The sequence below is a fragment of the Cynocephalus volans genome, chromosome 10, assembly GCF_027409185.1.
Source record: "Cynocephalus volans isolate mCynVol1 chromosome 10, mCynVol1.pri, whole genome shotgun sequence".
Lineage (NCBI taxonomy): Eukaryota > Metazoa > Chordata > Mammalia > Dermoptera > Cynocephalidae > Cynocephalus > Cynocephalus volans.
Genome location: NC_084469.1, coordinates 99,417,192 through 99,554,372, shown reverse-complemented (window position 1 = coordinate 99,554,372; position 137,181 = coordinate 99,417,192). Strand labels below are relative to the sequence as shown.

General features: G+C 50.4%; 2 protein-coding genes and 1 pseudogene across 2 annotated transcripts; 2 read left to right on the top strand and 1 right to left on the bottom strand.

The window, feature by feature from the left end:
• The first annotated feature begins 15,761 nt into the window (after nucleotides 1-15,761).
• CCL25 (C-C motif chemokine ligand 25) lies at nucleotides 15,762-18,497 on the top strand. The gene is made up of 4 exons (XM_063109989.1): nucleotides 15,762-15,834; nucleotides 17,670-17,787; nucleotides 17,877-18,001; nucleotides 18,340-18,497. Exons 1-4 carry the CDS (start codon nucleotides 15,762-15,764, stop codon nucleotides 18,495-18,497), a joined length of 474 nt encoding a protein of 157 aa, XP_062966059.1.
• A 2,692-nt stretch (nucleotides 18,498-21,189) lies between these two features.
• Nucleotides 21,190-84,298, bottom strand: FBN3 (fibrillin 3). Its single transcript, XM_063109988.1, has 63 exons — nucleotides 84,153-84,298; nucleotides 83,936-84,018; nucleotides 83,023-83,121; nucleotides 82,777-82,872; nucleotides 82,434-82,529; nucleotides 80,319-80,516; nucleotides 80,085-80,210; nucleotides 77,394-77,546; nucleotides 77,132-77,314; nucleotides 76,484-76,627; nucleotides 76,293-76,412; nucleotides 76,067-76,192; nucleotides 73,726-73,848; nucleotides 73,268-73,543; nucleotides 72,922-72,975; nucleotides 71,109-71,234; nucleotides 70,902-71,027; nucleotides 68,215-68,334; nucleotides 67,984-68,121; nucleotides 67,806-67,856; nucleotides 67,399-67,524; nucleotides 64,281-64,505; nucleotides 63,929-64,054; nucleotides 63,357-63,485; nucleotides 62,134-62,259; nucleotides 61,156-61,281; nucleotides 60,885-61,007; nucleotides 60,547-60,672; nucleotides 59,442-59,567; nucleotides 57,941-58,063; nucleotides 57,643-57,765; nucleotides 57,074-57,199; nucleotides 56,859-56,981; nucleotides 56,023-56,145; nucleotides 55,261-55,422; nucleotides 54,222-54,290; nucleotides 53,338-53,463; nucleotides 47,740-47,865; nucleotides 47,197-47,346; nucleotides 45,121-45,192; nucleotides 42,923-43,048; nucleotides 42,512-42,637; nucleotides 42,010-42,135; nucleotides 41,529-41,645; nucleotides 40,182-40,310; nucleotides 39,569-39,688; nucleotides 38,493-38,618; nucleotides 37,425-37,577; nucleotides 37,226-37,291; nucleotides 36,912-37,037; nucleotides 36,094-36,213; nucleotides 35,845-35,967; nucleotides 34,890-35,024; nucleotides 34,616-34,741; nucleotides 33,709-33,915; nucleotides 32,565-32,690; nucleotides 31,815-31,937; nucleotides 31,461-31,577; nucleotides 27,550-27,678; nucleotides 27,333-27,452; nucleotides 25,672-25,906; nucleotides 24,807-24,957; nucleotides 21,190-21,528 (listed from the first exon to the last, which is right to left on the bottom strand). The coding sequence occupies exons 1-63, from the start codon at nucleotides 84,296-84,298 to the stop codon at nucleotides 21,190-21,192; spliced, it is 8,406 nt and encodes a 2,801-aa protein (XP_062966058.1).
• Nucleotides 84,299-99,439: 15,141 nt separating this feature from the next.
• LOC134387538 (anaphase-promoting complex subunit 15-like) lies at nucleotides 99,440-99,856 on the top strand (annotated as a pseudogene).
• The last annotated feature ends 37,325 nt before the right edge of the window (nucleotides 99,857-137,181 follow it).

The window sequence follows — 137,181 nt, the reverse complement described above, 5'->3', positions numbered from 1 at the left end:
AGCATTTATTGACCATCATAGTAAAAAATTAATTCAGTTAAGGAACATCAGTAGATACAAAGAATAGTGGGTGAAAGTTTCATGAAGAACAGGGTATTTGCATAATCTCAAAGAACTTCCTCACAAAGTGCATTTTAATTATAAAGGGAGAATAAAGTAATTTTTCAGTTGAAAAACTTTGTAAATGTTACCTACTCAAGTCACCAATGTTAACATCACCAAGTAATGGGCAAATCAAATTGTATACCACACAATAGGATGCACTGAGAACACTTCTAGGATGTTATTTCAAAAAATGTATTTGAGGGCCGAGCCGTGGCGCACTTGGGAGAGTGCGGCGCTGGGAGCGCGGTAACGCTCCCGCTGCGGGTTCGGATCCTATATGGGAATGGCGGTGCACTCACTGGCTGAGTGAGTGCCGGTCACGAAAAAAGACAAAAAAAAAAAAAAAAAAAAATGTATTTGAATCTGATCATAAGAAAACATCAAATAAACCCAAACTAAGGAAAATTCTGCAAAATAACTTTTCTGTCATCTTCAAAAGTGTCAGTGTCAGAAAAGGCAAATAAAGATTGGAGAACTGTTCCAAATTGATGGAATCTAAATAAACACACCAGCTAAATATACATTTTGATCCTGGATTAGGTCATTTTTTCAGTGAAGGGCGTTATTGGGATAACTGGTAAAATATATATACAGTCTGTGAATTACACATCAGCAATATGCTAGTGTCAGTTTCCTCCTTTGGATGGTTTTATTTTGGTTATATAAAGAATGTCTTTGGGCCGACCCTGTGGCTCACTTGGGAGAGTGCGGCACTGGGAGCGCAGCAGTGCTCCCACCGCGGGTTTGGATCCTATATAGGGATGGCTGGTTCACTCACTGGCTGAGCTCGGTCACAAAAAAGGACAAAAAACAAACAAACAAACAAACAAAAAAACCAAAGAATGTCTTTGATTATAGAAAAAATAAAGTACTTGGGGATGATGGGATATCATGTCAACCACACACTCTTCAGTGAGTGAGCGAATTTTAAAATGAGAGACGTAAGTGATGATTTGTTTATTCGTTTGAAGGAAGGGAACCAGAGGTAAGCAGGGAATACAACCAGAAGAGGAGGGACATCTCACAGGAGGCTGTCTGGACAACCTAGGGAAAGATGACGTCAAAGAGGGACATGGGTGGGGACAGTATTGATGGAAGGTACAAAGAGAAGGAGGTAGATTCCAGATTTTAAGAGGTGGGATCAGGGGGTGGCCAGTTAACTCAGTTGGTTAGAGCCTGGTGTTGATGACACCAAGGTCAAGGGTTCAGATCCCCACACTGGCCTGCTGCCAAAAAGAACAAAAATAAGAGATGGGATCAGCTGGATTTGGTGTCCAGTCAAATGTGGAGAAGGCCAGATCCATTAGATATGGAGATGGGGGAAGTCATTCTATTGGAACCATTTGCAGGGCTCTTTATGTAGGTTGGGATTATTTGGGGGGGCTATCAGAAGTGGGTGTAAATGTCAGGTAAACAGTTCAATGGTCAGCCCCCAAACAGCCAAGGCATCACAGCACAGAAGTTGGGCAAGCTCAAGCAAGCCCGAAGAACATTCTAGAAGTCTTATGTTCTTTGGAGGCCAGACTTCAATCTGATTCCGTCTCAGCACCAAGTAGGTTGGCCAGTTGGGAAAAACAGGAAGCTTTATTTTTTCTTAGGCAGTTCAGTTTATTTTCAGGTTAGCCACAGTTTGGGGTTTGCTTTCCCAATGAGGTCAGAATTGAAGAAGCAAGGAGCTGTAGGTCCTGACTCCTTCCAGGCACAGGATATTCGAGATTCCTCCTTGTGCACAGTTCTGACCTGCAGAGGCCAGCCCTGGAGCAGGCACAGAAATGCGGGCTTTCCTTTGGGAATCACCGTGCTAATCATTACTTCGCTTCCCCCAGGCTTGTTTGTAGAAGGTAGGTGGCACCGCCACCTTGGGCACCACCAGGCTGAGCACTCAACACCACACAAGATAAGCTGGGTCGCTAGCCTGAACGAGCTTGGGAAGTTTTGTTTTCCAGAATTCACTTTCTGGATCCAACCCATAATAACCCTTCCAATCCACTATCCTTGTGGTAAGAATAGAAACGGGCATTTTATCTTCTGTAGCATCAAAGAATAGGAAAACCCCTCACAGCTCTGGTTTCTAGGGTCACGAGGTGCCCTGGTTTCCCCCTGTAGTCCCGGAGCAGCATTGATTATGTCCTTTTTCAGGTATTCCCATGTGGACAATAAGTCAGTAAATTACACAGTCACCTTGGTTTCTCCAGTGACTCATTTGGTAGGAGCCACTATCACTTTGTTTTTTTAAGGTGTCTATTTTTTTTAATCCAACTGTTCTTTTTCATGCCATTTGAGTCCTTGTTTTGTCTATAAACATTTTACATTATTTGTTGGGTTTCTGCAGTGCTTTTTTTTGTTTAAGTGAAAATTCAGTGGTTTCTAATACCCTCACAGATTTATACAACCATCACCACTATCTTATTTCAGAACATGTTCATCACCCTGGAAAGCAACCCTGTACCCATTGTCACTCCCTCCCTAGCCCCCTGGCACAAATCTTCTTTCTGACTATGGATTTGCCTATTCTAGACATTTCATATAAGTGGAATTTTGTAATATGTGGCCTTTTGTGTCTGACTTCTTTCACTGGGCATAATGTTTTCATGGTTCATCCATGTGGTAGCATGAATTAGTACTTCATTCCTTTTTATGAGTGAATAATATTCCAGTCTATGGATTTAACACCTTGTGTTAATCCATTCATCTATTGATGAACATCTGGGTTGTTTCCACCTTTTGGGCCATTATGAATCATGCTGCTACAAACGTGTGTGTACAAGTCTGTGTGGACGTATGTTCTCATTTCTCTAGGGCACATATACCTAGGAGTGGAATTGCTGGGTTGTATCATTATCCCATGTTTCACTTTTTGTGGAGCTGCTGGACTGTTTTCCCCAATCTTTATAAATGAGATGGAGTCTTCACATTTCTCAGTCATTAGCAGGAAGTCAGTTTACCACTTTAATTCCTCCAGCTCTGCTGCTCATCCAGGGACTCACAGATTTGCCACAGTCTATCCACAAGGTGGCTCCAACCTGCTCTCAGTGTGCCGGGGGCAATGACCCCTGGGGCAAGAACTCCTAGAGAAGGATGGGTGTCTGAAATACCAGGTTCTACCCCACCCTGACAACTTTCACCCTCCCCAGATGAAAGATCAAAAAATACAGCCAGCAGCATTTCTCAGGGTATTTCTCAGTGTGCACAATTAAAGGAGAGTTACTCGAGGTGGGCAAAGCCAGGTGTTATCAGTCTATTAAAAGCTCTCGCAAATTGATAACATTCAAAGGAGCAAAGATCAGGAACCATGTATAGGAGAAGGGGAGCCAGCAAACCTAACAAGGGCCCGTGGACAAGGTGAAGGATTGTTCCAACCCTGCCAGGACCCCAACACTTGCTTTCCCAAGGTGGTGGACAAAGCTTGTGTTCTTTGGGGGCCACATGAATCAGTAAGACCCTCCGGATGATACATAGCATATAAGAAGGTTCATAGTGTGACCCTGTGATTATACACCGAAAATGATCCCCAGCCACCCATGAAATGAGCTATCCATGGGAGGATGTTTCTTACAGTCTTTCACAAATTACCTTTATTTATTTATTTATTTATATATTTTTTAAAGATGACCGGTAAGGGGATCTTAACCCTTAGCTTGGTGTTGTCAGCACCACGCTCAGCCAGTGAGCGAACTGGCCATCCCTGTATAGGATCCGAACCCGTGGCCTTGGTGTTACCAGCACCGCACTCTCCCAAGTGAGCCACGGGCCGGCCCCACAAATTACCTTTAAACTGGAAATGAGAGCAATGCCCAGCGATCAGGCCCAGTGGCTTGTGTATCCACCAGAACTCACAGGCAGGAGGCCTGCCACCCCATGGAATAATAGTGGCTCCCAGACCCTGGACAGAGCACTCTGCAGATGCCCTTGAATCCTCAGAGTAAGCCTGTGAGCTGGCTTCTTTTTGCAGAAGAATCAAGTAGGCCCAAAGTTACAGCACGCATGCTCTTGGAAGGGTGACGGGAAGGGGGCAGGGGCTGGGGTAAGAGACCCCGAAGCTTGTGCAGGGAACATTGATGCTTCCTTGGGCATGATGCCAGAGAAAAGAACAGGGCCCCCTACCTATGGCTGCAGAGGTGAGGGGGAGCAAAGAAGAAAGGGAAGGGGAGGGGACAACAAGAGAGGCCCCACCCAGGGGTGACAGGGGTCAAAGGACTGATGAGAGATGGGTGGGGGTTGGAGAGAATGGAGGGGGCTTGCAGAGGAGAATGGGAGGAGCCCAGCTGGGTGGGAGATTGTGGGTTCATGGTGGTATCCGTGGGGTGTTCTACCTCCTTCATCCAATCAGGGTCCCATAGCTTTAAGATGCTTGGATTTGGAGAGAAGAGGGCATCTGCAGTTAAAGCAGTGGTTTCAGGTCCAGGTGGGAGAGAAAGGATCAGTCTTTTTTTTTTTTTTTTTGTACCATCCCGATCTCCCTTAGGCACCTGATGAACTTCTGTCTTGCCAGGGTACATCCTGGGGTTCCAGCCTGGGTGAGCAGGAGAGCTCAGGTGGCCCTTGTAACCGGCAGGCACCACTGGCTCTTCCATAGGTCAAGGAGCCAGGATTCTGGGGTTTGAACACCCCATTCTCTGGCAGATGGGGCTGACTTAGAGCCCAGGTAGGAGGACGGGATGCCACATGTCAGAGTCTGAGGCTCAGGGAGGGGCTGCATGGACATCCAAAGAGGCTGGCAAGAGCAGCTGCAGCCACAGTACGTCCCAGAGCAGGGAGCCAGGAGCCAGGAGCAGATTGGGTGGGCCCGGGTGGGAGGAGGGCCATCCCCTCAGATTAGCCTCCCTCCCCCAGGGTCAGGGGCTTCCCTGGACACATGCTCGGGGGTTTCTCTACCCAGATCCCAGCTGCCTCCTTTCCCCTGGCCGACGCCCCTTTCCCCAGGAACACAGCTGCTCTACTCTTGCCTAGTGCAGGGTCTGGCTCTCAAGCTAAGTCGTCAGCAAAGGTCAGCCCTGCTCTCCCTGTCGCTGCAGGCTCCTCGAGGAAAGAGCCTGAGCCTTGTCCCCTTTGATGTTGCCAGCGTCTGGCACCAGACTGGCACCCAGCAGGTGGCAAAGGTTTGCTGTTTGCATGAACAAGCAGTGAGACCCTTCTTCCGAGGGCCAGCAGCAGAACCACCCCAGCCCAGGTTTATTATATCCCAGCAGATGCAAGGCCCCCGTGGGGTCAGGCCTCCAAGCTGGGGTCCCTTCCATGGTGGGTGAGACAGGCAGCGCACTCCTGCTCCAACCCAAGCAGGGCCTTTCCAACCCTAGGGGGTGGCAGTTGAGGAGGGGATCGGTGATGTGAGTCTGGCAGGGAAGAACAGGGCAGGCCGAAGAAGTGAGGATGACACCAGTGGGGCAGGGGAACCCTCCACCCCAATTCACCCCCTCCTCCACCAACCCCATCACCTGCTGACCAGTTGAATGAACTAGCTCATGCCCCATCCGGAGACCAGCACAGGCTCCAGAAGTTTCCCCAAACCATCATCTGCCTCACTCACCTCTCCCAGCACAGTGAAGGGCCTGGGACCCAGAAGCCAGAGCCAGTTGGGCCTGGGGGTGGGGAAAAAATGGTACTATTCTTAGATCCATCTTCCTCCAAGTGCTGGGCTGCACATTCCAGAGGTGGGAGCGCTCGGCCCACACAAATGCTTCCCTTCCCCAAGCAGGCCAAGGGTCATGAGGAACTAGAAACAGCTTTTCCCAAGAAAGGTGGGGGGGGGGGGCGACAGAGAACAGGGGTAGAAAGGGCAAAGGTCACCAAGTAGAAACCCTCCAGCTGCCCATGGAGGGAAAAAGCCCCTCTGAGTCTGGAGAGAAAGCAGCTGTCAGCAGCTATGCATTGCAGCTATGCATTGCTTGGTTGGAGCCCTACCAAGCTCCTGGTGGTGGGGGCTGGCATGTGCATTGTAGGACATTTGTTTTTATTTTTATTTTTTTGGTAGCTGGCCGGTATGAGGATCCAAACCTGTGACCTTGGTGTTATAAGGCTGTGCTCTAACCAACTGAGCTCACTGACTGGCTCATTGTAGGACATTTAGCAGCATCTCTGGCACATGCCCCTCCCCTGTAAATCCCCCCGCTCCCAATTTGTGACAGCCAAATATCTCTCCAGGCATTGCCAGCTGTTCCCTGGAGACAAAATCATCACTAGGTGAGAACCACCACTTTGCAAAACACAGTCTCCCTGGGTTCCCCTGCCCATGATGAAGGCCTTCAGGTCACATCTGAGTCAGGTATTTAGGGAGCCTTCTGTCTTATGTGCCTTGTTCCCTCTGCCTGGAATCTTCTCCCCATCTCCACCACCATCTTCCAAAACTAAACCCATACATCATGACCTCCAAGTGGTGTTCCCCATCTAACGAGTTGGATCCTAAAGGGTGTCGTGGTGGACTAAATAATGCACCCCCCCAAATGTTCACGTCTTAATCCCCAAAACCTAGGAATATGTTCCCTTACCTGGCAAAAGGGATTTTGCAGATGGGATTAAGGATCTTGAGATGGGAGATCATCCTGGGTTATCTGGGGGCCTAGTGTCCTCACGAGGTCCTCATAAGAGGGAGACAGGAGAGTCAGAGTCAGAGAGAGACTGGAAGATGCTATGCTGCTGGCTTTGCAGATGGAGGAAGGGGCCACAAACTGAGGGCTGCAGGCAACTCTAGAAGCTGTAAAAGGAAACAGATCCTCCCCTGGAGCATCCACGAGGAACCAGCCCTGCCCACACCTTGACTTTAGCCCAGTGAGACCCATGTCAGACTTCTGATCTCCAGACTGTAAGATAATAAATTCAGTTTTTTTAAGCCACTGAATTTATGGGCATTTGTTACAACAGCCATAGGAAACTTATACTAGTGTCTACCCTTAAGCCCTGAGTTGGGGAGAGTGGTGGAGAAATCAGGTTGGCACTTGCCTCCCCTGGCATGATCGACACATAGCTGCTGTCTATGGTGTTCATCTTCCAATAGATGGGGAGGAATCAGTGTAAGAAAGTTTGGGGGTCAGAGCTTGAGTGCACCAGATTTTCTCAAGCTTGATACTGTCAAGAGCCTTGTCAGAGACATGGAGAAGCAGACAAAATGACTGCTTTTTCTCCCCAAACCAAACAAAAAAATTATGTCTATCAAGCCCCCAAAGCCCCCTACCTTTACTTCATGAAAACACCACTTCGACATGGGTGGCCCACGACAGCCATGGCTGCCACAAAAGTGGCTCGCCACCAGAGCAGTAGCCACAGCCACCATGCAGGTGGCCCGCCAGACACTCAACTGCATTGACACAAGGAGAGTCACCAGCAGAGACCAGAAAAAGAAGAGAAAGTCTCTCTCCTCAAAGCCCACTCCAGAGTAATAGAACAAGCAACTGCTCTACCAGATGACCAGACATCAACACTGAGATACTAGAAATATGAAAAGCCAAGAAAATATGACACTACTGAAAGAATACAGTAATTCTCAAGTACCAGACCCTATGGAGAAGGAAACCCTTGAAATGACAGAAAAGGAATTCCAAGGAACAATCTTATGGAAATTCATTGAGATTCAAGGAGACTCAGTTAGACAACATAATGAAATGAGACAAAAAATCCAGGATATGAAGGAGGAAATTTACAAAGAGTTTAATACCTTTAAAAAGAATGTAGCAGAACTCATGGAATCAAAAGATTCATTCAATGAAATAAAAAACACAACTGAGAGCTTAAGCAGCAGGCTAGAACAAGCAGAAGAAAGAATTTATGATCTTGAAGACAGTCTTTTTGAAATAACCCAGGCAGACAAAAAAAAGAATTTTAAAAAGTGAAGGGAATCTAAGAGAGCTAGCAGACAACCTTAAGTGCACAAACACTTGAATCATAGGTGTTCCAGAAGGGGAGGAGAAAAGAAAAGGCATGGAAAACCTATTCAAAGAAATAATAACAGAAAACTTCCTAGGTGTAGGGAGAGACACAGACCTTCAGATCTAAGAGGCTCAAAGATCCCCAAACAGATTCAACCCAAAAAGATCCTCTCCAAGACACATTATAGTCAAACTGGCAAAGCTTAAAGACAGAGAGAGAATCTTAAAAGAAGCAAGAGAAAAGCATTGTCACCTATAAGGAAGCCCCTATTAGAGTAACAGCAGACTTCTCATCAGAAACTCACAGGCATTTTCTACAGAAAATGGGATGATATATTCAAAATACTAAAAGAAAAAAACTACCAGCCAAGAATACTGTACCCAGCCAGGTTATCCTTCAGAAATGAGGAAGAAATAGTGTATTTTCCAGACAAGCCAAAACTGCAGGAGTTCATCAACACCTGACCAGCCCTGCAAGAAATCCTCAAGAGAGCCCTGCTCCTGGAATCTGAACACCATCAACCACTACCACGAATACACAAGAAAGAACAAAACCCATTGGTAGAACAAAAATGCAAACAAGCAAGAGAAGAAACAATCTTACCACCACAAAAAACCATAATGACAATGCAACAAAAGCAACCAAACTCTCAGTCTCTTTGGAAGATGGTAAGGAAACAATTCATTTTTCTAAAACTGGTAAGTAAAAGGGAAGAGTCAAGCATTTATCCGGTCTTTCCTATATGAATTGTTCCTCAGGGTAACGATAATAGCTGAGGAGGGAACATTTCTGTCTATTCAAGTATCCAGCTAGTAAATAAAGAGGGAATAAAGTAATTAGAATATGGTATTTTGCAAAACCCAATTGAAATAATGGATCTAGCAAAGGATCATCAATGTCTGCTAACATCACAGAGAGAAGATCAGACATACTGGGCATCCTGCAGTAAAAACATATGCCTCTCAAGCCAAATCTAACCTGAGAGAGACTAATGGGGGACGGCAGAACATGTTAAATGACACTACTGGGATGTAGCCAGCAAATCCAGACCTTGGGAAACTTTACGGGGTAAAGTGGGAAAAATTAGATAAAGAGGGAACCTATAAATGAAAAGAAACTCAAGAGACAGCTGACATTGTAACAACCAATGCCACAAGCAGAACCTGTTTGGATCCTGATATAAGCAAATCAATTATAAGGAAGAAAGAGGGAGAGGGAGAGAATTGGAAAAATTTAAACGTGTTTAATGTTTGATTAATTAAGGAATTATTATTGATTTAAAATTAATAGATTTTACCTATCCCCTTCCAATTATGGCATCTGAAACAGTTATAAAAATCCAAACAATTGTAAAGTGGAGGCGGATACACGATGGGATTTTAAGGCCAGACAGATGAAGCAGGTCAGGCCCAACACGTGGCCCAGGCTGTCAGGGTGGCAGAGCCAGAAGCCTAAAATATAATCCAGGCCAAGCTGGCTGCCTGGAGATGGGCAGGGTGAGGGCATGCCAGGCAGAGGGTGCTGCTTGGCCAAAGGCTCGGCATGAGGCCGGTGGAGGCAGGAGCCCTGGAGGAGAACTATTGTGGAAGAAGAGGCAGGAAAGAGGAGGCACAGAGACGGTGACCCAACCGCCCTCGCCAGTCTCTGCTCTAGCACAGCACCCCCGGAGCTGAGCCGGCACCCAGCAGATCTTGACCCATGTGCTCAGAATGACCAGAAGCCAGGGGGTGGGGCAGCAGAGGTGAGAGGGGGACAAGCAGGAGCCTTCTGCCCTCCCTAAGCCTGTGGGTGCTGACAGCCTTCTGAGGTCCTTTCCCACATGTGGCTGCTTCACCGTACTGCCAGAGTCCCCACATTTGAGAAGGAGGTGGCAGTGGGAGGCTCACCTGTTTCTCTAAGGGGTTAAGGAGGTAGCCCAGACCCTCCCCATTCCAGAGAGAGACCCCCGTCTGGGGTCAGCCCCCCTCCACCCCATGGGTCCTGTCTCCCACTTTCTTCTGCCTGGGCTATTGAGTCTCCCCTGCTCCAGTCTGACCCCTCTATTGTATTCCCCATATGACCTTGGCAGAGCTCAGACACAGGCTTGACCACAACCCTCCCCTGGCTAAATAAATCCCTTCAACAGCTCCCCAGTATCCTCTCGATGAAGGTCACCCTTCTTGGCTTGGCATGTGAGGCCCTGAATAGCCTGTCCCCTCCTACCTCGTCTTCCGCTATCCGCCCCCACCCTCCACCCCCAGCCATTCTGCCCTTGATGTTTCCCTCTAGTGTCCTGCTCTGCTGGCCTCTGACTTACACCTGCTCATCCTTCAGGTCTCCAGTTAGCTGCTGTTCCCTCTGGAGACCTCCACATCCCCACAGCCTGCATGCAGACAGTTCTTCTGACCATGCAGCATTGCAGCATCCTGTAAACATCCCCCGACTAGCTGCAAGCCCCACTGGGGGAGTGGCATGTCTGTTATCTGCCTTCTGTTCCCAGCTCCCTGCACACCACTTGGCACGTTTTTACTTTACTTTTTTTTTTTTGGCAGCTGGCTGGTATGGGGATCCAAACCCTTGACCTTGCTGTTATAACACTGTGCTCTAACCAACTTAGCTAACAGGCCAGCCCTTGGCATCTGTTTTTAAATATAGGTTTTAGTATTATGCAGGTATGGAGAGGCCAACAGATCAGGAGACAACTGTCATTGAAAAGATAATTTGTTATTCACCGTTCCCAAGAGCAGGCACTACACAGGGCCACATGGGCAAGCACCAGGGCTGGTAAGGAGGTTGGGGGAGAGGGGGAGGAGGAACGTGGGTAAGAGCCTTTATTGTGCAGAAAGGAATGGGTGAGGCAGGGTAAGCAGGGTTAGGATTGGTTAGTTTAAATCATTTCAGGGGGCTCTGAGGCATAGAGGCTGTTTTGAGTTGTCTGGTGCCTGGCCCTGGGGTGATTAGGACAGGCGGATAGTGGTCTGGAGTTTGGAAGCCTGATAAAGGAGGTGGTTGGGGGATATGGGTTCTGGATTGGTTGATTTCCATATGAAAGGTGTGCTAGCAAGGTGAGTCCTTTACTATCTGTAGGAAGTGGCTAGCCCTGGGAGGGGCCATCTGTCTGGATTCACAAAGCCCCAGCTGTCAAAGCATCAGAATAAAAAGTCATGCTGAATACAGCACCTGATTAGTATAGGTGGGGGAAAAGGAGTCAGATGTGGATTTGAAATCTAGCCCTGCTGCTCACTTGGTCAGGCAACTTAACGTCTCTGAGCCTCAGTTGTTTTTTTCCTTGTAAAGTGGGGATTAAAATTAATATTATAGGGTTATTGTTACCTCAATACACTCAGTTTGTTTGTATATTTATTTATTTATTTATTTTTGCTGGCTGGCTAGTGTGGGAATCTGGATCCATACCCTTGACCTTGGTGTTACAAGGCAGTAAGCCACTCTGTTTAAAGGAGCACAGCCCACCTCCAGTTTCTCCTGATCACACCAGGATTGGTGGCAGTGATCCTAATCTCAGAGCATCTTGCTTCATTACTTAGCGCTTGTCTTGTCTGCTCTGCCACTAAACTACAAGCACTTGGGACCATCTCTTCACTGCTTGTCCCCAACACCCAGCTTGGTGCCTGGCACAAAGTAGGTGCTCACTTAGTGTTTGTTGAATGAATGAGGTAGAAAATGGCCCCCAAAAGGTGTTCAATGAGGAGTCAGTGACATCACTGTCATCTCTGATGGCTGCAACACATGACGCATGACCCTATAGGGCCCTCTGATCAGGGCCCACCACCCTCCCTCCCCATGCCTCCCCTGCCCCAGCTACAGCTGGCAGAACTTGTGTCAGGCAGCTGCAGTTCCTAGCTGGGGGCAGTCCAGCTCCCACATGTCCAGCAGGAGCAGGAGAAGCACAAGGACCAAGATCATGACCAGTGCCAGTACTCTGAGTCCCTCTGGAGGGTCTTGACCCCACCCAGCCATTGCTTCAGCTGTCCCCTGCAAGACAGAGGCCACTGGTTAGCCTGGGGAGGGGAGGACCTTAAAGCCAGCCTTCCAGGAGGCAGCAGGGCCAACACTTCAGGGACACAGTGAAAGAGGTCTCACAGAGACTGTCTGTAAACCAAGTTCCTGAACATCAGGCCAGGGGCTTGCAATTCATCCTGAAAAAAACCTTTGTTCTCCCCTCCTTTAGTTGCCAGGCAACCACTGTGAATCTGAACCAAAGCAAGAGGCAGCTGGTTTAAGGATACACATAGACTGAAAGTGAAGGGACAGAAAAAGATATTTCCTGCAAAGGGAAACCAAAATAGAGCAGGGGTAACTATATCTCTATTGGATAAAATAGACTTTAAGTCAAAAACTGTAGAATGAGACAAAGAAGGTCATTACATAAGGATAAAGGGATCAATTCATCAAGAGGATATAACAATTGTAAATATATATGCACCCAACATCAGAGCACCTAAATATATAAAGCAAATATTAATAGATCTGAAGGGAGAGAAGACTGCAATACAGTAATAGTTGGGGAATTCAATAACCCACTTTTGACAATGGACAGGTCATCCAGACAGAAAATCAGTAAAGAAACATTGGACTTGAAATATACCCTACACCAAATGGACCTGACAAGCATACACAGAACATTCCATCCAAAAGCAGCAGAATACACATTTTTCTTAAATGCACATGAAACATTCTGCAGGGTAGATCATATATTGGGCCATGAAACAAGTTTTAACAAATTTTAAAAGACTGAAATCATATCAAGTATCTTTTATAACCACGAGGGTATGAAACTAGAAATCAATAATAGGAGCAATTCGGGAAATTTACACATATGTGGAAATTAAACAACATGCTCCTGAACAGCCAATGAGTCAAAGGAGAAATTAAAAGGGAAATTAAAAAATAACTTGAGACAAATGAAAATGGACACATAACATGCCAAAACTGATGGGATGCAACAAAAGCAGTTCTCAAAGGGAAGTTTATAGCAATAGTTGCCTACATCAAAAAGGAAAAAAGATCTCAAATAAACGAATTCTCTCTCTGGAGGCAGCTGGCGGCTGGCAGGTTAGCTCAGTTGGTTAGAGTTGATAACACCAAGGTCAAGTGTTCAGATCTCCATACGAACCAACATGACAATGGCAGGCTCTCAAATGCTTCTCTCAGAGGCTAAGAGTCTGAGCAGAGACCTGGAGAAGGCCAGGGTCTTCTAACTTCAGCCTGCAGTGTTCCCCCAGTGTCCCTGTGTCTTTGTGATGAAACCCAGGTCTCTGCTCCCCAGCCCTCCTCCATTAGGGAACTGTCCCCCTTTCCTTCACAGTATTTAAGAAATAAAAGTCCGGTTTTCCTACCCAACAAAAAAAGGTGGGGTGGTGGTAAAATGACTTGGCCTCCCTGACCCTCAGTCTCCTCTTCTGTACAGATGGCCCAATATTGAGCATCTGGGAAGACCCTTCAACTGTGTGTACCCACAAGAGGTGCCCTCCACTGGGCGGAGGGTGCTTCCCAGAGCTGAGCTGAGCCCCTGCCCAACACCTGCCACTGCAGCTGGCTGGGCTTGTGGAACGAAGACCCCTGCCCACCCTCCCAACCCTGCAACCTCTGGGGTGTCAATTTTTTGAGTTTGGCTGAGCTGCAGGCTGGAGACCACCCCCAACCACCCCCATCCTCCGAGCCCCCAGTTGTGCTCATTTCACACTTGCGGAGAAGAAGGTTTACTCTTAACGCCCCCAGCAACTAACCCCGGCCTGGCTTCCCCCAGTTCAGCCCTGATCGTGAAGATCTGGCCCTCACACTTAGCCACTGTGGTCCTCAGAACTCCATCCAGGCTTTAATTCACGGCCTTGTTTCTCTGAGCATCCAGTCTCCCGCCCGGACACCTGGGTCCCGAGCGCGCATGTCCCTGTGTACGCTGCGTTCTGGTCCCTCGAGGGCCCCCTCCCTCAGATCGTCTCCTCCCCGCGAAGGCTGCCGATGGGACAAACCCTGTAAGGCCGGGCGGGGAGGTGGGCTCACTCGCCAGGGGACCTCCGCCAAGTCTGGGTAGCGCCAAATCTTGGCCGCTGCCCGTCAGTGGGACAGGTAGGCGCCGGTGGGCTGTAGCGGGGAGGCTGTCCCCAGCGCGCCACGCCGCGTCCCTACGCCCGCAGCCACGCGGAGCCGCGTCCCGGCCCAGCTTCATCCACCCGGAGCAAGAAGTCGAGGAACTGCAGCAGCTCCCGGGTCCGGGGGCTGCCACTGGCCACAGCCACAGCCACAGCCACAGAACCGCTGGGCGACCCTGCAGGCTGCGCGTCCAGGGGGTCGACTGGGGCGGGGCTTACGAAGAGCTCCAAGCCCCGCCCAGAAAGCCTAGTCCTGGGCCCGAGCTGTTTATAAAGCCCCGCCCACTTCCATAAGCCCCACGCCCAGCCCCGCCCCCACGCCTAGCCGCACCCACTCAGACCCGCACCCTCTCTAGGCTCCAGCCACCAAGCCCCGGGCCCGGGCCCAGGGGAGCAGGGAAGGGGCCGCCACCAGGAGCTCCCCAGTGGAGCTGGAGAAATGAGAGGGGTTCAGGGTGTGATGAATATCTGGAGAGGGCCCATTAGCTGCGGATGTGGGCTCTAAAAATTTAAAAGCAATTAGCTGAGAGGTCTCCGCAGCAACCCTCCCCGCCTCCCTTTCCCCGCCTCCCCCAACCTTTCGCTCCTGTTCCGGGCGGGTCACCCGGGAAAGGACAAATGCCTTGTAGGTGAATTTAGTTTCGCTTCCTGCAGACATGACTACCCGGAACGCCTGGCTTTTCTTCCAAAACCAGATCATTTCTTTGTTGTGGCGGTTGTTAATAACAGTTTATTGAAATTATTCTCAAGATAGTATTGGAGAATAATCACACGCCATACACTTTGCCCATGGCAAGTGTGCCATTCCGTGGTGTTTGCTATATTCGTAGAGTTCTGCAGCTGTCACGTTATCTAATTTCAGAACGAAAAGAAACCCATACCCTGGTGCATCACCCCCCACACCCCTCCACCGCTCCCCGCTCCGTTCACCCTTCCTCCAGCCCATGGCCACCGCCAGTCTACTTTCTGTTTCTATGAATTCACCTATTCTCAAAACTAGGGCTTTCCTGTGACATATGTCACCCCATTATGTGCAAGGAGAGAGCGATGAAATAAAGTCAGGGACCCACAGAACAGGTGGCTTGGGAGTGGGGAACAGAGGTTAAGGTTCCCTCTCAGGGCCCTGGGTAGTCTGAGGCTTGTCTGCAGGAAGCCAGTGTCCACCCAGGTGTGTGCAGGTGAAGGAACCAGAGAAGGGGACAGGAGCCTTTAGGGAGACAGCAGGCATACTGGTCACGACGCCTGGGATGGGGGTTGGGGGAGGCGGGGGGCCGTCAGGGCTGTACAGTCGGGAGAATCCCTGAGTGAGTCTCCAAGAGTGGGTGGGGAGGCAGAGGGAGGGTGGAGGGAGAGCAGGGGGTGGCAGGGTGGGGCTCGGTCTATAAAGGGTGAAGTTCACCCTGCTGGCCCTGCAGACAGCAGAGCCCGGTGTACACTCCAGCAGGCACCAGCTCCTCAGACATAGCAGACATAGGTGAGTCCTTTTCCTGACCATGGCTGAGGCCAGCAAGCAGCAGGTCCCTCCAGCACGACTTGTCCCCATTTTGTGCCACCTGCCTCCCTTGCCGAGGGCCATGGTGCCTGGCTTAAGGTGGAGGTGTTCCCAGTGCCTGCAGCCATCCTTCTTGGGTCCCCATCACCCCCTTCCACCTCCCCAGGTGGCTCTGTTATCCCTCGAGGTGCCCAGGGAGAGGAGCACCCCACACCATGAACCTGTGGCTCTTGGCCTGCCTGGTGGCTTGCTTCGTGGGGCCCTGGGACTCCACTGTCCACGCCCAAGGTACTGTCTTTGGCCATACTTACCCTATTCCCCCTACCTCCCTCTTTCTGTTCATCCTCCCTGTCCCCCACCCCATTTGCTCCTACCCTCTTCCAGGAGTCTCCCCTGATCCCATCTCTGATGGCTCCTGCCTGTGGCATGCAGGAATTCCTGGCATTTGTGCAGCTCCTGGGGAAGGTGGGGTGGGGAGAACAGAGGGTCCCCAACTGCTTCTTCCAGAGTCCCTGTGGTGGCTCCTTTGTAAGACTTCAGCCAGCCTAGGGACCGTGAAGGGCAGAGGGTGGCTTCCAAGTGCCAGGGACACACTGGAGCATCCTGACCCTGCAGAGCCAGGGTGGGGTTGGAGATCAGAGCCCTGGAAACCAACAGGAGTGATTTCCCATCCAGGTCCCCCCCGCATGCAGTCTGGCCAAGAGTTGCTACTCAACCTTTCTGAGCCTCAGTTTCCTCAGCTGCAAAGTGGGAATCCGAAATTCCCACTGCATAAACCCAACGTGAGGGTCCAATGAGCTCAGTGCCTGGCAACAACAATAATAACCATTCATGTTATTCATGGGGACCCCCTCCCCTCCTCCCCTCCTCCCCTCCTCCCCTCCTCCCCTCCTCCCCACCTCCCACCCCAGAACAGGCACTTGAGGATTTCGCTGACCAAAGGACACTTCTAGGCATCTGGGAGCCCCCAGGAGCCCCACCACTGGGTTCTACATCCCCATGGGTCCCAGGGAGGCCACTGAGCCCCAACACCTGGCAGAGAAGGGCCCCTGGCCAGACTGAGGCCCCACGGCCCCACCCTGCTGCCCCCACCTGCCCCTGTTCCCAGAAGATCTTAGCCTTTGCCCAGGAGGGGGCCGGGCTTTGGCGCTTTGTTCTTATTGTCCTGTTATCAGAGCCCAGCCCAGGCCCTTTGGTCCTGGGGGGAAAGGTGGCCCCCCAGCATTGGGAACTACCTGTCTGGCACTGCAGCCCCAGGTTCCAACTGACTCCGCTGTCCCTTGCCCTCAGGGGCCAAGGTTAGGGAATGCCAGGAGGACTCAAGCCCCTCCTGCTCCCCCCAACCCCCCTGCTAGGCTCTGCCTGGACTCAGACTTGGCTGCTGGAGGTGGGTTAGGCAAAGGCAGATTGCAGAAGCCGGGGGAGGAGCCCACCCTGGCCTCTGCCACCAACTCATTAACTCATTCTCCATTCATTCATTTCACCTACTCATCCTCCCAGATGTTTCTGGCATCATCACTTCCTCCTCTGGGCACCCCCACCCACCCCCTGCACAGATCAATGCCCCTGTCCCCTCACCAGGCTGGGAGCTCCCCAAAGACATCACTAGTTTTGATGTAATCTCTGTGTTTGTCTGGACATTTGGCATCTAGTAGGGGGCTCTTTAAGTGCTTTTGGTAGACCAATGGGTAAACCAACATAGAACTCCCAGTTTCTGGCCGGGTAACTTGAGTAGTCACTGTGATGGGTATTTGAGCTAGTCCTATGTGGGGACATGGCCAGTCTGCAGCAGGAGTGGGGTCTTAGGAGGGTGGGACTGGGCTGGGGAGGGTTGGCCCTGGCCCCTCTTCAGGGTGCTGCACCTGCCCTCTGTCACCTTCTGCCACAGAGCAGGAGTGGAAGGGACCCCTTCCTAGCTGGGGTCTGCAGGCGCTCTCCATCTCTGGCCAGCTGTCCCCATATTAAGGGCTAAGGTTGAGCCAGGTGACTTTTTTATCATGCAGGCTGTTCCTAGGTCTCCTCCAGACATGGAAAGTCGTGGTATGTGCCTATATGTGCAGGCTGGTGCCCACATCTGTGGCCATCCATGCCAAGTGCACACACACAGTGCCATGCACTTGCAGGTGCCTTTGAGGATTGCTGCCTGGCTTACCACCGCCACGTTGGGTGGGCTGTGCTCCGGCACGCCCGGGCTTACCAGCACCAGGACGTGAGCGGAAGCTGTAATCTACCTGCTGTGATGTAAGTGAGGCCGTGGGGCTGGGGGTTCACACCCAGCTTAGCTCCCCCCTGGCACCTTAACCTGGGTACCCCCTTTCCACCCACCACAGATTCCACCTCCCCCAGAGACGCAGGATGCTGTGTGGGAACCCACAGGACAGGGGGGTGCAAAAGGCCATGAGGTTCCTGGATGCACGGACCAAGAAGCTCTACAACACCCGGATGACCTTCCACGGTGGGCGAGACCCCAGCCCAGCACCCAGGGGTCCCATCCTCCCTTCCCACAGGCCCCTGTGCTTCTCAGCCCCCTGAGGGAGGGAATCAGAGCCCAGTGTTCTGGCAGCCGCCCCTACCCCAAAGAGAGCCCACTGCTGGTAAGTGGGGGACTGAATGAATGACCAACCAACCGAGTCCTGTCCAGCCCACTCAGTCAGGACACTTTCAGTTGCTGGAGATGGAACACTCAAGCAAATGGGAAACTTGACGGCTCAAATAACCAGCCTGTGCCTTCAGGCTTGGCTGGATCCAGGTGTTGACTGAGGTCTTATCTATTTCTCTCTGTCTCTTGGACAGGATCTCATGCTGGGAGGAAGAAGTTGAGTTCTGGAACCTCTGGGCTACCATCGTCCATGTTTAGTGATCTCACTCATAGCAGTAAGAGGAATGCCTCCCTCCCAGCAGCAGCTAATCCAGGTGACCATCCGCCACCTGTCACCTTTGCTAAGGGTTGAGGGCTCATAATCAGCCCAGATCCCCAGGGACGGGGGATTCACTTCCAGGACCAAGGGGGGCTGGCTGTGCAGTCAGCTCTGCAGGTTCACACTGAGGTTCCAAGGGGGCTGTCCATAGCCCAGGCCCAGCCCCGGGAGCTGTCACCAGGTGGGTGGACTGAGAGCTGCAGGGCCCGCGTAAGAAGAAAGAACAACCTGTTTTTCCCTCTACTCACACACCACTGAACGTAAAACCTCTGACACTTCTGACACTAGATGTTGGGGATTTTTACCCCCACATGCCAAGCATTTATCCAGTGGACACCAACTTAGTGTCCTCTCATTCCATTCTTTTTCTTTTTTTTTTTTGGTGGCTGGTGGTATGGTGATCCAAACCCATGACCTTGGTGTTATAACACCGCGCTCCAACCAACTGAGCTAACCGACCAGCCCTCAACTCAATTCTGACGTTATCCACCTGGGAGATAGTGTCAGATGCCACAGGTTAAGGACTCAGTCCCACAAGACTGCCCCCCACTTCAGAAACCTGTCGCAAGTAGTAGATTGTCACCTGTACTTCTGACCAACTGGCTATAAATCAGGGCTCTCTCCTTGGGTTCGCTCATTTGCTGGAGTAGCTCACACAGGACTCAGGGAAACAGTTTACCTGTTTATTATAAGGATATGACAAAGAATACAGATGAACAGCCAGAGGAAGAGATACATAGAACAAGGTCTGAAAGGGTCCCGAGTGCAGGAGCTGTTGTCCCCGTGCAGGTGGGGTGCACCACCCTCCCGGCACATGGATGTGTTTACCATCCCGGAAGTCCCCCGAACCCTACAGTTCAGGGATTTTTATAGAGGTTTCATCACGTAGGCATGACGGATTATTGACTCCATATCTGGCCCCTCTCCCCTTCATAGAGAATGAGGGTGGGTCCAAAAGATCCAAGCTTCTAATCATGGATTGTTCTTTCCGGTGACCAGCCCTATCCAGGAGCCACCAAGAGTCACTCATCAGAACAAAAGATTCTACTATCACCAAGGAAATGACAAGTTCTGTGCCAGGGATTGGGGAAGGAGACCAATAGGTATATTTCTTATTATTTCATAAGCCTCAGTTCCACTGCGGTCCCCGTCACCTGCCGGCCTCTCTAATCCCTCCTGCAGGACTGTAAATCCTCACATCTCTGGGATCCACCAGCACAAGACAGGCTCGCTCTTTCTCTGCCACAAGCACCCTGCAGCCACAGCTGCCCCAGCCAAAACTTCATCCCTGTGCCTGTCTCCTGGGTGGAGAGGACCTCCTCTCCACCCCCCCCACCTCCTGCCTCTTGGGCAGCTGGAAAGAGGAAGTTGACTTTAAGTCCCTTGCTGCTCCAGGGACTGGAGTCAAATCCTGGGCAGTGGCTCTGGTAGAGAAGATTCCTCAGGATACACTGCCCACCTGTAGCTTCTTCCCATGGTCCCTCTGGCTCCTTGCAAAGCTTTGGTAGGTCCAAGGACACCCCTCCCAGAATGTATTTTTCTATTACTTTTAAATAAACCTTGGGCAGTGTTGCAGGGGGAAACGTCATTCCTGCCCTTATCACATTTCATTATGAGGCTCAAATCACATTTAGGCCCCACCACACATTAAGTGGGTGACCTGGGCAAGTCCCAATCTCTAGGACTTGGTTCTCCCCGCACCATAAAATAGGGGTGATGATACTGCCTGCCTCGTAGGAGAGCAAACATGCTACTATCTGTGACATATGTAGTATAAGGCACACGCTGACTGTGTGTCTGTTAACGTGATGAGTATCCCGGCCATTGAGCTCAGGCATCCGATTTTGGTAGATCCAGCCGTACCTGGAGCCAGGCAGGGTGGCATGGTGGTTGAGGGCATGGGCCTGACTTTCAACCTGGTCTGACCTTGGACAAGTCACCTAACTTCTCTGAGCCTCAGTTTTCACATCTGTAAAATGGGGATGATCATAACAGCATCTGTTCCATGGGCTGGTAGTAACAACCAAAAGGGTCAGTAATGGTAAAACACTCAGGACAGCGTCTGGTACATGGTACACGATCAGGAAGCATGAGTCATTGTCATCATTACTGGGGAGCCCACGAGCCCCCTGGCTACCTAACACATAAGCCTTGCCTGGCTCTGCTGAGGGCAGCGTCTACTTACTTCGAGAACTTGTCAAGGGGCAGGCAGACTTAACCCAAAATAACTTTATTATTGTCTTTACTTCTGATATAAAAGCATCCTCAGAACACTAGCCCGGACCCTGGGAGGGATGAATATGGCCACAAGCCACCAAATCTGTGGGATCAGGGCCCAGAAGGCCCTTGTGCTCTGAGGGACAAGCCCCCATGCCCACCCCAGCTGCCCACTCTCATGTCTAGCTGACCCCCCGGGGGTGAGCCTCAGTGCAGTACAGAAGTTTAAGCCTGAGATTGACCAGATACAGTGACCACAAGGTCCCTCCTTGACCCTGGCTGTGGGGCGGAGGGTACACGCCACAGCTTCTAGCTGTCTCCAGGAAAGGCTGAGTGTTGGGGTCCCCCGGGCTGGCACAGAGGTCGTAGTGTAGCACTTCACTCATCCTGAGGTTCAGGGTTTGACCTGGTCAGCCACCTGCTGCTGGGGATCAATCCCTCCCAGTTTCAGAATCTCCCACCTCCAGACGGCAGGGGAGCTCGGGGGGCCCATCGAGGCCCCTTCCAACTAGAGCAGTTTCAGGTGCACCTTCAGCCGCAAGGCCTGGCTCCCCAGCTCAGGGCGCCCCTCCTGCTGGGGACCCCGAGGCCCTGCCACACTAACCACCTCCAGCTGGTAGGTTCCAGGCCCTGGCCTCCGCCGTCCCAGCTGCAGGGAGCTGAAGCCATGGAGGTGACGCACACGGAAGAAACCTTGCTCGTTGCCGTGGGCAATGACATAGTGGATCTGGCCCCGCAGACCCTCCAGCGCTGGCCGCAGCTCCAGGATGCGCTCAGTCTGGCCCAGGTGTGACAGGTTCAAGCCCAAGGCCAGTGGGACCTCTGAGTCAAGGGTGGCCAGGCTCAGCTGGGGAGAAAGACCAGGTGGATGGTCAGAGGCTGGGAGAATTGGGGTGTGGTGTGTAGGGGGCCCTGGGGTCATGGCCAAAGAATAGATTTTAGCCAGTCTCTAAAGTGGAGGTAAAAAAGGTCAAGTACAGTGCTCTTAATTTCAGTCTAGCCCTCCATCCATAAGTCCAATGGTCAGCCTGGGCTGCAGACACAGCAGCACAAAGCTCAGTCTGGTTCTCAGGTGGAAACCAAAGAGGGGCAGGTAAGGAGCCACTTTAAACACAGACCCCAATCAACTCCATTCCTGCCTCCCAGACTGGCCAGGCGTTTGAAGTTTCCAGGACAGCTCTGTCCTGTTGAGGACCTCAGCAGTGGGGCAGGGAGGACACCTGATAGCAGGAAGATCTGAACTGAGCATATTTAAAATTGGGATGGGGTTCAGCATGGATAGTGTCAGCCAAGCCCAGTGTCCCATCCTTAGGCTAGGGCTCCCATGCAGAGCACCACCTGAGACACAGATGTCACCCCCATGGGCCGAGTGATCTGGCGGGGCTGGTGAGAGGGCTGCCCACTCATGCAGAAGCTAGGCAGGGGCTTTTTCCTAAATATTGCTGCCATGTACGTTCTGATTGTTTTTAAATGAGATTGTTGAATAAAATGCCACCATCCTTTTGAAAATAAATAATAAATAAATAAAAATAAAAAAGTAAACACAGACTCCAAACTCCTAGTCTCAGCTGAGGGGCCTTGGTCAGACCCCTGCTAGCCTGGGTCAAGGAAATCAAAGATTGTCCTCAGAAATCAGGACAAAGATTGTCCTGCATCAACGGAGTCAAAGATTGTCCCCAGAGACCGAGCCAGGAGGTCAAATAGCAATGGGCCCCAGAGGTGGTCTGGGATGGCTGGTGTTATGACCAAGGGCCTTTCGGCAAAAGCCAGACCCAAAAAGGACACTGGAGCCGACAGTAAGATAATCAGGACATCCAGCCAGGTCAGAGAGGACAGCAAGCTCCAGACTGAAGAGCCACCCAAAAGCTTCCGCAGTACTTCCTGCATCTGGCTCTTTTTGAGAGCCCCCTGTGTGCAGATGACAAACCCCTCTTTATTTGAGCTCCTCTGAAGTGCCTTCCTGGTCCTGGCAGCTGGACAGGCCTCTGAATAAGTCAGCGAACCTCAATAGCAGGCTATCCCGGGCTAGGGGATGTAGCCAATCCCTCAGAAGGTCATGTTTTCTTCTCCTTCGCTCTGGGCAGTGCTGTGTTTATTTCTCCTCATTTACATGCCAATGGAATGTTTTGCTGTGAAAGCTGCTCCTGTTCTCCAGACCCTCTTTTCTGGAAATCTCAGCCTTTCCCCCTGGACTTTTGCTCAGACGTGCTTTTATTGACATCTGCTGGCAGGCAGTGGTTATTGCAGGCAAAGGCATGCACAAAACTCTTCTAGGTCTAGATTACTTGTGCCTCTCCTAGGAGCCCTGGCGACCCCTCCACCCTCTCTTACTGAGTACCAAGGGCTGATGATAAGGCGGCAAACCCGACAGACACAGGGTTCTTCCCTTATGAAGCTTACAGAAAATAACAGTAACCATGGGATAATGTATACAGTCACAGTTTTTCCCAGCAAGGGAAAAACAACTAGAGGGAAAAGAGGGCAAAGTAATACACTCACATTTAGTTAATCTAATATTGAAAGCCCCTCAGATCCAACACTCCTATCCCACTTCTGGCTTTATTTTTCCCCATAACATTTATCATGTATCATACTTATCAATTGTTATAAAATATGAGGATACTTCAAAAAGTTCACAGAAAGATTTGTATTATCTTTTAATTGTATTTTTCCATGAACTTTGGAACTACCCTCATATAACTTATCGATTTCTTGTTTTACTTATTGATTCCTTGTCTGTCTCCCCATTAGACTATCAGCCCCGCAAGGGCAGGGATTTTTAGTTTTCTTGTTTACTGCTGTTTCATTACAGTGCCCAGTGTGCAACAGGTGTTCAGTAAAATCTGTGGAGTGAAAGAGTTTGGTCCTAGGACATGTCTGCAGGAGGGAGGGGAGCTTGGGGTAATGGCTTTTGTGCTCAGTGATGATTTTTTGGAAATGATGTAAGGTGATGGCCTCAGAAGGTAGTGACTGCAGAGGAGCCTGGGATTCTTGGCCATGAAGACCGAGTCTGCTCGTAAAGAGAAGACTGTTCCGTAGCTGTGAAGTCCCCACACCACCACTTTCAAGTTCTGTACTTTGGGCAGGCGATCTAACCTCTCTGAGACTTTGTTTCTCCATTGGAAAATGGGGAAAACAGAGGCATCTACACCTCCCAGGGTTGTGGCAAACATTGAGAGCTGTGAAGTTAGAGTGCCTAGAGCAACACCTGCTTCCAGCAGGTGCTTAATAAATGTTTAGCTTTCAGATTCCTTGGGTGACAGTGGCAGGACCAACCAGCAGTGGCCTCAGGGACTCTCTAGCTGAGGGACAAGCACCTCAAATCAGTGGTAAAACTGTCCTCCCTGCACACCCTGGTAGGGTCAGGGTCTCTGCTGGTTGGAGTGACCTGAGGTGGCAGAAAGGACAAAGCTGTAGTCCTGCTCTGCTGTCTTCGAGAGGCCTGGGGAGGGCTCCTGAGATTCCTAGAGATGAGGTGGGTTTGAGAGCTCCGGGGGCATCTGAAGCACAGGAAAGCGGGATCCTCTGCTGGTGGTCCCCAGAGAAAGGATTTTCCTACCCAAGGCTCAGGCAGGAAAAGAGCTGTGGCTTGACCTGGGCTGGGCACTGGTGACAGGAGGTAAGGGTTTGTGAAAACAGCCTTGAGGGATTTACAGGGTAGGTGAGCTTGGCCGAGCCGTGGGGCAGAAGCTATTTAGCTGGCAGCTTTGGGCCCCATTGGTGCTAAATCCAGTGGATTTAGGGAGGGCCTCACCAGCCAGGAGGTGAGGGGTGACAGGTTTCAGGGTGCAGGCAGGGCTGGGGGCACTGAGGTATTTCCCTTGCATCCAAGTGCCATGGAAAGGACTCATGGGAAGCTTCATAGCCCGATCAGGGTCTATGTGGGAGTTGTCTGACTCATACCAGGAACAAGGGAGTATGCTGGGGGGGGTGTCCTCCAGAGAGTCCCCAAGGGAAATCCCAGGGCCGAGGAAGTCCAGGAAGGCCCAAGAAGGCACCAGAACATAGGGCATGAGCACGTGCCATCTGGTGCTTTCTTGGGGGGTGCTTAGCTGGGCCCACAGCTTCCTTCCCACCCTCGGCCTGTCCCCTGGCTGTCCCTGCCTGGGGTGGCCCCTGTGGCACCTGGTGGTCTCCATGGGTGCTGCGCCTTAGCCGGTCTCGGGGGGAAATGCCGTTGATCTTGCATTCATAGCAGGCTTCAGGCGAGAGCAGCTCCTCTTTGTCTGGGGTGTCCTGGGGTCCAGGGCTGAACCCCAGGCCAGAGACACAGTGTCTAGACCAGGGCGGGGATGGGGTAGACCTTCAGAGGCAGGCTGGTGAGACCTCAGCCCCCACCCCTGTCTCCATTCTGAGCCAGCTGCCCGTGGGGGCAAATGCTGGTGTGCAGGTGTGCCTCTATGTGAGCACTGGTGTGGCTCGGTGTGCACAGGAGTGAGATGACATGCACACAATGGGATGGATGAATGTATCTGAGCGTACCCAGGGGTGTGTGCATGTGGGAGTCTGCATGTACACATGGAGGACATATGTGCTTACTGGAATGTTATGAATTCACACGAGTATACCCAGGGATGTGGGTCTAGTGTGAGACAGCATGCACAGATGGCTCATGAGAGTGCTTTCCCGTGTGTGCAAACCGGATGTATCAATGGCCCCCAAGTGACCCCAATGGATGTGGACACGTGTGAGCCTGTGTGCACACTGGGATAAGGACATGGACACACACACGTGTGCATGATGGGATCTTTGAATGCATGAGGGTGCCCAGGCAAGCTGGCACTCTCTAAGTGTGCAGATAAGAATGCTGCTGTGCCTCTGCATATCTAGTTCTCTGTGCACACATGTGCATGTACATGTGCATATACAAATGTATGCATAGGCAGAGGGAGCTCCTCCAGAGGACTCTCGGCCCTGTGTATGTGTGTACTCTCGCAGGGCATGGAGTCTGTCCAGTCCACCCCTGTAACACCCCACTCCTGCCTCTCACCCTTGCCCAGCCCGGAAGTAGCCTTGGGGACAGCCACACAGGAAGCCTCCGGGCGTGTTGGCACAGCCGTAGCTACAGGGGCCGCCCCTTCCAGCGCACTCGTCCACATCCTGGCAGCCTCCGAGGGCCTGGTCGAAGTCGAAGCCAGACGGGCAGACACAGTGAAAGCCACCTAGTGTGTTGTGGCAGGAGGCGCTGCCGCAGGCCGCAGGCGACAGTGCACACTCGTTCTCGTCTGCAGGCGTGGAGAAGAGGGAAGACGCAGGGAGTCACCTTTGCACCCCTGGAGTGCTGGATCTGGAACGCTCCCCCTCCCAAGCCCAAGTCCAATGTCAAAGCCTCCAGCAAACTCCCCGTGAGCCATCAGACTAGGTCTACCCCCCTGAACCCTTCACACTCCCTCATACCCCTCAACCCCTGCCCCAAACCCTGCGGTTCTCTTCCAAAGCATTTCTCAAAATTTCCCCTAAATCCTAAGTTGTGGGATGGTCTAGGAACAAGCTTTCTCACCCTTGGCACTAGTGACGTTTCAGGCCGGATCATCCTCTGCGGTGAAGGCCGTCCCTGCACTGTAGGATGTTGAGCAGCGTCCCTGGCCTCCACCCACTCTGTGTTAGCAGCACCCACCCCCTAGTTGTGACAATCAAAAATGTCTCCAGGAGCTGGCCAGTTAGCTCAGTTGGTGAGAGCATGGTGTTGTAACACCAAGGTCAAGGGTTTGGATACTTGTATTGGCCAGCCACCAAACAAACCAAAAAATGTCTCCAAGACAATTCCAAATGTCCCTTAGGTGGCAAAATGGTCCCCAGTTGAGAACCTAATTAGTGTTCTAATAATCCCTGTCTCCTCTGCTAGACGGAACAACTCCAGGCAGGGATGGTGTCTGTTTCTTGGCTCACTTCTGCATCTCAGAGCCTTGTGCGAGGCAGGTCCTCAGCAAACAGTTGGGGAAGTAATGAATGAGTAAGTAGAGCAAGCTGAGAACAGCAGCAGGAGCAGCAGGCAAGCTGAGAATGAGGAATTACCAGAAAGACTGATTACGGTCTGTGTGATGCCCACAATCCCTGGGGGGCAAGGAACTTAGCTGAAGACCCATCAGGAGAGACAGGAGGAGAGGGCAGAGAAGTCAGTGGGAGAGTCCAGGAGAAGCAGGCTGTGGTGCCCAGAGTGGTGGAGGTCGAGAGTGGGGACTGAGGAGAAGTCTCAGGAGAGCGAGTGTGCCAACAGGGGTAGAGTGTGAAAGCCGGACTGTAGGGGAGGAATGGAAAGTGGTGAGGATGAGGCTGTCATTAGAAGGGCAGAGGGCTAGCCCCCAAACAGGGTCTCTGCAACAGCTCTGGCAAACACATAGTGTAGCATTCACACCTCTGCTGCTCCTTGACGCACTCATGACAGACATCACTAATCAATCACAGAACTCTTCCCAGCGATCATAGGCACCTCTCAGAATCTTTCTCAGCTTAGTCCTCCAGGCCACCAATCCCTAAGGAATGGGCTTGAATGCTTTGCTATGTGTACTCTGCAACTCATGGGCTCCCCAGCAGTGGGGAGCTCTCTATCTTCCAGGATGGCCTGTCTGAGCTGGGAGGTGGTTCCCAATTGCCTGCTCCAGGCAGATTCTGGTTTGGGGGGGCAGCTTCCTTCCAGCCCCTGCCACTCACCCACACACTGGGCCCACTGGGAGTGTTGGGTAAAGCCCTGGGGGCAGCTGCAGCGGTAGCCCCCCAGCTTGTTCTGACAGCCGTGTTGACAGCGATGGGGCCCGTCACATTCGTCCACATCTGACATAGAGAGAGAGAGAAGGAGAGAGGGCTTGCTCTCCCAGCAGCCCTCAGGACCACCCCCCAGCCCTAGATCCCACTCAAAGCCCAGCTCTACCTTTGCAGACACGTCCTGAGCTGTCCAGGGTGAAGCCTTGGTGACACTCACAACGGAAGCTGCCTGGGACATTGTGGCAGCGCCCACGGGTGCCACACAGGCTGGGCTGGGCTGAACACTCATCATTGTCTGCAGAGGACAGAGAATGGGCAGGAGTGCCTGGGGGTTAAGGGACTCATGTGGGCATCACAATGCTGGTCCCACCCATTGTGTGGCTTCAGGCAAGTCACTCACCCTCTCTGTGCTTCTGTTTATCCCTCTGTGAAGTGAGATCCGTAACAGTTCCCGCCTGACAGAACTGCCACTGATCGTTGAAACTGCACACATTAAGGACTTTGATCCACCACTTCCCCCACCCCATGCTATCTATTCTAAATAAATCAATGTACAGTATATGTATGTATCGAAACAATACACTATACTCCACAAATATGTACAAATAAATGTTAAAACAATTTTTTTTTTTGTCTTTTTCGTGACCGGTAAGGGGATCGCAAACCTTGGCTTGGTGTTGCCCGCACCGCGCTCAGCCAGTGAGCGCACAGGCCATTCCTATACAGGATCCGAACCCGCGGCGGGAGCGTCACTGTGCTCCCAGCACCGCACTCTCCCGAGTGCGCCACGGGGTCGGCCCTAAAACGATTTTTTATAAAGAACTTTGTTTGAATCTCATGTCTACCACCTCGAAGCTGTGTGACCTGGAGCAACTTACTTACCCTCTCTGTGCCTCAGTGTCCTCAGCTGTAACATAGAGATGATAATACCTATCTCATTGTGTTTTCTGGTGAGAATTAAATTAAACTAATCATGTAAAAGGTTTAGGACAGTGCCTGGTATGGGAGTAAAAGACTAATAAATCTCTTTTTTCTTCTCCCGTGAGAAAATGACCTGGGGGTACCTGTTGAGATATGTCCTCCTGGAAACCTAACAGTAGTGCAATGTCAGCCACTGATATGGACTGGAGGTTTGTGTCCTTCCAAAGTCATATGTTGAAGTCCCAACCCTCAATGTGATGGTATCTGGAGATGCCTTTGGGAGGTAATTAGGTTAGATGAGGTCATGAGGGTGGGACCCCTATGTTGAGTTTAGTGCCCTGGTAAGAAAAGGAAGAGACTCTGCAAGCAGAGGAAAGGCCATGTGAGGACACAGTGAGAAGGTGGCCATCTGCAAGCCAGAGAGAGAGCCCTCACCAAACAGCCAACCCTGATGCACCTGCATCTTAAACTTCCCACTCTCTAGAACTGTGAGAAATAAATCTCTGTAGTTTGTCACCCAGTATATGTATTTTTGTAAGCTATTTTTTTAAACTTAAAATTCTGTGAAAATCTTTCCATGTCTTTGAATATTCTTATTCACATCATTTTTTTTTTTTTTTGTCTTTTTTGTGACTGGCCACACGCTCAGCCAGTGAGCGCACCGCACCGGCCATCCCTATGTAGGATCCGAACCCGCGGCGGGAGCACTGCTGCGCTCCCAGCACCGCACACTCTCCCGAGTGCGCCACCGGGTCGGCCCTTATTCACATCATTTAAAAAGATTTATTTGTTTGTTTATTTTGGTGGCTGGCTGGTATGGGGATCCAAACCCATTATTCACATCATTTTTAATGGTCACCTCATTTTGGTTACTATGGATTTCTTACTCTACTTCACTTAACCAACTGTCAATTAAAAGACACTAGGTGGGCTGGCTGGTTAGCTAACTCAGTAGAGTGTGGTGTTGATAGCACCAAGGTCAAGGGTTCAGATGCCCATACAGGCAAGCTGCCAAAAAAAAAAGAAAAAAAAGACAGGATTTTTCTAATTTTTCACCGTTTTGAACAATATAAAGACTAGGTAAATCTTTGTATGTGCCCCCTTAGAATAAATTTCTAAAAGTAGAGTGGTAGGCACAGATGTTCATATCTGTAAATTTTTGGACATGAATTGCCAAGTCCCACTTTGGAGTCTGTGGTATTTTGTTATGGCAGCCCAAGCCGACTAAGACAGTGGGGTTACCAGGCAGCATTGCTATGGTGGTAATGGCCCGGGGCTCGCAAATTGCATTTGGACTGGGATTCTGGGGAATGAACAATAAACTCCTGGCAGAGAACCCTGGTTTTGGCTTCCCTGAGCACAGAGATTCTTGACAGCAAGCATATACCTGTGGGTATGTGGGATCTCTCTCAGGTACAAGAGACATTGGGGACATGGGGCTTCTAAGCAGGAATGGCTCCTGCAGCTGCTGGAGTGCCTGAGCTGTCACTTGAGGGGCCACAGAGACTAGCTCTAGACTCCTTCCAGAAAGAAACATCTGGCACCATCTGCGGTTTCTTTCCCTTGCACAAAGCAAACCAAGTGTCAGGTTAACGTGACCTACTGTGGCCATGTAAGTTTCATCTTCTAGTTCAGTCACTGGCAAACTGGGGCCCCATGGGACAAAATCCAACCCACCTTCTGTTCGTGTAAATAAAGTTTTATTGGCAAGCAACCACCTTCACTCATTTATATATCATCTCTGGCTGCCTTGGTGACACAATGGCAGGAGTAAATCATTACAATAGAGACCACATGGACTACAAAGCTAAAAATACTTACTCCCGTACCCTTTACAGAATTTGTTTGCTGACTCCCAATCAAGCTGAGCCTCAGGACCACCACCCGCCTGGCTGAGAATTTAAACTCTAGTGAGAAGTCACATGTGCGCTATGGAATTTGTGTGCACTGTTCCCTGGGCATCTTTGTGTATATGAGTACAGCTGTACACGTACACACACACACACACACACACACACACACACACACACACACACACACACACACACACACACACACACACACACACACACACACACACACACACACACACACACACACACAACCATGTTACAAAACTTTACTGTTGCAGAAAAAGAGAAATTCATCTCATTTCAAATCTTTGTTCCAATGTCGCCTTCTTGATGAGGCTTCACTTGACCCCTCTTTTGAAACTTCAGCCCTCTCCTTCTTTCCTGTCCACCACACTCTGCTTTTACTTTGTCTGTCCTTCATATCACATATCACCTTCTAACAGTCTCTCTTGTTAACTTATTGTTATGTCTGTTTCTAGCCTGATTCCCTGCTAAAAGGAAAGTTCCATGGCTGGGGCAAGCTCTGCCTCTCGCATTCATGGCTGTACCCCCCGCCCCCACACCAAGGTGTAGAACAGGGCTTCGCAAACTAATTCTATAAAGGACCAGAGAGTAAATATTTTTGGCTCTGTCACAAAAATGGCTGGCCGTGGCTGGCCTGTTAGCTTGGTTGTTTGGAATGTTGCACTGATAACACTGACGTCCAGGGTTTGATCCCCGTACCATTCACTGCTCCCCAAATAATAAATATAAATAACTAAAATTTCAATGCAATTCAATGACACACCCACCGTAATGACATTTAAATGGCTGCCCGTGGCTGGCCTGTTAGCTCGGTTGGTTAGAGTGCAGTGTTATAACATCAAGGTCAAGGGTTTGGGTCCCCGTACTGGCCAGCCACCAAACAAACAAACAGAAAATGGCTGGCTGCAGAGATAGGTAAACAAGTGGGTGTGTGACCATGTGCCAATAAAACTTTATTAGCAAAAGCAAGCAGGGGGCTGGACGTGGCTGGCAGGCTGGAGTTTGCCACGCTCTGGTCTGGAGCACAGCCTGGTACATGGTAGGTGCTCAGTAGGTGTTGGCTGAATGGATTAGTGGGAGCCCTGGGTCCCAGTTCCCTAGGGCAGGGAAGGAGAAAGGAGGTTCTAGATCCCACCAGGATGTGAATACCTTCATTCTCATCACCCCCATGCCGCTAATGTCTGGCATACGCTGGGTGCTTCATAATTCTTTGGTGAACAAATGTGTGGAGGACGAGGTCATGGTCCCCCTGCCAGGTGAGGGATGAGGGAGCACTCACCAAAACAGGCCTGGTGGCGCTGGGTGAAGCCGGGGGGACAGTGGCAGGTGAAGGTGCCGATGGCGTTGACACAGAGGAACTGGCAGTTGTGTTGCCTGGAGGAGCATTCGTCCAGGTCTGTGGCACAGATGGTCCCAGTGGACTCAGGGCAGGGGCCAGTGGGGACCAGGGGGCTTCCAGGGGCTGCTCCCGTCACCTCCAGGCAGAGGGATGGCAGGAGAAAGACCCTGGAGATGGTGCCTGACACTATGCAGGTGGGAGGCAGTGAGACCGCAGAAGACATGACTGGGGCTTCCCTGGGGGAACAGGGACAGGGCCTTGGGGGCATGGGATGGGGAGAGGGAAGGACGTCACCTTTGCAGGTCCTGCCATCTTCCTCCAGCCAATAGCCACGGGGACAGGCACACAAGAAGCTGCCCTCTGTGTTTTTGCAGAGGAAGGTACATGGCTTGGGGGCCTGGCTGCACTCGTCCACATCTGGGGGGGATGGAAAAGTCAGACAGACATTCCTGGGAGGAAGGGCTAAGGGGCTGGGATCTCCACCCAGGCCCTGCTGAGGCCTCCATCCCAGACCCTGGCCATCCAGAATCTGTGGACTTACACAGGAATTGACCCTTTCTCTGTAGAAAGCCAGGTAGTAAATATGTTAGGCTTTGCAAGCCACACTGTCTCAGTCACAACTAGCCAACATGGACTTTGTAGCAGGAAAGCAGCTAAGGAGGGTAAGTAAACAAACAGACATGGCTGTGTGCCAATAAAACTTTATTTACAAAAACAAGCAGGGGGCCAGACTCGGCCCTCAGGCTGGAGTTTGCTGCCTCTTGACTTAGATGAATACCTGCTACACTACACGATGGAACAGAAAATCTCAAGATGTACAAAATTAACAGAAGGAAATAGCAGGAAAGTGGCCCAAACATGGTGGGGGGTGGGGAAGCAAAAGATGCTTTGCTTCTGGTTTTGGTTTTCTCAGTTTTCTTTATGGTGTGGGCACCACTTTGCAAATGAAAACCAGATGTTGCAAGCTGGAAGGCCCCAGGCCTGGAGCTACACAGAGGGACTGGGCCGGGCCAAGGGTGAGGGGTGTGGGGGGCTGGGACTCACCCAGGCAGGCTGTGGCAGCTGCATCCGGTGTGTACCCAGCCTGGCAGAGGCAGCGGAAGGAACCGAGGCTGTTGATGCACTCGCCGTGGGGACACAGGTGAGGGAGCACGTGGCACTCGTCCACGTCTGGGGACAAGCAGGGCACAGCTGGGGCTGGCTGGATGGCCACCGTGGGCCACCAGGGCGTGCCCCCTTCCTTCTGCCCACCAGCCCTCTTCTCAGAGGCAAGCCCAGCCTCTCTTCCCCTCCCTGCACCCCAGCCCACGTGGATCCCATTGTCATGCAGCAGGACACCCTGGTAAAGCTACTTCCATGGCACACTGAGAACACCCTGGAGAAGGGTGGATACATGCACACACCTCTAGCCTCACCAGTGACACCTTCTCAAGGCACCAACACACACTGTGGAAGCATGGGCAGGGACATGCAAGTACAAGCATATCACATGCCAGCCACATGCCCAGATGCTCCTGCAGAATCACAGGGCCACACACTCACACACAGGGGCTCCTGTGTCCCCAAGACACATGCTCCCAAAGACACTTTCCCGCCTAGCCTACTGATGTCACTCCTGGTCACTGGGGATAACTGGTCTCACACTCACTGGCACGTTCGATGAGACACACCCATGAACAGATACACTCACATTCACTGGCAAACACACACTAAGTGTGCACACAAAGAACACACACTGGCTCACACATTTTCACACACTCATTAATGGGCCTGAACACAAAAAAAAGCACACACACACCCCAGCTCCACACTCTCACATGCTCAGTAGCACACACACACACACACACACACACACACACACACACACTCATAAACAAACTCTCACACACAGGACACACGCCAGCTTATATGCTCCCTTGCATACTCACTTGCTCACTAATAAGCCTGCACACATGTGTAGAACACAAACTGGCTCATCTGCTGTCGCACACTCACTGGCACACACACTGGCTCAGACACCTGCTCACTCGACCATCTGAGTCTGTGCACGCATCAAGAGGACACATGCTGGTTCACAGACTTGTCAACACAAAGACGCACATACACGCACACACGGAGCACACACAGCACCACAAACACACTCCCCTGCTCCTTGGCTCCTAGCATGGGGACACAGCAGACCACCCACCTCGGCCCTCGGCAGTGTAACCTGAACCATGGGGGCACAGCTTCCTATAGGCAGAGGTGCCGGGCAGGGGGCAGAGCTCGCAGCGAGACCCCCAGCCCCGTCCACCCCCGCAGCAGCACTCGGCCCTGGTGATGGCCTCGCCGCTGCTCGACGGCACCTGGCACAGGGACTGCAGCACCTCGGAAAAGCAGGCCCCCCGCCGGACATCTGCAGAGAATGGCAGGGATGGTGGGCGGTGAGATCCTGCCATCCGCCCCCCCCAGCCAGTCCTGTCCCCATGGTCTCTGGAGGCTTTGGGAGTCTGCATGGGGTGAAATCTTCTGAGTCACTGTCACTGGACACTGTTAAACACCCTAGCCCTGGGTTGGGCTGCAGAGGCTGGACAGCTCCCTGAGGTTGCTTCAGCAGGCTGGCTTGAGGATCCATTGGGGAGAAGCTGTTGAGCTTGCTTTGGGGCAAACAGCATTTGTGGGTCGGGGATGGGGATAGAGTGTCTAGGAGGTAGCCAGACACCCACACCTGGCCTGAAGCTGTGGGGGTGGTGATCGTGCTTAGGGGGACAATAAACAAGAAGGAGAGGAGAGTGGGGATGGGGTCAGATAAGCCACCAGCACAGATGGGTTTAGCTCCCAGGAAGTGGGAAACCTGGGTAGAGCCCATTCCTGGGGGTGACGCTGCTGGGGCTGGAAGACGGGGGAGGCGTTCTGCTCTCCCAGGGTGTTTGATCAAAGAGACAAAAGGGGAGGGCACACGCAGTGGACATGGGTGTCCAGATCTGCTCAGCAACCCCCTGTGCCCCAGACCCCATCCCTGCCTCACGGAGCTCTCAGGCAGCAGGAGGGACAGACAGACGGTGGTGCCACGTGGGGGACGGGCAGGTCCACCACCTGGGCCTGGCCACACTCACCATGGCACTCGGTGAGGGTGGGGCTGGGCTGGAAGCCCTGGTCACAGTCACACCGGAAGCTGCCCACAGTGTTGACGCAGCGGCCATTGACGCAGAGGCTGGGTTGGGTGCGGCATTCATCGTCGTCTGCGGTGGGAGGGATAAGGCAGGCCGAGGGAGGCCACAGCCCCAAAGTTTCCCCCTTGGGTCTCCCTGCGCCCTCTTGTTTTGCCTCTTCCCTCCGTGGTGTGTGTGTGGGGGGTTCCCTGCACCCTGGAAGCACCCCTGTCTGTACCTGTGCAGCCCTCCCCAGAGCCAGGCTGGGGCCGCATGCCTGGGGGGCAGACACATGCAAAGGTGCCCACGAGGTTCTTGCACAGCATGCCCTGGGCGTGACAGTCCTGCTGACCATCTGCACACTCGTCCACATCTTCAGATGAACAGGGGCAGATGTCACCAAGGCCGGGCACCCCATAGCCCAGCCCCAGGCCAGGGGGGCCTGGATCCCACCCTCCAGCAACCCTGTTGGGACCAGACTGAGGTCACTGCAGTCCTGCCAGGTGCCCCTGGGAAGGCCTCCCCTAGCCCCTGCCTCTAGCTCCAAGAAGCCGAGGGGGTCAGGAGCTGCCCCCAAACTTGCATCCCCTGCCTACATCAGGGTCTATGAATCTTTCAGGCCTTCACCACGGCCCCTGGAACATTGACTCCGAAACAGCCCAGGAGGGACCAAGTGCCAGCCCCAGATCTCTCACCCTTGACTCTATGGACACCAGGGACAGAAACGTTCTTTGTGGTAGGGGGCCATTCTGTGTGCATGGTAGAATAGTTAGCAGCATCCCTGGCCACTGGATGCCAGCAGCCCCCACCTCCCACTGTGAAGATAAAATGTGTCTCAGACATTGCTACATGTCCCCTGGGAGGCACAATCACTGTCCCCACTGTCCTACCCTACTCGGGGCAGGTCCAGCCCCTACTGTCCTGTTAGACTCTGGATCCCACTTTATTAACAGCAACGCTAATAGTAAAAGCAGCACCACTCCTCACTTTATCCCCTTGACTGCTCACTCCCACTCTTGGGGGAGCAGGCTCTTTTTTCTCCATTTTACAGACAGGAAGTGGAGGAGCTGAGATCACACCTGGGTCTGTTTGACTCCAGAGCCCAGGATGTTACTGATGCACAGTGGGCGTGTTGGGACCAAGGAGGGGGGAGCCCTGGAACCCTGCCCATCACCTGCCTGTGCAGCGCCTACCTCGACACATGGCCCCGTCCTCCCGCAGGGCATAGCCAGCCGGGCAGGTGCACAGGTAGGAGCCCTCAGTGTTGTGGCAGCGGAAGGCACAGAGCAGCGGGTTCAGGGAACACTCGTTGATGTCTGGGGAGGCCAGTGGGGGGGCTGGCTGGGTTGGGGATCTGACTGTTGGACCCCCAGTCTCTCCCGCAGACCAGCCCCCAGGTGTCCCTGTCACACATCCCAGGTCCTGGGCAGGTAGGGTCATACCCTCGCAGGTCATCATGGGGCCAGGCTCAAAGCCATTGGCACAAGCACATTCGAAGCCTCCGATGACGTTGGTGCATGTGCCTTCCCCACAGGGGTGCCCGACGGAGCACTCGTCTGTGTCTGGGTGGGGGTAAGAGGGTGGTCAGTGCCTGCAGAGAGTCCCCCATCCTCAATATTATCCCGTCTACCTCCCTGTTGATCACCAGAGTGGATGGCACCAGATCCAATGCCCCTCTAAGGCAGGCATGCTGTATATGTTCAATGCTTGAATGAGTGAGGGAACAAATGAGTGATTAAATGAACAAGTGAGAGAATAAACGAATAAGGGAGTGAATGAGTGAGCAAGGGGGAAAATGAGAGAATGAACGAGTGACTGAATGAATTAATGCACGAGTGAGCAACTGGATGAATGAATGAGTGAATGAATGACTGAATCATGAGTTAATGAGTGAATGAGCAGTGAATAAATGAGTTAGCAAGGGGGCAGATGAAAGAATGAATGAGTGACTGAATGAATTAATAAATGAGTGAGTGGCTGTATAAATGCATGAAGGAAGGACCAAGTGATCAAATAAATGAATGATTGAATGGAGAAAGGAAGGAGTGACTGAATGAGTGAATGAATGAGCAAATGAATGCGCGAGCTAGAGAGTGAATGAGTGGATGAGTAAGTGAATGAGTCAAGGGCAGAGGGGAGGGAGGGAGTGAGCGAGTGGGATAGAGTGGCAGTGAGTGAGGACAGGATCCTCACTTGGTGGCACCTGCCCTGCCCCCTCTGTTCCTTCCTTTCCTGGGCCAGGGCAGGGCTGGTCACTCACCCACACAGCCAATGCCAGTGAAGTCCAGGCTGTAGCCAAAGGGACACTCGCAGCGGAAGGAACCATCAGTATTGACGCAGAGGCCATTAGTGCAGACACCAGGGTTCTCTGCACACTCGTTCACATCTGCAGGTGGTAGGGGTTTTGGACACAGCACCTGTCACCATGTGGGCCCCAGCACCCGGACACACTGAAGTACCCAAGGGAACAAGAGCCCAGGCTCCAGGCTGGTGGGGTCCCGAGCCACCCCCGAGTCTTGGAGGGAGCTGAGATGGGCCCAGGAGAGGCTTTTAGCATGGGGTTGAGGGGCTCACCTTCTCGAGAGTCATCTGGGCCTGGGACTGCCCCGTGGCCAAAGGGGCAGAGCTCCTGAAAGGCAGCTGGATACGGAGAGGAGGTGGAAGATACGAGTCAGGGGCCAGGTGCAGCCCCCAGGGAAGGCTGAGGGAAGAATGGGAGAGGAAGGGGAGGCCACAGAGAGGGAAGCCCGGACGTCGGGGGAGGGGCGCTCACCACTGCCCTCCTGAGGACACAGCTCACAGGGGTCACCCCAGCCCTCCCCAGGCCTCTTGCTACAGCAGCACCGGGTCTTGGTGGTGTTGAAAGCTTTGGGCACCGAGCACTTTCCGGCCTCGAAACGGGTGAAGCAGAAAGTCTGCCGTGTGTCTGTGGCGTGGGGTGGGGTGGGGGAGGGGGACTCCATCAGCACTGCCCCTCCCCCACTTCAGTCCTGTTGAACGGGCGCTGTTGATCCTGTCAGTGGCCAGTCAGAACACTTAACCTCCCTGGCTGTGGTGACTGGTGTGAGGACAAACGTGACCTACACTGGACCAATGAGGATCGGTCTTGGGACTTTGGCTAATCAGCTAGAAATCCCTTCTAGCACTGCCCCATGCCACTCCCTGTTGTGGGGTGCCCCCATGCCAGGGAGAAAAGTCAAACTCGGCCATGTTATTCTTGGATCAGAAGCCTCTTCCTGGAAAGGCAAAGTGACTAATTCCAGAGAGCCAGAGGACCTCAAACTTCAGACCCCAAATCCCTAGTCCTCAGCCCTGGACTCCCATCAGCCTGAGAAGTCCTCATGAGCAGGCTGAGGTTTGACTCACCACTGGGCCCCCAGCCCCCAGAACAACAGATCTTGGTTGAGTTGAACTGCAGGCTCTGCTCTCACCTTTGCTGCCCCTAAGCTGTGAGAGAAGAGGCTGGCTCACACTGGGTGAGGCTAGCCCACAATGGACAAAGCTAGCCCAGCTGAGATGAAGCCAGCCCAGAGGGGCCTAGGCTAGCTCAGACTGGACAAAACCAGCTCAGTGAGGGCAACTGTGACCAACACAGGACAACCTAAGCCCAGAGGACCAGGTTAGGCCTCTGTAGAAAAGACTTGTCTGGACAAGAGGTTGCTTGGACTAGGATAACCCCACTAATGCAGAGAATCACCTCTGCTCGGTAAGAGCTCCTGGAGAATTGTACAAGAAACCACAAGAAATTGCACAAGAAACACCCTTTTCTGGGTGATCTTAATCTTCCCCACCTCCCACCTTCTTCCCTAAACCCTGTGTGCCCCCTGGGTCCCAGACTCACCAAAGCAACGGTGCCTGTTGTCAGAGAGGACAAAGCCAGGGGGGCAGAAGCACTGGAAACTCCCGGGGCTGTTGGTGCAGGTGCCAAAGAGACAGAGATTGGGCTCCTCCAAGCACTCGTCAATGTCTGGAAGGAAAGAGACATGAGCTGGGTGGGGTGCCAGTAGGACCTCCACCAGGGTGGGGAGGCCTCTGCTGCGAGGAGGGGCAGATGGAGTGAGGGTCCAGCCCAGGAGGGCCTAGAGGATGAAGTGGGGCAGGGGCCTTAAGGGCTTAGAATGATCTAGAGCACTAGGTGGGCAATGTGTATGTGGTAGGGGTGTCGGGGGGTGTCTTTCCCATGAGGTGTCTCCAGAGTAGGAGTCATGATCAGGAAAAGTTCCTCTTTAGAGACTAAAATTGTACAAAACTAATGGAGACTGGGTAAATTTAGCCTGCTTTGGATGGAGTTAGCTGATGTTGCATTTGGCTAGCCCAGACAGAATAGAACAGAGGAGGCCAGGCCAGACTGGTCCAGGATAGCTCAGACTGTATGAAGCTAGCCCTTCTGCTCAGGCCAGGTTGGTCCAGGTTAGCCCAGATTATGCAAGGCTTGCACAAATGGAAGACTGCACCAGAGGCAGTCAGGCCAGACTGGTCCAGGTTAGCCCACACTGTATGAGGCTAGCCCAAGTGAATGAGTGGACCAGCAGAGGCCAGACTGGTCCGGTTAGTCCAGATTGCACAAAGTCACCCCTATGGGTGATTATACGAGTGGAGCTCAGGTCAGACTCGTCCTTGACCACCATTTATTGACTGAGGAGTTCTATGCTTCAGTGCTTGGAGGTGCAGTGAGACTCCACACCTATGTCCACTTTAAAGGATTCACAAAGAAGCCTGTGGGTTCCAGAGAGAAAGCTCTGACCTGGGAGTCAAAATATTCATAATAACAATAATTGTGCATGGAGCTGTGTGGTGCTGTAAGTGCATCTCCACCCCCACCACAACCCCAGCTGGTATTCCCATTTAACAGATGGGGACACAGGCTCAGAGGTACCTCCCTAGCCCAAGAGCTGGTAGGTGGGGCTGGACACTCACCAATGCAGTGGTCACTCTGCACCTGGAAGCCGGGGGGACAGATGCAGCGAAAAGAGCCCTCAAGGTTCTGGCAGGTGCCTGGTAGGCAGGTTCCCACAAGGCTGAGACACTCATTGGTGTCTGTGGAGAGGAGGAGGGGGGCTCACCTGGGACTGGGACAACACCCACAGTCACCGCATGACAGCTGAAGGCCCAGGGACAGTACCCCCTGTAGCAGTTCTGGCTCCAGGGAAAGGGCTGAGACCCAGGAATGGCTGGGAAAGGGTTATCTGATCCTGATTGGTTTTAGGTGGAGCCAGGTGGTGTCCAGAGGGAAGAGGGAGCAAGATTCCTAATCTCAAGTCACCTGCAGATTCCTTCCACAGTTTCTATGGCATCCATTTAGCATCTCTACTGTTCCTCAGTTCAGAAAACTTACATTTTCAGGACAGCCTCATCCTAAACTGCGAACTCCATGAAAACGTGGGTGTGATATGCTGGTTTTATTTTTTTCTTTTTATACATTAAAATAAATGCATGGGTATTAAATGGAACCATGCTCACTCAGAAATACCAACTGCAGGTAAATGTGGTTCAGGGGCTAGCCGAGCCCCAGCACCATAGGGAGACTCACCCATACAGTTCTTCCCATCAGCTGTGAGCTCGAAGCCATCCTGACAGAGGCAGTGGAAGGAGCCAGCTGTGTTGAGGCACTGGCCAAATCGGCACACCTGCCCCACCAGTGTAGTACACTCATCAGTGTCTGCAGAGGGCAGATGGACAGGCAGAGCCTGAGGGGATTGAGCCTCCCTTGCACTTCTGTCCACAACACATTAAGTTGATGGCATTGACTTCAGTTTATTGAGTACTCATGTACCAGACTCTGTATATTAACCGTCCAACCATCCTATCAGTAAGTACTGATATTTTCTGATGTAATCATTGAACGCTATGAATTTGCCTGTGAGCACTCCCTTAGCTGCATCCCACACATTTTGTTGTTATGTTTTCATTTTCACTTAGCTCAAAATATTTTCTAATTTCCCTCATGTTTTATGCTTTGACCTATGGATTATTTAAGAGTATGTTGTTTACTTTCCAAATATTTGGGGACTTTCTGGGCATCTTTCTATGATTGAGTTCTAATTTCATTTCCTTACATTCTGAGAACCTACTATGTGTGACTTCAATTCTTTTAAATATGTTAAGGTTTGCTTTATGGGCCAGAATATGGTCTTCCTGATTGAATGTCCATGTGCACTTGAGAAGAATGTGTTCTGGAATGTTCTACAAGTATCAATCAGGTGTAGGTGGTTGGCAGTGTTGCTCAGGCCTTCTATATCCTTACTGATTTTCTGCTTATTTGTTCTATTACTGAGAGAGGTGTGTTGAAGTCACCAACTATAATTGTGGATTTGTCATTTTCTTTTTCAGTTCTGTCCATTTTTACTTCATATATTTTGAAGCTCTGTTGCTGGATGCCTATGCATATGCATTTATAATTATGTCTTCTTGGAGAACTGAACCTTTGATCAATATGTCTCTCTTTGGTCATATTCCTTGCTGCGAATTCTATTTGTTCTGATATTTGGTCTGGAAGGCACTAATATCAATTCCCCTCCTACACATGAGAAAACTGAGGCACAGAGAGGTAAATGACTTGTCACACAGCTGGTAGGTGGCAAAGCTGGGATTTGAACTCATGCTGCCTGACCTGGGAGTCCATGCCTTTACCCAGTGTGCTAAACTGGGTAGTGCAAACCATCTAGGTCTTGTTTTCACTATTCACCTCCCTTTCTGTATAGCGCATCCACTTCACATCAATGTCAGCATGAATTCTGGTGACACACTCTTTGCAAGTCCCCCAACTTGCACCTGGCAATTAAATGGCTGTGAAAAACTCAGTGGTTGACTTATTTTCAGAGAAAATCCCAACCTCCAAGGTTGTTTTTCCGAGGGGTCGCTGGGTCAAAATCCTCACCCATACAATCCCCGTTGTGTGTCACCATAAAGCCAGGGAAGCAGAGACAGTTGTAGGAGCCGATGATGTTCTTGCAGGTCCCATTCCCGCATGGCTGCTGTTCACACTCATCAACATCTGTTGGAGCAAAGCCCCCGAGCCTGCTCAGCTCACCCAGGGCATTGGGTGGCTCAGGGAATGATGGTTTGGTTGGACCCAACCTGTCTCCCCTGAACCCAGCCTATCCCGGATGGCTGGGTAGTGACCCCTGGAGGAGATGGCTGGGAAGTATCCCAGCACTATTTATCACCCCCATGCTACCAGTGGAAAAACTGAAGCATGGGGAGGAGAATAAGTCATTTATCCAAGATCTTAGTGGCAGGACTCAAACCCAGGTCTGTCTGTGAACCAGATGAACAGACACACCATTCCCACCCCGGGAGAGGTATATGTAGACCCCAGGCAGCCTGGCCTGAGAGGTGGAGGCAGGAGGGTCTCTCACCAATGCACAGCGTCTGATCAGCTGAGGCCTGGAAGCCACGGTGACACAGGCACGTGTAGCTGCCCTCAGTGTCCATACAGTCGCCGTGGCTACAGACATTCGGGATCTCCTGACACTCGTTCCGTCCTGGGGGTGCAGGCAGCATGGGGTCCCCAGGCCCCCCACCCCATGGTGTTTCCCTGAGCCCTCCCTTGCTGCAATGGAGGAGCCAGAACCTGCTTCGGAGACCCCCATTCAAGCTTCCGACAGGGGCCTCGGGCTGCCAGCATATGCTCAGCTTCCACCTTCATCATATCTTATGTCACCCTCATGGCTGTCCCATTCCCAGGTTCACTCAGTTGAGCCCCCATTCTCCATAATAGTACAGACAAGGAGAAAGACCCAGACTTCCTTGGGTAAAGAGTCATACCCAACCCAAGTCACAGTGGGCAACAGAGCGCTGCTCCCCAAGCCCTCGCCCTGCTGGGGTCCGGCTCATCATCTCCCTGAGGACCCTGCTCACCCACGCAAGCCCCGCCTGGTGACAGCTTGTATCCTTGGGCACACCCGCAGCGGTAGCTGCCAGGGATGTTGATACAGTTGGCATTTTGCCAGCAGGAGCTCTCCCCGCTGACACACTCGTCCACATCTGGGGAAGACAGAGAATGGAGTGGGGGTGAAGGAGAACCCCACCCTGACAGAATCAAAGCCCAAACCCAGCCCCCCGCTTCAGAGCAGATGGTCTGTCTGGAAGCAGCCAGATCTGAAGTAAGGGTGGTTATATGGGATGGGGGCCCCTGGAAAGGTGTTGGCCCAGTTATATAGATGGGGAAACTGAGGCTCAGAGAGTTTAAATGACTAGCCCAGATTGCACAGCAGGGGACCAGCATCTCACCCAGACCCCAGGGTTGGGGATGGAGGGGATAAGGGGCACCTTCACAGGCCAGCAGGACGCTGTTGTAGTCAAAGCCCATGGGGCACTCGCAGCGGAAGCTCCCGATCTGGTTGATACAGACGCCGTTGGCACAGATGGCAGGGATCTCCCCGCACTCGTCGATGTCTGGGGAGGGCATCGGCCATCAGGGGCAGACCAGCTCTCTGGGACTTCTGGGGACCCTAAGCTAAGGCTCTCACTGACCCTGCAGTCTGGTAGAAAGTGTTATGGCCACAAACCAGCAAATACTCCAAAAATCCTGCCATGGCCAAAATACATTCGCTCACACCAGAAAGAGATCAGGATGGGGAAGGAAAGAAAAAAGCAAGAGAAAGTATCTTTCTCAATTAAAAATGCACTTTTCCTGTGACCCAGCCACCCTCAATATTCTTCAGCCATAAAAAGGAATGAAGCAGTGATACGTGTTTTGACAGGGATGAACCCTGAAATCATTATGCTCAGTGAAAGAAGCCAGACACAAAAGGATTAATATTGTACAACTCTATTTATAGAAAACGTCCAGAATAGGAAAATGCATAAAGACAGAAAGATTAATGGTTGCCAGGGGCTGAGGGGAGGGGGGAAGGGGAATGACTGCTAATGGGCACGGTGTACTAAACTTAGATTGAGATGATGGTTGCACAACTCTGAATATACTAAAAATCACTGAATTGGGCACATTTAAATGGGTGAAAGGTATGCTATGTAAATCATATCTCAATAAAGCTGTTAATATATAAATACATCCAACCTATGTGTCCACCAATGGGGGACTGGAAACAGCCTAAGTGTCCATCAGTGGGGGACTGGGAACAACTCAAGTGTCCATCTATAGGGGACTGGAAACAACCTAAGTGTCCATCAGTGGGGTATGAGAAACAACTCAAGTGTCCATCAATGAGGGACTGAAAATAACCTGTGTCCATAACAGGGGACGGGAAACAATCTAAGTGTCCATCAGTGGGGATTAAGAACAACCTAAGTGTCCATCAACAGGAGACTAGGAACAACCTAACTTTCTATCAATGGGGGATTGGGAACAACCTAAGTGTCCATCAATAGGGGACTGGAAATAACTGTCCATCATTGGGGAACTGGTTTATGACCTGGCATGTATTCACACCATGGAATACACTGAAGCATGGCAAAGAAGGAGGCTGCACTGCATTATAGTAATCTGGCTGGTTCTTTGAGATACCTTTTGGGTGAAAAATGCAAATTGTAGACCAATATGTTGGGTATCACATAATTTATGTAAAACTCCCCAGAAAACAATGTCATACATTTTCAATGGGGGAACCTATGTGTGTAACGCATGAAGGAAAAACTGGAAAGAAGTATTCCAGGCATAAGCCATGAAAATGTCCAGGCAATGGGAAGGGGACTGATTTGAGGTGGTGACTAGAGGGGAGGTGAGTTTTATGTGTCACGTTCCAATTTTTTAAAATAAGGAGTATACATCTGTGGGTTTAAAGCAACTGAAAGTGGGTTCATCAATTAAACACCATACAGGTAAAAATTGGCATGCTGGTGTTAAATAGTACAGAATCCCATCTAATTTTAAAAGGGAGTATTCTAAAAATTAAAAAAATCCTTTTCCTCTTCTTTGCAAAAAAAAGGGGTGGGGTAGCATTCTGCACATGCTACAACATGGATGAGTCTTGAGGACATTATGCTCAGTGAAATAAACCAGGCAAAAAAGGACAAATACTGTGTGGTTCTGCTCATAGGAGGTCCCTAGAGTCATCAGATCCACAGAGACTGAAAGTAGAAAGGGGGGTGCTGGGAGCTGGGGAGGGGGATGGGGAGTGGGTGTTTAATGGGGACAGAGTTTCAGTTTGGGACGATGGAAAGGTCTGGAGATGATGGTGGTGACGGCTGCACAACACAGTGCAAATGTACTGAATGCCACTTTACTGGGCTCTTAAAAATGGTTAAAGTAGTAAATGTTATATTATGTCTATTTTACCATCATTTAAAAAGATGAATAACAATTTAATGAAAACACTCTCACTGTTTTAATAAAAAAGAAGTGTCGGGGAGCAGGGTTTCTGGGGAGATGGAGGTGTGTGGGGAAGGGGGAAGAGAGGAGGATGAGGAGGAGGGTGGCAGAGAAAGAGCTGTCAGGGAGGGGACGACAGGGGAGAGGTGGACCCAGGCGGGCAGGGACTGTGGGCAGAGGGGCTGCAGTCACTCACCGAGGGGCTTCCCGGTGTGGATGTCAATGACGAAGCCCGGCGCCTGGTTCCCACACAGGATCTGGTAGTCCACTGGGCAAATGGGAACAGAGCTGAGACGGGCTGCAGGCCAGGTCCCCCCCGCCGTCACTTCCATCGTTGTTGTCTCTGCAGCCCAGCCCTCACCTGGGCTCCTCTCACCGGTCTCCCTGTACTCTCCTTCCCTCCATATTGACCAGCCCTGGGTTAAAAGCTGCCATTGGCCTGTGCAGTGTAATTTTCCAACACACAGATGGGACCTCCCCCATCTCTTCCAACCACGCCCCCTCTCCTCACCATAAGATGGAGACTCTTCAGTGCGGGCTGAAGACCTCCACCCCATTCCCACGTTCCTTTCAACAGTAACTTCTGTACTCCAGCTGCACGGATGTACCGGCATGTGTGAATAGGACCTGCTCCATGCCTCTACACCTTTGCACATACCATTCCCTCTGCCCAAACTGCCCTTTCACCCTTGCCTTCCTCAGCAAAGCCCACTTCAATCTTTAGGACTCAGGGCAGCCAATGTAGGGGCCTCCGTGGACCTGCCACTCTGGCCCCGGGCAGTAGATGGCGCCACGTTTGAGCTCCCCGAGCAATTCATTCTCCAATTACATCCCACTGCCAATGCACCCAGATGCAGCCTGCCTGCCCACGATCCCCAGGCGGGGCAGGTGTGCCTGGGCCCACCTAACAGACATGGGTGTGTTTAATCAGTGTAACCCTGCCACCTTACCCCAGGTCCCTACTCTGGCCCTCACTCACTCTTCCGTCTGCATCATGAGAATGGACCTATCTCAGGAGCCCCCTAGCTGGTGTGGTTTTCTGCCTCATGCTATTCTATCTGCATTTCAGATTCAGAAGCACGAAATCAGGGCAGGTGCCTAGGTCCCAGCACGGAACTCATGGGTGACATGTAATCTGTCTTGACAGTCCCATAATCAGTTGCTTTGGGATGCACAGCTTGGGAGGAGGGATTGGGTCTTCCTTATTCTTTTCTGGAACTCAGCACCCAGAGATCTCAATAATGACCCTTCCGTGTTGGACTGTGCACTGGGTTGAATAATGTTCCCCCAAAAGTTCATATCCACCTGGAAACTCTAATGTACCTTATTTGGCAACAGTGTCTTTGCAGATGTAATTGAGTTAAGGTAAAGTTGTACTAGACTAAGGTGGCCCTTAAATCCTTGTAAGAGGAAAGGACTATGAAGATACAGGGAGAAGCAGCCAGGTGGAGACCGAGGCAGAGAGAACAGGTTGATACAGCTACAAGCCAAGGAATGCCAAAGAAAACCTGCAGCCATGAGAAGCTGGAAGAGGCAAGGAACATTTCCCTTGCTCCTTCAGAGGAAGCATGGCCCTGCTGACACCTTGATTTCAGACATCTAACCCTCAGAACTGTGAAGGAATAAACCTCTAGGTTGTTTTTTTTAAGCCACCCAGTTTGTGGTAATTTGTTACAGCAACCCTAGGAAATGAACACAACTGTAAACCCATAGTCTGCTCCTGCTCCTGCAGCTCTTTCTAGTATCTGGGCTGGCTGCTAGATCACTCTAACAGGTCTCATCACAGCTGCCTCCATGTTCTGCTCAGTCCTGCCTCCAAGCCTGTGCTCATACTGTTCCCCAGCCTGGAACACCCTCCCTCATCTTGACCAATGTTCTCACGAGGGTCTCAATCTTCCTCGAGCTTCCGAGTCTGCCCCTCCCCCAGCCTAAGGATCCCTGGTTTCTCTAGCCAGCTGTGCTTTCCTCCCCGCTCCCAGGTACTCACAGATCACCCCCTCACCAACTAGTTCTGTGAGTCTTCAAGGGCCTTCCCCAGCACTGAAAGCCCCACTGATCTGTCCTGAATTCTTATGATCTGCAAATGGAAGGAAGGCCACTTTTCTCACTCTAAAGAATTGCTTTCCATACATACATGGGGTACATAACTTAGACTCTCCAGCCCCCATCAGAACAAGGCAGATTAATCTAGGAGGCCTAAGTGCAATGTGCTTCCTTAAATGCTATGCTAGGAAGACCCAAACTGGCAAGAAGGTGAGGGAGGGGTACTCACGGCTGGTGGGAGTGGGGCAGGCCTCACAGGGTCTATTCCAGGCCTGACCGATGTTGTAAGAGCAGCAGCACATCTTCTGGGTCACGTTGAAGGCCAGCTCATTCCGACAGGTGCTGTTATAGTGTCGGAAGCAGACACTCTTCCTCGTGTCTGCAGTTGGGGTTGGGGAGAAGAGTGAAGGTAAGGACCACCCACATCAGAGGAAGAGAGGACCAAACAGATGGGAACTCATTCATGGATCCGTTTGAAAATCACTGGCTTGATGTCTTTCCCTAAACACACTTGGAGGTACCATTCATATTCTAGCCTTTGTTGGGCAGTGTGCAACCTGGGCAACTGTTCATGGCAGCCTTGGGTTCCTGAGTACTGCAGGTTTGCTCACTGCTGCATATCAGCACTTCAAGTACGCTCACCCTCCCTCTCTTTCCTCCCCCAGACATGGCTCTCTGCACTCTCCCAAAGCTTGGAGATCCCCTGCAGTCCTTCCCACACCCATGTGCTTCTTCTGCAATCGCTGGTTCCCCAGGTCATCATACTTCCTACCCATGCAGTCGTTGCCACCGTTGACTTGAAGGTACTCTGCAGGGCAGACACAGGTGTAGTTCCCCAGGGTGTTGTAGCATGTGCCAGGGCCACAGATGCCCGAGTGTGTGGAGCATTCATCAATGTCTGCAAGAGAGAGAAGAGTGGAGGGAAATAGGCAGGCAGTCTCCAGGAACTGTCTAGATAACTCCCCACTCCAGGCCCAGTGGGGCCATTTCACTATGGGCTTGAATTTGGTCTGAAAATCAGCTTAAAATGGACAGACATCGTAGTGATGTGGAAAGAGACAATATGGTGTTAAGTGAAAAAAAAAGTATTATGATAAACTTCTATTAGAATAAATACTATTTGAGCTCATGCGTCAATTTTATTATCACCAAGAATGGGGCGACTATGTCTTCCTACTGTGATGTGACAGGAAGTAAGAGCCTTATGAGAATAAAGTATTCTTGAAAAAAAAAAAGTTGATTCTCAATCTCATCAATTCTCTAGTCGAGGGGCAGCAAACTTTTTCTGCAAAAGGGCCAGATCATTTTGGTTTTGTGAATCAAACTGTAGCGTCTGTCATAATTATTCAATCTGCTATTGTAGCATGAAAGCAGCCACAGACAATACATAAATGAATTGTAATAGTGGCTGTGTTCCTAGAAAACTTTATTTATGGACCACAAAATGTGAATTTCATACAATTTTCATGTGTCATAAAATATTCTTCTTCTTTTTACTTTGCTCAACCATTAAAAATAAAAGGTAAAACGCATTCTTAGCTAGAGGGCTGTACAAAAACAGCTGGCAGAATATTAGCACGCCAGGAATGTTACCAAAAACGACAGAATAGGGATCTCCAGGGCTCTAGTCTTCTAAAGCAACTACTGAGTTGGCAAAAACCAAAAAAATTAACTTCTACAGAACTCTGGAAACCAGTCAGAAACTATGACAACCAGCGGAAGATGCTGTAAAGAAAAAAACTGCTGTGCTGTAGTGAGAGAGCTGTATCATTTTCAAGTGTCTGCCAGCCATCCCCACAACATAGATCCTTAGCAGCTGTAACAATCTTAAAAGTAGCAAGAGAAAAGTAACACATCACATACAAGGGATCCTCAATAAGATTAACAGCCAATTGCTCTTCAGAAACTACAGAGGCCAGAAGGGAGTGGGAGGAAATATTTAAAGTGCTGAAAGAATTCTATATCTGGCAAAACTAACCTTTAGAAATGAAGGAGAATTTAAGATAATCCCAGATAAACAAAAACTGAGGCAGTTTATCTTTAGTAGATCTATCCTGCAAGAAATACTAAAGAGAGTACTCCAAATAAAATGAAAAGACACTAGACAGTAACTCAAAGCCATACAGGGAAACAAAGAGCAATAATAAAGGTGGTTACATAGGTAAATATAAGAGCCAGGAGTAGTATTGCATTTTTGGTCAGTTACTGTTATATTTTCTTATATGATTAAAAGACAAATACATAAAACAATAATTATTAATGTATGTTAGTGGGCACACAATTTACAAAGATGTAATTTGCAACAATAACAACAAACAAAGGAGAAATGAAGTTGTGAAAGAGTTTTTGTGTACTATTGAAACTAAGTTGGTATTAATTCAAACTTGACTGTTGTAAAGTTAAGATGTTAATTGTAATCCCATGGTAACAACTAAGGAAAAACTTAAAAAATATACAGAAAAAGAAACAAGAAGGAAACCAAGATGGTCCACTAGAAAAAATCAATTAAGCAAAAACAAAAGCCGTAATAGAGGAATTAAGAAACAAAAAAGATATAACACATATAGAAAACAAATAGCAAAATGGCTTTTCCTTATCAGAAATTACTTTATGTGTAAATGGGTTAAATTCTCCAATTTAGAGTCAGAGATTGCCAGAATGGGTGCAAAATAAAAACATGATTCAACTACATGCTGTTTACAAGAGACTGACTTTAAATCCAAAGACACAAATAAGTTGAAAGTGAAAGAATGAAAAAATTATTCCATGCAAGTAGTAACCAAAAAGACAGCCAAGGTTTGTATATCAGATAAAATAGACTTTAAGTCCAAAACAGCAATATGAGACAAAGAAGAACATTATATATTGATAAAATGGTCAGTCCATCAAGAAGATATAACAATTATACACACATATGCACCTAACAACAGAGTCCCAAAATATATGATGCAAAAACTGATTTAAAAAAAGGGGGGGGGGAAACAGACAGCTCTACAATAATATTTGAAAAATTCAATACCCCACTTTCAATAATGGATAGAACAACTAAACAAAAATATCAATAAAATAACAGAGGACTTAACACTATGAACCAAATAGATCTCACAGATATTGATGGAGTTTGGATGTGTTGTCCCCTCCAAAACTCATGTGGAAATCTGATCCCCAATATGGCAGTGTTGGAAACTGATTGAGTCATGGGGGCGGATCCCTCATGAATGGATTAATGCTCTCCCTGGGGGAGGAGGGGTAGTGAGTGAGTTCTCACTCTATTAGTTCCCATGAGAGCTTGTTGTATATAGGACCCTGGCACCTCCTCTCTCTCTCTCTTGCTTCCTCTTGCCATGTGATCTGCTTGTACCCACTGGCTGCCTGCCACTTTTCTGCCATGAGTAGAAGCAGCTTGAGGCCCATGCAGATGCAGCTGTCCCAGAATCATAAGCCAAATAAACCTCTGTTCTTTATAAATTGCCCAGTCTCAGGTATTCTGTTATAGCAACACAAAACAGACTAAAACAGAAATCTATAGAGTATACAAGCCAACAACAGCAGAATACACATTTTCCTCAAGTGCACATGGAAAATTCTCCAGAATAGGCCATATACTAGGCCTCAAAACAAGTCTCAATAAATTTAAAAATATTAAAACCATACAAGTATCTTTTCCAACTACAATGGAATAAAACTGCAAGTCGATAACAGAAGGAGAATCAGAAAAGTATGTGGAAATTAAACAACACATTTTGACCAATTGGTACCAAGTGTGTATCAAGCCTTGTACACTAAAACCCTGTACAAGCCTTGTACACTAAAAACTATAAAACATTGCTGAAAGAAATTAAAGACCTAACTAAATGGAAAAACATACCATGTTCATGGACTGGAAGACTAACTTGTTAAAATGACAATACTTTCCAAAGCCACCTACAGGTTTAACATAATCCCCATCAGGATCTCAATGACCTTTCTTGCAGAAACGAAAAAGCTTATCCTAAAATTCATATGGAATGTCAAGGGATCCCAAATAGTCAAAACAATCCTGAAAAAGGAAAACAAAGTTGGAGGACTCTCAATTTCGAAACAGTGTGGAACTGGCATAAGGATAGACATAAAAACCAATAGAATAGATGTGCAAGTCCAGAAAGAAACCTGTATGTGCTGAGACCATTCAACGAGGAAAGAACAATCTCATCATCAAATGATGCCAGGACAACTGGATCTGCACAAGCAAAAGAATAAAGTTGAACCTCTACTTCACATAAGGTGCAAAAATTAACTCAAAATGCAACAGAGACCTAACTGTAAGAGCTAAGACTATAAAAGTCTTGGAGGAAAACACAGGGGTAATTCTGAATGACCCTGGATTTGACAATCAATTCTTCTACATGATACCAAAAACCCAAGCAATAGAGAAAAAAAAAAAACAACACAGGTTAAATTGGATTTCATCAAAATTAAGACTTTTGTTTTAACAGAATGTCTGAGCTGATGACATAATTCAGTCCAACTATCTATTTATTTATTTACTTTTTGGTAGCTGGTCTGTATGGGGATCTGAACCCTCGACCTTGGTGTTACAACTCTGAGCTCTGACCAGTTGAGCTATCAAGCCAGTCCAAAAGTAAGATTTTTTGTGCATCAAAGGGAAGTATCAAGAAAATGAAAAGACAACCCACAGAACAGGAGAAACTTTTGCAAATCATATCTGATAAGGGTCTAGTATCCAGCATATATAAAGAACTCTTACAACTCAACAACAAAAAGACAAACTAACTTTAAAATGGGCAAAAGACCTGAATAGACATTTCTTCAAAGAAGAGATACAAATGGCCAACAAGTACATGAAAAAATGCTCAACATTATTAATCATTAGGGAAATGCAAATCAAAACCACAATGAGATACTACTTCAAACCCAGTAGGATGGTATAACTTTAAGAAATGGAAATAACAAACATTGGCAAGAATATGGAGAAACTGAAACCCTCCTACATGGCTGGTGGGAATATAAAATTGTACAGCTGGTGCAGAAAAGTCTGGCAGTTCCAGAGAATTACTATAAGACCCAGCAATTCTAGGAGTGGAAAAAACTGTTCAACCAGGACCCGTTAAGAGAATTTTCCCTGTGCAAAGTGAGTATCAAAGCCTCTTTGTTCAAAATATATGAAGAATTTCAAGGTGAGTATCAAAACCTCCTTGTTCAAAATATATGAAGAATTTCAAGGTAGCAACAGCAAGTATTAAACCAAGCTTGGAGCCTTTCTCAGCACCAGGCCCCATATGACTCCACAAGTCTCACATCCCCAAGTCTGATTGCTGGAAATGGCTGCAAAAACTGCAGCCCTGAGGGGTACAAACTGGCCTGGCAAGAATTCACATCCAAGTCAACATTCAGGTTGAAATCTCCCCACCTGTGACAAGACATACAGCACACCCACCTTGTGTGTTGCTAACACTTTTCTCTTTTTCCCTTGATATGCTCTGGGTTGGGGGAGGGAAGGAGGGATGAGTTATTTTGCAAGCAGTTTGGGTTCTGATTTTGGTTTGACAGCTCCCACCTCCATGTACAAAGGAAATTTGTGTTTAGATCTTAAGCTTCTCTCTTCCTTCACTATTTTCTTGAGTTTCAAAACAATGTTGCTCAGTGTAAAAGAAATGTTAGCCTTGTGCTGATTTCAGTGTCTGTCCACGTATGGGTGCTCAGTTAATACTGACTGAAAGGAAGAAAAGGGATGGATGAATGAATGAGTGAATGAATGAATGAATTTGGTACACTGCATTAAAAGAGCTCAGGCTCAAGGTTTGGAATAGCTGGGCTCAGAGCCAGACTCCATCACTTAGTAGCTGATACCTCTGGATAAGTCACTTAATCTCTTCAAGCCTTAGTTTCTGCACCTGAAAAATGGGATCATAATAGAAACACCCCCCTCATGGGGCTGTTGTGGTGAATGAATGAATGGCCAGCGAGGATGCTCAGCACAGTGGTGACAAAGTCATAGACACCCATTGGTTGTTGGCTATTACTACTATGTTCAAACAAGAACAACAGAGAGATAGGTGAACTGCTGCTTGAAGGGAAGGTAGGGCCATTCCATTCCTGTTCCTGTCTTTTCCTTCCCACTCTTAGCTCTGGGTTTGGTCAGCGTTTGCCCAAGGGAAAAGCATGGCTGCTATTGTAAAGCCAGATCATTTTGAGTGGGTAGAGGGCAGAGGACAGAGGTCAGGCAAGGGGGAGAAGGAGCAGCAGAGAAAAGACGAGATCAAGGCATTCAAATGAGACCTTCCCTTCCCGACCCTCATGAAACTTGGCAGGGCAGAAACGTAGGGAAGGAGGGAGAGAGTCTAGCCCAGCCTGCGGGGTCCATGCTCACCCTCACAGATGCGGGTGTCCTCATTGAGGTGGTAGCCAGGTGGGCACTCGCACTGGAAGCTGCCGAAGGTGTTGACACAGTCACCCCCTTGGCACAGCCCTGGCAGCTCCTGGCACTCATCAATGTCTGTCAGGAAGTGAGGAAGCCATGCTTGGAAGCTAAACCCAAGGATTTGGGTGACACTTACACCCTGACCTGGACTCTCAGGGCTCCTTCAAGGATCCCCAAGAGTTAATGTCACCCTGAATTCAACTCCTTTTCTTTCATGTGTTAGTCCATCCTTCTATCCATCATAGTTCTCTCTGGATGGAATGTCTCCTCCAACCTCATCACTCCCTGTGGATAGGATGGATGGATGGATGGAAGGAAGGAAGGACGGGAGGATGGATGGGAAGATGGATGGATGAATGGGTGGATAGAAAGATATGAAAAGTAGCAGATGGTCAATAAGAAAGTGGGTCAATGAATGAGAAGATGAATGAGTGGATGGACAGGTGATTGGATGGATGAACAGATGAATGGGTGGGTGGGTGGATAGGTGGTGGGTGGATGAAAAGATGAAAGGATGGATGAAGGCAGGAAGGGAGATGGATGGATGAAAGGACAGATGGATGGATGAGTAAATGGGGGTGGACAGGGGATGGAAAGCTGGAAGGAAGGATGGATGGATCAATAGACCAACAAGTGGAAAAGGAAATGGCTGAAAGAATAGATAAAGAGTTCAACACAAGTAAAAAGCATAGTTTGGTCCTGCTGCCTGGATTCCAGGTGGGAGGATCTGTTCTCTTCCACCCCAAGCTGCCCAACTCTGCGCTTTGGTGAGGTGAGGATGAGAAAAAGATCAGCCCGCGGGTGGATGGACAGATGGTTTTCCAGGAACTCACCTTCCAGAATGACAGTGATGGGGTTGGGCCGGAAGCCCTCACCTCCCGGGCACAGGGTTCTATACTCTGCTGCAAGGGAAACAGGCTCTAGTGAGGGGCTGCAGGGCAGAGTATCTGGGCCAAGCTTAGGAGAGACAGGGGAGGGGAGGTTCCCTAAAAGAGGGCTCAAGATTGGGCTCCCCATCCCTCCCCTGCAACAACTACATCCCCTTGTCTCTTTGGCTTCTTAGGGTAAAGAGACCATGACCAGTCCTGGAGCTGCCTGGGGATCCAGTATCTGTGTGTGTGTGTAAATGTGGGTTCACATCCAACATGGGAGCAGATGGATTGTGTGGCGGTGTGGGGGCAGTTGGGTGGGGAAGGATAGGTCCTTCTGATCCAAAATCAGACTCTAGTGTGACTGCAAGTATCCCTCATGAAAGGAAGACCCTGGACATTCACGCACATGCATACCCGAACAGGTGGACAGGTACCTCCCTTTTTCACACCTGAGGCCTTTGCACGTGCTATTCCCACTGTATTGTACACCCTTCCCTCTACTCTGCTAGGAAAACCCCTACTCATCCTTCAAAACCTCATTCAAGCCTCCTCCCCTGGGAAGCCTTTCCTTACCCCCATCTCTCCACGGCTTTCTCCTGAGCCATGGCTATGCTTCAAAAAAAAACCCTGAGGATAGCTGTACTCTCATGGTCCTGGGACCACTGATTTACGGGTGAGGGCCAATGTGTAGTGGCTGGGGCTCATCCATCTCTGGGTCCCCAAGCCCTAACACACAGCAAAGAGGAACTCTCAATGTCTGTTGACCGACTGAGCAACTGAGTGATTGCAAACACACAGAGAATCTGCAGAAAGGGTCGCTGGAGAGAGTCCCAGCCAGTGAACTGCAGAGAGTACACTGCGTGACCCAGAACGAGCCCCTCTCCCTCCTAGGTTCTCAGTTTCCCTGTCACCCAAGGCTTTCCATTAGCAGAGATGACCCCTGAGCTCCTGGGTCTCTGGGGCTCTGGTCACAGTGCTCGCCAGCCCCACAGAGACTCACTGGTGTTGGCCATCGGGCACAGCTCACAAGGGTTGCCCCAGGCCTGGCCCAGGGAGCAACAACAAGAGGCTCGGGTGACGCCAACTCCGATCTCAGTGCTGCAGGAAATGCCACCGTCCCCTCGGTCGTGCGTGTCCAGAAAACAATTTCCGACCCGGGTGTCTGAATAGGCAGAAAGGGATGGTTAGCAAGTGGTAGAGGGGAAATGTGTGTGTGTGTGTGTGTGTGTGTGTGTGTGTGTGTGTGTGTGTGTGTGTGTGTGTGTGTGTGTGTGTGTGTGTGCGTGCGTGCGTGTGTGTACACCTCTGTGCGTGTAAGCTATGTGTCTCTCTGTGTGTAACTGTTGTCTCTGTGTGTAACCATTGTCTGTGTGTAACTGTGTCTCCCTCTGTGTGTAACGGTGTGTCTCTCTGTGTAACTGTGTCTCTGTGTGTAACTGTTGTCTCTCAATGCAAATGTGTGTATCTGTGTGTGCATATGTGTGTGTGGTGGATGAATGTTTCTGAATAGGTGAACACGAAAAATCACACAGGGGCCAGGCAGGGAAAACGCGTGCATGTGAGTGTGTATGTGTGCGTGCTCCTATGTGTATTTAGATCACAAGGCTGCACTTCAATGGATGACAGGGACAACCACTCTGGTCAGGGACCAGCCAATGTCTTGTTTGTCAGGAGCAGGTAGATTTCAACAAGGTGACCCAGGCTGCAGCCCACCCAGCTCCACTAACCCCAGAGCCCCAATAGGACCCAAGCATGGACTCACCGACACAGCCCACCCCACTGGGGTTCAGCTCAAAATCTTGAGGGCAGTTGCAGAGGTAGCTACCAGGGGTGTTGACACACAGGCCGTTGATGCAGTTCACTGGGTCTGCACACTCGTTGACGTCTGTAGGGCAGGGGCACCATCAGCAGCAGGGAGCCCCCCCTCAGTCCCCCTCCCTCCCAGCTTCTTTTTGAGAAACCACAGCCCTCCCTCAGGGTTCTCTCTTGGGCACTGGACTGTGGAGAGAAGTCATGTCATTCCTGGAAAGAAACCTGAAGGGACCAGAGCCTCCAAAGTCTGGCCTGTCCCATCCAACCCCATCCCCTCCCTGCACTGCCATACTTGGCTTACAAGTTTGCGCCTTGTAAACTCTCCCTGTTATGGGTTCCACACAGCCAACACAGAAAACCCACATTTGGAAAATGCTTTCAAACCAGGGGTTAGTAAGCTCCAATCTGGGGGCCAAATCTGGTCCTCCATCTGTTTGTGTCAATAAAGTTTTATTGGCACATGGCCACGCCCAGTCATTTACATATCGTCTCTGGCTGCTTTCCAGCTACAATGGCAGAGTTGAGTGGTTGCAACAGAGACCATGCAGCCTGCAAAGCTGAAAATATTTACCATTTTCTCATTTTAAAAAACACAGGTGGGAGAACTTTTTGGCAGCTGTGGTGCAGGGAGCCCCTCATTCATTCACTGCATTTGTTCAGGGGATGGGAAGAGGACGACAAATCAGGGAGTGATGGGAGGCTATTCTACACATGGGGTCAGGCAAGGTCCCCACCCTCACTCCTGCAATTCCCCTCCCGGCCCCCTGAGTCTGGTTGACCCCACACCTGTGCAGTTGCCACCACTGCGGTCCAGCTCATAACCATCATCACAGATGCAGCGGAACATTCCGGGCAGGTTCTCGCAGCTCCCAAATGCACAGAGGTTCCCAAGGGCACACTTGTCCACGTCTACGGGGACCCCAGGTCAGTCTGCCCCACCAGGCAGCCTGCTCTGGGATCCCGCCCACTCTGTCCCCCACCCCGCCTGGCCCAGGCCTCACCCTGGCAGGCCCGGTGGTCCTCTGTGGGGTTGAAGCCCATCTCACATTCGCAGCGGTACCCTCCAGGCGCGTTGAGGCACTGCCCGTTCTCACAGAGGTCCATGTCTTCGGCACACTCATCCCTGTCTGAGGGGCCCCAAGAGGCAGAGGGCTGGGGGCCAGCTGGGCCAGGACACACGTGGGGTGGGCAGGAGGCCCCTGTCACTCGACCACTTCACTGTCGCCCAAGGCCCCAGGCAATTAGCACTAAGAACTCAGACCCTGACTCCAGGTGGGAAAATGACCAAGTCAGGGCCAGAGTGTGGAGAGGTGGCTCTGGACACTCGAACTTCATTTGCAAGGGCAGAGAGGGGACCCGATTATTCACGATCCAGGGTGGAGGGAAGCTGGAAATTAGCAAGTAACCCCATGCACTTAAGGGTTCAAGGAAGGGCTGGCCAGTCGGCTCAGTTGGTTAGAGCATGGTTCTGATAACACTAAGCTCCAGAGTTCGATCCCTGTACTGGCCAATCACCCCCCACCCTGGCCCTCTTAGACCCTGGCCCTCCCCCTCCCCCACCACATCTCACCTTCACAGGAAAAGCCATCCCCAATGAAGCCCTGGTGGCAGGTGCAGCAGTAGGTGCCGGGAGCATTGAGACAGTCAGCTCTTGGGCTGCACCGATGCTTCTGGACAGTGCATTCATCCAGGTCTGCAGGAGACGGAGCCCAGAGCCCCCCGGGTGTGTGCATTGGGGGGCTGCAGGGAGGCAGATTCTACAACCCCTCAATAGCCCCCGCAGACAGCTTTGGGCCCAACCACCCCCCTGCTGTGCCTTCCACCTACCTCTTCCTCTTTGCCCGGACCCCCTGGTCCCAGGTACTCACCGTGGCATTCGAAGCCATCCCCCACCCAGCCTGGCTGGCACCTGCAGCTGAAACTCCCAGGGAGGTTGAGGCAGGAAGCATGAAGGTCACAGTTGTGTTCCCCAAGCTCACATTCATCCATGTCTGAGGGGAGAGGGAGCCCAGTGGTGGGACCCAGTCACAGAAGAGGAGACTCAGCACAGCAGCAGTGAGAGACTAAGGGCCCTCCCTACGGGAAAGGCTGGCCCAGAGAGAGCCCCATCCCACCTACCCGGGGAGCTCCCATCTTCACTCAGAGCCCAAGAGGGAACCCCCCAAACCCAACAGGCACGACTCCCGGCAGCCCTCAGAAATGGCCTGGAACAGCAGCCTGAGAGACTTAGGGTAGACATTAAGAGGAACTGTCCTAATGAACACGCCTCCTCTCCAAACCATGACTTCCCTCTACACCAGCATTTCTGATCCTGAATCAACTTTGTATCACTCTTATAATCTCTGCAATGTTCATACACCACCTAAGTGAGCTCCTCTTGACTGAACATTTCTTTACCAGACTCCTGTTTCCACGTACATGAATGTACTTTAAAAGAAAATTGTATATCAACGCTAACAAGCTCTACGAAGTCATGAGTCTGATGCTCAGCGGTGTGACATTTGTTTCTGGCACACATTAAAATATCTATGTGACTGGAGTGGGGAGAACTGTGTCCCCTCAAGACGTATTTCAATTCTTAAGTCCTGGAACCTGTGAATGCGACCTTATTTGGAAATAGTGTCTTTGCAGAGGTAACCAAGTTAAGATGAGGTCATCCTGAATTAGGGTGGGCCCTGATCCAATGACTGCGGTCCATATAAGAAAAGGGAAATTTGGATATAGACACAGACACTCTGCCATGTAAACATGAAGGCAGAGATTGGGGGACGCTTCTACAAACCAAGGATTCTACAAACCAATGATTGCCACCAGAAGCTAAGAGAGAGGAAGGACAGATTCTCCCTGCTGACATCTTGATTTCAGACTTCTGGCCTCCAGAACTGTTGTTTTGGAATGAGAAGAAATTTCTGTTGTTCTAGGCTACCTGATGTGGAATCATTTGTTCCTGCAGCCCCAGGAAGCTAATACGATAACCACGCAAATGTTTAAATGTTCATCCCTGTAGCATTTAAAAAATCATCAATGGGGTTGGCCAGTTAGCTCAGGGGGTTAGAGCGCAGCCTTATAACACTAAGGTCATGGGTTCGGATCCCCGTACTGGCTGGCTGCCAATAAATAAATAAATAAATAAAATCAGGTTTGTGTGCTTTGGGAATGCTGCTGTGGACACAGGGGGCTCCCCATTCTGAGCTGTTTAAGGGGAGCCCCAGGGGCTCTGTTCTTGCTTGAACATGAGACCTCATCAGTTGGAAATCTGTGAGAATGAACTCTGACTGTGCTTCACCCTAAGGGAGGAAGGCAGACCCCATGACCCCCGAGCTGGCCCTTCAGGGTCCGCTCCACCTGCACCACTGACCACCAGCTCACCGGAACAACCCGTGGCCCCCTTCCTGACGACGTAACCCAGCTGGCAGTGGCAGACAAAGGAGCCCTTCGTGTTCTCGCAGTTCCCGTGGAGGCAGATGTGAGGGTTTAGGTCACACTCGTTCACATCTGTTGGGGGAGAGGGTACGAGGCCTGAGGGCTGGGCATTGGGTGATAAAAGAGGGCAGGAAGGAGAGTACCAGCCCTCCTGAGTGCCCTGCCACGGGGGTCCCCTCTTTGCTCATCTCCAGGGGTGGGGAGCCCCCTCTGGTTTCACCACTGGGCAGCTGTGAGTGTTCTGTGAGCATTTTGCAGCATACATGGAGTCATGCAACACCCCAGGCATGTATTCCCAACAGGATTCCCAAAAGGATTCAATGCTGAATACGTTGAAAGAATGCTGGGTTCCACAAAGCTAACCAGGTTTTCCTCCTGCAGGACTTTTCAGAGCCATTATGCCAATGTGTACGGCATATCTGCAATAGGGCTATGGAGTAAACAGTATTCCCTAAAAGTATCTGCTCACAAGGATTTTTTCTGAAGTGCTCCCAAGACTCCTGTGAGCTGAAACTCTTTAAGCTCCACTGGACTAGACAAGTCTTGGTCGGGAGTTACATTGTTATTTCTGGGACTTCCCACGCTGGCCTCAGCTTTGTCTGATAGGGCACCCAGTACACCTCTGCACCCTCGGCCCTAGGTGAGGACAGTGATCGCCACCAGACAGCCTGGGGATCCTCAAGCAGAGGACACAGTTCTGAGGCTCTTTCCCACCTTGTTCACCCTCCTCTGCAAAAATCCCTTTGTCTGCAATGATCTTAAAGCACAGCCCTCAGAACAGAGCTCTGATAGGTGTTGGGTACACAGTGAGCGTTCAACAAACATAATTCAAAAGAACAAGGTTTGGGGGCTTTTCTTCTATGAATGAGATCCCATGGGCTTTGGAGAGTGGGCTCCGGGCACTGGTGACGCCTGAGCAAAGCCTCATCTCCCTGTCCTGTGTGCAGCAGGAATGAGACCTGGGGTTTGTCATGACTGTGTGCACCCTCGTGGAAAGCCTGGTGTGTGGGTTCTGATGCTGCATCCTCCACCTCCCAGCCCCACTTCTCACCAACACATGTCTTCATGTCCAGGGTAGCAGTGAAGCCATCGTAGCACAGGCAGCGGTGACCTCCTGGCACATTGGTGCACTGGCCTCGGTCACAAATGTCCGGGTTCTCTTCACACTCATCCACGTCTGGGGGAGCAGAAGTGGGGGGTGGGCTGCAGGCAGGCAGGAACGGAGGGAGACCCCCACGGTCCCTCCCTCCCCCAGGGTCAGGGCTGGGCAGAGGATGCCTTGGGTCTGGCTGGCTTTGCCTGAGCTTGGCTCATGGACGAGTTGGGACCTGGCTGACACCTCCTCTTCCCCCCCCATCCCAGACAGAAGGAGAGGCCATGCCCACCCACCTGCACAGGTCCTCCCATCGGGCATCAGGGAGTAGCCCTGTCCGCAGCTGCACTGGAAGCTGCCCTCAGTGTTAACACAGTGCACGTCACACCCACCGTTCTGGACGTGGCATTCGTTGATGTCTGCAGTAGGCAGGGCAGACGGGGAGGGGTTGGGACAGGGGGAGAGGGCCAAGAGTGGGGTGAGGGCTGGTTTTAGGACCAGAGGGTCTGCCATTGACGTTGGGACTGCAGTTGGGACCCGGTTGCCAGCAGGGGGGCACAGTCTCACCCACACAGCCTTGGTGGTCAGGGGTGGCCTGGAAGCCAGCGTGGCAGGAACACTGGAAGGCACCGATGACATTGACGCACTGGCCGTGGGGACACAGGCCATCACTCAGGGAGCACTCATTGATGTCTGTGGAGGGAGCACATAGCTGGTGGGGTGGCCCAGGTGGAGGACAGGCCTGTGCCCCACCTGCATGATGAGACATACTCGGGCACAGCGTGGGCACTCATGCTGCCAGCACTGGCAACCCCATGGGGCCTATCTACCCACTCGCAAACACATCCAGCTGTGTAAACACAAGGTACCCAGATAAACACACATCCTTGTGCACACTCAGACTCACAAACACACTTCACACCCACTCACACACAAACACGTTCACCCTTGTGTAAACATGCATCTGCATCGAGACACACCCACATGCACACTCACAGACTCACGAACACCTCACACCCACTCACACATAAATACATCTCCCTTGTATAAACACACGTCCGCACCCAAATACACACTCACATCCTCTTGCACGCTCAGACTCACACAGACACACCCCCTCACATGAAAATGCACTTGCTCTCAGCAGATACATTCACACCCAAGTCCATGTGCACACGCTCTTGCAAACTCACAGATGCAACACACGCCCTCACATCCACTCACGTACAAACACTTGCCCTTGTATAGACACACACACAAACTCACAAACACTTGCCCTCATAAACACACATTCACAGGCACACGCACACGTGCACACTTACATTCTCACACACAAATACTCCCATCAGCTCACTCCCATGCAGTCACACTTCACACACACACACAAATATACATCACACATGCAACTGCTCACACATGGAGACACAGTGACACACACCTGCACGCTCATACAGGTGTGTCCTCAGAGAGACACAGGCCCACCATCTCACTCATACGACTCACATTCAAACACACACTCACATGAACACCCGTTTGCACACTCACCTTCACAGGCAGTGCCGTCAGCCATCAGCCCGTGTCCAGGGGGACACTGGCACTCGTAGCTCCCATCTGTGTTGGTGCAAGTGCCTCCCCGGCACAGCCGCGGGTCCCTTGCACACTCATCCACGTCTGGACGTGTGGAAGGAGAGAACAAGTGTGAAGATGCTGGCCCGGGGAGGATGGCTCGTGGCTCGTAGCAGCTTCTCCCTGCTGCAGTCTCTCACCCCAGCCAAAGCCAGGACAGTCTGGAGGCTCGGGGCCCGGAGGACCCAGTGGGGTGGAGTCTGAGCTGGGAGGAGCACGAAAAAGTCGGACAGGGGTGAAGCTGGGATTCTCAGAGTAGGGGCCATGAGGCTGACACTCCTGTAGTCACTGGAGGAAGGGCTGAGAAGTCCTCCCCACCGCCCTGCAGGACACACCGGGAAGCGGAGGCCCAGCCCCGCCAGGCATCGGGGCAGGGAGCAGGCAGCCTTGCCACCCACCAGCCACACCTCAGGGCCTTCACACGTGCTGTTCTTCCTCCAGGCTGCAATTTTAGCCTCTCCTTACTCTGCTTACTTCCCCTCTTCCCAGCCACCTCCTCAAACTCCACAGAACGAGACACATCACCCAGGTCCGCATTCCCATTAGACCATGTAGCCCTTTCCAGCACATCTTACCAGTTCTTTTCTTGGTGGCTGGCTGGTATGGGGATCCAAACCCTTGACCTTGGTGTTACAGCACTACACTCTACCAAGTGAGCTAACCATCCAGCCCTCTAGAGCTTCTGACAGTGGCGATTTTGTCTTTCTTTGGGGATTTATTTTATCAACATCTGTCTCCCCATTAGGTCATGAGCTTCAAGAAAACGGGGCTCTGCTTTCGAGCTCCCTGCAGTGCCCCTAGCTCAAGAGATGCATGTGAGCTGTCCATTAAATATATAAAAAAGTGGATGGCGGGGACGAGAGGCCCCTTAAATGCCTGCATTTCCCAGGCCTTTCTCTGGGGCCCTGTCCTATTCTCAGGCCGCGCCCACCCTGGGAGATCTCACGCAACACCAATGTGCTGGCCACTCCCAGATCTTGGTCCCCAGGCCTCTCTCCTGAGGATGACGCCCCATGGCCCCCCGACTTGCTGTGCCCCAACTGGGTTCTGTGTGTTCCCCACACCTGCCCCCTCCACCCATGTCCACACAGCAACATACCCACTATCCTGCCCTGAATGCCCACCCTACCCGGGGCACCTACCAATACAGTTCTTCATCAGCATGAAGCCACTCTCATAGCCATGGAAACACTTGCACTCAAAGCTGCCTGGGGTGTTGACACAGGTGCCCTGGCCACAGAGGTCAGGGGAGATGCGGCATTCGTCGATGTCTGTGGGGAGAGGGGGCTCAGGTGGGGGGTCCGTGAATGCAGATATAAGAGGGTAGGGTCGGAATCTGTGTGTGCAGACATCAGGGGACACAGACTGAGGGGGTCCCTAGCTGTGCACAACAGGGAGAGTGGGAGGGGTTCTCCACATCTGTAGACATGAGGAGACACACAGGAGCCCCAAAATACCAAACCAAGCCAGGGAAATGGAAGGGTGTTAACTGAACAGCGGACAAGGGCAGGGAATTTCATCACAGCCTGGAAAACCCTGAAGGTCACCTTTGCCAGCCCCTCTTTTTACAGGTCGGAGTACCTGCAGCCCAGAGAGGGCAATGACCTGCCCTAGGTCCCACAGCATGCAGGCAGATATGACAAGAGGTGCCTGAAGAATGGGTTTTGTTTCCATGTCTGATTCAAGGTCCCTGTCTCTGCAGGTGGGCACCCACCTGTGCAGTTCCTTTCCTGGGCATCCAGGGCGAATCCCCCAGCACAGGAGCACCGGAAGCTGCCCACAGTGTTGCGGCAGGTGCCATGTGTACAGAAGCCAGGGAACACCTTGCACTCGTTCACATCTGGAGTGCGGGGGCATAAAACATCATCAGACAAGCCACCCTGATGCCCCAAAGCTCAGGAACCATAAACCAAGCCCTCTCTGGGTTCTTAGTTCCTGAGCTTTCTCACATCCCCTTTTCTTGAATATGCTTTGCACCTCCAAGCCTTTGCCCATGCTGTGCCCTCTACCTGCTCTCCCCATCCTTCCAGAGACCTGTCCTTCAAGCTCTTCTTGCCCAACCACACCTTTATAGAAGGGCTGGCCAGACAGGAAGTCCTGGCTGGAGAAGCCTAGCCCCCGCGGGCACAGGCTGGCGAACTCCGGGGACTCGGGCTCTGGGCAGGCCTCGCACTCAGCTCCCCATGCAGACCCGATGGAGCAGCAGCAGACGTCCATCCGGTACTTGCCGGGCAAGGGGACCCCACACTCGTCCTCATCCCAACGCAGGAAACATGGCTCCAGCCTCACGTCTGCACAGAGGAATAGTCACTGAGTCCACCCCCACCAGGCTGTGCCCACTGCGGTGAGACAGGTGTTGCACTCAGCAGCACCCATCTGAAACTTTCTCCCTGACATAGTCAGGTGAATGGGCAGAGTGAACAGAGGTGACTTCCTCACACTGAGATTTGATGTCATCCCACCTCTGTAATAATAACTCGCACTACTAGGGTGTTTACTATGTGCCTAGCACTGTTCTAAGGTCCTCAATCTGTTTAATGCTCAAAATAATGCCTAGAGGAAAACACTATGATCATGCCCATTTTACAGGCAAGAAACTGAGTAACGTAACTTGCCCAAGTTTGCACAGTAAGCAACAGGTAGACCTGGGGTTCAAACCACGCTGTCTGGCTCGCTTGAGTCATGTGCTTGATCCATAAAACTCCCTCAGAACATTCTGACAGCAGCCATGTACTCCTCCACACCAGAGATGAAGGTCTAAAATAGGGTGCTGGGCAACTACAGCCTGGGGGCCAGGTGTCTGTTTTTGTAAATAAAGTTTTATTGGCACCTACTTGTTAACATACGGTCTATGGCTGCTTTTGTGTGACACTGTAGCACTGAGTTACTGCAGCAGAGATGGTATGGCCCACAGAGCCAAAAATATTTACTCTCTAGTCCTCCAAGGGAAAAGTTTGGAGACCCCTGGTCTAGGGCAATTCTTCTCTCTTCACAAAGATAACGTACATTTAAGCAAGTCAATTGGAGGATGAATTTCTGGAATGTAATATCTCTAGAAATACAGAATTTTTATTTTATTATCAGTGGTTGGCTGGTCAGCGGATCTGAACCCATGACTTTGGTACTACCAGCACCATGTTCTTCTAAGTGAGCTAATCATCCAGCCCTATAGAATTTTTAGAAAACAACAGACATACCAAGACACACACAGGAGGATTCTTAAGTTGTCTTATACCCAAGGCTAACCTTCTCATCTGACCAGACACGGCCAGAGTTAGGATCTCCCCAAGTCCCCTGCCTGCCCCTGAATTAGGGTCTCGTCTCCCTCGATGTAATAGCTCTTTTCTCTTTCCTCGATTACTTTCTTTCTTTGGTCACATGTTGGGGTCAGTGAGAAGACCCGCTGCATACCTGTACCTCAGTTCAAAAGGAAATCAAAACTGAATGGGGGTTGGAGGAAGGGAGGGACGAATGGGCAAAGCATAGAGGATTTTTAGGGCAGTAAAACTACAGGTGCTCCTTGGCTTATGATGGGGTTACGTCCAATAAAACCACTGTTTGTCAAAAATATCATAAATTGGAAATGTATTTAATACCCCCAACCTACCGAACCCCATAGTTTAGCCTAGCCTACCTTAAACGTGCTCAGAACACTTACATTAGCCTACGGTTGGGCAAAAATCATCTGACAAAGCCTATTTTATAATAAAATATTGAATAGCTCATGTGATTTATTGAATACCGTATTGAAAAATAGAGGCGTTGTATGGGTTCTCCAACTACAGTTTCTACTAAATGGGTGTCATCTTCATGCCATCATAAAGTTGAAGAATTGTAAGATGAGCTGTCGTAAGTCAGGGACCATCTGTGCTCTGTATGATGCTGGAATGGTAGGTGCATGTCATCGTACATTTGTCCAACCCCATAGAATGTACAACACCAAGAGTAAACCCTAAGCTACACTGTGGAATCTGGGCAATAATGACATGTCATTGGAGGTTCACTGTTGACAAACGTACCTATCTGCAGGGGGACGTCAACGGGGGGGAGGCTGTGAGTGCATGGGGACAGGCGATATACACGAATCGCATGTACCTTCTGCTCAGTTTTGCTGTGAACCTAAAACTACCCTCAAAATAAAGTCTTCTTTTTTCAAACATTGAGAGAGATCATCAGGACCCACGTGCCTGCCTTCAGGTTGGCTAATCCTGGAGACGCCAACAAGGGGGCTACAAATGGGTTGATGGGACTATGGGAGGAAACACTGATGGAATAATACAGAGCCCTACCTGCTCGCCGACATGCTATTGGCCAAGAAATGGCCGGAGCAGACCAATGAGCCTGGCTGAACAAGCACAGGGAACGGGAAAATAAAACATCCCACTCAGAGAAGGGAGAAAGCCATATCTGGAAGGACGATTCCCAACTTGTGGCAATTTGGCCTCCCAGGGACCCCTGAGACCAGTAATGGTCACACCTGAAGTGGTACTACTGGCATCAAGTGGGCAAAGGCCAGGGATGCTGCTAAATGCACAGGACAGGCCCCACGACAAAGACATGTCAGTCCAAGCTGTCAACAGTGATAAGGTCAAGAAACTCTCATCAAGGGGAAAAATACTTCAGAGGCTTTGAGTTTAAGGGTCAACCACTCTGGGTGAGTGTTTGAGCCCTGGCAATGGAGGGAGATGCCCAGGCAAGGCCAAAGGCTCCCGTGTGCACCTTAACACCGAGATGTTTCACGCTCAAATCCACCCTGAGTAAACTTTATTGGTAAACAGAGAGAACAAGCAAGCGTTGGACTAGCTGGTTAGTTCAATTGGTTAGAATGCCATGTTATAACACCAAGGTCAAGGGTTCAGATCCCTGTGCCAGCCAGCTGTCAAAAAAATAAATAGGTAAAATTATTCCAAATAGGGCTGGCTGGTTAGCTCAGGTGGTTAGGGCATGGTTTTATAAAACCAAGGTCAAAGGTTTGGATCCCTGCACCGGCCAGCTGCCAAAAACAAAAACAAAAAGAGAGGGAGAAAATAAACAAGTCCTTGTAGGCAGTATTTCATAAGCAGAAGCTAGAGAGTCCTAGGAGACACCCTAAACCCCTCTCATCTCTAGGAGAGGTCTCTAGTCACTAGAGGTGGAGAAAATGAAGGGCAGGTGGTCCTGCATGGGGACCTCTCCTGGACTCACCCACGCACAGTCGGCCAGTGGCGTCCAGCGTCAGGCCCTCGGGACACTCACAGCTAAAAGAGCCAGCGGTGTTGAGGCAGCGTCCGTTGGGACAGACCCCAGGGAAGGACTCACACTCGTTCACATCTGGGCAGCAGGAGGTAAGGAGGAGAGGACAGGGCTGGAGGCTCCCAGGAGTGGGAGGACATAGGCTGGCCACTTACCTGGGTTCTCAGGAAGCCCATGTTGCCCTCAGGGAAGTAGCAGAGGGACAGTGGCAGGGAGACTGGATATCAGGGAGGGGGATTCTCTGTCTGAATCTCGAAAGACTCCAGGGAGGGGCCCCAGGCAGCACTGGTGACATGCACCTGCTTGTATGTGGACTTGGGAGGTAGGGGAGGAAAGACCAGAGAGGACCAGGGAGTTACCTTCGCAGGTGAGACCCTTCATGTGGGCAAAGCCACGGGCACAGGCAGGGTCTGTGGTTGGGAGAAGGGGGATGCAGAGAGAGGTCACTCTCTCCAGCCAGCCCTGGGGACCTGCTCCATCCCGGTGCCTCCAATGGGCACAGTGGTCATGCCTGCGAGGCCCCGAGGAGGGTGTTACCGATCTCGCAGCGCTCGCAAGGGCTCCCCCACGCAGCCCCGAGGGTGGCGCAGCACTCAGACCGCAGAGTGGCTCCCTGCAGGTTCGCCTCGCAGCGGCCATCCTGGATCTTCAGCCAGCAGGTGCCCTTGGTGCTGTCTGGGCGGAGGGGAGCTCACCTGTCTCACCTGCCGGGCCCACAACCCATAGATGCCCAGCTTCTGGCACTCCGTGGGGCTCAGGGCTTCTCACCTAGGCACATGGTTCCAGATGGCCCCAGCCGGCTTCCAGGGGCACATTCGCAGGTGTAGGACCCAGCCAGGTTCCGGCACACACCGTTCACACATGGGCTGGACAGGCACTCGTCGATGTCTGTGGGGACAGCTTCCATCAGGTTCGTAGCTGTAGCAGGGGGAGCTCCACCTGGCCAGGGACCCCTCCTCCCCAGGGGGCTGCTGCAGCCAGCAGCTTGGGGTGTGCCAGGTGCACGTGTGTGCAGGCAGAGGGTTTGGAAATCAAATGTGCCTATGAGTGTGTTTTCTGCGAGTCCTGTGTGTGCACCATGAGAGACAGGAAAAACCAAACTGTTTTTCTTGCTATCACCCCCAACACAGCACAGAACACTTCTGTGACCAGATATGTCAGCTTTTTCCCCCACACTGACCAATTCTCCAACACCAACTGGATGTCTATGATTCAACTCAATTCTGACGCTATTTACCTGGAGTTCAAGTCACACACAGGTCCAGGGCTCAGCCCCACAAGAATGCTCCATACTTCAGATGCCAATTGCAAATGTGGTCTGCCAGAATTTCTGACTGTCCAGCTATACACTGCGTGTTCCCATGACCCCCTCCTCGAGTTCTGACCATTTGCGGCTCACAGAACTCAGGGAAACACTTCACTGTATGTAAATTTACTGGTTTATTACAAAGGACCTTACGAAGGATCCAGATGAACAGTCAGATGGAAGAGATGCACAGGGCAAGGTACGTGGGAAGGGGTGTGGAGATTCCTGCCCTTTCTGGGTGTCACCCTGCAGACACCTCCATGTGTCCACCAACCTGGAGGCTCCCCAAACCCTGTAGTTTAGGGATGTTTACGGAGGCTCCGTCATGTGGGCACCTCCCCTTTCCAGAGAATGAGGGTGGGGCCGAATGCTCCAACTTTCTAATCATGCCGTGGTCTTTCTGGTGACCAGCCCCCATCCAGAGTCACCTCATGGGGCTGGCCGACACTAACTTGGTGTCCTATGATTCAATTCAACCAGGGCTGGCTGGTTATCTCAGTGGTTAGAATGTGGTGCTGATAACAACAAGGTCCAGAGTTCAATCCCAGTACCAGCCAGCCAACCCCCCACAAAAAAAAATTTTAAAAGATGGGCTGGCCTGTTAGCTCAATTGGTTAGAATATGGTGTCATAACACCAAGGTCAAGGGTTCAGATCCCTGTACTGGCCAGCTGCCAAAAAAAAAGAGTCACCTCGTTAGAACAAAAGACACTCCTATCACCCAGGAAACTCAAGGGAGTTCTATGTCGGGAACCAGGGTCAAAGACCAGACGTCAGAACAAAAGACGCTCTGAGCTCCCCTATTGCTCAGGAAATTACAAGGGTTTTAGGAGCTCTGTGCCAGGGACTGGGGATGAAGATCGAAATATATAAATATATATGTGCTTATTGTAAATCACAACATCACAGCACCCGTGCATGGATGCCTATGCACAGGGCCCTGTGTGCATGCACAGGGGAACAGTGACCCTCAAGAGGGCTGTGACACAAGAGTGAGAGACAGAAAGAAAACCTAGACGTGACAAGGGGTGGGTGGGGAAGCAGAGAGCATGTGGCAGGGCCTGATCTGAGAAGGAAGGCACCAGTGACACTGGGGACAGAAGTCGCACTGGGGTGGGGGGAGGTGGATTAGGCAGGGAGCCAGGATGGCCGGGTGGGGAATTTTGGTTGTAAAGGAGAGGAGGGAAAGAGACGGGGCTGGGGGGTGCAATCAGATAGGGGCTCATGTGCGCACGGTTGGCACGAGTGTGTGTCTGTGAGTGCAAGGACATTTCCACAAAGTGTGTGTGTGCACAAGTGTATGGGTATGGCAGGGGTTGTGTGAGCCTAGTGTGTGATGCTGCATGCGAGGGAACATGGGTGTAAGGGTGTCTTTCAGTGTGTGAGCACCTGAGTGTGTAAAGGTGTGGAAGTGTCTGGGATTGTGCATACCTGTGTCTTGAATGAGTACAAGTGTGCAACTTGAGTGCAAGTGTATGCACAAATGTGTACAGGCATGAGTATGTGGGTGTGTGTAAAGAGTGTGACTTTAGCTGTGTGACAGTGCAAGTGTGTAAAGGGTAGAAATGAGGGAGTGTGTGAACGTCAGCATGTTTGTTTGAGTGTGTGTACATGAATGTATGGCCATGTGGGACTATATATGTCTGGGTGTGTGAGTGGATTTGTGTGTGAATACAGGTGTACATGTGTCTTTGAGCATGTGTCTGTCCACATGGCACACAGCATGTGTCTGAATGTATGTGTGTGTCTGTGTGTGTACACTGTGTGCAGTGTACAAGTGTGTGTATGTCTGGGTGTGCACACTGCATGGAGCATGCATGTCTTAGTGTGTCAATACAGGTCCACATGGAAGTCTTTGAGCACTTGTGTCTGTGTACATGGCACACAGTGTGCACATGAATGTATGTGTGTGCCTGTGTGTGTACATACCACGTGCAGTGTGCAAGTGTGTGTGCATGCACACTACATAGGGCATGTGTGTCTGAGTGTGTCACTACAGGTCCACATGGAAGTGTCTTTGAGCATGTGTGCCTGTGTGCACATATTGCACATGGGATGAGTAAGGGTCTGAGCATGTGTGTGTGTGCACAAACCCATGCATGCACACACTGAATGCATATGCGACTCTGTACATGCCCAGGATTCTGTACCTTCGCAGGTCTCTGTGTCCTGCCGGAAGCTGAAGCCCTGGGGGCAGGAGCAGCTATAGCTGCCTGGACTGTTGCGGCACCATCCATTGTCACACAGGAGGCTGTTGAGGGTGCACTCATCCACGTCTGCAGTGTGGGGGTGGGAGAGGGGGTGAGGGGTCTGCAGCAGGAGAAGCCTGCCCCCTACCAGCCTGTGGGCACGCTCACCTGCACAGTCCTTGCCCTCAGCACCCGCCTCATAACCCAGGTTGCAGATGCAGCGGTAGCTACCCCGAAGGTTCTCGCACATGCCATTGGCACAGACCTCGGGGTCGAGGGCACACTCGTTGATGTCTGGGGCAGGAGGAGTGTGTCAGCAGCTACCCCGGCTCACCGGGGGTCTCTAGAAGCCAGATCCTCCCATGCTGGAGCTCTAGCCCAGACTCTCCCTCATTTTCCCCTAAACCAGGGTGTCCTCAACCTCAGCACCATTGACAGTTGGGGACGCATCATTCTCTGCTGCAGGGAACCATTCTGGGCATTGCAGGATGTCGAGCAGCACCCCTGGCCTCCACCCACAAGATGCCAATAGCACCCTCCCCCGTATTTCTCTGAATGTTGCTGAATGTCCCGCAGGGGGCAAAACTGTCCCCAGTTTGGAACCTGTGGAGCAGAAGTGTGCACTGTAGCACCATAATAAAAATAAAAGTAACCATCATCACTAATGTTACAGAGCAGTTACTACTTAGTCCGAGCACTGTCCTACAAAAAGTATATTTACTCATCTGATCTCCATGACACCCTGAAATGGATCCTAGGATTACCCCCACTTTATAGACAAAGAGTAACAAGCAGAGAGAGGGGACGTAACTTGCCCAAGATTACTCATCAGTAAATAGCAGGGCTGGGATTTGAACCTAGGCAGTCTGACTCTAGAATGTGTCTTTACTGGGGAGTCAGGCATCTGTGCTATCCCGGAGGCCCAGCAGTCAGTGGAAAATGTGACCATAACCCAAGTCCTTTTATTTTTGCTCATGCAGAAAGGCTGTTTCAGGAAGGGACTGTGTGCATGCGCACGCGTGCGTGCGTGCGTGTGTGTGTTCAGCAAACAAGTGAAAAAAGACACACAGGAATTTCCTTTCCTTTCAAGTTGCAACTTTACAAATAGAGGCACTTGGGGCTGAGACGTGCTGGCCATAGCAGATCAGCAGAGATCCCTTGGTAGGGACTGTCCATTCCTGGGAGGGGCAGGAAGAATTACATTGAAGATTGCAGAGTAAGTTCTAGAGAAAACAGGGTTCAGGGGCTGGCCAGATCGCTTAGTTGGTTAGAGCGTGGTGCTAATTAACACCAAGGTCAAGGGTTCGATCCCTATACCAACCAGCCACCAAAAAAAAAAAAAAAGAGAGAGAAAAGAAAAGAAAGAAAACAGGGCTCAGGAGGGAAGGAAATCAAGAGATCAAGGGATTGAGAGAGGAAATGTGGTTTTCTATATCTCTGCCATCTCTGTCTGCTATGGGGTGCACTGTGCCTCTCCCCCAATTCCATGTGTTGAAGTCCTATCCTCAGGGACCTCCGAACATGACATTATTTGGAGACAGGGTCTTTACAGAGGCAATCAAGTTAAAATGAGGTCATTAGGGTGGGCTCTAATCCAATATGACTGGCATCCTTGTAGAAAGGGAAAATTTGGACAAACACATGCAGGGAGAACGCCATGTGAAGACAGAGGCAGAGATTGCGATGCTTCCACAAGCCAAGGAACGCCAAGGATTGCCAACAAATCTTCCGAAGCCAGGGGAGAGGCCTGGAACAGATTCTCCCTCGCAGCCTCAGACGGAGCCAACCCTGCCAGCCCCTTGAACTTCTGGCCTCCAGGATTGTGACAGAATAAATCTCTGCTGTTGAAGTCACCCAGCCTGTGGCACTTGGTTATGGCAACCCTAGCAAACTCACACAGTTCCCAAACACAACCCTACCCTCTCCCAATACCAAGGCAGCCACGTGCTGGCCCCAGTGTGGAGGGGCTGGGCCCCCTTACCTCGACCGTCTGTGGTGATGCCAAGACCACTGCTACAGATCGCCTGGAACTCAGCTGGGGGTGGAGAGGACGGGGGGGATGGGTCAGGGAGCTTGTCTGTGATGGAATCTGAGCCACGGCCAAGGACTCAGCCCCTTGATCTTGGGCAAGAGTCTGGGACTAAGATGTGCCCCCACCTCCCATGGGAAAAGCAACTCCCTTCCTCCTCTTCTTGGGGGGAGCCCCCAGCAGAGAGAAGCCCCTACCCAGTGAGAGCTGAGACCCCCCAACCCATCACCAGAGAAGACTGAAGGAGGACCTCAGAGCCAAGGAGGTATGTGGGGACCCAGCAGCCGGACGTGCTCACCAGAGTTCTTGGCAGGACAGAGCTGGCAGGGCTCCCCAAACCCGTGGTCCGGACTGGCGCAGCAGCACTCAGATTTGGTGACAGCGCCAGGGAAGGGACGGGCGCAGGAGCCCTTCTCGATGGCCCCATAGCATGTGCTGCGCACGTGGGTGTCCACACACACGCGTCCATCCGGGCCCACGGCCAGCCCCCCCAGGCACTGGCAGCGAAAGGAGCCCGCAGTGTTGGTGCAGTGGCCGTTCATGCAGATTCCGGGCATCTGGCACTCGTCTATGTCTGCAGGAGGTCCACAGTGGCACTGGGAGGGATCCCAGCCCGCGCTCCTCCTCCATCAGCCCCTCCCCATCTCCCACCCTTCCCCTCTTCCTGACCCTCCTCCTCTCTCATTCCTTGCTCTGGCTCCTCTGATGCCCTCCCATCCCCCTTCTACCTCCCAAGGGTCCAGCCTCCAGCCTCACCCATGCAGTAGCGGCCACCAGGTGCCAGCAGGAAGCCGGGCTTGCAGAGACATGTGAAGCTGCCATCCTCGTTGAGGCACAGGCCATTAAGGCACATGGTGCTGGTGGCACATTCGTTGTGGTCTGGGGACACCCGGAGAGGCCGGTGTCCACACGGGCCAGCCCTGCCGGGTAGACCAGCCCCTCCCCCTCACTTCTCCAGGTCCCAAAGCCGAGTCCCCAGAGGGACCCTTCCCTGGGGTATGGAAGCCAAACGAATCGTGGTTGTCTGTGGCTATGTTTGCTAGTATATTGGTTTGTCTGCTGGGACATGTGCAGCCTATTTGTTCAATGTTGAATAAATGAGGAGTTGATTGCATAACACTAGGAATCTACTAAATGCCACAGAACTGTTCACTTTTAAATGATTATATTTATGTTGTGTGAGTTTCACCTCAATTTAAAAAAAGAAAAGAAAAAAAAAGAAGAGCAAACGATGAAATAGTCTAATTTAAAGAAAAGTGGCAGGTGCAGAATGAGTTGTTTCCAAAACAGTATTAAAAAAATAAGGACAGCACATAGAGAAAAATGTAAATAAATGTACAGGAGCCCACACAAAAACTTGTACATGAATGTTCATAGCAACATTATCCACAATAGCAAAAAGTGGAAACAATCCAAATGTTCATCAACTGATGAATGAATAAACACAAATGTGGTCTATTCGTATAATGGAGTATTGTGGAATATGCTATAAAGCAAATGTACTTCACAGGGCCTGCTTTTCCAAAGCCTTGCAGTTTCAAATATTGACCTTATAAAAAACAAGAAATTTTCCCCAGGTTATTGAGTCTCTGTTGTAAGATAAAGAATTGTAACACAGCAAGGTTGCTGGTTCAAAGACAGACAGGTTACTGATTGATATGTAAAGATACTGGAAAATTGCTGTAAGAAGGGAATGTTTGCTAAGATTAAGCTTTTGCTGGTGGGCCACTTAATTGCCTTAATGGAATGTCATCTGACTTGTTTTTCCTGAATGTTACCAGCTTCTGTTGTTAAACTTGTTAAAACTTTAAGCCCATCTATGTCTCTTCCTGTAACTTGCTGGGCTGGAGAATAAATGCAGGAAGAGAACCCCAATTCAGGGTTAATTTCCCAAATGGAAGGAATGCCTCTTGCTTGAGGGTTCAGGGAAGTTAACCACTTCGGGGCTTCTCATTGCTCAGAAGAGATGGGCTTTGAGTAATCCTTTGTGGCTCCGTCACCCAGGGGAAAAGGGGTGACAAATCCATGAGGGGCAAAGCAACAGAATATTATTCAGCCATGAAAAGGAATGAGGCTCTGACACATGCTTCACACATTTTGCCACAATAAAAAATGTAAACCATCCTTGCTATGACATGGGTGAACCCACCACATAGTACATGATTTCATTTATAGGAAATGTCCAGAATGGGCAAATCTATTGGAGTCAGAAAGTAGATTAGCCAAGTGCCTAAGGCTGGGGGAAGAAGGAAGAATTACAGAGGGACTAATGGATATGGGGTTTACTTATTTTGGCAGCTGGCCAATATGGGGAACTGAACCCCTGACCTTGGTGTTATAAGGTTGCACTCTAACCAACTGAGATAACCAGCCAGCCCCCAAGATATGGGGTTTATTTTTCAAGTGATAAAGATATCCTCAACTTAGATTACAGTGATGCTTGCACAACTCTGCACACACTAAAAAATCAATGAATTGTACACTTTAAATGGTTAATTTCATGGTATGTGAATTATATATCAATATAGATGCTTGAAAAATTTTTTAGGGCTGGCCGGTTAGCTCAATTTGTTAGAGTTGGGTGCTGATAACACCAAGGTCAAGGGTTCAGATCTCCTTACTGGCCGGCTGCCAACAAAACAAAAAAAAGTTTTTTAAAACCGATGAGTGCAGAAAGGGGAAAATCCTTTCATACATGCGAGGGAAGACTTTAACGCAGATCTCATCAGTCAAAATGAGAGAAAAGAGTAAAGGGTTCACAAGCCATGGCTGGACCCCACGGGGAGCAGGCGAGAGGGGTGCTCTCCAAGGTCCTGATCCCACCCTCTCAGTGGCCAGGATGTTTCTGGCCGTCTTAGGAGAGGAGTTTCTAGAGAAACTGCTTCAGGCCCCTTCTTGCAATTCACAGAATAAATTCAGGAAGGAGAGACTGAAGAAGTAAGTGGGGGGTGTGTGTGACGGATAGGGGTTAGGAGGGGCTAAAGCAGGCACTGGGCTCAGAGAGGTAAGCAGGGGTAGCAAGAACAGGAGTGGAGATACAAGGTGTCTGTAAAAGGCAGCTAGTGGGCCCCCTGCCCACCACCCACCCCCTACTCACCCACACAGTTCTTGCCATCAGGGCTGAGCTCGAAGCCTGCATTGCAGACACACTGGAAGCTGCCCTCTGTGTTGACACAGCGGCCCAGGTGGCAGAGGCCACCACTGATGATGCACTCATCCACATCTGGGAGCAGGGAGGGAGGTGGGCAGTCAGGAAGTTCCCCCCATAGCCAGCCAGACCCTCCCCCCCACTGTAACCTCCACTCTGGGACAAAAGGCCATACCCACACACGCCTGCCTGGTGAGTGTGACCTGGAAGCCCTCGTGGCACCGGCAGTGGTAGGAGCCAGGGGTGTTGACGCAGTCACCATGGTGGCAGGGGCTGCTGGTGCATTCGTCCACGTCTGCAGGCAGAGGACCCTGAGTTCCAACCCAGCAGGGCCCGCCCACCCCACTCTACCTGGCCGCCACTCACCGATACACTCGCCACGCACGTCCTGGGTGTAGCCTAAATTGCATTCGCAGCGGTAGCTGGAAGGGGTGGGCAGGCAGCGGCCATTGAGACACAGATTGGTGAAGTGTCGACAGATGTCAATGGTCTGGTTTAGAGCAGCTGTGCCTGTAGGTGGGGCCGGTGGAGGCACCTGAGCACAGACTGGTCCCCCAGTCCGGAGTTTGGTCCCAGACACAAGCTCTGAGGCTGGGACCCTGTCCTGGCTCAGACCCTGTACCCTATGTCCAGGCTTTCCCACTGAAGCCCAGAATCCTGCCTTAAAATCGGACCCCCATCCAGGATCTAGGCTCCCACCCTGGGCCCAGATCCTTACTATGGGGCGAGACCCTTATTTGAGACCTAAATCCCCCATCTCAAGCTCAAAGAAGCCCAGACCCCCACACTATACCCAGACTCCCCACCCAAAGCCCAAACCCTGACTTTGAGGACCAAATCACCAATCTACTCCCATCCCCAGACCACTGTCCAGGCTGGGACCTCTGTTCCCCCACTCCAAAGTCCTGACCCTTTCTCTGAGGCCTAGACCCCTTCTCCCCAATTCAAAGCCCTCTCCCCAAACCCAGGCCCACCCCAGGTCTTGGAATCCTCCTCCCAAGTCCCAGATCTCACCAATATTGGAGTTTCCAGGTCCCAGGCTGGGGACCCCATGCCCATTGGAGCCATGGGGACTGTGTCGTGCCGGCCCAAGGGCAGGACCCACACCATTAGATCCAAAGCCTGGGAGACCAGGGAAGAGGCCGGGGTGGGAAGGCAACAGCGGGAGCCCCTGAGCACACAGTCGCTGGAACTCATCTGTGAGGATGCAGGGTTTGAGGCCAGACCCTCGGTCCTGCCCTGGACCCCCAACCTGCAGTCCGCAGCTCTCACTCACCAGAGCCCCTCGGAGGGCACAGCCCAGGAGTCAGGCCAACCGCCCAGCACCTGCCCTTGTCACAGCAGCACTGCCTGCGAGTGTACTGTCCAGCGAGGTCTCCGGCACAGCGGCCCGCAATCAGCACTGAGAAGCAAGTGCCGGCCCGGTGGTCTGCAACCAGGTTGGGGAGGGGCCCATGAGCATGATGTAGGGAGCAGGAGGACATCAGTCACCAGACCTGGAGTCAAATCCCAGTTGCAACCAGCACTGACTGTAGAACAGGTGTCCTTGCCTCTCTGTGCCTCAGTTTCCCCATCCATAGAATGGGGATGCTTTAAATACCCACCTCACCTTACAAGAGTGTTGCCCAGATAAAGTCTGGCATGTGGCCAGTCCTTGTTGAGTGCCATTTCTTATTACCAAGATTTCTAAATTGTCACGGGGAGGTAGATTTGGGCTCATTCCAAACAAGTGTCCCAACATCCTGAGCTGGCACTAGTAGTGAGCTCCCCATCGCTGCAGGTATTCATCCACACAGAGGAAGACCTCTTGGTGTGTGTGCGGGGGGGTTGCCATGGTGGGAGGTCAGGCAGGGACACTGCAATCTGTAGCTGTGTATCCTCACTTGCCAGCCTTGAGCATAATGGGGAAGCCTAAGAGATTGCAAATTTGAGAAAGGAGAACAGTGGTGCATTGACAGCCATGGCCCCCAGGGAGACCGAGGCAGAGGTGCCCCAGGTATGAGAACTACAGATGCTCTTCTGCTTCCACTATGTCCTTGAGTCCAACGGCTTTATACAGCGATCAGATTTCTTAAGCTCTGACTCAAAGAGCATATTTTTAGGTTTAAAAACCCACAAATCTTGGCCAGTAGCCCACGGTTGAAAAAACCCTCCCACCAGCCGGGAGGGCCGCTGGCAGCTGCCCCAAGCTGGGAAAACACAAAAAAGTTTCCACCTCCCAGGCCTCACTCTGTACACCTGGAGGCCCCCCAAGGTGCAAGTGTGGGAGTCAGGGCTCCTCAGCCCCAGCTCATCACAGCTCCTCAGAAGGGACCGGGCCTGCTCAGACGAGAAGAGGTCAACACATTCATTCAAGGTCACGCACATGCTAAAGCAGGAGGAGGATGGGAAACCAGATCGCCCAGCCCCGGAGGATCTGACAAGCAGCTCTCTCTCAAGCAGCGGAGACAGAGACAGAATAAAAATGATGCTGCCATGGCTTCAGGCACCCACTGTGAGCCACACCGTGCTCAGGGTCCCCGCTTCAACTTCAGGGTAATTGTCCTTGTCCCCATGACTGTGTCCTCAGTGCTTATCTGCAACAGCCCTCCGCAAACCACTCCACAAATTGTTTCTTATTTAATCCTTACCTCTGTGAGCTAGGTATTGCTATTATCCTCATTTTACAGACAAGGAAACTGAGGCACAGAGAGGTTGTCACTTGCCCAAGGTCACAGAGTCTACAAGCACCTCTGCTGACAGTCAGAATCCAGGACTGAACCTATAGCCTATGCTCAGAGGCAGCCCAACCTTGGTTCGAATCTAGGCTCTGCTGTTTAGTAGCTGGGAGAGGCTCTCTAAGTCCAGGGGGACGTGCCCAGAGGTACCCCCATGCCAAGCATGGTGGCCTGCAGAAGTGGAGACCTAGAAAGTCTGGAATTGGCCACAACACACTGGCCGAATTCCAAACACAATATTCCCAGCCCTTCCTGGTACAGGCCCAGCCTGAGGGGCCCGGGGTGATGCTGGGGAACCGCCAAGCCCCCTCCCCTCTCCTCAGACCAAGACTCTACCCATCCCCCACCAGCAACGTCCATATTCCTGGCCAGCCCTGTTGGCCACAGACAACTTCACAACCTTCACGACCAGTTCATCAAGACAGCAGGACAAGGAGTGAGAGCCTAAGGGGTGGGTCCCCCCTTGACCAGGCCAAGTGTAGGGGGTGGCAGGAGGGTGGACATAGCCCAGAGACCCCCACCCTGGCTGGGGGTCTGGGGAGTTAGGTGTGATCATCTGTGTGTTCTGGACTTGTTGAGTTGACTCAAGCAAACCTTCACTCTCTGGGCCTCAGTTTCCCCATCTCAAAAACGGAGTAGGGAGAGGGAAGATGAGATGCTCTTTAAAAGTCTTTGGGGGCCGAAGGAGGGATATAGAGATGGGGGGCCAGAGAGGGCGATGGGCAAAAGGGCACAGAGATGAAAGCTAGAGGGTCAGACTGTTGAATCCGAGGTGCAGAGGGGCATTGGGGGAGGGGTGGACAGTGGAGCCAAGAGGCCAAGACAGGAGATGAAAGAATTAAAAAGCTTAGAGACAGGTTCGAAGGGGCCTCCAGACTGGGGCCCAAGAGCACAGAGGCTGATGGGTAGGGAGCCAGAGTGTTGGCAGAAATAGGTAAGTAAGGGACCTGTGTCTTGCCCACCCTCTCTCCCTCCAGCCCCTCTGGCCTCAGCTCACCCAGGCAGCGGGTACCGTCCAGGCTGCTGGCAAAACCACGTGGACAAATGCAGACGAAGCTCCCGACTGTGTTGGTGCAGTCACCCCCGAAGCAGAGGCCAGGCACGCCGAGACACTCGTCCACATCTGCAGAGCCAGAGTCAGGGTCAGAGCCAGACCCCTCACTCCCGCGACCTCTCTGCCTCCCTGAAGGGGAGCCTGAGCTGCCCAGGACACAGAGGAGGTCCTAGGTCGACCCCCGCCTGCCACCCACCTTCACACTTAGCACCACTGTCATCGAGCCGGTGTCCGGCAGGGCAGTGGCATTCAAAGGAGCCCACTGTGTTGATGCAGCCGCCCCCCTGGCACAGGCCAGGGACAGCCTGGCACTCATCCACATCTGTAGGGACAAAGCCGGCAAGGGAGTGAGAGGCCCATCAGAGGGGGGCATCAAGGCTGCCGAAGGCCCCGCAGGGCCTCTGTCCCACTCGCTGACCCCACTACTCACCTTGGCAGGCCCCCGTGCGGATGTTGGGGATGAAGCCGCGCCGGCAGGGGTGTGGCTGTGCAGGGCAGAGCTCACACGGAAGGCCCCAGGCACGGCCCACAGTGGCACAGCAGAGCGCCTTGGTGCATATGAGACCCGTCAGCTGGTGCTGGCACCCCTCAGGGCCCACTTGGCTGAAGCAGGGCCCCATCCGGTAGTCTGAGGGGCAGATAGATGTGGGCAGGTGGGACCCTTGCTCCAGAGCCCTCTGCATCTCCATCCCCTTTTCAGCCTCCCACCAGGCTTTTTCCTGTCGACAAGCCTTTTCTCATGCTGTTCCCCTTCCTGGATAGAATGCCTTTCCTCCCCTTCCTGCCTAGCGAACTCCTACTCGCCCTTCAAAACCCTTTTTCTTCAAAGCATTCCCAGACTCACCTCTAGGAGGGAGGCCAAGACCTCCAAGCTCACAAAGATCGGGCATGTCTGGACACCCCTCTCCCTCCCCCAGGCCTGCCTTCCCTTCAGGCCTGGGCAGGGACCCACGGATACCTGGTTGGGAGCCTGTCTCACCCCTGGACACACACCTGGCCCTGCCAAATCTCCCAGCTATTGACAAGGACCCACCATCTGCCCAAATGCTCTGGTCCCACAGCACCACCGACCCCCAGGATCCAGCCCAAGGTGGCCACATCGGTTCTCCCAACCACCGTGCACAGGCCCAGATGTGACTTCCTGTCTCCATTCTGCAGATGTTTCCAATCAAGCAGCTGGCACTCAACCAAGGGCAGCCTCTTCCAGAATCAGCAGCCACCACCACCACCCCCCCCCCCAGGATCCACACAGAGGAGGGGCTTCACAGAGACCCCCAGCTGTTCCCAGAACCTCAGCACCCAGGCCTGCGTCTCCCTGGGCCCTCCCCTGCCACCACCCACCCCAGACCTCACCCCTTCCCACTGACCCTCACTCCCCCTCAGCCACCCAGAGCTTGCTCCATCTCTGACAGCCCATATTCCAATTCTGATTTCTTGTCAAAGTCAGTTTCCAAAAGTCACCCCTCAAACCCAGGTCACCTCTCAGCCCCTCCAGTTTCCAATTCATGGCTACACTCTCTCCAACCTGGCTTTGGTCACAGATATACCCGTTGTTTGTCACAACCTCTCCCTACTGGCATCAGTCCTGGGGACCTGCCCATTTTTGCCTTCCTGGGCTCCTTGGCCTTTCGGGGTAGGGGTAGGGTTAGGGTTAGGGTTAGGATTAGGGTTAGGCCGATGCTTCCTACCTCTGAAAATGTCACCAGCCCAGGCATCCCCAATGCTGCCTGCTCCTGTTCTCCTTCTCAGATTCCTGCAGGCTCCATTTATTTCTGTCCACCCTTCAACACCCAGGCCCCCTCTCTCCACACCCTTCTTTCCCTCCCCAGGAACCTCAGCCACCCCCTCACTTTCAGTCCCAGCGGATGAAGCAGCCCCAGGCACCTTCTCAGCCCCAGGCCAGGGTATCCATCTGCCTCCTGGGTGACCCACAGGCCAACAATGAGCCCAGGACCTTCCCCCCTTCCCAGTTTTCAGACCAGATCTGGGGTTTGTCCTTAATTCCGTCCCTCCTCTCACCCACCCCCATCCAACCTTTCACAAGACACCCTCTCACAGGTGACCCCGCCTACCCCAGACCTTGGGATCATTTTAAGAGGAGTGTACAATAAAGGAGAGCTTGTCTATCTCATAAACTTCTACTTATCCTGTGAGATTCAGCCATGGAGTCCTCTCCTCCAGGAAGCTCTCCCTGACCCCCTTCTCTGGAGTGGACAGTTTCTCTGCCCTTCGCACCCTCCAGGGCTGGCCTCCAGCCTCGCGTTAGCATGGAACCTCCTTGGTTAGAACTTTCTGTTGCAGGGATTCTTCCCCCTGCCCCCCAGACCGGTGCACCCTCTCTTTTTCCTATCAGGCTCGAATACAGGGCCTCACTCACAGCCAGGGAATAACAGATGTTTTAAAGAACAGATGAGCAAATGAAAGTAATGTCCTTGTTCCACCCTAGCAGCAGGAAGGACCCTCCCAGGGCCTGGACACATGTCAGGGGCTCCCAGGAGACCCCCTTCCGTCCCCTGAACCCCCTTCCCCACGATCCACTTAGTACCTCTCTTACACTGAGGCCCCATGAAGCCGTACACACAGGCGCAGAGGTTGGGCCCAATGCAGCGGCCCCCGTTGTGGCAGCCGCGGTCACAGATGGCTGTGGAGGGACAACAGAGGGTGGCTGGAGGTCCCCCAGCAGCAGAGGGAGCCGGGGCCCCAAAGCAAACCTGTCTTCATTCAGGAATCCCCACAACCTGGCCCAGACCGACTGTGACAAAGAGCATGTCCCCTCCAATCTCTGGTCCCAGAAGAGGGGCCCATGGGGCAGGGGCAGGTGACTGCAGAGACCCACCCTCTGGGATCCCAGGCCCAGGTGTGTGTGGGGGTCCCATGGGGGTACTCACGTTGCCCACACACGGTGCCTGTGTAGCCCCTCTGGCACAGACAGGACTCCCCCCGGCAACTGCCCCCATTCATGCAGCTCACACTGCACCCTGACCCTGGGGATGGGGAGAAGGGACCGGCAGTAAGGTGCGGACAGGCCCCAGGATGTCTGGGAAAAGCACGTGATCTAGGTGAAACTAGCCTCGGCTCTTAGTGGCATCTGGAAGCCTGGAACCTTCTACTCCCACCCCCAAGAGACTGCTCACCTCTGCTTACCCCGCAGCTGGGGGCCAGCGTCCCATCGGCACAGGTGCACAGGTTGGGGTGGGAACAGAAGCCCTCGCCGCAGTTGTGCCTACAGACCGCTGCATGGGCAGAGCAGGTGGCAGTCAAAGCTGGGACAGAGTTCGGGCCGTCCAGAGCACTGAGGCGGACACGGCCAGTCATCCACATCCTCAGCTCTGCCCATAGCACACACACACACCCCTGTTCACATGGGATGTCCCCCGACTCTCGGTCTGGGTTAGACAGGGGTGTGGCACAGGCTGAGGCTCTGGGATTCTGCTAGAGCCATTGGAAGAGAAATGCTCTTTGAGCCAGAACTGCAAGGTCAGAAGCTGGAGGCACTGGGGCTTGTGTTGGGGTGGGGCTCTCTCCTGGGGAATGGAGTCAGGTTCCAGAGACAGAGAGATAGAGACGGGATGGGGGGAGACCGAGGAAAAGAGATAGAGAAAGAGAGAGACTCAGAGAGACAGAAAAAGAGACACCAACAGAGAGAGACAGAGACACAGAGAGAGATAGAGAAAGAGACACCGACAGAGAAAGAGAGACCAAGAGATGGGGGGACGGGTGGGAGAAGCCAACAGAGGGACAGAGAGAGACTGATGATGGGAGAGGGGGACACTGAGAGAGACATCAACGAGAGAGGCTGAGAGAAAGCAAAACTGAGAGAAAGAAACTGAGAGAGACAGAAAGACAGGGGAACATTGTAGGACAAAGGAAATGATCATGGCAGGGTAGTCCGGGAGCCTGAGGACAGAGGCAAGGGCTATTCCTGTGGTTCAGCCAAGGGCCCCGGCCAAGTCTACCTGCACACAGGGCTGGACTCGCCAGCAGGAAGGAGAGGGTCCCAGCGTCCCCTGCCTACACCCCCCACCTGCAGAAGGCAGCCGCACTCACGCACGACACACTGGTTCCCGCCAGGCAGAGTCCTCCAGCCAGGGCAGCAGTAGGTGTGGAAGCGGGAGCCACACACATTCGGCCTTTGGGGAGAGCACGGCGTGGTCAGTGAGTCCCCGCCTGGTTGGACGTCCCCTGGGCATGCCTCTCACCCCAGGACAGCCCCGCCAAGCCCACACCCCATGGGTGTCTCAGCATCCCGAGGACCAGCACACACCCATGCAAGATGCTGGGGCCGCCCCTCCTCCGCACACGTCCGGAACCTGCAGGTTCCACCACCCCATCCCAGCGGCCTTGGCCACCCGCCACGCATAACAGGGCCGTCCAGGCCAGCAGGAACCGAGCTAGGGGAGCCTGGGCCATGGTGAGGGCTCCACCCCCTCTCCCTGCCAAGCACAGACCCTCCTGAGTCATGACGTGTCCCTTGGAGGCTGTGAAGAGAAAGCAGAGTCAGCCCCAGAAGAAGCCCCTGGCCAAGGGGCATCCAACAGAACCAGGGGCAGTGGGGTGATTGCCAGGCTGGGGCAGCCCCAGGGCCGTGGGAGCCCAGGGAGGCATCCAGCCCCAACCCGGGAGCAGTTGAGCAGTCAGGGGAGGCTTCCTGGAGGAGGTGTGACAGACGACCCACAGATCGAGTTAGCCAAGAGAAGGGTCCTGGGGCAAGGGGTGTATAGGAGTGCAGGGGAAGGAGGCCAGGTGGGGCCAGGTGGCGGCAGGAGTGGGCGTGGCTGTGTAATGGAGCGTCTCCTGTATGCCAAGGGCAACTCAGGAGCCCCTGAAAGCCGTAAGTGGGAGGGACAAGGTCAGAAGCGGGTGTTAGATGAAGTGGGGGAGACCTGCAGGGGCCCTGAGGGAAGCAGGCAGGCCGGGAGGCTGGGGCAGGTGCCCAGATGAAAGAGAGGGGGGAAGACAGGACTCCAGGGAAAATGGAGGGAGAATCAGCAGGAGTTGGAGGCTGATTCCATGGGAATCCATGGGGCACCAAGAAGACCAGAATTCTTGCCGGGAGGGCCGAGGGGACAGGGTAAAAAGTGGGGGTGGGGTGGGGGGAGAAGGTGGTAAGTCTGTGGGACACAGCTGACACTCTGGGATAGGCTGGAACTTCCCAGTGTAGAGCGCACCCCTGTGCCCCACAGGAAGGGGACGGCCTTCGTGCCCACTTCACAGATGAGCAAAGTAAGGCCATCACACCATTAGTGAGTGAGGGGCTGAGCCCCAGCTGAAGTCCAAGCAGAGAGGAGGGAGGGGAAGAGGACCAGGGGCGTTTCCCCAGCCCCACCCCCAGGAGGTGGCTGGCTCTTTCCTAAGCCAGGAAGGATGGGAGGGAGGAGGTGGGGACAGGGCCACTCTTGGTGGCGGAGCGGACCAGCCAAAGGTGTGAAGGTGGAAGCAAAATACTTGGAGGAGAGAAGCCGGACCGAGAGCCCTCGCGGCCCCTTTCAGACCCGCCTTCTCAACGAGGGGGAACCAGGCCTGGGCGTAGAATGGGCTGGGAGCAGCTGCGTGGCTTTGGCCATGCCACTCTCTGGGCCTTGGGGTGACTTGAGAGCCGGACCTGGTGATCCCAAAGGCCCCAGAGAAGGGAGAGACCCTTGTGAACTTTGGAGGCCGGCCCGGCTGGGGAGGGACGCCCTGTTCTTTCTTCCAAGACGTCGAGGCCAATGTGCGCCGCGAGGACGCCTCCTCCAGGCAGCCCCGGGGCCCACGAGCCCTTCCTCCCACCCCGGCCCGCCTCGGGGTCTCCGGCCCGGCCCGACCTGGTCCTCTCTACACCCCCCTGCCCTGCCTCCATCCAATGAATGAACCGGGAAGGCGCGCACGGCACCGGCAGGGGGCCGGGGAGCGAGGGGTCCCGGGCTCGGCGGACGGGGAGGGGGCGCCCCCGGAGCCCACGGGCCGCGATGGCCCCGGGCAGGGCCGAGCACGCAGGCCCCCGGGCGCCCCCACGCTCGGCTCCGCCCTCACCTGCGGGTCAGGCCCCGCGCCCGCGCCCTGCTCCGGCGCCGAGTGCCAGGCGGAGAGGGGAGGGGGCGGGCCCGGGGCTGCCGGCTGCAAACAAAGGAACCCTCTCCCCTCCCCCTCCGCGTCCCCCGCTCCTGTCCCCGCCTCCCCCGCCCCCCGCACCCCGGTGCTGGCCCCGCCGCAGGCCCCGCGCCGTCCCCTACCTGCGAGGCGGCGCGCGTGGAGGCGGCCAGAGCGGGCGGGCGCGGGGCTGCGCGCTGCAGGGTCGGCTCCCGCGGCGCCGGGGGCCCGGGGCGGGAACGCGGAGCCGAGAGGCCGACCCCGCCGCCTTCCCCGCCAAGAGCGGCCGAGAGCGGGGGGAGCCGGGGCGGGAGGAGTTGGGGGAGGGCGCGTTTGCACCTCGTAGCTCCCGGGGCGGGGGCGGGGAGAGGCGGGGGCGGGCGGGGGCTGCAGGGGCCGAGTTTTCGGATAGACACTGGCCTTGAGGTGGGGTTCCGATGTGGGGCGGCCTGGACGACAGCCAGAGCCGGGAGGTCCCAGGACTCACCTGGGAGGCTCCCGCACGTCCTCCCAGGCCGCCTCCCCCTCCCTGGGGCGCGGAGAATTCCGAGGGTGACGCTGGAAACTCACCTGGCGCCTGGAGCCTGGATTCTTAACTAGGCTGAGATCCGAGGCCCCTAAAAATGTAGGCAAGACATCAGGCAAAGATGCGTTTCCCGGAGACGAGGCCCACATTTTTCATCTGATTCGCAACATGAAGAGTTTTTAAGAATTCAAAAGGTCTAGGCTTTTAAATCTCTCTGAGCCCCCGCTTACTCCACCTGTTAAAGGGGCTGGATTTGAGAATTTCAGCTCCTTGTCTGGAGACTACATCGAAAGCGAAAATTTCTAGGCTTCTCCACCACTTTTCCACCTTTGAGAACACCCCCCATGACGCTTAACTTGGGCATCTGCCAGAAAGCTATTACTCTGCCCAGCAAACTCCTACGCATCTGGCAAAGCCCAATTCAAAACTCCCCTTCCTCACTCCAGATTGTTAGTTTATCCTATTGAGTTCCCAAAGCTGATTGTGCTGAACGTGCTTCTATCATAGCATTTCTGGGATGCAATCAATAAACAATATGTAACAACTTGAGCTGGGATTTATTGGGTGTTTACAGCGCACTAGGCGTGGTGCTAAGACTATGATACACATTATCTCATTTCGTCAGCAGAAGAGCCCTTGAGGGAGATACCATGTTGTTGGCGACGGGGGAGAGGAGCCCTCCCAGATCGAGACCTCCTGAACCCCTGCCCAGGATCCCCACATCCCAGCTGGAAGATCTTGGCCCAGCAGTCAAGGCTCTCCCAGCGTGGGTCCCAGAAAACAGACCTGGACCCTGATACTCCCAAGCCAGAGGGATGGACCCTAAGAGTGGGGGAAGGGAAGGAGCCTTCTGCCCAGGGATGAGAGCCTTGGAGGTTCAGTAGAAGGAAACAAATCAGAAAAGAGGAGGGAAGGACGGGCAGGTGAAGGAAATAGCACAGACAAAGGCCTGGAGACCAGAGAGCTTGGAATGTGTCAGAATTGGGGGAGAGGAGAGAAGGAGGGGGCATGAGGGAGGCTGGAAGGGAGAGAAAAAGCCAGGGGCACCCAGAAGGGGTTCACGGCAAGGGGAGTCACTCCAGAGCCTGCACCCCAAGGTCTGGGACTGGGTCTGGGGACCAGTGAGTGGCCCAGGGCTGGGCTGGGGGAGTGTGGGGCAGAGGGAGAGTTCAAGGACAAGATTCAATTTATTCTGGTCAAGGGAACTGGGTCCCTGTGGCCTGTGTGCAAGCTCAGGCAGGGTGGTGAGGTGTGGAGAGGTGTGGAGAGGGTGGGCCAGGGATGGAAGCCCAGGATCAAGTTGGATCAGCAGTGACAGAGGTGTGGGGTTCCAGTGTGGGACAGCCCGGGGACTGTTGTGGGTGGGCCAACTTCCCGGGACGCTTCTGTCACCTCTTCCTGGAGTCCTTTACCGAGGTCCAGTTCTTCAGCCAACAAGTATATATCTTACAAAGCCATTGGGACAGGCACTGAGGGCTCCAGAAGCAGCCCAGCAAATGGTGGGAGGGACAGTCCTATACCAGGAACACAGCATGACCGATGCTGCAGCGGCTAAGCCCAGAGAGAGGCTTTCCTGGACGAAGAGAGGGTCAAGCAGTGATTGCATTCTAGAAGTCTCCCTATTTGATCTCCAGAAGTGAAAGGAGAGGGAATCCACAGGGTGTGGCAAGACCAAGGAGATGTGGAGTTGTTGGAAGTCCCTGCACCCAGAAGTTCTCAATGACAGCAGAGAGTGGGGACTTGTCATTGTACCCCCCCACACTAAAGTCCCACCATCTTGCTCCATCATGTCCTGTGGTTTCTGCCTTCCAATGATATGACTGCCTTGGTCTGTTACGTTGCTGAACATTACCATGAGGTCACACCGACAATGTCACTTACATCACATTGTCATGAAGGGACATTTAGGCTCTCAACCTCACTGGTATCACAGCACCACCCAAGGACTGTCACAAAGAAAAAGTACGTCAGAGTCTCCCCATTGAAACTGTGTCAACACCGAGTTCCTATTCCACAGTCACCAGTCACTGTCACTCTCTCTGATTGTCACCTCTCAATGTGATGCCCTGCTGTTTTCTGGGTACTTGGCTGCCTGTCACATGCATGTTGTCTCCTGGTACCTTCACACCTCGCCTCGTTGCTGTGACATGGTCACCCGTTAACAGTCATACCATCACCCAGAGTGTCGGCATTCTCGAAACTGCAAGCCAGGGACATCGGCACCAGCCAGTCTTGGCAGAAAGGGCGCAGATTCCCAGGAGACTGCAGAACCAAGCATGGAGGCTCTGCAGCCAGCAAAGTTGACCCGAATCACCTGCATATCTGACCCCACAAAGATACTGTCCATTACCTCCCCGGGCTCCAGTGCCGCTTGATGAACCTGGACACTGAAGATCAGTGCCACCCCCAGCAAATGCAGTCGGAGGCTTCTGACACCAGCTTCTGTTGGAAGTTTGGGACAGGTGGGGTGACTGGCAGGATGTGCCCCTTCCTTGCTGCGAGGGGGGCTGGGAAAATGGGGATTGGGTGTTGAGGTTCTGCCCTGGAATCCACCTCATGAAGGAGGGATTTCCCAGACCTAGGGAGAGGGTCCAGTCAGCTGGTGGCCCAAGAGACGACAAAGGTCCTGTATGCTGTATCATGGCAAGGTCCTGTATTGCTCTTACCTTGTTATTAGTCGCTGACCCTCTCTACCATCTCCGTACTGTCGTCCACCACTGTCTCAGACTGTCTTATCCTTGTTGTCTCTCACTGCAATGCTGTCCCCTGCTGTCACCTGGCACTTTTATACACTGTGTCCTTATAGTACTGTGTCACTGTAACACAGAATTTCTACCAACATGATACCAGTCCCTAGTTGTTTTTTATACTATGTCACCTGTTGCTGTCAAACTGTCTCTCCATCATTCCCAGTTCCTATTACATTGTCATCTGTCGCTGTCACGTTGTCACACCACTAACATTACCCTGAGATGCCCCCCCATACTGTCATCCTGTTAAGGTCACTCTGAGTCATTCCAGACCTACCCTCCCTCCCCCACACCCCCCTCTAACTTTGTGCAGTCCTGGAGCCCCCTCTTGTAGATAGGACTCGACCGTGTATGCCCAGGGCCAGGAGACTCCCAAATGCCCATTAGCACAGACTTGAGGAAGGGACGGAGACAGGGCAGGCAGGAGTGCCCAGGAGCACAAGGCCAGGGCTGGGCACAAAGAGACATGGCAGGGTTCAGGGGGTGGTGTGTGGGGTGCTTGGGCTTGCCTAGGCCGGGGTGGCCTGGGGACAGAGCCATCTTTGTCTGAGCACAGGAAGCAGCTGGGCGAAGGGCGGGTTGAGCACATGGCTGGGAGTTTGGCTGGATGCCTGGGAATGAGGCTTCGGGGGCGAAGGAGGGGGTGGTGGAAGACCCGGCAAGGCCCCGAGGAGGAGGTCAGGCTGGACCGAGGAGGGGCAGGGAGAGAAGCTGGGTCCCCCAAGGGCTTCCTTGTCTGGTTCTCCGGGCATCACAGCTCCTCTTTCTCCCTCATTCATGCAGTGCTCACTCTGTACCAGCCGGACCCTCACAACAGACCCCCAAGGCAAGGCTCTGCTATCGTTTCTTTGCACCAGTGGGGACACTGAGACACAGGGCCACCAGGTCACTCACCAGGGCCCCACAGCTGGGAAATGAAACAGGCAAATCTGAACCCAGGATGCAAAGCTGGAAACCTTCCCCGTGCCTCTTGGACCTTCCCCTGCCTCCCTACACTGCAGTCTTCCGGGCAGGGAAGGTAGGAGAATCCTGTCTGTGTCTGATACATACACGTATATTCTTTTTTTAAAAAACAGACACATCACACATTGCGTACTTGTATTGATGTTCAACTCTGCACCCCACAAGTATGTATAATCAATATGTTTCAACAAAAATAAACACAAATGTTAGCCCACTTATACAAGGTTCTGTACTTATCTTTTTTCCTTTTGGTTGAAAATTTATTTTACTTGCAAATGAAATTAGGTGCTTTCAGTGATTACCTTTTTTTCCCTTTATCTGTTTTCTTTGAGGTAAAATTTATATAACGTAAAAATTACCTTTTTAAGGTGCACGATTCAGTGGCATTTAGTGCAATCACAGCATTGTACAATCGCCATCTGTCTAGTTCCAAAATATGTTTATCCCTCCCGACAAAACCTTGTACCCACTAAACATTAACTCCCCATTTTCCCTGCCCCTGGCAACCACTAATCTATTTTCTTTTTTTTTTTTTTGGTGGCTGGCTGGCACGGGGATCCGAACCCTTGACCTTGGTGTTATCACACTGTGCTCTAACCAACTGAGCCAACCGGCCAGCCCACGCTAATCTACTTTCTATGTCAATACAGTGCCTGTCCTGGACATTTCATATAAATGGGATCATACAATATGAGGACTTTTAATCTGGTTTCTTTCACCGAACAAAATGTTTTTGAGGTCCATGCACTTTGCACATGTGTCAGGGCTTCATTCCTTTTCATGGCTGAATAATATTCCATTCTCTGGCTGGACCACATTGGGTTTATCCATCCATCCATGGACAGACATTCCAATGGTTTCTGTCTTCTTGTAATTATGAACAGTGCTGCTAGGAATGTACTGGTTCTTTTCATTTCTTAATACATCTTGGCAATATTTCCATGTCAGTTCAGGGAGAACTTGCTCATTTTTTTTTTCTGTCTGCAGAGACCTCCCTTGATGGGCAGAAGTGTGGAATATTATTTATCTGGCCACCTTGTGCTGGGGTGACATGTAAGTGCTACATATTTTGTTGTTACAGACAGTGTTTCAGGAAACACCCTTGTACAACCATCATTTCTCACTGGCTATCATACAGGGTGTTTAGAAATATTTTGGTATGAAAAATGTCAAATATATACAAAAGTAGAGAGAATATATAGACACCACGGTGAGCCCCACGACCTACAGATCCATTATTCAGCTTTGTTATCAATCTCTGGCTACTCTGTTTTTTCTGCTTGTTTTGTTTTTTGTCAGCTGCTGGTGTGGGGATCCGAACCCATGAACTTGGTGTTGTAAGGCTGCACTCAAACCAACTGAGCTAACTGCCCAGCCTTCTCTCTCTCTCTCTCTTTTTTCTTTTTTTCTTTCTTTTTTTGGTGGCTGAATGGTATAGGGATTGAACCCTGGACCTTGGCGTTATCAGCGCTATGCTTTAACCAACTCAGCTAATTGGCCAGCCCTAACCTATGGCCACTCTAGTCATCCTCCCCACCCCACCCAACCAAGGGACAAAGGACAGAGGAGAGAAGCCTGAAGGATGATAACTCTCAATAGGATCAGCTGCTGCCTCAGAGCAGAAGCCTAAGTTGCACAAGGGACAGTTGCATGTCCAGTATATCCTGTATGACACCAGACCGCCAGCGAGGATCAGAAGGGCACTTCCATAACAGCAGGGTGAAAGAGACATCTGGGGCTGCAGACCTGGCTTAGCCGTCACGTTGTTGAGCTGTCACCTGACCGAGGGAAAGGACAGACAGTCAGGCTGAGAAGAAAACTGCTGGCCAGGAGGCAGAAGAAAATGCTGCACCACAAAGACACTTGGAGATCAGAGCCAGGAACCCCCAAACAAAGAGGAAATCCCAACACCCTAGAGAGAGAAAACAGGCAGAGGAGACAACGAAATAAACATGCATCTCCAGGAAAGGGCTCCTGACTCTCAGACGCTCCCAACCACCAGCCCCCAAGAAGAGACGTGCTCCTGCTACATCGGGCCTTCCGTGAGACAGAAGGTCAAAGGGCATTCTCAGGCTGGCCGGTTAGCTCAGTTGGTCAGAGCACAGTCTTGTAACACCAAGGTCACAGGTTCAGATCCCCATACCAGCCAGCCATGCAAAAAAAAAAAAGAGAGGAATTCCTAGGAGAACGTCAGCATCTGTAACTGCCAGAAGACAACAGAAAACCGGGCTGCACTTTTGAGAGACAAAAATCTGTGATGCCAAGGAGACTCTCCTTCACACCCCCTGGGACGCTGTTATCAATAAAACAGAAAATAGCAAGGGTTTGCGAGGATGTGGAGAAGATGGAGCCCTCGTGCCCCCTTTTTATCATATAAAAAGTATGATAAACTCGGTCACTTGGAACAACAGAAATTTATTGTCTCACAGTTCTACCCTTATTATTATTATTAATTTTTTGGCAGTGATAGGAGTGTCTTTATTATTCAGTATTGGGATCCAAACCCTTGACCTTTGTGTAATAACACCGTGCTCTAACCAACTGAGCTAACCAGCCAGCTGTCTCACAGTTCTAGAGGCCAGAAGTCCAAAATCAAGGCGTTGACGGGCTTGGTTCCTTCTGAGGGCTGTGAGGGAGGGATCGATTCCAGGTCTCTCTCGTAGCTTCTGGTAGCCGCTGCGTTCCTTAGCTCATAGATGGCCGTATTCTTCCTGTGTCTTCTCATGGTCTTTCTCCTGTGCATGTCTGTCTCTGTATTATGCATGTCTTTTTTATTTTCTGCATTCTGATGCTTTGACATCCGGACCTTGCTGATTTTGACAGATGGCCCCTCCTAGGGCTAGCCAATTTCTAGGGATTGTAAAGGACCTATAAATGCACCTTTTACGTGCTACTTTAAGAGTGCTGGGGAGCCAGTGAGGGTTTTCATGTAGGGGGTGACTCCAGATGGGTTCTGCAAAGATTGGAAGCACCAGGCTAGGCATGGATTAGTCCTGGTTGGAGGAGGGGGGACCCTGGAACCCATTCCTAGTGCAGCCGTCTGCACCCACTTATCTGGGGTTCCAGTATCTGTCTAGACTCTCTCCGTCTGCTCCCATCCCTGCTGGTTGAGTCTCCACTTGCATCTTCCTGCCCTGCCCCCAAACCTCAAGAATGCCATTGGTTGAGTCGACATCTATTAAGCACCTACTGTGTGCCAGGTGCTTTACATTCATCATTACATTGAATCTCTCCAATAATCCTACAGGAAGACATGAAGCCCAGGGTCAGATGAGAAGACTGAGGCCCAAGGATAAAGTTGGTTCAGTGCAGATGGCTGCACCGAGAAGCCCAAGCATCACTGACTTTCAGAAGATGCATATGTGCCAGGGCATCCCCTAGGTACTCAATAAATGCTCACCGAATCAATGGATGAGTGAATGAATGCATGAATGAATGAATGAATGGTGGGCAAGTCTGGTGTGGGTGGGGGGAAGGAGTGAAAATTGCTTGTGGAGAGGTAAGTGGGACTCAGATTGAGAGGGACCTTGAAAACCAAAAGCATGTGACATGGTGGCAGCAGGGAGCCATGGAGGTTCTACACAGGGAACCACGCGATGTGCTTTATATTTGAGGACCTAGCTGCCGAGTGGAGTGGAATTAGTTGAGTCTGTCACTAGGGGGCACTGAAGTCTTCCCATAGATTGTCTTCAGAGCTGCACGGTCCGTACATAGCCATGGGCCACAGGCGACTGTCGAGCATTTGAAACGTGGCCAGTCCAATCAGAGACGTAACTGTGAAGTACACACGGGATTCCAAAGACTTCATGCGGGAAAAAGAATGTAACATGCCTCATGAATGCCTTGTAGAATCTCAAGGATATATTGAAATGATAATTTTGGGGGGCTCATTGGACTAAATAAATTATTAAAATTTCATCTGTTTCTTTTTACTTCTTTAAATGCAGTTTCCAAAAGAGTTAAGATTGTATATATGGGTCGTATTTGTATTTCTATCAGACAGCCCTGATTTAAGGAGTGGTTTAGGGAGTGGAATTACTATTTTCAACAGACGTGATAGGGCCAGCTACCCTCTGTCTCTTATTCCTTATGTTGGCTTTCCTTCAAGTGAACAATCCATAGCACTTTCCACTGGCTCGTTCTCCTGGCTCATTGAATACAGGTAGATGTATATAAATATACACACCAAAAAAAGAAGGTTGGTGTCATTGTTTTATAAATATGGAGTCATGTTGGATACACTTTTTCACTCAAGGTACTTATGGAAATTGTTCAAACCACCTACTAAAGTCTGAATTCACTCATTTTAATTGCTTGATAATCTTCCATGGTGCGAATGGACTGTATTTTATTTAACCACATCCCAGTGATGTTTTTACTTGGTTGGTTCATAGCTTTTATTCCCCTGCTGTGCATTGATTGAATCGTGTCCCCCAAAATCCATATATTAGAAGCTTAATTCCCACTGTAACTGTTGAGGGTGGGAAATCCTGTTATGGTAATTGAAAGGTGGAGCCTTGAAGAGGTGATTAGATTGTAGGGCCATGCGGTAGTGAATGGGTTAATAATTATGGTCGGGGCATGGTTCTGAGGGCTTTGAAAGGAGAGCATGTGAAAGCCTCTCTCTCCGTGCTCTGCCATTTTCTGCCATGTGAGACCCCCTGTGTTGCTGTAAAGACTCTCACCAGCTGTGTTCCCTGGACTTTGAATTTCCCAGCCTCTGAAACCGTAAGCAATAAATTTCATTTTCTTATAAATCACCCGGTTCCTGATACTTCTATTATAAGCAACAGAAATGGACTAATATACCTCCTCACTATAAAAAAACAAAAACAAAAATGCTGCAACGATATTTTTATACCTATACCCATATGTACTGATGATTTTATTTCCTATTTTAATTTACATTTTTTATTGAAACATATTGATTATACATATTTGTGGTGCAGTTATATTTCAGTACATGTATACAACATATAGTGATCAAATCAGGGTAGTTAGCAAATTCATCACTGTAAAAATTTATCATTTCTTCATGATGAGAACATTTAAAGCTCCTCTTGTCTGGCCATTTTATAACATACAATAAATTATTGTTAATTATAGATGCCTAGCTTGACTGCACACCTATAGAACTAGTAAATCACATTTTGTCTTTGTGAACTTTATAAAGGAAGTTTCTTGGTGGTATCTTAAGATGTGAAACCCAAAGCAAAATAACCAGCCATATCTATTTGTACCTCAAAACTTCTTCTTCTTCTTTTTTTTTTTTTTATAAAAAGATGACCGGTAATGGGATCTTAACCCTTGATTTCGTGTTGTCAGCACCACGCTCTCCCAGTGACCTAACTGACCACCCCTATATGAGATCCGAACCCGTGGCCTTGGTGTTATCAGCACTACAGTCTTCCAAGTGAGCCACAGGCCTGCCCTCTATACCTCAAAACTTCTACCCACGCTTCTTTTAAAATTTTTTTTTTTTAACGTCAATTGATAAGGAACAAATTTAACTCAAAGGTTAACATCCTTAATGAAAAAATAACTCAAAACTGAATTAGAAAAATTTAAGCAGAAACTTGGTGGTGATGATTTTATTTCTAAGGGAAAGATTTCTAGCAGTGAGACTGCTGGGTGAAGGGCTTATGGGTTTTTAATTTTAATAGACATTGCCAGCTTGTAGATATTGACAAAGTGATTCTAAAGTTTATACAGAAAAGCAAAGACCTAGAATGGCCTACACAGTACTACAGAAGAAACAAAATTGGAGGACTGGTACTACCTAGTCAAGACTTCCTATATATCTACAGCAATCAACATAGCTCGGCAAAAGAATAGACATATAGATCAATACAACAGAATAGAGAGCCCAGAAATAGACCCACACAAATAAAAGCAATCGATCTTTGACAAAGGAGCACAGGCAATTCAACGGAGAAAGGACAGTCTTCTCAACACATGGTGCTGGAACAATTGGATGTCCATGTGCAAAAAATAAGTCCAGGCACAATACACCTTTTACAAAAATGAATGTAAAAGGGGTCATAATGATAGACGTAGAACAGACAAATTCGTAGAAACAGGAAGTAGAATAGAGGTTACCAGGGGCTGGGGCAGGAGAGATGGAGCTTTGTTTAATGGGTACCTAGTTTCTGATTGGAGAAAGTTCTGAGGACGGGTGGTGGTGATGGTTACACAGCAGTATGAATATACTTAATACCACTGAATCGCATTCTTGGAAATGACTAAAATGGTAAATTATATGTGACTTATGTTTTACCACACACACACGCGCACACACGCACACGCGCACATGCACACGTACATACGCACACACATGCACGCAAACACACGCGCACGCACGCACACACACGCACACAGACACACACACACGGACACACACGCACGCGTGCACACACGCACGCGTGCACACACGCACACACACATGCACACGTACATACACACACGCGCACGCGTGCACACACACGCACATGCACACGTACATACACACACATGCACGCGTGCACACAAACACGCACACGTGCACGCACGCACACACACACACACACACACACACACACACATATACACACACACAGGATCATAGATTTATGTGTCAAGCCCAAAACTATAAAACTTGTAGAAGGAAACATAGGAGAAACTTTAGGTGACCATGTGTATGACGATGAGTTTTTAGATACAACAAGGGAAGCACGATCCCTGAAAGAAAAAATTGACACTGCACTTTATGATAATTAGAAACGTTCACTCAGTTTAATGTCAAAGACACTATTAAGAGAATAAAAAGAGGGCTGGCTGGTTAGCTCAGTTGGTTAGAGCACAGCTTTATAACACCTCAGGCCACAGGTTCAGATCCCTGTACTGGCCCAGCCACCAAAAAAAAATACATGTATGCATATATAGATACATGTATGCATATATAGATATATTAGCATTGCATCCGTCTGGAATGTATTTTTGTTTATTGTATAAGATGAGGTTCTACTTTTTTTTTTTTTTATGAATATTCAAGGTTGAGACAGCTTCATTTTAAAGATAAATCGCCCTATTCTCTGGGAATTAAAATACCGCTTTTTTTCACATCTAGATTTTCGTATATGCTGGATGTGCTTCTAGATTTCTGCTCTTCTACTCATTTATTTGAGTAGTTTCATTGTAAGGCTTTGTCAATTGAATTACCCTCCTATCTGTTACCCTACATCCGTCTCGGCTGTTCTTCACACTCTTTTTATCCAATTCAAGAAAAATAATTATTCCTTCCCTGTAGGGATGCTAAATGCAATTGCATGAACTTTGTGTGTTCATTTAGGGATAATTTATATTTTACTGATGTCATCTCATCAGCAAAACGGTGTGTCTTTTCATAGCTTTGGATTTTGTTTCATCTCCTCCAATGAGATTTTATAATTGTGTTTGTAAAGTATCCGTGCCTTATTCATTAAATTAATTCACAGGTAATTCATATCTTTTGATTTGCAAATGGAGTATCTCCTCACGTCCATTTCTAAGTCATATAGCTAGAATAGGGAAATGTAATTTTTCGTATAGCATTTCTTGAGTTTTCTACAATCAGAAAAAAATTGGCTTTATCACTTCTTTTCTAATGTCTTATTTTCTTGTCTTACTACATTTGTTGGAATCCCCAAGACAAAGTTAGATAACAACAGTAAAAGTTGGCGTGTCGGCCTTTTTCCTAATTCAGGAAAATATTTATGGCTCCTTTTAGGGAAATTGCTTTTATTATATTTAAGCAACTTCTTTTTCATTTTAAATTTCACTTACCTTTTATTATAAATAGCTATTGAATTTTATCAAATTATTTTTAGTATACATTAATAGGATTACGGGTTTTCCTCACTTAACCTGACAGAATGCTTTTTAACAGACAACTCTGGAATTCTGAAAACAAAGCTGACTGTAGTTTTTCCTTTTAGTACATTACCGGGTACTATTTGCTAATATTTAATTTTCTTTTTTTGCAGCCAGTATGGGGATCCGAACCCCTAACCTCAGTGTTCTAATACCGTGCTCTAACCAACTGGCCAGCCCCCCTGTCTGTTTTCTTAAATGAGATTTATCTGTACTTTTCTGTCTCATTATTGAGTTTTGCAATTGAAGTCAGAAAATAGAATTTATAAAATAAAGTCATAGATGAATTGGGGGAGAGTTTTATATTTTTCTATGGCACAGATTAAATAATTCAGAATTTTTTTTTTTTTTTTTTTAGTTTAGAAAAATTTTCAATGTGGTTCTTCAATCACCCTTCTAGTTTCTTCTATTTGCATTAATCTGATCAGAGGCTCCTCTTGGACGAGTTACAAGAATGTACACGATTCTCAGAAATCATTCCTTTTCTCTAGGTTTTCTAGCATATTTTCTGGAGCTGCTTGTAGAATTCTTATTTAACTCTTTACATCTATCCTGAAACCTTATCTCCCCCGTTGTTTTTAATCTTGTTTATTTTCCTGTCTGTCTTTTTACCACCAATCAGGCTTATGAGGGGTTATCTGTGTCACGGTCTTTTCCAAAAATCCACTTTCTTATTGACCCGTTGACTACTTTTTCCCTCCTATTTTAGTTTTTTATCTCTAAAAATTCCATCTTCCTATGTTTGTTTTTATTCTTAGCTTCATTTATTAGATGACTACTTAGTTCCTTTACTTTTGCTTTCTTTAATAACGGGATCATTAAGGTTCTAAACATTTATCCAAGTTTAGTTTTCTCAGTTTCAGGGATTTCAATATGAAATGTTCTGTTTGCTGTTTTGGGGACAGCTTACAAGTTTTCTCTTTTATTCGAGTCATTGGCCCTTCATCCTTGGTGGCCTGTATGTGAGGGGGCTGTGTGATGGGGGGGCATGGTGCTCTTTTTTTGTTTATTCCTTTATTCCTCCCCACCCACAGGCAACCATTCCAGAGAGTCTGAGGATCCGATTCTGCAAGATGCAGTCTTCCCGGGTGCACGTGGTTTTCATTTACCCTAATGGTTTTGGGTTCTGCTATATCTTGCTCTTGTTTCTTCTTTGCTCTGCTGGCATTTTGGTTTTCTGTGGGTTTGTTTGTTTGGGTTTTGTTGTCGGTGGTGGTGGTGGTGGTGGCTGGTATGGGGACGCGAACTCTTGACCTTGGTGTTATCAGCTCCCCGCTCTAACCAAGTGTGGTTTTTGTTTGAATCAGAATCTACACGCCGGTCACTGTTCACTGCTTCCCAGCATGTCCAGGAGTCATGTCCACCTTGAACCCCTCGCTCTGTCCCAGCGTGACTGAGACACTGTGCTTTAGTCTGGATCGACCCTGTGTGGAGGAGACAGAGCTGCAGCAGGAGACAGAACATCACAGAGAAAGACAACATCCTGGGACCCGTTGGCAAGCCAGCCCCAGAGCACTACGGCGACGAGGAAGAGGAGGACAGTGAAGAGGACTGAGAGGATCCTGAGGACGCAGAGGACATGACGAGGTGAATGAGTACGAGGCACCTGAGGACGGACAGGTGGACAAGGTGAGCACGGAAGGCAATGGACAGGATCAGGACCAGTGGAGGATCTGGCTAGACAGAGCGGCATGGCCTCAGGGGACTCCAGTCCACCGCAAGCTGCCTGCACCCCCTTACCCTGCAGAACCAGCTGATGGCCTGAGGGCCTGAAAGCTCACCCTTGGGCATCTCCTCAGCTGCCTGCAGGACTCGGTCTTCTTAAGGTTGTTTTTGGCTATGATGAGGCACTTTGGAAGATCCATCCACGTTGCTGCCTGCAGATGCTGTCTTTCCTCCACCTGCCCACCGGTCTCCCTAGGGTGCATCTCTCAGTTTTGCTGTCCACTCTCCCAGGTCATCCGTCTGCTCTTTTTTTTTCATGGTTTGCAGAAATGTGTTACAATTGAAGGATGTTTAATCTTCTGCTCCATGAGCATCCGTCCAGCTGCCTGTCCGTGGGGAAGCTGCTCATGGTCTGCTCGCGAGTCCTCAGGACCGGAGCCTGCTGCCCTCGTTCCCGGCCAGCACTGCACCCCCTGGTTGCCAGGTCTGGTTTCTTTCTGTCTTTCTTTCTTTTTTAAGTTTATTAATTAATTTATTTATTTTGTGAATTTTACAAGTAATTTTTTAAAAATTTTTAAATTTTTTCTTAATTTTATTTTGTCAATATACAATGTGGTTGATTATTGTGGCCCATCACCGAAACCCCCCTCCCTCCTTCCTCTCCCCCCTCCCACCCAACAATGTCCTTTCTGTTTGCTTGTCGTATCAGCTTCAAGGAATTGTAGTTGTTATGTCTTCTTCCCTCCCCCCCGTTTTTTTTGTGTGTGTGTGAATTTATTTATTTATTTTTAGCTCCCACCAATAAGTGAGAACATGTGGTATTTCTCTTTCTGTGCCTTACTTGTTTCACTTAATATAATTCTCTCAAGGTCCATCCACGTTGTTGCAAATGGCAGTATTTCATTCGTTTTTATAGCTGAGTAGTATTCCATTGTGTAGATGTACCATATTTTCCGTATTCACTCATCTGATGATGGACATTTGGGCTGGTTCCAACTCTTGGCTATTGTAAAGAGTGCTGCAATGAACATTGCGGAACAGGTATACCTTCGACTTGATGATTTCCATTCCTCTGGGTATATTCCCAACAGTGGGATAGCTGGGTCGTATGGTAGATATATCTGCAATTGTTTGAGGAACCTCCATACCATTTTCCATAGAGGCTGCACCATTTTGCAGTCCCACCAAGAATGTATGAGAGTTCCTTTTTCTCCGCAACCTCGCCAGCATTTATCGTTCAGAGTCTTTTGGATTTTAGCCATCCTAACTGGGGTGAGATGGTATGTCAGTGTGGTTTTGATTTGCATTTCCCGAATGCTGAGTGATGTTGAGCATTTTTTCATATGTCTATTGGCCATTCGTATATCTTCCTTAGAGAAATACCTTCTTAGCTCTTTTGTCCATTTTTTAATTGGGTTGCTTGTTTTTCTCTTGTAAAGTTGTTTCAGTTCCTTGTATATTCTGGATATTAATCCTTTGTCAGATGTATATTTTGCAAATATTTTCTCCCACTCTGTTGGTTGTCTTTGAACTCTGTTAATTGTTTCTTTTGCTGTGCAGAAGCTCTTTAGTTTGATATAATCCCATTTGTTTATTTTTCCTTTGGTTGCCCGTGCTTTTGGGGTCGTATTCATGAAGTCTGTGTCCAGTCCTATTTCCTGAAGTGTCTCTCCTATGTTTTCTTTAAGAAGTTTTATTGTTTCAGGGTGTATATTTAATTCTTTAATCCATTTTGAGTTGAGTTTAGTGTATGGTGAAAGATATGGGTCTAGTTTCATTCTCCTGCATATTGATATCCAGTTCTCCCAGCACCATTTGCTGAAGAGGCAGTCTCTTCCCCAGTGCATAGGCTTGGTGCCTTTGTCAAAGATCAGATGGCTGTAGGTGTGTGGGTTGATTTCTGGATTCTCTATTCTATTGCATTGATCAATGTGTCTGTTTTTATGCCAGTACCATACTGTTTTGGTTATTATAGCTTTTACAAGTAATTTTTAATTTTTCATTTCAAGTTCATGCAAGTGGCATATTTACAATTAAAAATCATAGTTTCTGAATAAACACCTTCATCAAGAGATCTTAAGAGAGTTTTCTTTTGTCATTTTTTCTATTTATTTGTTTAGTTTTATTAGTTCCCACATATTAGTGAAAACATGTGGTATTTCTCTCTTTTTTTTTAAATTTTGTTTTTGGCAGCTGGCTGGTAAGGGGATCCAAACCCCTGACCTCAGTGTTACAACACAGTGCTCTAACCAACTGAGCTAACCAGCCAGCTGTCTTTCTTAACCTAATATAATAAAGACACTGACTGAAAAAAAAATAATCTGCAAGTTTTAATTTTTTTCTTGAGATATAATTCATACATCATAAAATTCACCCCTTTAACGTGTCCACTTGGGTGGTTTTCACTACAGTCACAAGACTGTGCAACTATCACCATGATCTAATTCCAGAACATTTTCATTATAAAAAAAACCCCACAAAAAAATAAAACCCACACCCTTTAGCAGTCACCCTTTTCTCTTCGCCCCTGACAACCACTAATCTACTTTATGTCTCTATGGATTTGCCTGTTCTGGATACAGTAGCTCCCCTCCCCTTTATCCCTGGGGGATACATTTCAAGACCCTCAGTGGATGCCTGGAACCGTGGATGGTACCGATCCTATATTTGCTGCTTTTTCCTATGCACATATACCTATGACAAAGTTTAATTTATAAATTAGGCACAGTAGGAGATTAACAATAACTGATAGTAAAATAGAACAATTATAACAATAACTGTAATAAAAGTTATGTAAATAAAAAGTCTTTCAAAATATCTCATTGTATTGAACTTATCCTTCTTTTTCTTGTGATGATGTGCGCTGATAAAATGCCTACGTAAATGGAAAATTCCATAAATAAACAATGTATAACTTTGAAATTGCATGCCATTCTGAGTAACATGCTGAAATCTCCGTCCAGCCCGGATTACTGCCAGTCACATAGTAGCCATCATGATTATCAGGTTGAAAGTCACGCTATCACAGTGTTTGTGTGCAAGTAACCCTTATTTTACTTAATAATGGCCCCCAAGTGCAAGAGGAGTGATGTAGTTAATACTTTCAGACCACGGTTGACCGGGGATAAATGAAACCATGGAAAACAAAACCATGGATAGTGGGGAACTAGAATATTTTACACGAGTGGAAGCGTACAGTATGTGACTTTTGTGTGTGGCTTCTTTCATTGAGCAAAATGTTCTCAAGGTTCACCTGTGTTGGAGCATGGGTCAGCGCTTCAATCCTTATGTGGCTGGACTACAGTCCATAGTGGGGATGGACCACATACCTATTATCCGTCCATTGGTTGATCGACTTTTGGGCTGTTTCCACTTTTTGGCTATTACAATGCACTTTGGAAGATCCACCCATGTTGTTCCCTGCAGATCCTGTCTGTCCTTCCATCTACCCACGGGTCTCCCTACTATGTACCTCCCAGCTTCACTGTCCACCCTCTCAGCAGCAGACCCCAGCCCCTTCCAAATCACCACCAAGGAAAATGATGATGCAATAAACATGATGGTTCCTCTTTTTGTTTTTGAAATTGCATTCTGCCCTTGTGTTTTTGATGAAATCAGTATATTTTCTATTTCTCTGAAGATAATAATTATGGGGTTGTGTTGCTTCTTTTTTTTTTAAGTTTTCTTCTTTTTGCACTGTTTTTGTTTCTTGAGGGCTTTTTCTTTTTTATCTTCCTATGTTTATTCTGGTCTCTGTCTTTGATTTCAGAGGTTTTACTAAATCTGATACAGATGAGATTATGTCCTGATAAACAAATCGTAAGTTGAAAATATTACAAGTGGAAAATGCATTTAATATGTCTAACCTACCGAACACCATAGCTCAGCCTAGACTACCTCTCACGTGCTCAGAACACTTCCATTAGCCTACAGTTGAGCAAAATCACCTAACACAAGGCCTGTTTGCAGTGGATTGAATGTCCCCCCCAAACTCATTGAAGCTTAATTCTCTCTGTAACTGTTGAGTGTGGGAAATTCAATCACGGTGGTTAAATGTGGGGCCTTGAAGAGGTGATTGGATTGTGAGGACCATGCCCTCGTGAAGGGATTGATCTATTCTTGGAATAGTGGGACTGGTTCTGTTGGCTTTAAAAGGAGAGTGACTGAGGACGTGAGTCTCTCTCTCTGCTCCACCACTCTCGCCATGTGACAACCTGCACTGAGGTAGAATCACCTCACCAGATGTGTTCCCTGGACTTTGGACTTCCAAGCCTGCAAAACTGTAAGCAATCAATATTTTATTTCTTTATAAATTACCCAGGGCCAGGTATTTTGTTATAAGCAACAGAAGTGGACTAATACACTATTTTATAATAAAGTGTTGAGTGGCTCATGTAATTTACTGAATACTTGACTGAGAGTGGAAAACAGATGGTTGTATGGGTACTCAGAGTAGTTTCTGCTGAATGAGTATTGGTTTTGCACCATTGTGAACTCAAACCATAATGAGTGGAACCATTATGAAGTTGGAGATCATATTTGAATGCGGGGTACTCAGGCTGAAATGCTTGGGGGGAGGTGTTCATGTCAGTGGGGAGCTTCAATGTAGGAGATCTTTCCCAGGGGTCCCCCCTAACATCAGTCCCTGTAGGTCTTTCCTCTGGGACCAACTGGATTCTCTAGAGAAGACTCCCAGCCTCCCAGGTACGTGTGGGGGCAGGAGGAGGGGCAGTGCCCTTGGCAAACTGCTTTATTGGGGTCCAGTAGGGAAGGGACGGGCAATCTTCTTTCTGATCTGATCTCTTGTTTTCAACATGGCACCTCTTCCTCCCCCATCACTCCTGCCTCCCAGTTGGAAGCAAATTTCCCCAGAAAATCAACTTTCTACCCATTAGGAAATCCCTACCCCTTATTTCTTTAAATACTGCTCTTCTCCCTAACAGTTTTCATTGATACCAGCTATTTATTGAACACCTACAACATGACAAGCACCATGCTAGGTACTGACAACACGGCACTGAGCCAATCAGATGATTCATGCTCCATGGACCTTGGCCATTCTGGTTCCTTCTAGAAACTTCCCTATTGGGGTACCTGAATTTATCCACCATGTTCCTTAGAACTTTTTCTCCCATAGTTTCCATCTTTCACTGACTTGCCTTATCTCTAATTGGTTATGTTTCTAACATTCATGGTGGGAGACATTTTTGCATGTAAATATATGTAGATCTGTCTCATCTTTTTTTTTTTTTTTTTAGCAGCCACGTAGTATATATACATACCACATACATACATGGCCATATCATTATGTAGCTAGCCAATATTCTATTACTGGACACTTAGATTGCTTCTGATTTCTTGCTGTTATTATAATATATATAACTATATATTTTTACCTTTATATAGAATTGTGGCTGAAACTTTGCTTAAGTCTTTAGTTATTTTCCTAGGATCAAATCCTAGAAGAAGAACTTCTGGGTCAAAGGCCATTCATTAGACTTTTTGATACATGTGACCAGTTGCTTTCCAGAAATGTCCATCCCCAATGGGCAAAGCGGAGGCTCCGGCAAGTGACGCCCCTAGGTCCCTGGAAATCAACTCACCAAACTGGGGAGAGAAATCGATAGAAAATCCACATGCATCAGTCATACTGGCCATGAGAGCAGCCCAGGCGCTGGAGACTCAGTCTGTCTCTGGCCCCAAACAAAAAGGAAAAAGGACGCAAGGAACTGTCTTTCTGGAACCCAGCAAAAGAGAAAAGAGCTCTGGCTGGAATAAGGGGGCCCAGCGTGTAGCCTGGGAATCTGCTCCAATGGACACAGCTCCTTTCACTGCCTTTCATAGGCTCAGTACCTGGTTTCCTCTCTGCTGTGGTTTGAATGTCCCCCCAAAACTCATTGAAGCTTGGATTGTGTCCACCAAGTTTTATGTATTAAAAAGTTGGCCCCTGCTGTGACTCTTAAGAAGGTGGGAAATCCTATTATGGTCATTCAAAGGCAGGGCCTTGAAGAGGTGTTTAGATTGTAGGACTGTGACACAGTGAATGAATTAACAATGGTGGTCAGGTGTGTGTTCTGAGGACTTTAAAAGAACAGCACATGAGACCTTAGTCTCTCTCTGCTCCACCATTTTTTGCCATGGGAGACCCCTGGGTCACTGTCACCACCAAGACTCTCACCAGATGTGTTCCCTGGACTTTGGATTTCCCAGTCTCTGAAACTGTAAGCAATAATTCTTTTCTTTATAAATTACCTCGTTTCAGATATTTTGTTATAAGCAACAGAAATGGACTAATACACTCTCCAAATCTGGCAGCTTTGGTCAGCAGGGAGGAAAAGGTCCCTAAGTCTGGGGCAGTGGGCAGGATGGATCAAATCCCTGCCCCGACACTCCATAGCTCTGGGCCCTTGGGTTTCATTTCTCTGAGTTTTAATTTTCCATCTGGAAAGTGTGAATAATAATCATTCCTGCCTTCTAAATGTTGCCAAGGGAACATTTGAGTATGGTCCCAACTATAACAACAATAATCATAAAATGATAGCTGATACTCAGAAAGGGCTTCTCCTGTGCTGGGCACTGCCTTTTTTCTTTACACACATTATCCAATCCCCACAAAAGTCCCACAAAACCTGCCCATCCCACTGTCATCTTCATTTGGCTCAGGAGCCAACTTTGAGGCTCAGAGAGGTTGAGTAACTCACCCAAGGCTGCCCAGTTCCTAAGTAGCAGAGCTGGGTGGGCTGGCCAGTTAGCTCAGTTGATTAGAGCAGGGTATTGGTAATACCAAGGTCAAGGGTTCGGATCCCCATACATGCCAGCCACCAAAAAAAAAAAAAAAAATTAAGTAGCAGAGCTGGGATTTGAACCCTGTGCTGAGACTCCATAGCCCACACCTGTGACCACTGTCCGATCCTACCACTTGGGGGTACTATGGGACCGGAAGGGGCACAGTTTTGCAATTCACAGTAAGGCAGCTTATGTCTTAGCAGTGGCGTTCCTGCGTCCATGAGCGGAAGCTTGGATACATTGTAACTTTATAACATTAACATTGCATGCTATAGAATACATATTCATCATGATCATCAGTTGCCATTGTTTCTGACCTTTGCAGTCCCCAATAAGCTAAAGTTTCTGGGCTTGCAAAGTGGACCTCCTTTCTGGTCTCTGAAGACCTCCCTGGGACACAGAAGGTCTGGCTTTCCACACCCCCTGCCCTGCAGTGCCCACCTGCCCACCTGTGCCTGGCTATGATTTTGTGGCTTGGGATTGGTTTCCCAGCAAAAAGCCTCTTTAATCTAACCTGGAAGAGTTGAAGGCAGGCCAGGGATGGGATGGGGCCCTCCCAGGCCAAACCTCTCCCCTCCCAGCCTGGACCCCGGTCCCGGCCCTACCAGCTGACTCTGGTCACTTCACACCCATCTTGGGTGACATGCCGTGCCTTCCTCTTCCCTTCCTCTGTTCCCGGCTGGCCAGACACTGAGGTTTGTTTGTCTGTCATGGGGAAACTGAGTCTGATCCTCCTCCCACCCCACTGCCCAAAGACAAGCACCTCTGCCAAACAGCCAGCAGAGCTGCGTGAATCCCGGGACCTTGGCAGTCGCCCCTGTCCATGCCCAGCTGTGTGCAGCCTCAGCCAGCAACGTCTGCTCTCATGTCCCGGTAGACATTGTTATTGGCAAGTATTGGCTGATGCTTCTGGTGTGCCAGGGCAGGGCTGGCACTGGGACACAAAGGGGGCAGGACTAGGACTGGAGGGAGCGAGCCACCCAGCTGGCATCCCCAGAGGTCATCTGGGTGCCCCTGCCCCACCCCCCTCCACTCAGGGCTGGCTTTCCCTTACCCCATTTAAGCACCGCCCGCAGTGCCGTGTGGCCCCAGCTGGCATCTCCAGCTCTTGCTGGGCCCTCTGTGTACCCTCCACCTGGCTCAGCTTCCCAGCCTGTCTCTTGCTCCACTTCCTACTGATCCTTCAGCTCTCAGCTCGGTACTTTCCCCTTCCTGGACCTCTCCTGATCTCCACTCCCCTCCGTGGCCCAGGCTGAGTCATGGGCCACCTCTGGGCCCACTTCCTGGGCCTCCCCTTCCCCTGCACTTCTGCCAGCCTCTGGGACTGTTTCTGCACAGCTTTGTGTCCCCCACCCCTTCTCCCATGTGTTGTGTGGTCTTGGATGGTCACTACACTTTCTCTGAGCCAGCTGCACCTTCTTCAAGGAGATCACAAAGGAAAGTCACAGGTCCCAATGTCGGGGGTGACAGGATTGGGATCTGATCTGAGTGCCTGCTGAGGGCCCAGTTGCCAGGCCCTGCAGTGAGGCCAGGAGCACAGATGGGCGTCTAATTTGGGTTCTGTCCCTTAGCCCTAGTAAGACATATAGGGGAAGCCCCTTTGCCTGTCTGATTGGCCAGCCCTCTGGGTACGTAGGAGCCCAGTGCGGCAGGAGGAAGGGCCTCAGTGAAAGCAAAGTGAAAGGGACTACAGGTGGCCCTTCCCCTCTGCCCCTATGGTCCTACTTGGTGCCCACCCCATGCCAGCTGAGCTGGGGCACAGGGACCTTCAGGCCAGCACCTCACAGGGACAGGTGAGGACAGTTTTGGTCTGGCTCCCAGTCAGCCCCCATATAGGACAGTCAGCAGGAAGTGGACACACAGTGGCTGGGCAGAAGGGAAGCTCGGGGCTGTGGAGGCCCAGAGGAGGCACCTGGTCCAGTGGGAAAATCAGGTGGGACTTCCTGGAGGAGGTGAGAAGTTTATTTTAAAGTAGTATGTACATATAAAAAACTATTTGTTAGTACTACAAAGGGCTAAAAGTGAAGGGTAATTTTCCCTCTGAGCCCTGTTCTCTCACCTCTGGGTTGCCAGTATGCCTTTCTAGAAAAGCTCCACTGCCAATTTTTTCCAGAAATACTACATTTATTGTGTGTGTGTGTGTATGTTTTGTAACTCTGCACACCTGTAATTTTTTTAAAAATTGCACTGAAGCACACCTAATATAAAGTTTGCCATCGTAACCTTATTCATTTACTTATTTTTGACAGCCTGTAGAGGCATCCGAACCCTGGACCTTGGTGTTATATATAACACCGTGCTCTAAACCAAGTGAGCTAACCGGCCAGCCCCCATCTTAACCATTGTTAAGCGCACAGGTCAGGAGCATCAAGTACATCCACACAGTTGTGCAGCCATCACCACGATCCTTCTCCAGAACTTTCTCATCTTCCCAAACTAAAACGCTGTCCCCGTCAAACACTCCCCATCCCCCTCCCCAGACCCTGGCACCCGCCATTCTACTTTCTGTCCCTATGAATCTGACTGCTCTAGGGACCTCCTGTGAGTGGAATCACACAGTGTTTGTTCTTTTGCGTCTGGCTTATTTCACTGAGCACAATGTCAAGGTTCACCCATGTGGTTGCGTGTGTCAGAATTTCCTTCCTTTTGAAGGTTGAAGAATATTCCATTGTGTGGACAGACCACGTTGTCTATCCATGTCTTCTGTTGATGGACACTCGGGTTGCTTCTGCCTTTTGGCTGCTGTGAATGAAGCAGCTGTGGACATGGGTGTACACACATCTGTTGAGGGCATTCTCCTTTTAAATAAACTTTTCACTTTGGAATGATTTCAGGTTTACAGAAAAGTTGCAAAAACAGTGCAGAGAGTTCCCAAATTCTCTTTACCCAGCTTCCCCTAAATGCTAACCTTTTACTAATCCATTCCTTGCGTTGGAAATGAGCGATGGATGGGGACCTCTGCTGCTGGCTCGACAACTGACAGAGGTGGTGTAGCGCGGAGAGGCTGCCCAGCCTCAGCTGCTGGCTCTGTTACTCCAGCAGGTCACTGAGCCCCTTGGTGCTGCCTCAGTTTCCCTTCTCATCTGTAAAATGTGGAGAATTGAAGGACCTACTTTCTAGGACTAAATGTGATGAGCATTTCAACACATATAAAGAAAAATCGTAAATAGTGCTAAAGAATTTAGCACTGGCCTGAGCCTCTAAGCTGCTTTTCTTTTCCTTTTTTTTGGTGGGGGTCGGTTGGGAGAGTCGATCAGTACAGGGATCGAACCGTTGACCCTGGTGTTATCAACACCTTGCTCTAACCAAGTGAGCTCACCAGCCAGCCTCTAAGCTGCTTTTCTTAGCACGTCTTGACTTGCCTTTTCCCACATTGGTGTCCACACAGGATCCCATTTCGTGGAGGTGCCTGATTTTATTTAACCAGCCCACCATGGATGGATATTTATGCTCTGCTACCATGAATGATGCAACATGAAATCACCTCCCATGAATTTTCTTGCCTGTGCAAGTTTATCTGCAGGACACAGTCCCCCAAAATGGGCTAGCAGAGCGAACGGGCATGTGCACCTTTCACTTTTACAGAATCATCTGTTGTCTAACTGCCGTCCAGAAGTCTGTCCTCATCTGCCAAGCACACCTGCTCACACTGTGTCTTCTTCTCAATATTTGCTCTTTGTCAGTCTGATACCAGAAAGGACATGACCTTGAGGCAGACAGGGCATGGGATTTTAGGGAGCAGGAACTGCTCATGCCTGGCGTGGAAGGAAAGAGAGAATTATCCCAAAGTCAAGCAGAGTTTGGCTTGTGAAGGGTTTGTGTCTCCAGCTATGAAGTGTCAGCTTTCTTCAGGGCAGTAGGAAAGCATCGGGGGACTCTAAGCAGGGACAAAGCAGGTACTTCCATGTGCATTTCAGGGCTGTCCCCCGGCTACTAATTGAGGGTGGATGTGGGGTCAGGCAGAGGCAGAGCACCAGGCAGGAAGCTGGTTCAGAACTAGAGATGAGACTGGCCGGCTACCCAGTGGGTTAGAGTGTGGTAACACCAAGGTCAAGGGTTAGGATCCCCGTACTGACCAGCCACACCCCCCAAAAAACCTAGAAGTAGATTTCAAGTGAGTCCCAATGGACTGTGAGCTCCCTAAGGACAGGGACTAGTCTGTCCTGGATCTGCAGTGGCCCCAGGAACCTGGCCAAGGGTCTGGTGAGTGGAGATACTGATAAGCATTTATTGATGGGTGAATGAAGGCATGTAGCACTGGGGCAGAGCAAAGGGGGTGCTTTTGTGAAATACTGAAGAGGGAAAACCATCAGAGCTGGATGGTCAACTGGCTGCAAGGATAAAGGTGAAGATGGCATCTAGGACGATGTGCCAGCCCCTACCTGGTGGGTGGACAGTGTTGAGATGAGCGCTGGGCACCTCCAAGAGGGCATGTCTGGGAGGCAGCTGGATTCATGGGTCTGGGGCTCCAGGAGAGGCCTGGACTGCAGAAGTCACAGGAGTAGACACGGTGGCTCAGGACTGGGGGAGACAGACAGGGCTGGGCACACAGCCCTGCCGTTATAGAAAGACAAGCAGGGTGAGAGAGTGAGACAGGGGACAGGTGCAGGGGCAGACGGGAGCAGAGTCACAAGGGAAAAGAGGTCTATTCATTGTGCCTTTTCATTTTCTGATGATTTGACATCTTGGGCCTTGCTGATTCTGGAGACGTGAGCCCCTCCCGGGGCTAGCTAATTTCTAGAAGCAGTAAACAACTAGCTTGCCCAGGAGCACCCCTCTCACATGCAAACCAACCAGTCCAAATCTCACACCGCACAACCATCTCCTTTATGGAGCTCTTACACTTCAGGCCAATATTTCCTGGCCCTAATTACCCAGGGCCAGGTACCAGACAACTAGGAAAAGTCCTATGCCCCAGAGCCTGCTGCAATTCTTCAAATTAACAAATCCTAAATCTTTCCCTGCCTTCCCTTGCCTTCCCTGCAGAAACCACAGTAGAGGCTCTTGCCCACATCTCCCCCTCACTCCCTCTGCCTCCCGACTGGCCCTGGTGCTCCCCCATGTGGCCCTGTGTGGCACGGCGTGCCCCTCCTCTTTTAGGGGACTGTGAGTATGGACTTTTCCTTCATGACAGTCAAATCTGGTTAAAACAAATCTGTCTCCCCCCACCCCGCAAAAAAAAACAGCCACAAAAAAATAAAATAAAACAAATTTTCAAGCAAGGGGCTTTCAAACAGTACAGATGATCAATAATGCCAGATGCTGCAGGAGATCAGGGCAGCTGAGAGTGGGCTGTGACTGCAGGAACCAAGGGGGTCCCTCATGAGTTAGCCCAGGGCTGGGGGGCAGAGGGCGGAGTCGCACCTGGACGCTGAGTGGGAAGCGAGCACAAGGTTGGCTGCCTCTAAGGGCAGAAGGCTGTGAGTAGCTGGAGGGAAACCAGATTGGAGCAACGTTTATGCTTTGGGTCTTCTGTGGAAGGGATGGTGAATGACCCCAGGAGCATAGTGAGATCATAGTGAGATTTTGGAGGGACACGGGCGTGAGCAAGAGAGAGAGGAGCTGGCTAGGGAAGGGGTTAGGGACCCAGATGACCCAGACTGTGTCGCTTTGAGCAGCCATAGAGCTGTTGGCTAAATGGACACAGCAGTGGAGGGACCAGTGGTAGCACTCAGGCAGGGTGTGGCTGGAAGGGAAAAAGAAAGGGGTCCAAGGTGGTGGCAAAAGAGAGGTCATGGGAGTTTTGAAGGCTGGACTGACCGATTGGGAGATGAGGGTACAGTCAGGGACCTGCAGGTGGGCCAGAGAGAGGGTGGGGTGAAAGGTGATGATGATCACGATCATCATGGTGATGGCAGTGGCAGTGATGGTGATGGTGATGGTGATGGTGGTGATGGTGATGATGGCGGTGATGTGGTGATGATGATGGTGATGGTGGTGATGGTGGTGATGAGGATGATGGTGATGGTGATGATGGTGATGTGGTGATGGTGATGATGATGGTGGTGACGATGATGATGGTGGTGATGGTGATGATGATGATGGTGGTGATGGTGATGATGATGATGGTGGTGATGGTGATGATGATGGTGGTGGTGATGGTGGTGATGGTGATGATGGTGGTGGTGATGGTGGTGATGGTGATGATGATGGTGATGGTGATGATGATGATCGTGGTGATGGTGATGATGATGGTGGTGGTGATGGTGGTGATGGTGATGATGATGGTGGTGGTGATGGTGGTGATGGTGATGATGATGGTGGTGATGGTGATGATGATGGTGGTGGTGATGGTGATGATGATGATGGTGGTGATGGTGATGATGATGGTGGTGTTGGTGGTAGTGATGGTGATGATGATGGTGGTGGTGATGGTGATGGTGGTGGTGATGATGATGGTGGTGGTGATGATGATGGTGGTGATGATGATGGTGGTGGTGGTGGTGATGGTGGTGGTGATGGTGATGGTGGTGAGGATGATGGTGGTGGTGACAGTGATGACAGTGGTGATGATCGTGGTAATGATGGTGGTGATGGTGGTGACCATGGTGATGGTGATGAGGATGATGGTCATGGTGGTGACGGTGATGGTGATGATAGTGATGGTGATGATGATGGTGATGAGGATGGTGATGATGATGGTGGTGATGATGGTGGTGATGATGATGGTGATGATGATGGTGGTGATGGTGATGGTGATGAGGATGGTGATGGTGATGGTGATGATGGTGATGGTGACGATGATGGTGATGGTGATGATGATGGTGGTGGTGACAGTGATGATGGTGGTGACCATGGTGATGGTGATAGTGATGATTGTGATGATGGCGATGGTGGTAATGATGGTGATTATGACGATGATGGTAATTATGGCGGCTAATCTTTACTGAAGCCCTGCTCTGGGTCAAGCACTTTAGGTGCATTTATAACCCCACTACAAGGTAGGCTCTGCAAAGACCAGTTTGATAATTTGCAAGACACAGTGCAAAATGGAAATGTGGGGCCAATATTCAAAAAATAAAAAACAGGAAAAAGGTTCCATGAAAGATACTAAAATACCAAGTTTTCTACTTTCTTCCTTAGCCTTTCTCTCATCTTGTCATGGTGTTTTTTTATTTGCCATGTTATTCATTCCAAGCAAGAAGGAATTAAAATGTTAAATTATTAGCGTGAATCGTGCCATCCATCTTTATAGTGTGCAATGCCAGTTTTAAGTGCAACTATAAGCACATTTAACTTGTACCTGAAATCCCCTTATTTGCACAACTCCTATTTTGACATTCATCTGTACATGTGTATCTTGTTCTTATCAGAGCAGTGGAAATGCTGCACACAATGAACTCAATGTTTTATTTTCCTTTTGTTACATGCACGTCCCACCAATACTCTCTGCTTTCAGCTTACTGGTGAGTAAGGACTGAAAGGAAAGGAATTGTTCATTGTCGTCTCTCTTGCTTTGCTTCTGTGTCCTCACTGTATTAGTCTGTTTCTGTTGCTTGTAACAAAATACTTGGAACTGGGTAATTTATAAAGAAAACAAAATTTATTGTTTACAGTTTCAGAGGCTGGGATGTCCGATGTCCAGAGAACACATCTGGTGAAGGCCTTGGTGGTTGTGACAGTGACCCAGGGATGTCACATGGCAGAAAATGGTGGAGCAGAGAGAGCAGTAGTTCCTCATATGCTCTCCTTTTAAAGCCCTCAGACTCACACCCCTGACCACCATTATTAATCCATTCACTACTTCTGCAATCTAATCTCCTCTTCAAGGCCCCTCCTTTCAATTACCATAATAGGATTTCCCACCCTCAACAGTCACAGTGGGGATTTAAGCTTCAGTGAAGTTGGGGGGCATCTAATCTACAGCACCTCGCTCTCAACATAAGTACTTGGCTAATGCAGGACAGGAACACAAGTGAAAAGAAGATAGACTTGCGTGTCTTGATCGTTCGTGTTTCTCAGAACACTGTTGCTTTTTTTTCAGAGTTAGAAGCAAGCTCCAGTTCACCCCCTCAGGGCTGTCAGAGTCCAGCCTGCTCAGGGCTAGATGCAACAAACTTACCCCATACTCACTTTGAATCTGGTTGAATTCCCACACATCATGGGTCCATCAGAATTCTGTGCTCATGGGGCATCACGAACACTGTGTACATCTTTGTCCTCTGCTCATAAGCGAGCACACTCCATTGTCCCATCGGATTTCACTTACAAATCACAAGTTCAAAGGTAAAATGATCAAGTACTTCAAGACAGCAATGGCAAGACGTAAAACCAAGTTCAAAGCCCTGCTGAGTGCCAGGACCTTGGTCAATCACAAATGTGGTACACTCATGAAACTGCTCTTTGTACTGCATTTTGCAGGTGACAAAATGAAGAAGCAACTTGCCTGAGCGTGCCCAGCTAGGAAGTGGTAGAGCCACCAACATCACCGTCTCATTAGAGCATAATTGGGATGCATCTGAGACCCTAGTATGAGGTCCTGTAGCCCCAGGCAGGGAATCCAGCCCCCACTGACACATTCAATAACCACAAAATGATCTGTTACAACACGTTTGCTTCATGTAAATCACCTGGTGCCAATCGGTTGAGAGAGGATGGATGTCAGAATAACTCAGAAGTTCAAAGGTGATTTCTTTTCATAATTAAAAAGAAAGCCACAAAGAACAAACTGAAAAGCTACAAAAGTGCCTTCCTTCAGAGCAAGTAGTGGCTGGGTTTTGCGGCTGGATTCCATGGTTGGGTTTCAAGAACCACTCTACTTTCTGCTGTCTTGCCTGGGGAAGTTCGAATTCAGCTGAAGACACTGTAAAGACATGTCTTCTAGGTCAAAGCAATAAATTAATGAAGAAGTCCACAGGCTGAATCAGACTTAAACAGGGTTGAAAACAACCTGTCTTAGAAGCAAATGGCCTCATCTCAAAGGAGGAGGCGGGTGCCCTGGGCTTGAAGCTGACTATCTGCTGGGCACAGAGGCCAGAGGAAGTTTACCTGTAGTAGAAATTTGACCAGGACAATTACTGGTTTTGTTGGTGCTCTGGGTACAAAGTGTTATGGGTTTTGGTGCCTGCCCTCAACCCTATTTTTTCCCCAGTTAGCCCTGTTATATTCAGGGTGTGATTTTACAGACCATGGGATTTTTCAGGAAATCATTGGGGTGTTTCAGTAGAAGCACTGATGTTCCTGGCACTGGATATAACAGTAAAGAACTGCCCTCCTGAAGGTGAGACTCCAGTGGGGATGGGGAGGATTCTATTCTCCAAATTCTGGTGTAACAACCACCTGACATCCATTAGGATGGCTACTATCAAGAAAAAAATTAGGGCTGGCTGGTTAGCTCAGTTGGTTAGAGTGTGGTCACACCAAGGTCAAGGGTTTGGATCCCCTTACCAGCCAGCCACCAAAAACAAACAAACAAACAAAAAACAAAAAATAACAAGTGCTGACGAGGATATGGAGCAACTGGAGCCCTCGTGCATTGTTGGTGGGAATGTAAAATGATACAGCCCCTGTAGAAAACCGTGACGATTGCTCAAAAAATTAAATCTAAAATTAGCATATGATCCAGCGATTCCACTCCTGGGCAGGTACCCAAAAGAACTGAAAATAGGAGCTCGAACAGATACTTGTACACCCATGTTCAAAGCAGCATTGTTTGTTATAGCCAAAAGGTGGAAACAACCTACATATCCATTGATGGATGCATGGATGCACAAAAATGTGATACAAACATGCACTGGGATATTATTCAGCCTTAAGAAGGAGTAAAATTCAGATACATGCTACAGCATAGATGAACCTTGAACATATAATGATAGGGGAAGTAAGTCAGACACAAAAGGACAAATACTGTATGATTCTATTTAAATGAGGTCCCTATAATAGGAAGCTTCATAGAGACAGAAGGTAGAACAGAAGTTACCAGGGGCTGGAGGAGGAGGAATGGGAGTTAGTGTTTAATGGGGACAGAGTTTCAGTTTTGCAAGATGAAAAACATTCCAGAGATGGAAGGTGGTGACAGTTGCACAACATTATAAATGTATTTAATAACACTGAGCTGCACACTTAAAAATGGTTAATGATAAATTATATGTTATGTGTATTTTACCACAATAAAAAAGAAAGAAAGAAAAATCCACAACTGTAACAATCTCCCTCATCTCACTCGCTCTTCTTCCATGTGAATTTAATACCTCTTGACCAGAGCTGGGGACTAGTTTCCCTCCTCTTGAGACCAGGTGGACCTGTGTGTCCACCTTAACCAAGAGCGTACGATGGAAGTGACACTGCGCCCTCACAAGGGTAGGTTATAAATGGCAATGTGTCTTCTTCCTGGCTCCCACTTAGGAAACTCCCTTTTGGAACCCAGCTGCCACGATGGGAGGAAGCCCAAGCCACATGGAGAGGCCACATGTAGGTGTTGTTGTCAACAGCCCCAGCTGAGCTCTCAGCAGGCAGCCCATGTCAACCGCCAGATGTGTGCACTAGGAAGCCTGGAGGTGACTCCATTCTCAGCCACTGCCTGCCTGTGACCATGAGAGACCCTGAGCAAGAATCACCCAGATGAGCCCAGTCAACCCCCAAAATTGTGAGAGATAATAGTAAGTTTTGGGGTGATCTCTTATGCAGCCAGAGATAACCTGAACTGGGGACAAACAAACAAGAGGATTTAGCTAGTGATATGGAGATGCTAAAACAGACTGATGTGATGAGAAGGGGCTGCTTTAGCTAGGGGCATCAGGGAGGGCCACTCAAAGGAGGTGACGTTGAGCTGAGACCCGAAGGATAAAAACAAGTCGACTATGATAAGAACTAGGAAAAAGCGTTCCAGGCAGAGGAACAGCAGTGCAAAGGCCCTGAGGCAGGAATGAGCTTGGGTGTCTGAGAAACAGCACGGAGGCTGGTGAGGCTGGAGTGGAGAGAAAGGGGGAGCGGTGAGGAGGTGATGGGGGCTTTGCTGGCTGTTGTCATGAGGATGAGGTTTTTGTTCTGAGGGTGCTGAGGAGCCGCAGAAGGGTTTTGTGCAGGGGCCTGATAGGTCCCAATCTCCCCACGTAAGGCAGGGGTGTCAGGTGGGGCTGGGGGCTTCCTGGGGAGGAACTCCCAACTTTTGTGTGTATGTGTGTGTGTGTGTGCGTGTGTGTGTTTTACAACTATGTTGCTATCAAAGCAAAGATAATCTAGGTTGAGTTCGTTATTATAAATTTATTATTTAGGCAGCTGGTCGGTAGAAGGATCCAAACCCATGACCTTGGTGTTATAACATTGCGCTCTAACAAACAGAGCTAATCGGCCAGCCCCTATTTATGATTATTTTTCTCTTCTAATGTTATTTATTTATTTATTTACTTATGTATGTATGTATGTGTGTGTGTGTGTGTGTGTGTGTGTATGTATTTATTTAAACACTTGGCCTTGGTGTTATAACACTGTGCTCTAACCGACTGAGCTAACTGGCCAGTTCTTTTTCTTCTAATTTTAAAAGAAATTAAAATTAAAACATTTGATGGGCTCCTAAAAGGATAGCCCTGGGCACAGTGCCTAAAAGATGAGTCAGCCCTGCAGAGCCACTCAGGTGACTGAGAGAGCCAGGTGATGCCCAAGTATATGCCTCTTGGGGGCCCCGTGACTGGGCACAGGATCAGATTTGGCCGGCAGTTGGCGGGTGGCCCTACTGCCAATAGTCCCACCCTTGGGGGATCCTAGGTCCTGCCAGATGCCTCTGCAGAGGGATGGATTGATGGAATGATCCGGACTGAGCCAAATTGAAGGACGATGGTAGAGGCAGGCACATACGCACCACACACACTGGGAAAGGGATGCAGGAAAACGGGGGGGGCTGTTGGCCTCTGTGATGCCCGGGGAGAGCAGAGCAGCCTCTGATCCTGGCTTGTCTGCTTTCTAGACTGTCAGCTGTCCAGGGAGCCCGCGCCGGGCCGCCCCCCGCCCCCCGCTGGCCGCCACTGAGGCAGCTCCACAGCGCCCCCAGCGGCCGCGCCCGACCACGCCCCTCCTGCCCGCGCGCGGGGGGAAACAGGCGGCGGCCGGATCCCGCTTCTGGAGGCGCTTTCCGTGAGGAGGCGTGCTTGGCACTTGAGTAGGGAACTCATCAATAATAATGACAATCATAGCGATAAAATCAGCGACTAGAGGAACACGGGCCTCCTCGCTGTTCCTCCCACATGTCAGGCTCAGTCCTGCCCCAGGGCCTTTGCCCAGGCTGTGGCCTCTGCCTGGGGATGCCACCCTGGCTGGCTCCGCATTCACGTCTCTAGGCAAGTGTCACCTCCAGGCTCCCACCTCCTTTAGGGTGAGCCGCGTCACAGCTCCGTTGCTGGGCTCCCCCACGGTCCCCCATGCCCCTACCTCAGTTGCACCCCAGCACCCGTCCCTCCTTCCCTCCCTCTCTTCCTCCTCGCCTGCCAGGTCTCCCCCAGATCTGTGAGCGGGGGACTCTGCCTGTTCCCAGAGGTGGACCCACTGAAGCAGCTCAGCTGGTGTTTGCTGACTGAGTCAGCTCTGTGAGGAGAGCAGGTGAACAGGTGAGCTCTTGCTCAGCTCATCCTCGCCATGACACCACGGTGGTCCCTGGACCTCGTGCAGAGCCCCCTCCCAGACGAAGGAAGGCCCTGACCAGATGCGCACCCTGGACGGCGGACTTCCCAGCCTCCAAAATGGCGAGAAATAAATGTCATTTCTTTATACTTTACCCAGTTTCAGGGAGTCTGTTCTAAGGGACCAGGAAGCCAGCAGAGGCCGAGCTCGGCTCACAGAAACGCGCCCTGCAGGCGGCCGAGCCTTCTCGGAGCGTCTTCTGCCCATCGCCTCTGCAATCATCCCATTGGCCACAGCGAGCCGTGGCCACGCCCCCACCAGTGGGGCGGGAGCTTCAAATCGGCTGTCAACGTGGGTCGGGGGGGGGTCCAGGGAAGGGGACAGAATTGGGAAGAGGACTAAAAGGGGATAGAACAGGGACTGGATCTGCTAGCGCACCGTCCCTTTTCTTTTTCTTTTTCCAGACCCCCTTCTTTTTCCCGCACCTTCCCCTTTTAAAATAACAACTTTATTGAGGTATCATGGACCCATCCTAAGCTTCACCCTTTTCAAATGAACAAGTCAGTGGTTTTTAGAACATTCACGAAGTGGTGCCATCATCACGACTATCTAATTCCAGAGCATTTTCATCAGCCCCCACAGGAACCCTGTACCCAGGAAGAGCTGGATGGCGTCCAGGTCCTTCCTGCCCTCGGGCTGGGCCCCGGGGGACTCGGGCCTCTGCTGCCGCCCACGGGCCATGGAGGGCGCGGGACCGGCGGCGACTTGCAGCTGCAGCGGCGGACGCGCCCGCACCCCCGCGGCCCGGCCCTCGCCCCCGGCGGCCGCCACAAAGGCAGCTCCGCAGCGCCCCCAGCGGCAGCACCGCCGGATCCCGATTGTGGAGGCGCTTTCCTGGAGGAGGCGAGCTCGGCATTGGAGAGGGAAGACATCAGTAATCATATGAGCGACTAGAAGGAACGCAGGTTCCCACTAATAACAACAGGAAAACACCCAGAGCCGCGCACAGTTGTGTGTGGCGCCTCCATAAGTGTCTCTGGCACGTGTGAGCGTGTCACTCGTGCACAGCGATCACAGCCGCCTCAGGAACAGGATGGATTTATCATGGATTCTGGGGGCATTAATTCTGATTTTAAAAAATATTGCTTTAGAATATTAGTTATCTTAATGACTGACGTTTTTCGGTGCCCCCTTAAATTTTGTTCCCCAGATGAGTTCACCCTGTCCCCACCCAGTTCCCAGAGCAACCTTAGGAGTAAATACTGTTCCTACACCCATTTTACAGACGGGGGAATTGAGGCCCAGAGAGATCAAGTCACTCACACAGGGTCACACAGCAAGAATGGTGGAATCTAGGGCTGGGTAGCTCAGTTGGTTCGAGCTGGTGCTGTTTACACCACTGTCCAGGTTTCGATCCCCATTTAAAAAAAGAGTGGCGAAATCTAAACCCAGGCAGACTGACTCAGAAGCCCACACACCTCCCACAATCCTATACCGTCTTCCCCACGCTTCAGGCAGCTCAGCCCCAGTTCCGCTATTTGCCAGGTGGGACTAAAGAGAGAACAGGGTGAAGTCCCTGTTGTGCATTCAATGAGCTAAAATGTGAGTGTGGCATAGTGCCCAGGACATCCTTTGCACTCAATCAGTGGCTGTGATCATTATTGTGACCAGCACCCCTAGACATGACAGAGCACCATGGAGAGGGGTCAGCAGCCCCCTCTCAACATTCTGCACCCTGGCCCTGCCCAGGCCCCGGAGCTTGGGCTCAGCTGAGGCTGGAGACAGGCTCTGTCTCCGTGGAGACTTGAGCAGGAAGCTCAGAGCGCCCTGGGCCTCGGCTGTGCAGGGTGAGTCGGTGACAGAATCAAAAGGAAAACCCACCAATTCTCCCAGGAGCCAGAGAGGCACTTTCCCCAGCCACTTCCTTCTCTTTCTTCCTCCCAAAACAAGTGATGGGGAAGGGATGCGGAGGAATCCAATGTATCTGGGATCTGACCTCCAGGAACTTAAGTCCAGCATTCACCTCCCAAATGGCACTTGTCCCTGGGATCTCCTCCCTGACATAGCTGGCACACCTCAGCCACATCAGGGGATGGGTCGGGGCACAGAAACATGAGGCCGTGCACCTGGAAGCCTCCGGAGCCTGCTAAGCCGAGTCTCTGATTGATTATCAGCTGGAGGAAGTCGGGTCACAACTGGCGCACGTGCAGGAGGCCCAGGACAGGGGCTGTTCGTGAAGAAATGAACAGGGTGGGAGCAGGGCCCATGGGGGGTGTTGGGGGCTGGAAGCTTCCGGCAAGTCACTGGCTCTCTGGCTTCTGTGTCTTCAGAAACCTGCCCCAGGGCCTTTGCACTTGCTGGGTCTGCATATCCTGGGTTTCTCATGAGAATGGATGGATCTAGACCACGGTCTCTCCAGCCTCAGCACTGCGGGCATTTGGGGCTGGGTCACTCTCTGTGGTGGGGTGTCCTGGGCACTGCAGGTGCTGACAAGTGTCCCTGGCCCTCACCTACTCCACCCCAGGCGCACCCCCAGTTGTGACAACAACAAATGTCCCCAGACATTGCCAAATGCCTCCTGGAGAACAAGTCACCCCTGGTTGAGACTCACTGTCCTACAATGCCCTTCCCCTAGGTATCCACGCCCTCCCTGCTTGCCCATCTCAAGGACACCTGTCCCCGTGCTGGTCACCTCCACCTGGTTATCCTGACATTTTTCTTTACACTCCCAGCTTCACCTCCAGGACTTGCCTGAGGCATCGCCTCCTCCAGGAAGTCCTCTTTGATGTGCCAGCCTGGGCCAAGTAACCCCTTGTGGCTTCTACAGTGCCTATGTGTCTACCCACCCTGACCTCCATGGCCTGTAGCCTCGGCTTTGCCCAGGGGGGCGGCCAGGGCAGGGGCTGGCACCGGCTCACTCCGCACAGCACCCACCTGCCCAGCCCAGGGACAGCTCCCAGCACCTGCTCCACAAACACTTGCGGGCAGTACACGAACGTCACAGTTACAGTGACTGGCAAGCCTTTGAGTTTTTCCTTCCCTTTACGTTTTTCTTTCTTCTTTGGAATTTTCTCTTCTTCCCATCATTCACAAAATGATCGTGAATCATTTTGAAATCAAGAAAGTCTAAAACTTCAAAACAGGAAAGGAAACGGCTGATTTAGCAGCCACGACCATCAGATGGAGGATTCGCACGTCGAAGCCAACACGGGCTGGGTTTATTCTTTTCAATTCTGTGCCCAAGAGAACCAAGAGCTTCTGAAAGCAGCGAGGCTTCCTGGCTGCCGGGCCTCAAACAGGTGCCAGCAGGTGCCACGCTGTCCCTGCCTCGCGGGGCATCCCAGACCCCTGTGCAGGCAGGTAAATGGTGGCAACGATAGACCATTTGCCATTTGTTGGGCGCTGTCAGGTGCACGGCGGGGACGGCTGTTATCCCATTTCTCAGAGGGGCACATCGAGGCACCCGGAAGTTCCAGGATGAAGCTTATGTTTTTCCTTTTCCGGAGCTCAGGATCTTTTCCCGAGCTCGATTGTTTATCGTCCCTGTTTTCTCACTGTCTGCCATGTGGATCCCTCTCCAGACAGTTAACAACTGGGCTGTTTCCTTCCTACAGGACAGTGGGACATTTTCTTGCTCCAGTGGGCTAGGACGGAGTCTTATTATATAATGTAGTCTAGTCATAGGACTGACATCTATCAGTTTTGCCAATTTTTCAATTTAAATATGTATTTAAAAATTTTTTAAATGCATGGATCTTCCCTCCCCCCAATATCCTGCTGGCTGGAAGCAAATCCTAGCTTCTGCTGAACTTAAAGGGAAGAGTGACCATGGTGGGAGGGTGACTCATTGAGGTCACATAAGGATGTGTCTGCCACCAGCACTTGCCATGTGCCAGGCATTCTATGGGAATAAACCCACTTAATCCTCACAATAATCCTAGGAGGTAGGCACTCCTTATAGCCCATTTTACAGATGAGGAAACTGAGGTCCAGAGAGGCAGTGGAGCTGGGACTTGAATGCCCAGGTGGGCTGGCTCCAGAGCACAAATTCCACATCTCCTTCCCTACTCGCTGCCCCTACGCTCAGTCATAGGTCCACAAATGCATATCACAGGGTGAACGCTCTGGCACACGTTGTCACCAAATGGTAATATTCTTGTGGTCTCGCTACAGCCCCGAGCAAAATGCAGAGACCCCCTCCCCCTCCAAAGCACCCAAAGGCAACAGACAGCCTTGAGCCCCTCCCCGGGCTGGATGTCTTTCAAGCATTGGCCGAAGACCTCGAAGGCCCAAACACGGGCTGTAACTGCACACTGGGAAGTGTTCTCAGGAGCGAGCGTCCTGCCGAGTGCACGGGTACCACGTCATCGCATCTTCACGGTAACCAAGCCGGGGTTATTCTTATCCCCATTTTGTAGGAGAGGAAACTGAGCTCAGCGAGGAGGAGAAGCGACTCGCCCACCATTCCCAGCTTGGGACTCAAGAAGGAGGGCCGGGCTTCTACTGTGTCCAGCTGGCTCCTCTGCTGTCCTCTCCCCAGTCCAGAAGGCAGGATGGCTCAGTGGTTATATGCTCCAACAACCTGCTGTGTGACCTTGGGCAAGTCTCTTCCTCTCTGGGCCCTGATTTCCCCAGTGGCCCAAAGCTAGGCTTCTTTCATCCACCCCATTTAGCACGTGGCTAAGGGCATAGCCCGTGGGTTCATCAGACCCATTTGAATCCTTCGTGCCGGCCTCTGCTTTCTCATCTGTGAAATGGGCACCATAAGAGCACCTACCCAAGGTGGGCACAACACCCCTTCCTTCACTTGCCCCTCTTGGACAATCGGCTGCCCTCATGATGTCCCTCCTCTCCTGCCCAATGTCTGTCCCCAACATCATCCAGCTCCACTGGCCTGGGCCAGTGCCAAAGGGGAAAATAATGACTGTCACTGTCCAACGGACAACAGGTACCTAAAGATGTGAACCTAGATGTCAAATGCTGAGTTCATTTGCTCAGCAAATTCTGCCTGCATGCTTCCTCCTTTCCCTCTCCCAAAGCCAGGCCCCTTGAGGGGCACATCTGGGAGCCTGAGCATACGTTCAGGGGACAGACTGTATGCAGGGGGCTGGAAGGCTGCAGAGAGTGTGCATCTGCTGGAGGTAAGTCAGGAGCCACCTGGAGTTCTCTACAGGAAGAATTCAAAGTAGGGGCTTGGTTACCCTGGTACTCTAGGAGCCGCATGGAGTTAGCATCAGCAGGAAGTCACCGCTACCACCCCTAGGCTGGAGTTTCAGGGGTGTGAGATTCAGCCAGCCTGGGCATTCACATCCTGCCTCCACCACCTCTCTGGGCCTCAGTTTCCATTGGTAAGTCTCAAAATTAGGGTTGAAATGTCCAAAGAAGCCAAGATTGTATGTCCACTGCAATATGACCAAAGATCCATTTAGTTCTCCAGTAGTGGCCAAAGTTTTTCCACTGTGAAAGAGAAAAAAAAAAAAAAAAAAAACCAGAGAGTAGGTTGAGGATAGCAAACTTTTTCTGTAAAGATCTGGATGGTGAATATTTTAGGTTTTGCAGCCACCTGGGCTTAGTTACAGCTGCTCAGCTCTGCCAGTGCAGTGGGAGGGCCCTCGTGGATGATACATAAATGAATGGGCATGGCCGTGTGCCAATGAAACTTTATTTGCAATAACAGGCAGCGGGCTGGACTCAGCCTGGGGGTGAGAGTTTGCTAACCCCTGGTTGAACACATTTCCCCCGATGCTCCTATGGCTTGGGACAGTGGAAGGCTGGTAACAAGCTATGTGTCCCTCAGCAGGGCACTGAGTGACTAACTCCTGGTATGCCCTGAGGATAGAGTATCATACAGCTGTGAAAAGGGGTGTGTGGCCTTGTAGATCCCAGACTTGAGGCTAAGTGAAAAAAAAGTGTAGAAGCAAGACAGGGACAGCAGGATGCTATCTGCATAAAACACTTAAGGCGAACACACAATACTGAAGAGTGTACATAAAAAATTTTTTTAAAGAGTGAGGACACGTACCAATGGGTGATGCCTGTGGGGAGAAACCGTGATGGTTTCAAGGGACATTTGCTTATGTTTTATCAATGAAGAAACAAAAAGTCCCCAGGAAGAGACCAAAGCCACTGAATCTAATCTCTCTGGGTTCCTGAGAGAGGGTGCGATGTCGTTGCCAGAGGACATCTTTGTCCACATCGCCTGCTGCCGTCCAGGGTTGATGGAGACTCAAGGTGATGCCCGAGCGCCCCGAGGGAGCTACAGCTTGAGCCCTCAGGTGTCCCTAGTACCAGCTGCGTGATCTCATTTCATCTTGATAACTGCCCTCCATCAGCTGGCGACCTTTCCAGATTCAATGAAGTTCAGGCCACATCCCTCCTCCCTTTACCCCCTGTCCCCCTGTGTCCCCATCACATTGGGAATGAAATGCAAATGCTTCAGCAAACCCCAAGAGGCCCCCTCCTACTGCCCCCTTGCTTGCTCTGCTCTGGCCACACGGCTGCTCCTCCCACACACCAGGCACGGTCCTGCCTCAGGGCCTTTGCATGGGTGGTTCTTGCTGCCTGAATCACTCTCCCCAGATTTCCACATGACTTAATCCCTGGCATTCTGATTTCACTCAAAGGCTCCTCCTCAGGGAGCTTTCACTGTCTCCCCCAAGCCCTTCTTCCACCTACCCTGTAAAATTCCATCCCTGGTGTTAGTCACAATCTCAAAATGGTCCTCTTCATCTGATGACTTAGTACCCATCTTCCCCAGTGGACTGCACACCTCACGGTGGCTGAGGTGTCTCTCATACACACTGTATCCCGAGCCCACCACAGTACCTGGCACATGGCAGATTTCCAGATATGGGCTGAGATCATAGTTGAATAGAACTAATCTACGGTGACAGAATCAGTGGTCGCCTGGGGGCCAGGTGGGGCTGGAGGAACCCTTCAAGGGGGATGTATGTATTCACCCTTGACTGTGGTGATGGTTTCATGGGTGTGTACAAGTACAGACATTGAAACTTGTCACTCAGAGACACTGTACACTTTAAACATGTGCCTTTTACTTTGCGTGACAGTGATGACAGAGTTCTGTTCACAAAGAAACATACTTAAAACTTTTTAATGTAGAGTTGAATGAATTCTACCATCCTATTCTCAAAATTAGATGGCTTGGACACACGCACATAACCCGCATACCTTGGGAAAATAAAGAGGATGAAAAACACCAGCATGTGGACGGTGGCCATCTTTGCTGGCTGGGCTCAGTGGTGGTTTTCATTTTGTTACAATCAATGGAACATTTTGTGTGAAAAGGAAGAAGTATCTGTGTATGTTAATATAAGACAACAGGCTGGCTTTGACTCTGTATTAGTCCGTTTTGTGTTACTATAACAGAAATACCTGAGACTGGGTAATTTATAAGGAAAAGAGGTTTATTTGGCTTATGATTCTGGGACAGGTGCATCTGGCACGGGCCTCAGGCTGCTTCTACTCATGGCAGAAAGAGGCAGGCAGCCGGTGGGTACAAGCAGATCACATGGTGAGAGGAAGCAAGAGAGAGAGAGAGAGAGCAGGTGCCAGGGTCCTTTAAACAATCAGCTCTCTCGGGAACTAATAGAGCGAGAACTCATTCACTACCCTTCCTCCCTCAGGGAGAGCACTAATCTGTTCGTGAGGGATCCACCCCCATGACTCAATCAGTTTCCAACACTGCCACATTGGGGATCAAACTTCCACATGAGTTTTGGAGGGGACAACACATCCAAACTCCACCAACCAGCGCCACAGCCGTGGGAACTGTGACAAGCAGAAGACGTGGGTTTTGAGCTCCTTGCCCCATTTTCTCCAGGCACCAGAGGCCCATAAACTCATTGTAAGTTGAAAATATTTTAAGTCAAAAATGCATTTAGTATACCTAACCTAATGAACATCATAGCTTAGCTAAGCCTACCTTAACTGTGTGCAAGAATGTTAGCTTTATGCATAATGTCATTTACATTTTAAAAAACCTCTTGATGTGCTGAGAACAGACTAGAGAAGTGCAAGGGAGAAGGTAATAGACCCGTTTGGAGGCTACAGGAATAATCTCGGTGAGGGATGATGGTTTGGAACAGGTGGCTGGGGAGCAGAGGTAAAAATTCCAGATATACGTAAGGTTAAGCCAAAAGGTTTTGCTGGTGTATTGGATGCATTCTGTATCTAATCATTCCAGTATCTGAAGACTCTCTGGGTCTACTCGGACAGTTCTTTCTCTCTCCTTGTGAGTCTGATTCCACTTTTGATTTCGTAATCTTTTTTCCTCAACTCTACTGCAATGTTTGATAGTGAGCTTCTGTTCACTGAAACTTTATTTGTAAGTTTTTGGTTTTTCTTTTTTTTTTTTAGTCTTAGATTTCTTTGAGAGTGTTATTTGCTTTTGTTTCGGCACGTGTGGGCACTGCTGACCTGGGGACACTTGAAACGGAATTCTTGTGTTAGGTCTTTGGGGCCTTACAGGTGGTGAAAATTCAAACCCTAATTGCACGTTGGTATTTGCTCTTAGTTTTGAATTTTCAGGGAAGACTTGTCCCTACTACCCAGAGAAGTTAAGGAATGCAATATACTGGATGGTTCCTTTTAAGGGAGTGGGTGTCTTTTCAATTTAACTTTTTGCTAGATCTTTCAGTATCTAGCTTTACTGTCTCCTATTGAAACAAAATCCTAGATCAATGAAGATTGGTAGGATTCCTTAGGGAGGTTGCAATCTTTACTCCTTTATCTCTCTGCATTGTTGTGTTTTTTTGTTTGTTTGTTTGTTTTGGTTTGGTTTGGTTTTTTGTTCAATTTGCCTTTCATTCCTGTTACTTCATTGAAAAAACATTTTTTCTTACCATTATATTTATAGCCTTTTTACGTGTTCTGTAGTGGGAGTATTTACCTGAGTAATTAGCCTTCGGTGTTGCCATATACAGAAGTCTCCCTATCTTATGTTAATTATTTTGTGGACTTCTTCCCAGCTGACTCAAATGTTCCCTGTATTACAAAGAAAGTGATGCCCAAAGTGCCTAAAATAATCAGTTACAAAATTTCCATTGCTCACTGTGATCAGTGATCACAAATGGAGGGGCTGTAATGTCTCCACAGTTAAGGAAATTTCCCTTGTTCCAAGTGATTAATTTTATTGTTGGATTCTAAGTGATCAACTTACTGTTCTTAATGGGAGGACGAGAGGAACCAAATGCTAATTGGCTCAAATGTCTAATTGATGATTATTGTTTTCAAAAGATGAACATACGTTAACTGTCAGGGAATCATTTTGAAAAGGGCTTAAAGCCGTGGAGAAATAAAACAGAGATTACTCTGCTGGTTGGTGCTAGCAGACAGCATGCTGCAGTGATTAAGTTTTGCTGTGTTGTCATGTTGTGAGCAATTAAACAAGCCTGGAAGGTAGATGCTTTTCTTTCATTTAACTCCAACACAAGGGTAGTTCAAAAAGTGCGTGGAAAAATGGAATTAAAAGATATACCGATCTTTCCATGAACTTTTGGAAGTCGTCTCGTATACTGTAACGTTTTCTTTTTCTTTCTTTCTTTCTTTTTTTTTTTTTTTTGGCAGCTGGCTGATATGGGAAACCGAACCCTTGTCCTTGGTGTTACAAAGCTGTGCTCTAACCACCCCATCTAACCAGCCAGACTGTGACCAGTTTTTAAGGCTCGTTGACACCATGCTGTGATCCAGTTTCTTCTTAGGCACCACGGGTCCATTAGCATCACCTGTTATCAGAACAAATGCAAATTCATGTCTCTCCTATCGATACCTATACAGAGTATTCCCATTTTCTGCTTTTGTTTTGTCGCTATTTTGTAAAGGTTTCAATGAGTATTCTGGTACACAGGGCATCACCCTTTGTCTACAAGGCGGCAGGAGGTGGGCGAGGCTGAGGAGGTCACGGGGGTAGCAAGTGGGGCCCGCAGGGTGGAGAGGGGCTGGCGTGAGCCGCTGCTTCCCCATGCAGACAGCAGCAGGCTTTGCCTCTGAACATTTTAGCATACATATCGTTAATTAGAATTTGGGGCCAGAGACCTCCTTCCAAGGTGGCTCATTGTCATGGCTAGCAATTAGGTGCTGGCAAGTGGGATCCTCTCCACCAGGCTGCCTGGGTATCACCATGTCGTGGCAGGTGGCTTCCGCTAGAGGGAGCATTGTAAGAGACCGACCAGGAAGCTTCAGTGTGTTCTATGATGCTATGTCAGATGTCACACGCTGTCGTTTTGAAGCACTGTATTGATCACCTGGGTCATGTTTGATTCAGTGTAGGAGGGGACTACACAGAACATGAATACCAAGTGGCAAGGATTCTTGGTGGCCAACTTACAGGCTATCTAACACGCCTACTCTTTCTCCAGACTGCCTTTTCTCATGAGCCCCGAATTCCTTTTCTTCTGCTTCAGCTTGTCCTCGAGAGCCTGGTTTTGTTGTTGCTGCTTCGGGCCTTGGGAATTCATCGCCTGGTTTGGGACAACATGGAAGGCCTCCTTTTTCCATTTCTCTCTCTTTTTTTGTGGATGGCCAATCTGAGCTCTTGAACTTGGTGTTATACGCTGTGCTCTAATCAGCTGAACTAACTGGCCAGCCTCTTCCATTTTTTTCTTATACTACTTGCCTGTCTCTACACCTCTCAGCCTGACCCTCACCTCCCTCCTTCCCTTTCCTCTAGCGCCCCTGACCAGTAAATGTTCTGAGTCAGCTGGGGACACGGCAAATAAGAGGGGCCTGCTGAGTGCAGGAAATATTCTGAGAAGGTTTGATTGCTGGTCCCTCATCACCTGCTGCACTATGGGGTGGGGGGTGTCTTCTGTCTTGTCAATGCCACTGTTGTCTTTCATGTTCTGAGTGGGGTCCCCAACATTCCTTGGGGAAGAGGATATTTGGTTTAACGGGGCTCTTATCAATCTGTAACTTGGGAACAGAGATATCTGTATTGCAAGGGGTGGCTGAAGAGTTGCCTGTTGGGGCGCAGGTTGTTCCTTGTGTTTGGGACGAGGGGTCACCGCAGAGGCAGTCATCTCATTTTGGGAAAGATTTGAGGATTTGCATCTGGGCTTCCCTCCTCATTTGTATGAGAACGTTGCTTGCTGATGCTTCTCTATCAACTCTTATTTGGGGATAAGAAACAGAGAGAGTTTTCTGAGAATCTCTTTGTCACTTTTGTTGCAGAATGTGCTAGGTTGCCTGTTGATATTCTGATCATTGCTTGTCTTAGGGTGCCATTGCTGGGGGTACTTATAAAAAGTATGGAAAGACAAGGGATGCAAGTTGGGATTGTGTTGGGTGCCCACACAGGGGTGCCTCTGATGGTAGCTGTCACGCCCCCTTCCAGGCTGCTGTGACTCAGAAATGTACCCTCCTGAGCATGTGGGCAGCGTGAAGGGGCTGGTCAGACGAGGTGGACTTGGGAGATAATGCACAGCATGGCTCAGGGCTCAGGGCAGGAGACCACTCACTGGCCACCTCTTCCTGGGGTACTACGATGAAGGTCTCAATCCCATCATTGTCTTTGCTGCCTGCTTGTCTCCTGGACAGCAGCTCTCCCAACTACCACTACCTGTAAGTAGTGGAGAACCTCTTCCTGTAAGTCACTTGCCCTCTTGGAGAACCTCTTCCTGTAAGTCACTGACCCACTGTGGGCAGCCTGTGGCCAGCCACTGACAGCTCTGGGGGGATGTCCAGGTTGCTGGTGGGGCCAGGCTGTGAGAACCACACCGCAGGAACACTGATTTTCCAGGACATGCTTTTTGATTTCCCTAGAGTTGGTAATCACCTGGGGTTTTTGTGTCTGCAACTCCTTTTCTCCCAGAAGCTCCCCAGCAGAACTGACTTCTCCACTCCTGTGGCTGCTGCCACCCAGCTGTGGTCCTGGCCTCTCTCTTCTTCAGTCCATGGGGATCCCTGGGATGTAGCTCCTATTTCTTGGGTCCAGGTTTCCCTGTTTCTTGGTTTGCTCCCTTTTGGGGGGTGGGGAATGTGTACCCCCTAGGGTTTCCAGAGAGAGCATGTTCCTCCTACCCTCCTGTGTAAAATTGGTGGTTTAGCTGAGAACAGTATTCTGGGAGGTCGATAATTTCCTTTGCCCCATGTCTTTCAGCTTCCAGTCTTGGGCAGCTGAATGTTCTGAAACTGTCCTGCCCTTTCATCCTCTGCTTGTCACATGTTCTCTCTCTCTCTCCCTGGAAGTTTGTAGAATCTTCTTACCCACATCCTGCACTCTCATGGCCTTGGGCTTTGTATGGGGCTATTTTAGCCCACTGTGCTGGGCACTTGGTGGGCTCAGTTGTGCGTTCTCTTCCTGGCAAACTTCTTTGAATGATATAATTGGTGATTTCTCCCACTTTGGTTTCTCTGTTCTCTCTTTCTGGAACACTTTCTTGTCATACGTTGCATTTCCTGGGAGGATACTCTCATTTTCTTGCCTTTTTGTCTCCTTTTTGTCATTTCATTCTACTTTTCGGGAAATTTCCTTTACTTTTTCTTCCAGCCGTTCTGTTGACATTTTGAGTATCAGATTTTTGATTTCCAAGGACTTGCTCCTGTTCTTTGATTGTTCCCCTTTAAAAGGCCAACTTATCCTTGTTTCCTGGCTATTGTATCTTCTGTTATCTCTTTGAGGATAATATACATAAGAGTTTTTTCGAGAAATGTTCTCTCTCCTCCAAGTTACTTTTATTTTCTCTTTGTGGGTTTGGGTCTCTTCATTGGTTGACGTTTATGAGTGGAGTGCTACAGAGGTGACAGAAAGCTCCTTGCCTCGAAGGCAGCTCCCCTCTGGGGCCATTATGGGGAAGCCATGTCGGGCTTTAAAAACTAATGCCACCTTAAGTGACATTACAAGTGGATTAACGTGGCAGACGGCACCGGGAGGAAGTAGGGTGGGAGTGTCTGCGGGAACCTTGCCTTAGCCTTTAATTGGCCGCACTCGTGAACACTGCGTGATTGCCATAGACAGGCATTGAGACAGGACCCTTAAGCTGATTGGAGGATGTAAAAAACCTGCCTTCCCCATTTGCCTTTAAAAGCAAGTGCTTGTGTGCTAATAAATGGAACTGCTCGACAGAACCCCCGCCGCGTCTGAGTGTCCTTTAACTGGGCTGGTTGGGGCCGGCGGTGTGCTCACCTCTCTTCACGGCTCTCTTCTCCCGTCTCCTTCCAAAGGGGGCAGGAGGGAAAGAGGAATCCCGGGCCATTCACTCGCCCACCAAAAGCAACGAGGCTAGGGTTGTTTGGGTCGGCCGGTGGCAGACCTGACAGAGCCAGCCACTGTCGAGGAATCCCCAGACATCGACAGCCTCTGCAGGGCTTTTCTCACAGCCTGGTGGCCAGTGCTCTGGAAGCCGAGAGAGGGATGGCATCTGGGGTCACCATCGTGTGGATGACTTTCGTTTCATATTTATTTGATTTGATTTTATTTTTTGGCAGCTGGCTAGCACACAGATCTGTACCCTTGACCTTGGTGTTATCAACACCACGCTCTAATCAAGTGAGCTAACCAGCCGGCGCAGGACTGTTCTCAGATGGTGAGTGTTTGCTGATTGTCCATTGAATACATTTCAACATTGTCAATGGGAGAAATAGGGACACCCCGTGAGTGATGGCCCAGGACACAACACAGGCGTTCAATAAACATATGTTAAATGAATGAGTAGATGAAAGAGAGGTCGAGGAGAGAAGACATCCCAGAATGAAACCTGTTAAACTTGTATCCATGTGCAGAAAAGCGTTTTTAAAATGAGCACAGTCCTGACCTGGGAGCAGGGAATGAGGGCCCTTCGTTTACAATGACAGGGACACTGGCAAGGCTCATTTGGAAGGCAATTTGTTGCGTGTATGTTTCACACACCTTAATATGTCCATGCCTTTTGGTCAAGAAATTCCATTCTTGGGCATATTGGAGGGACAGAATCCCAACTGCTTAGGAACAGTGTGTTGTGGTGTAACTTATACTACAAATGCAATGTAAATGTCCACTAGTAGGGGAATAGTTAAGCAACATCTCCCAGACCATTCATTTGATGGAATATTATGCAGCTATCAAAAACTCTATATCTCGGGCCGAGCCCGTGGCGCACTTGGTAGAGTGCTGCGCTGGGAGCGCGGCGACGCTCCCGCCGCGGGTTCGGATCCTATATAGGACTGACTGGTGCACTCACTGGCTGAGTGCCAGTCACGAAAAAACGACAAAAAAAAAAAAAAAATCTCTATCTCTTCATAATAGCTGAAAAGTAGAAACAATTCAAGTGTCCATCAACTCATGAATGGGTAGACACAATGTGTATCCACGTATTGGAATATCACTCAGCCATGAAAAGGAATGAGGATCTGACACACGCTACAACATGGATGAACCCTGAACACGTCACGCTCAATGACAGATGCCAGACACAAAAGGCCACATAATGTGTGATTCCATTTCTATGAAATGTCCAGAACAGGCCAATTAACAGAGACAGAAAGTGGATTTGTGGTTGCTGGGGGCTGGGGGAGGGGATGAGGAGCAAATAAAGTATAAATGCAAAGCACGCAGTAAACAGGTGAGAAATCAAAGTTGTTATAATGTCAAGTGAAGAAAAGCAGGAATCCAAATGGTATAAATGGTCCATCCATAACAAAGAGTGCATTAAAAACAAACAAACAAAAACAGCTGAAGGGAGATAAAGCATTAATAGCAGTTGAGTGTTTTGTTTTCCTTTTTTAATCTTTCTGAATTTTCCAAGTTTTTTATAAGGGGAGAAACCAATACATTTTAAAAAGTTTATTGTGGTAAAAAAAACACGTAGCATAAAATTCACCTTCTCAGCCATGTTTAGTGCACAGCTCAGCGGCATGAAACACATTCACATGGTTGTGCAGCCATTGCCACCATCATCTCCAGAACTTTCTCATCTTCCCAAACTGAAACTCTGTCCCCATTAAACACTCAGTCCCCGTCCCCATCCCCATCCCCAGCCCCTGGCACCCCCCCATTCTACTTTCTGTCTCTGTGGATCTGATGACTCTAGGGACCTCCTGAGTGGAGTCACACAGTGTTTGTCCTTTTGTGTCTGGCGTGTGTCACTGAGTACAATGTCCTCAAGGTCCATCCCTGTTGTAGAGTGTCAGAACTTCCTTCCTTTTTAAGGCTGAATAGTATTCCAGTGTGTGATGGACACGTTGTGTTTATCCATCCACTGAGGGACACCTGGGTTGTTCCACCTTTTGGCTAGTGTGAATCATGCTGCTACCAACATGGATGCACAAGTATCTATTTCCCAATACATTTTATTTTCAAAACTTGGACAGACATGAGCAGGAAGGCATCCCCCAGATATCTCCTCCACCTTAATGAAAAACGTGGGTCCTCTGGCTTGTTCGCTCAGCAGAGCCTCAATCTGCTTTCCTGAGACATCTTTCAGCCCCAGCCCAGCTAAGGAGGCCACCAGGGAAAGCATAGAGCCAACACTTCCCCTAGCAAGCCGGGGAACTGGCTGGGCCTTGGGGATGCTCCCTGGACCATGGATTGGGACCTCCCAGGGCCGGGGCACGCGGTGCATCTAGGCAGCCACATTTCCATGCTATCAGTGACCTTCCAGATGGAGATGACAGATCTGCCCTTCCCTTTCTGTGTCTCCTGCCAGATTCAGCTCCAGCTCTGCCCACACGGCCACGTCACCCCTCCCACACTCACCAACATCTCCTAGCAACCAGCTCGCCGCCTGCATCCTGCAGCCTGAGGTCCCCATTAGCTCGGGTTCTCTGGGGGGGGCTTCTCCAGCCCCAGCAGTCTCGTGTCCTCCTGCCACCACCGGTCAGCCCTTGGGTCCACTGCCTGGTGGGATGAGGGCTGTGGCAGGGTGGGGGAAGGGGAGATGGCCAGAGTGACTGCTCTTTAGGCCTTTAGTGAGTGGCACTGCCCAGACAGCTCACTCATCTGGACCAGATCTTTCCTAACTAGCTGCTTGGTTTTGCTATTGTGTTACCGAAACTCAGCTTTTTGGCATGGCTAGGAGGGCTGACTTAACTCTTTGTCACTTGGTTGGTTTTCAGCCACCTGGTGGGGAGGAAGGAGAGTGTCTGCCTCACCTGGGAGCCAGGGACAGGAGCGTGGGCAGGGGCAGGGAGGCGTCTGAGAGCTGCCCCGCCAGGATGTGAGGGAGGGAGTCAGTCTGTGAACGCGGCCCGCAGTTCTGCTGCACCTGCCATGTCCCTCCCTGTCACCAAGGCAAGCCCCTCCTCCTTTCCCTTTCCTTTCTTCCCACTGTCCTAGCTGGAGTCTCTCTCCTGGGTCAAGATGGAAAGAAACAGTGTCCTCTTCACTGCTGGGAAGGGACTCTCTGAGTGTCAGAGTAGGGCTCGAAGCATCTCACACCCAGATGTACCCAGCTGCTGGTGTGTGCCTGGCCTGCTCCACACCTGCAGATACAGGGCGAGCAAGGCAGACTCGCTTCCTGCCCACAGAGAAGTCATGTCCTCGAGAGGAAGGCAGACAGGTCATTTTAATTGGCGATATGTGGCATAACGACAGCAAATAGGATTATGTGACAGGCTGAGGCAGTCAGGGAGGCCTCTCTGGGGAGGTGACATTTCAGCTGAGACCTGAAGGACAGGAGGAAGAGCAGACCAGCAGGTCAGGGGAAGAGCTCACCAGCCAGAGGGAACTGCATGTGCCAAGCCCGTGGGGTAGCTCAGCAGAGACAGCAGGTCTGAAGTGGAGAGGTCGAGGGAGAGGGCGGCAGATGGCCTCTGTGGTTTTGTTGTTGTTGTTGTTGTTTTTAAATATCTGAACCTCTCCAGTCAACATTTTATTTATCATTATTATTTCTGTAGCTGGCCAGTGCAGGCATGGAAGCCTGGACCTTGGTGGTGTCAGCACCACACTCTGGCCACCTGAGCAACCAGCCAGCCCGCAGACTGGTTCTTGTGGGGCCTTGTTGGATCTGGGGTTTTACACGCAGTGCAGTGGGGCCTCTCGAGGGTGTGAGCAGCGAGTGCCGCTGGGGCTGGAGAGAACAGAAGTGGAAGCGACCGGATTTCTAGATGGATCGGCTGCGACTGCAAAGGGATCCAGGAGGACTCCCTGGTGGTGGTGGCGGTGGCCAGCCTGGGCAGCTGCTGGGTGAGTGGCCGTGTGCGGGGGCTGAGGGTTTAGGGAATTTGGGGAGCTCCCCTGCATGACGTGCAAAGAATGGGGGAGAGCAGGAGAGAGGCCGTGCCAGGGAGGAAGCTGGGCAGAGGGACCTGCACCCGTCCCCATCCCCGTGCCCAGTCTGTGGCTGTGGCCGGGACCAGCTGAGGGGCTGGCTCTGCCTGTCAGTGTTGTAGAGATGCCCGTAAGAGGCAGGGGTGCCCACTTCACCAGGAAGGGGCCCCATGGCAGAGAGGAGCGGCCTGCCTGCCTGGGGGGTCTGAGCGGTCAGGCCCCAGGGAGCCGTTTCCTATTTTGACAGATAATGTGCCTGCCTGAAAGAAATGTTTTGGCCGAGGGACTGAGGAACAGAGGCCCGAGGAAGGCAAGCCCTCCCTTTGGCCTGGGCCTGAGAAGGGGTTCCCAGTGGTCTCCCTGTCCCAATCCCTCTGCAACCAGCCCATGCTCTGTGCCCATGACAGGTACCAGGGCCACGGCCACCCTGTCCCTGCTCACCTCCCCCACCCACTCTCCACCCCCCTACCACTGTGACCCAGCAGATGTCCATCTGTAACCCTTCCACCCTCTGAGGTTTGCCATGAGACTCTGCAGACACTGTGGGGGAGGTGCAAACTCAGCCTTGCCACCCCCTCCTCCGGGAAGGCTTCGGGGGCCTCCTGACTCTCTCACTGTGCGTGGTGGCCACAAATCTCCTGGAGCAGCCCAGGGACGGTCCTGGACAGTGAGGCCCAGTCGAGGGTTGTGGGATTCATTGAGACAGCGCTTCTCGGCCAGATTTCTCTGCGCCCACAGTGGACCCTTGTGGGGATGGCCTGAGAGTGCCCATACCTGAGGAGCAGCCACTGGGCAGCCCCGACCCCTCGGACCCCCTCTCTGCCAGTGCTCAGGCTGCAGAGCCTCCGGGAGTGAGGCCTGCTGGCTTGAGCCCCCTACCCAGGACCAGAAGGAG

What these genes read in the sequence shown, in the direction of transcription:
- CCL25 (XM_063109989.1), top strand. Translation starts at nt 15,762, where the DNA reads ATGAACCTGTGGCTCTTGGCCTGCCTGGTGGCTTGCTTCGTGGGGCCC. An exon ending in CTCCACTGTCCACGCCCAAG is followed by an intron (nt 15,835 to 17,669) that starts GTACTGTCTTTG and finishes ATGCACTTGCAG; the next exon opens with GTGCCTTTGAGGATTGCTGC. An exon ending in CACCCGGATGACCTTCCACG is followed by an intron (nt 18,002 to 18,339) that starts GTGGGCGAGACC and finishes TCTCTTGGACAG; the next exon opens with GATCTCATGCTGGGAGGAAG.
- FBN3 (XM_063109988.1), bottom strand. Translation starts at nt 84,298, where the DNA reads ATGGCCCAGGCTCCCCTAGCTCGGTTCCTGCTGGCCTGGACGGCCCTG. An exon ending in CACCAGGCAGGCGTGTGTGG is followed by an intron (nt 76,193 to 76,292) that starts GTATGGCCTTTT and finishes CCCTGCTCCCAG; the next exon opens with ATGTGGATGAGTGCATCATC. An exon ending in CTCTGGGGAGGGCTGCACAG is followed by an intron (nt 34,742 to 34,889) that starts GTACAGACAGGG and finishes CTCCCACCGCAG; the next exon opens with ACGACGATGAATGCCGCACC.